General features: G+C 41.0%; 2 protein-coding genes and 1 non-coding gene across 5 annotated transcripts; all 3 read left to right on the top strand.

Moving 5' to 3' along the window:
* The first annotated feature begins 1,443 nt into the window (after positions 1-1,443).
* Positions 1,444-5,786, top strand: LOC144669743 (heat shock cognate 71 kDa protein-like). Its single transcript, XM_078532187.1, has 8 exons — positions 1,444-1,847; positions 2,297-2,502; positions 2,585-2,737; positions 3,448-4,003; positions 4,178-4,380; positions 4,569-4,767; positions 4,964-5,196; positions 5,427-5,786. Exons 1-8 carry the CDS (start codon positions 1,625-1,627, stop codon positions 5,601-5,603), a joined length of 1,950 nt encoding a protein of 649 aa, XP_078388313.1. The 5' UTR covers positions 1,444-1,624; the 3' UTR covers positions 5,604-5,786.
* On the top strand, positions 4,802-4,896 carry LOC144671844 (small nucleolar RNA SNORD14). Its single transcript, XR_013574029.1, has one exon. It is a non-coding gene; the product is annotated as a small nucleolar RNA SNORD14 (small nucleolar RNA).
* A 26,671-nt stretch (positions 5,787-32,457) lies between the features above and the next one.
* Positions 32,458-135,685, top strand: LOC144669712 (uncharacterized). 3 transcript variants are annotated; one of them, XM_078532185.1, is made up of 39 exons: positions 32,458-32,558; positions 32,982-33,141; positions 37,151-37,202; positions 39,243-39,405; positions 42,359-42,446; positions 42,536-42,592; positions 43,105-43,231; positions 45,079-45,161; positions 45,905-45,999; positions 46,684-46,746; positions 48,211-48,265; positions 51,334-51,499; positions 52,865-52,901; positions 53,089-53,272; positions 58,416-58,798; positions 62,555-62,669; positions 70,536-70,655; positions 81,796-81,876; positions 86,713-86,831; positions 91,793-91,919; positions 95,683-95,808; positions 97,393-97,494; positions 98,430-98,516; positions 99,007-99,074; positions 105,689-105,777; positions 106,926-106,963; positions 110,620-110,661; positions 113,629-113,672; positions 117,748-118,099; positions 119,934-119,996; positions 120,665-120,814; positions 122,604-122,743; positions 124,345-124,401; positions 124,584-124,680; positions 126,041-126,144; positions 128,707-128,794; positions 132,383-133,152; positions 133,903-134,029; positions 135,176-135,685. In XM_078532185.1, exons 2-39 carry the CDS (start codon positions 33,061-33,063, stop codon positions 135,386-135,388), a joined length of 4,953 nt encoding a protein of 1,650 aa, XP_078388311.1. In that variant the 5' UTR covers positions 32,458-32,558; positions 32,982-33,060; the 3' UTR covers positions 135,389-135,685. The 3 variants fall into 3 exon arrangements, 2 of the variants coding, with proteins under 2 accessions (XP_078388311.1, XP_078388310.1); XM_078532184.1 differs by having other exon boundaries at positions 32,505-32,558; positions 33,052-33,141; XR_013573718.1 differs by lacking the exon at positions 132,383-133,152 and having other exon boundaries at positions 32,505-32,558; positions 33,052-33,141.
* Positions 135,686-144,179: the final 8,494 nt, after the last annotated feature.

Raw genomic sequence — 144,179 nt, 5'->3', positions numbered from 1 at the left:
TTTTTTGTGCTTATAAAAAATAGTTTTACAAATACGCCATGAACTGTTTGGTCCTACAGTGCGATTTGTACTTAATCCTGAATTATGCCATGCCACCAGCCGGATGAGGGAGGGAGGGAGGGAGGGGGAGGGGGAGGGGAGGGGGGGGGGGGGGGGGGGAAATCCCCTTGAGCCTCAGCCAATGGGTGCCTCGCGCCCCTTCCCGCCACTCCCGCTGACGTAGCCGGCTTGGCGCGGCGATGATTGGTCAGTGGGGAGGAGTGACGTCATCCACTTTCTAGAACTTTCTGTCGAGGTTTAAAAGGCGATGCGGGGCGCGGCTCAGTCTCATTGCGGCGCTGCGGACATCGCAAACAGCTCTCTGTGTAACCACCCCGCAATAAACAGCAGGTAATGTAAGGGGGGGAAAAAAAAAATTCAGCTGGAACGGCACCCTGGCCTCCGCTTTCAATTCAATTTAATTTGGAGTGAATTGGAGTTCTGGCTTCGGTGCTTGACGTCAATTTTTTTTGTACTACTTCCCTCTTTCCCCCCCCCGCCGCGTTTTCGCTTGTGTGAGTTGTGTATTCCGGGTTAGTGGGAGAGTATTGGCGATCATATCATTCGTGGCGTCCACCCCCCGTATTCTCTTTGGAAAGTGGTTCCCTCGGGCAGGGGAAGGAAGAGATTCGAGGGTCATCTGAGCTCCGGCTCTACTCGATCGGTCTCTTACTCTTTAAAACGGTTAATTTAGCCCCGTTAAACCGTCTCGACATAAACGGCGGCCCTCATTATTTTTTCTCTCTCTCTCTCTAGACGAGTACAGGCAGTGGTGGTGGTGGTGGGGGGGGGAGGGGTGAAAGAGAAGTTTCGGGAAGCTCCCAAGGCCTTCCTTATACAGAGAGCGGAACCGGGGCCGCCTCTCCCAAACAGCGAGGCAGGACGGCGGAAGCTGCCTCCTCGGCGAAATCGAAACCCGCTGCGCGTCCGCTCGGCTTTTGTGTGTCCCACTTGCGACTCCCTACTGAGACCACGTGTTGTCCTCGGACACGTGCTTCGCTGGGTTTTTTTTGGCCCGGGTGGGGGAGGGGAAGGGGGGAGTGGGGGGGCGGGGGGAGGATGTTGGTTCAACTTCCACTGCGATTGAATTGAATTTGCGACTTCAACATCAACGGAAGTTTCAAATCCTAATGCATTATGTAGCATGGTCCTGGTCAAAATCTGGTGAAGGATCATCTCCCTGAAACTCTCTTTGGTGTTTTGTTTTTCTTCACGTGCGTTACCTGACCTGAGTATTTTCCAGCATTTTCTGTTTTTATTCATATTTCCAACATTTGCAGTAGTTTACTTTCGTTGGGAGGCATCTTGCAAGGTGTGGCTGTTTTAAGTCATGTTGCAACACGAGTTAATCTTAAATCATTATTCTTCAAGATTTATTGCGAAAGCCGCCCTGATTATTGCACTACAGCAGTAACTGAGTCACAGATGTAACTGATTCACCAAAATGAGACTTTTAATGTGATGCAAAATCAAAAGTACAAAGTACAGAAGAAGCAAATGAATCCTTGGGTCAGGCCACATTTGGAGAAACAATGTTTAAAGCTGACTGAGTTTGCAGGGGGCTTACATATTGACTCTACAACTAATGTTTCTTACAGGCAAGATGTCCAAGGGACCAGCAATTGGTATTGATCTTGGGACAACCTACTCCTGTGTAGGTGTCTTCCAGCATGGAAAAGTTGAAATTATTGCCAATGACCAAGGCAACCGAACCACTCCAAGCTATGTTGCCTTCACTGATACAGAGAGGCTCATTGGTGATGCAGCCAAGAACCAGGTGGCAATGAACCCAACCAACACTGTCTTTGGTGAGTTGTTTAGCATTTAAGCTTTGTTACCTTCTGCCCAGTTTTTGCAATCTCATTCTGGTACTTGCTCATGTTTATATTGGCATCCTGGAGGGGACATGCAGAACAAAGAGGAGCTTTGAACCCATTTAGTAAATGCTGGGTTTATTACTCACAGACACCAAATAGCTAAGCTTGCAGAATATTCTAGTAATTGTAGTGTACTCACTGCTGCTATTCTAGTTGCAATTGAATAGCTTGCTGATTGAAAATTCAGCATTCTGTTAGCAAAGCAATTGCTGTGGGGTGGTGTGATGGGCAAGTGAGTAATCTTGATGAGGAAGGCAAGACTAGAACTTCCTGCTCAATTGCAGGAGGAATTGCTCCCATGTGAATGATTGTTGACAAATAGGCTTTGCTTTAATTGACTCGATGTTTCCCCAGTGTATTGAATATAATTTTTATTTCAGATGCCAAACGCCTTATCGGCCGCAGGTTTGAAGATGCCGTTGTTCAGTCTGACATGAAGCACTGGCCATTCTGTGTCATCAATGATAGTGGCCGTCCCAAGGTTGAAGTTGAGTACAAAGCTGAAAAAAAGTCCTTTTATCCAGAAGAAGTGTCCTCCATGGTGTTGACTAAAATGAAGGAGATTGCTGAGGCCTATCTTGGGAAGGTAAGGTATACTAAATTTTTCAATGATTTTAATGTTTCATGTTGTGAAATTGATATCTAAATGCTGTTTCTGTCTAATCCAGACTATTACAAATGCAGTCATCACAGTACCAGCTTACTTCAATGATTCTCAAAGACAAGCAACAAAGGATGCTGGTACAATTTCTGGCCTCAATGTGCTGCGTATCATCAATGAACCAACTGCAGCTGCCATCGCTTATGGCTTGGACAAGAAGGTATGTGGTGAACAACTTGCAGTCACTGGTGTGCTAGTGGTGTGATGTCTTTGTTTTGAGGATTGGCGGCTAATAAATTTCCCTTTTTCACTAGACCACTACTCAATAGTCTTCCCAAGGAGACACATCACTAACTTGGCACTTCCATTTCTTGTTAAGGCGCACACAACCTTGTGCTAGTTGGAATGTTTTGATAACATTGTCAGATGCCTATTTTTAATACTCCAGTAGGGCACCTTGACTTCTAGTGAAGAGCCCTGTCTTGTGCTTTTCACCTGTGGTGTCAATTTAATAAATCCTATCATGTGACCAGGCACATTCAACAAGAATCCCAGTGGTGTGAACTGAACCCTGTGGTGTTTGGTTTCAAATTATCTCGTGCTTTCATTGGCAGCTGTACCTTTGTCATGCTTCTAGAATTTTCTCAACATCTGTCCCTTGCTCCCTGCCTCAAGGACCAAACATTTTGTCACTCCATACTTGACCCAATATTTATTTTAGTCCAGTTGCCCTAGGGAGTGCTATATAAATATTATATTACAGTGAAGCCAAATATAGATGCAATTCAGTGTTTCAAGTTTTAATTAGCCACAGTTGGTTGGTTCTCCTATATCAAACAATCAACCTTTCCAGATTGTCATAGCTTGTTTTTTACTCAATTACAAGTAACTTAAGGTATCATCTCTTACTACTGTCGCTTTCTACTGCAGGTTGGTGCTGAAAGAAATGTACTGATTTTTGACCTGGGTGGTGGTACCTTTGATGTCTCCATCTTAACCATTGAAGATGGTATATTTGAAGTCAAATCTACAGCTGGTGACACCCATCTTGGTGGGGAGGACTTTGACAGCCGCATGGTCAACCATTTTATTGCTGAATTCAAACGAAAGTACAAGAAAGACATCACTGACAACAAGAGAGCTGTTCGCCGTCTCCGCACTGCATGTGAACGTGCCAAGCGTACCCTGTCATCCAGTACGCAAGCTAGCATTGAAATTGACTCTCTGTACGAGGGTGTTGATTTCTACACTTCCATCACAAGGGCACGATTTGAAGAGCTCAATGCAGACCTCTTCCGAGGCACACTTGATCCTGTTGAGAAATCCTTGCGAGATGCCAAGATTGACAAGGCTCAAATCCATGACATTGTTCTGGTTGGTGGATCCACCCGCATTCCCAAAATCCAGAAGTTGCTGCAAGATTTTTTCAATGGCAAAGAGTTGAACAAGAGCATCAACCCTGATGAGGCTGTTGCATATGGTGCAGGTAATTAAGTTTAATTTCTTGATTTGGTTGGAAATCATTTTGATGTCATAATCTAGTTTCTGCCCTGACATTTTCCCATTTAATGTAACCATTTTGTTTCCAGCACCCTGCATTGCAATGAGTTCTAATAGCAACATGGTGTCACTAAAATAAAGATGTATGCTTTCCTTTCAGCTGTGCAGGCTGCCATCTTGGCTGGCGACAAATCTGAGGCTGTGCAAGATCTACTGCTGTTGGATGTTACTCCTCTATCACTGGGTATTGAGACAGCTGGTGGTGTAATGACCACATTAATCAAGCGCAACACCACCATTCCAACAAAGCAAACTCAGACCTTTACTACCTATTCTGATAACCAACCTGGTGTGCTGATCCAGGTGAGGTCAATTTTTCAAACTTTTCCACTTGAATGGTTCTGATCTAGCAAATGCCATTCTTTTTAGAACTCAACATTTTAAATATGGAATTTGATTTTAAGGATATATTGTGTACATGCAAGATTTGGAAGTGAATTTTAAAAGTGTGCTCATGTCTATAACTTTAAGATCTCTTGTTTCTAATTTAGGTGTATGAGGGTGAAAGAGCCATGACTAAGGATAACAACTTGCTGGGCAAGTTTGAGCTGACTGGAATTCCACCTGCTCCACGGGGTGTGCCTCAAATTGAGGTGACATTTGATATTGATGCCAATGGTATCTTGAATGTGTCTGCAGTGGACAAGAGCACTGGAAAGGAAAATAAGATCACCATCACAAATGACAAAGGTGAAGATATTTCTGTGCACTATTGTAATTAAACTCGCTGTGATGAAAGATGCCAAAAACCATTCGTAGTTTCCACCAGAAGTCTTGAGACTAATGTTGGTTAAACACCTTCCTTGGATGTCTGAGCGATAACTTCAATTTGTGTCGTAATAGGCTTGTAAGTTGCACTGTACTAATAGTAAACTATCTTACTTAGGTCGCTTGAGTAAGGAAGATATTGAACGTATGGTCCAAGAAGCTGAAAAATACAAAACTGAAGATGACCAGCAGCGTGAAAAAGTTGCTGCCAAAAATGCTTTGGAATCTTACGCTTTCAACATGAAGGCTACAATTGAGGATGAGAAACTAAAAGGAAAAGTTGGGGATGATGATAAGCAGAAGATTTTGGACAAGTGTAATGAAGTTATCAGCTGGCTAGACAAGAACCAGGTAAATTGAAGGCAGTATTATTTTGGCATGTTACACTATTTTCAACCTACAAAAAGTCTTGTTACGCTATGATGAAGTAGAGACCATAACCATTCGTAGTTTCCACTAGAATCCTGCCAAGGGTTATGATGGCAAGTCTTCCTTGGATGTCTGAGCGTTCTTTCCTGGAAGGTGATGTTAAGCTTTGGCAAATCAAATGTGTAACTATTTTGTTTTTTTTTTCCACTCAGACTGCTGAAAAGGATGAGTATGAGCACCAACAGAAGGAGCTGGAGAAAATCTGCAATCCTATCATCACGAAGCTGTATCAGGGTGCTGGTGGACCACCAGGGGGCTTTCCTGGTGCTGGCAGTGCTCCTTCTGGTGCCGGTGCATCATCAGGTCCAACAATTGAAGAGGTTGATTAAAGAAAACAGCATGTCTATTGGTCATTCGTGTTTGACTGGGATTGGCTAATAAGTGCACTTAGATCAGTTTACAAGACATGTATTTTAAGACTCATGGAACTGTTAAGTGCCAAAGTTTTTGGATGCACGTGAACATCAATATAAAGAATACTTGTCACTCTTAATAAAACCTTATGACCAGAACTTGCTATCTTTGCCTTTCTTGTGGAAAAGTACTTTGGGCATCCAAACTAAGGATACAGTGCAGCAATTAGTCACTTTTTTGTGAGGTGTGGGTGTCACTGACAAGGCCAGCAGTTATTGTCTATCCCTAATTGCCTTAACTGTCCCCTTCAGTTTGCTGTGTGTCTAGTCATGTGTAGACCAGATAAGGATGGTGGGCTTCCTTTCCTGGTCATTAATGGATGGATTTTTGTCACCATTAATGAAACCATCAGTTGTCATAATGAAACAAGCTAGCATTTCAAGATGATTTAAATTCCACCAGGTGTTATGGTGGGATTTGAACCTGCATCACCAGGGCATTAGCCTGGGCCTTGAGTGCTAGGCCAGTAACATGCAGTTGTAATAACATGTAATACCAGACTTGAGGTGTATTCCATAGCATTTAAAACATTGAAGGCTGCTTTTGAAGCTTTCTAGTTTTAGTTAATTGGAGCTATGTTTTTCAAATGAGTCAATTGAGATCAGCTGTGCTTATTAAATAGGCTCAAGGTGTATGGCAATCATACAACATACAAAATGGTATAATTTGCCATTAATGTGACAAATAATGCTGTGATGCTAAATCTACAATAAAAGCATATTTTAGAATATGCATAGATAATAGTCAAGTACTGAAGTGGGCATGGAGGGCAAGTGAGTTTATTCAACCCCTGTTCATGGAACTGGTACCAGTTGCACTAGTGGACTTGGATGAAATGTGGTCGGCTGCTAGAGCGTGAACATGGATTCATTGGTTTGAATAGCTTTTCTATGCCATGCTGTTAAAAGATTGGAATGTAGTGCCCATAAGACTGCATATGCCAGTAGGCATAGGTAATCTAATACTTGGAAATATCTAGAAATGTGTTGCATGGAAACATATTTGGGCCTTAGCAGGCTGATCATGTTTTGTGCAAGATGTCAAGTTATCTGTACCCTTTAAGACTGGCTGTTGCTGCCAAAGACCAGCAATGTAACAAAATAGACAATCAGGTAGTAAGTGGATTGGATATTAACAGGAGTTATGTTGAATCAAAATTACAAACTCATACGTGATTGCTTATGATATTGGTGACTTTGAAATCATATGCAGTGTTCTCTGGAAAAGAAAGTTCAGCCGCTAGCTCAAATGGACCATTCAGTGGCAGTTTACTTATTGGGTTGAAATACCTGGGTGCTACTTGGGAAAGAGGAAGCAAGTGCTGCAGGTGATCCGGTAGAGAGCATTTTGTTGATAGGCCAGGAGCAAGCAGCTTGAAACTGGGCCTCCTTATCAGCATAGGAGGGAGGATGAACTCAGGTGGACTCCATCTTCCTTCAGCCATGCCTCCTATTGCTATGGTGGATTTCTCAGTAAATACTAGCAGAATTGACAAAGCAGGTGTACGTTTCTTGCTGACATTCTATGCTAAGTTTGTCTAGTTCTACAATCCTTACTAAAACCAAATTGATCACAGATGATGGAATGGCAAGCCTTATTTACTAGGATCTTCAACATTTTCTTGAATGCAAGTGCAACTAAAGCGATGGGTTTGTTACGCTCCACATTTTGTGGTATTTCTTTGGTGGATTATGGGAAAAAGAAATTTGACCAGGTAGATTGGCAATAGTTATTGCAAGTGCTGGAGGTAATCAGTTGATGGAGAGATAAACAAATAGTTTTAGTTCTGTACATGGCACAATGCTAGTTTGGACAGTATTTGATACAATGAACATGGTGTAATCGGGTGTGTGATGAAACAAGGTTGTACTATTATTGCTGTTTAACATCTATGCAGAAAGCATGATAAGGAAGGTAAATGGAATCAAAAATTAAAGTACCTGGAAAAACTCAGCAGGTCTGACAGCATCTGCGGAGAGGAGCACAGTTAACGTTTCAAGTCCGTATGACTTCAACAGAACTAAGGTAAACTAGAAGAGAGGTGAAATATAAACTGGTTTGGGGGGGTGGGACAAATAGAGCTGGATAGAGAGCCAGTGATAGGTGAAGATGGCCAAAAGATGTCATAGACATAAGAGGTGTTGATGGTGGTGATATAAGCTAAGAAATGTGCTAATAGGTGAAATTAAGGGTAGAAAGCAGGACAAGCAAGGTACAGATAACCCTAGTGGGGGTGGGGTGGGGGGGAAGGGATCGAAATAGGCTAAAAGGTAGAGATAAAACAATGGATGGAAATACATTTAAAAATAATGGAAATAAGTGGGAAAAGAAAAATCTATAAATTATTTGAAAAAAGGGGGTGGGGATGGAGGAGAGAGTCTGTTTGTCCTCAAGCATGACCCAGACCTCCACCTTTTAGCCTATTTTGATCCCTTCCCCCTCCCAGCCCCACTAGGGCTATCTGTACCTTGCTTGTCCTGCTTTCTACCCTCAATGTCACCTATTAGCACATTTCTTAGCTAATATCACCACCGTCAACATCTCTTTGTCCTTTTGTCTATGACATCTTTTGGCAATCTCCACCTATCACTGGCCCCTCCAGCTCTACTCGTCCCACCTCCCCTTAAACCAGCTTATATTTCACCTCCTATTTTTCCTTAGTTCTGTTGAAGAGTCGTACGGACTCAAAACGTTAACTGTGTTCCTCTCTGCAGGTGCTGTCAGACCTGCTGAGTTTTTCCAGGTCTTTTTCTTTTTGTTTTGGATTTCCAGCATGTGCAGTTTTTTGCTTTTATCTGAAGGCAAATGGGAATGTTGGCGTTCATTACAAGAGGAATAGGGTATAAAAGTAGGAAAGATTTGCTGCAGCTGTACAGGGCCTTGGTGAGACCCCATCTAGAGTAGATCTTGTGTAGTTTTGGTCTCTATTTGAATGGAAAAATATTGGTTTAGAAGCAGTTCAGAGAAAGGTCACCTGACAAATTCCTAGGATGAAGGGCTCATGAAGAAAGATTGAACAGGTTGGGTCTATACCCAATGGAGATTAGCAGAATGAGAGGTGATCTTATTGAAATATATAAGACCTTGAGAGGTCTTGATAGGGTGGATACCCAGAGGATGTTTCCTCTTGGGGAGACTAAAACTAGGGGAAATAATTTAAGAATATGAGATTTCCCTTTGAAGACCGATGAAATTGGTTTTTTTTCCCTGAGGATCATTAGTCTGTGGAAGTCTTCCCCAGAAAGTAGTGAAGGCTGGGGCTTTAAATTTATTCAAGACTGAGCTAGATTTTTGTTAGATAAGGTTATGGGGGGGCAGACAGGAAAGTGGAGCTGAGACCACAACCAGATCAGCCATGATCTGTTGAATGGCAGAGCAGGCTTGAAGGGCCAAATGGTGTACTGCTCCTAAGTCCCTTGTTCCTATAATAAAATAAGCACAAAATGAATTATAGAAAAGTGTCAAGAAGTAGGTGGTCAATTGGCAAAAAGTAGTGAGATTTGCAGATGTCTAGGATGCAATGGCTAGCACAAGGAACATGAGCAATTAAATTATTGGGATGGTAGAGGAGGAAACATAATCAAGAAAAGGCAACCAGGTTGGATTGGCAATATTCAAAGGCTGAAGGAGGTGATGGAAGATTACATTGATGCAGCCCAAGAGGGAGAATGATGATGTCAGACAACTTAAAAATGGGAGACTACTATGAGCAACAACAGAGGAAAGGGTGAGGGTGGAGAGATGAGCAGATTGCTTTATACTGCCAGAATAAGGAAGACAGTAATTTTTTTATTTATTCATGGGATGTGGGCATCACTGGTGAGGCCAGTATTTATTGCCCTTGAGAATTGGTAGTGTGCTGCCTTCTTGAACCGGTGCAATCTATGTGGTGTAGGAACACCCACGGTGCTATTAGGAAAGAAGTTCCAGGATTTTGACTCAGTGACAGTGAAGCAATGCTGATCTAGTTCCAAGTCAGGATGGTGTGTGACTTGGAGGGGAACTTGCAGGTAGTGGTGTTCCCATGCATCTGCTGCCTTTGTCCTTCTAGGTGGTAGAGGTCACAGGTTTCTAAGGTGCTGTTGAACGAGCGTTCGTGAGTTGCAGTACATCTTGTATATGGTACACACTGCTGTCACTGTGTGTTGGCGGTGGACGGAGTGAATGTTGAAGGTGGTGGATGGGGTGCCAATCAAGCTGGCTGCTTTGTCCGGGATGGTGTTGGGCTTTTTGAGTGTTAGAGCTGCACTCATCCAGGCAAGTGGAGAGTATTCCATCATAATCCTGACTTGTGTCTTATCATGGACAGACTTTGGGGAATCAGGAGAGGAGTTACTCTTCACATAATTCCCAGCCTCTGACCTCTTGTAGCCACAATAGTTTTATGGCTAATCCAGGCCTGACAGCATCTGCAGAGAGGAATACAGTTAACGTTTTGAGTCCGTATGACTCTTCAACTTCTGTTGAAGAGTCATACGGACTCGAAACGTTAACTGTATTCCTCTCTGCAGGTGCTGTCAGACCTGCTGAGTTTTTCCAGGTCTTTTTCTTTTTGTTTTGGATTTCCAGTATCCGCAGTTTTTTACTTTTATCTTATGACTAATCCAGTTCAGTTTCTGGTCACTGGTAACCCCCAGAATGTTGATAGTGCGGGTTTCAATGATGGTAATGCCATTGAATGTGAAGGGGAGATGGTTAGATTCTCTATTATTGGAGATGGTTATTGTCTGGCACTTGTGTGGCGTGATTGTTAGTTGCCACTTGTCAGCCCAAGTCTGGATTTTGTCAGGTCTTGCTGCTTTTGGACACAGACTGCTTCAGTATCTGAGGAGTCGTGAATGGTGCTGAACATTGTGCAATAATCAGCAAACATTCCCAGTTCTAACTTTATGATTGAGGAAAGGTCATTGGTGAAGCAGCTTAAGATGTTTGGTCCTAGGGCACTCTTCTGAAGAATTCCTGCAATGATGTCCAGGGACTGAGATGATTGACCTCCAACAACCACAGCCATCTTCCTTTGTGCAAGGTATGACTCCAACCAGTGAAGAGTTTTCCTCCTGATACCCATTGACTTCAGTTTTGCTAGGACTCTTTGATGCAATACTCGGTCAAATGCTGCCTTGATGCCAAGGGCAGTCACTCACTTCCTCTCTGGAGTTCAGCTGTTTTGTCCATGTTTGGATCAATGCTGCAATAAGGTCAGGAGCTGAGTGGCCCTGGCGGAACCCAAACTGTCTTAGTGAGCAGCTTATTGTTATGTAAGTGCCACTTGACAGCACTATAGACGACACTTTGCTGACGATCGAGAGTAAGCTGATGGGGTGGTATTTGGCCAGGTTGGATTTGTCCTGCTTTTTATGGAAAGGATATACCTGGGCAATTTTCCACATTGCCAGGTAGGTGCTAGTGTTGTAACTGACCTGGAACAACTTTGGCTAGGGACGCGGCCATTTATGGAGCAGAAGTCTTCAGTATTATTGCTGGAATGTTGTCGGGGACCATAGCCTTTGCAGTATCCAGTTCCTTCAGCCGTTTCTTGATATGTCATGGCGTGCATCAAGTTGGCTGAAGACTGGCATCTTGTGATGCCAGGAGGAGACAGAGTTGGATCATCCGTTCAACACTTCCAGCTGAAGATGGCTGCAAATGCTTCAGCCTTGTCATTTGCTAGGCTCCACCATCATTGAGGATGGGGATATTTGTGGAGCCTCCTCCTCCAGTTAGTTGTTTAATTGTCCACCACCATTCACGACTGGACGTGGCAGGACTGCAAGAGCTTCGAACTGATCGTTGGTTGTGGGATCGCTTAGCTCTGTCTATCTCATGCTGCTTCTGCTGTTCAGCATGCAAGTAGTCCTCTCGCAGCTTCACCAGGTTGACACATTTTTAGGTGCTCTTGGCATGCTTTCCTGCACTTTTCAAATAACCAGTGTAAACCACTAGATTTTGTGGAACCCAACCATTTTCAGGTTAAGTTACATTCATTCTAATAAGCTAACAAGGTTAAACGCCATTTTGTGCTAACACTGAGATAAGTCATTTTGATGTTGTTAACCTTTTACAACAAACTAACCCAAAACAAGATTACGAAGCAGCCACTGACTAGCAGCAGATGATTGACCAAATAGTTTATCTCAATTAAATTACAATTGAAGGATAAGTAATTAATAATCAGTTAGTTAGAAGTTGCTTTATGTTATTTCTCCATTCGCTTTTCTTAAGAGAAAATTAAAGTGCTGTAACAGCTGGGAAAGAAATGACATAAGCCTTAGCCTCCCTCTCTATCAGGAACACACGCTGTCCTTGATTGCGAGTCTATCTTAATGAATGGGACTCCGGTAAAGACATCAAGATAAGAGACATAGCTTAAAGGAAGGCATTGTCCTAAGTTTAATACAAATGTGTGTAACTAGCGAGAACCAATGGAGTTAACATTGTTGACAAATTATAAACCAATTAGTCATTTCCAACAATTTGGCTAAGGTGGGCTTACAACATCTTTTGAGTATAAAAAAAGGGGTTGCAGGAACAATATTTGTGTACATCAAGTGTGGAAAAACCAGATCTTTGGGGATAGTTGAATATCCTATTGGCGCAAAGGTTGTTTCCAATAAACTTCAGGGCAGTTGAGTAGTTAGTACTGGGACTGGGTTGGGACTGGATCAGTGACAGACTCCCTGCCAGTCGAAATCCCAGGAAGGTGTAGTGCTTCTTGGCGGCAGTGATTGTTTCTCTGTCAGCGTGAGGAGTTTAAATTGTTGTCCACTTCTCTTGGGTTGGTTACCCATTTGAAAGTGTGGAGTTAGCAGAGTTTCACTGATAAGTATACTTTACCTATATTCTGCCTCAGTTAGTTGATAAGTTTCTAACACTTTCTTATAATCAATAAATTTCAATACTATTTATTGATGTGGTGTCTGAGTCTTTGCCTGATGGTTATATCTCTGTAGAATTCAAACAGTTTATGAGGGCAATTTGGGTTCCAGTATTAGGCAGTGCATAGCTAAATTGGAACAGTCCAAAATAATAAACACCCCCTTTTTAAACTTGTAACACTGGGTTGAACACCCCGCTTGATGATAATGGTATAGTCAGGAATATGCCAGCCCATGAGGTTACAGATTGTGGTTTTATACAATTTTGCTGCTGCTGCTGATGACCCACAGCGCCTCATGGATATCTCATTTAGCACGGTGGTAGTGCCACACAACACAATGGATATCCTCAATGTGAAGACGGGACTTTGCCTCCCCAGGACTGTGAGGTGGTCACTGTCAGGGACAGATGAATCAGCGACAGGTAGATTGGTGAGGACAAGGTCAAGTAAGTTTAGCAACTATGTCTTTTAGGACTTGGTCAGCTGTGGTGCTTCCGAACCAACCTTGGTGATGGACATTGAAGTTCCCCAAGCAGAGTACATTCTGTGCCCTTGCCACCCTCAGACCTTCCTCCAAATGGTGTTCAACATGAAGGAGCACTGATTCATCAGCTGACGGGGGACAGTAGGTGGTAACCAGCAGGAGGTTTCCTTACCCATGTTTGACCTTGCCATGCAACAGGACATACGCAGGGATGGTGTCTGGGACATAGTCATACTCAAGGAATCATGCCTTAGGAACAATGTCAGGCTGTTGCTTGACTAGTCTGTGGGCAGCTCTTCCAATTTTTGCACAAGCCCCGAGATATTAGTAAGGAGGACTTTGCAAGGTCGACGTTGTCGTTTCTGGTGCCAGGTGGACCATCTGGTTTTATTCCTTTTAGACTTTGCAGTGATTTGATACAACTGAGTGGCTGCTGTGGTGGGATTTGAACCCATGTCCCCAAAGCAGGGCCTCTGAATTAATAGTCAAGTGACATTAGCACCACGTTACCCCACCGCACAAATATTTCCAGTGTTTGGGAGTAGTTTAATCCACAAGTATTGTTATGATATGGCTGGTAATTTATTTCACTAATAAATCTATTAAGAAATTCAGGAGACACTTCATTCAAGAAGTAGTGAGAGCATGGAACTTGCTTAACATGGAGTAGTTGATTTAAAAAATGAGTATAAGGTTCACTTGGAACATAAACGCTAGAAAAGACCAGCTGGCTGAATTGCCTGTTTTCTGTGCTATAGATTCCATATTAAAAAAAATTGCCACTCCTGATGACCAAGAAGTAACTAATCTTTTAACATATAGATATGCTGACATTCAATGAAGATGGAATCAAGTTTAGTTGTACTGGCTCCCAAAGACAGGTAGCCTGCTAACACTTGCTCAGGGTTTTCTGATCCTGTGGTGCATATGATCAAGGAGCAGGAGTAGGCCATTCAGCCCCTCGAGCCTGCTCTGCTATTTAATAAGATCATGACTGATCTGATAGTAACCTGAAATGTGCATCCCACCTACCCCCGATAACCTATCACCCCCTTGCTTAGCAAGAATCCATCCACCTCTGCCTTAAAAATATTCAAAGACTCTGCTTCCACCAGTTTTTCAGGAAGAGAGTTCCAAAGACTCATGATCCTCTGAGTGGAAAAATTTCACCTCATCTCTGTTTTAAATGGGCTACCCCTTATTTTTAAAAATTGACCCCTCGGTGCTGAGTTTCAAAAAAAAATAAATGTTTCCTGCTTCGCCTGGGCAATTGATCACAAGTGATTCTCGCCGCGGGCAGGACCGGAAAATCTCGGCTGTCTGATTTTTCACTTAACTGACTTGCTAATTTTGACTGGATCACTTGAGATAAGGAAGTACAACATGGAGGCCAGACTGCTTCTGATACATTGTGGACTCAGTGTAACAGTTTGTTTCAGGCTTCCTGTCATAAATAAATCACAAAATACACTGTCAATACTTCATACACTGTTGATCCATAATTCCATATCCCTAGTCTTTCTACGCTTTTAATTTTGAGCTGCTTTGACAGTGCTAATGATTGTTATAGGACAATTCTTGTACTATCTCATGTCCATTTCATTATATCTGTGTAATAATAGCATGGTACATATCATTGCCAAATTCTAAAGATCAAGATTTCAAAGCTTCCACTGGTACAAATAGCAAGAAACAATTGAAGCTCATATGATGAATACTTAGAATTGCTTTCCCACCTTATGTAAACGGGGTCTTTTGACATCTGCTGTGATTCTGCTTATTTTTAGCAACAATTCAAATTGTCTTCGCAGCACATGCCGAAACTGAAAGTGTCAACTGTATACTTAATGAAAGCTATATGTAAAAGTCGAGAAAACATAAATCAGCTTGTTGTTTATAATATTTATCTAATGGTGGACTGTACTCATGTACAGGATTCTATTCATCCTTTGGATAAATACTGTATGTAATTGATCCCTGACATCTTTCCAAACAAAAACTGTTATAAAAATAATGGATTCGGTTATCGGAAAATAAGAATTAAACTTAAGTCAACCTGATGTGATTTAAGCTGATGTGATATATTATGGTCAAAAAAACAAAAAAAAACAAAAACAGAATTACCTGGAAAAACTCAGCAGGTCTGGCAGCATCGGCGGAGAAGAAATCAGTTAACGTTTCGAGTCTTCATGATCCTTCGGCAGAACTGAAGCACAGTTAGGAGAAAGATGAAATATAAGCTGGTTTAAGGTGGGGGGGCGGGGGGAGAGAGAAGTTGAGGGTGTGGTGATTGTGGAGATAAGCAAGCAGTGATAGGAGCAGATAATCAAAAGATGTCACAGACAAAAGGATCAAAGAGGTGTTGAAGGTGGTGATATTGTCTAAGAAAGGTGCTAATTAAGAATGGAAGACAGGACACTCAAGGTACAGCTCTAGTGGGGGTGAGGTGGAAAGACTAACAAAGTTTTAGTTTTAGATTTAAAAATAATGGAAATAGGTGGGAAAAGAAGAATCTATATAAATTATTGAAAAAAAAAGGAAGGGGGGAGAAACGGGGTGGGGATGGGGGGAGGGGGAGTTTAAGATCTAAAGTTGTTGAATTCAATATTCAGCCCGGAAGGCTGTAAAGTGCCTAGTCAGAAGATGAGATGCTGTTCCTCCAGTTTGCTTTGGGCTTCACTGGAACAATGCAGCAAGCCAAGGACAGACATGTGGGCAAGAGAACAGGGTGGGGTGTTAAAATGGCATGCGACAGGGAGGTTTGGGTCTTTCTTGCGGACAGACCGCAGGTGTTCTGCAAAGCGGTCGCCCAGTTTGCGTTTGGTCTCTCCAAAGTAGAGGAGACTGCATTGGGAGCAACGAATGCAGTAGACTAAGTTAGGGGAAATGCAAGTGAAATGCTGCTTCCCTTGAAAGGAGTGTTTGGGCCCTTGGACGGTGAGGAGAGAGGAAGTGAAGGGACAGGTGTTGCATCTTCTGCGTGGGCATGGGGAGGTGCCATAGGTGGGGGTTGAGGAGTAGGGGGTGATGGAGGAGTGGACCAGGGTGTCCCGGAGGGAATGATCCCTACGGAATGCCGTCAGTGGGGGTGAAGGGAAGATGTGTTTGGTGGTGGCATCATGCTGGAGTTGGCGGAAATGGCGGAGGATGATCCTTTGAATGCGGAGGCTGGTGGGGTGATAAGTCAGGACAAGGGGGACCCTATCATGTTTCTGGGAAGGAGGAGAAGGCGTGAGGGAGGATGCGCGGGATATGGGCCGGACACGGTTGAGGGCCCTGTCAACGACCGTGGGTGGAAAACCTCGGTTAAGGAAGAAGGAGGACATGTCAGAGGAGCTGTTTTTGAAGGTAGCGTCATCAGAACAGATGCGACGGAGGTGAAGGAACTGAGAGAATGGGATGGAGTCCTTACAGGAAGCGGGGTGTGAGGAGCTGTAGTCGAGGTAGCTGTGGGAGTCGGTAGGCTTGTAATGGATATTGGTGGACAATCTATCATCAGAAATTGAGACAGAGAGGTCAAGGAAGGGAAGAGAAGTGTCAGAGATGGACCATGTGAAAATGATGGAGGGGTGGAGATTGGAAGCAAAATTAATACATTTTTCCAGGTCCCGACGAGAGCATGAAGCAGCACCGAAGTAATCATCGATGTACCGGAGAAAGAGTTGTGGGAGGGGGCCGGAGTAGGACTGGAACAAGGAATGTTCCACATACCCCATAAAGAGACAGGCATAGCTGGGGCCCATGCGGGTACCCATAGCCACACCTTTTATTTGGAGGAAGTGAGATTGGTGTTTCTTTTATTCATTCATGGGATGTGGGCATCGCTGGCTAGGCCAGCATTTATTGCCCATCCCTAATTGCCCTTGAGAAGGTCAGGGTGAGCTGCCTTCTTGAGCTGCTGCAGTCCATGTGGTTTATATCCACAGTGCTATTAGGGAGGGAGTTCCAGGATTTTCACCCAACGACAGTGAAGGAACGGTGATATATTTCCAAGTCAGAATGATAAGTAGTTTGGAGGGGAACTTCCAGGTGGTGGTATTCCATTGTGTTTGCTGCCCATGTCCTTCTAGATGGTAGCAGTTGTGGATTTGGAAGGTGCTGTCTCAGGAGCCTTGGTGAATTCGTGCAGTGCATCTGTAGATGGTACACACTGCCACCACTGTGTGTCGGTGGTGGAGGGAGTTTGTAGGTGTGATGCCAATCAAGCGGGTGCTTTTTCCTGGATGGTGTCAAGGTTTTGAGTGTTGTTGGAGGTGCATTCATCCAGGCAAGTGGGGAGTATTCTATCACACTTCTGACTTGTGCCTTGTAGGGGCTGGACAGACTTTGGGGAGTCAGGAGGTGAGTTACTTGCCTCAGGATTCCTAGCCTCTGACCTGTTCTTGTAGCCACAGTATTTATATGGCTAGTCCAGTTCAGTTTCTGGTCAATGGTAACTCCCAGGATGTTGATAGTGGGGGATTCAGTGATAGTAATGCCATTGAACGTCAAGGGGCGATGGTTAGATTCTCTCTTGTTGGAGATGATCATTGCCTGTTATAACATAGGTAATGCACCTTATCTTTGATTCTTTCTTATGTTTGCTTTGGCTGCAAGGACTATTTTAATCAGTTTTACTTTCCTAATTTTTATAGTTTGTCAGCTTAATGCTGGCAATTTTCTCCACCGCACGAATGTTGACAATAGAACAGCTAGAATTTAATCTTTTGCACAAATCTGGACTAAAAGTACTAAAAAGTTCACTGGAGTCATAGTTCACGAGTGACACATCATATTCTTAACAATACAGCGTTCAACAACTGTTTTTAACCATGTAATCATTCACGTATATTGTTAACAGTAAGTGTTTGAATAATGGGCGTGACTATAACCAACACTTAGAAATTAGTTAATTCAAGATTACTTTATCCTGATAATAATGATTCATAACACAGCCTGGTGCACTTTGAATTAGTGCATTGAAGCATTTCAAGATGATACCATTGTTGACTCATTCTTGATCTTGGCCAGGTTGCTACAAAAGTGTCAAATTGAGCTCAGGAGCTGTCGCAGATGGTAGCTGGGAAATATGTGCCAAAGTATGAGTCAGCTCAACCTGTACTTCTATATGTGTCACCTCTGGTCAATTATACAGTAGAATAGTGGATACCTGACAGACACAAGATGCCCGGATGTCCTTTTAGCAGTGTAAATCTGCATGACGTGAGAGAAACAATAAGTTTTTAAAAAATCTTTCATACGAACATAAGAACAAGGAGCAGGACTAGATCATATGGCCCATCGAGCTGCTCCACCATTCAATACGATCATGGCTGATCTTCGGATTCAACTCAAATTCTTGCCCACTCCCCATATCACAGAATCACAGTGCAGAAGAGGCCCTTCAGCCCATCGAGTCTGCACCGACACGTGAGAAACACCTGACCCACCTACCTAATCCCATTTACCAGCACCTGGCCCATAGCCTTGAATGTTATGACTGCCAAGTGCTCATCCAGTACTTTTTAAAGGATGTGAGGCAACCCGTCTCTACCACCCTCCCAGGCAGTGCATTCCAGACCGTCACCACCCTCTGGGTAAAAAAGATTTTCCTCACATCCCCCCTAAACCTCTTGCCCCTCACCTTGAACTTATGCTCCCTTGTGACTAACCCTTAAACTAAGGGGAACAGCTGATCCCTATCCACCCTGTCCATGCCCCTCATAATCTTATACACCTTGATCAGGTCGCCCCTCAGTCTTCGCTGTTCCAACTAAAGCAAACCAAGTGTATCCAACCTCTTCATAAATTAAATGTTTCATCCCATGCAACATCCAGGTGAATCTCCTCTGCACCCCCTCCAGTGCAAACACATCCTTCCTATAATGTGGTGACCAGAACTGCAGACAGTACTCCCGCTGTGGCCTCACCAAAGTTCTATACAACTCCAACATGACCTCCCTACTTTTGTAATTTATACCTCGCTTGATAAAGGAAAGTGTCCCATATGCCTTTTTCACCACCCCACTAACATGCCCCTCTGTCTTCAGAGATCTATGGACGCACACGCCAAGGTCCCTTTGTTCCTCAGAACTTCCTAGTGTCATGCCATTCATTGAATACTTCCTTGTCAAATTACTCCTTCCAAAGTGTATCACCTCACACTTTTCAGGGTTAAATTCCATCTGCCACTTATCTGCCCATTTGACCATCTTGTCTATATCTTCCTGTAGCCCAAGACACTCAACCTCACTGTTAGCCACCTGGCCGATCTTTGTGTCGTCCGCAAACTCACTAATCCTACCCCCCACATAGTCATCTATGTCGTTTATATAAATGACGAATAATAGGGGACTGAGCACAGATCCCTGTGGTACGCCACTGGACACTGGCTTCCAGCCACTAAAGCATCCTTCTGTCATCACCCTCTGCCTCCTACAACTAAGCCAATTTTGAATCCACCTGATCAAATTACCCTGTATTTCATGTGCCTTTGCCTTCTTTATAAGTCTCCCATGTGGGACCTTATCAAAGGCTTTGCTGAAATCCATATAAACCACATCAACTACACTACCCTCATCTGCACACCTGGTCACCTCCTCAAAAAATTCAATCAAATTTGTTAAGCATGACCTCCCTCTGACAAAGCCATGCTGACTATCCCTGATCAAACCTTGCCTCTCCAAGTGGAGATAGATACTCTCCTTCAGAACTTTCTCCAATAGTTTCCCTACCACTGACATGAGACTCACTGGCCTGTAGTTCCCTGGCTTACCTCTACAACCCTTCTTAAATAGCGGAACCACATTAGCTGTTCTCCAGTCCTCTGGCACCTCCCCGGTGGCCAGAGAGGAATTAAAAATTCGAGTCAGAGCCCCTGCGATCTCCTCCCTTGCCTCCCTCAGCAGTCTGGCACACAAATCATCCAGACCTGGAGATTTGTCCACTTTTAAGCCTGCCAACACCTCCAACGCCTTGTCACTTCCTATATCAATTTGCTTAAGAACCTCATAGTCTCTCTCCCTGAATTTGATACCTTCAACCTCATTCTCTTGTGTGAAGACGGACGTGAAGTATTCATTCAACACTCTAGCGATGTCCTTTGGCTCCACCCACAGATTTCCCCCTTGGTCCCTTATGGGCCCTACTCTTTCCCTGGTTATCTTCCTCCCATTGATATACTTATAGAATATCTTGGGATTTTCCCCACTTTTACCAGCCAGAGCTTTCTCATATCCCCTCTTTGCTCTCCTAATTGCTTTCTTAAGCTCCACCCTGCACTGTCTGTACTCCACTAATGCCTCTGCTGATTTGCTTCCCTTGTACCTGCTAAAAGCCTCTCTTATCCTTCTCATCGTAACCTGAATATCTCTGGTCATCCATACTTCTCTGGGCTTGTTACTCCTTCCTATCACCCTAGAGGGAACATGTTGAGCCTGTACCCTCCCCATTTCCTTCTTGAACGCTCCCCACTGTTTCTCTGTAGATTTCCCCACAACTAACTGTTCCCAGTCTACCTTGGCCAGATCCTACCTTATTTTACGAAAATCCACTCTCCCCCAATCCAAAACATTTTTTTGCAACTTGTCAATTTCTTTGTCCATAACAAACTTAAACTGTACCATGGAAAAACTCAGCAGGTCTAGCAGCATCTGCGGAGAGGAACACAGTTAACGTTTCGAGTCCGTATGACTCTTCAACAGAACTAAGTAAAAATAGAAAAGAGGTGAAATATAAGCTGGTTTAAGTTGGGGGGGGAGGTAGAGCTGGATAGAGGGCCAGTGATAGGTGGAGATAACAAAAAGATGTCATAGACAAAAGGTCAAAGAGGTGTTGAAGGTGATATTATCTAAGGAATGTGCTAATTTAAGGGTAGAAAGCAGGACGAGCAAGGTACAAATAGCCTTAGTGGTGGTGGGGTGGGGTGAAGGAATCGAAATAGGCTAAAAGGTAGAGATAAAACAATGGATGGAAATACATTTAAAAATAATGGAAATAGGTGGGAAAAGAAAAATCTATATAAATTATTGGAAAAAAAGGGGGGGATCGGAAAGGGGGTGGGGATGGAGGAGAGAGTTCATGGTCTAAAATTGTTGAACTCAATATTCAGTCCGGAAGGCTGTAAAGTGCCTAGTCGGAAGCTGAGGTGCTGTTCCTCCAGTTTGCGTTGAGCTTCACTGGAACAATGCAGCAGGCCAAGGACAGGCATGAGAGCAGGGAGGAGTGTTGAAATGGCAAGCGACAGGGAGGTCTGGGTCATGCTTGCGGACAGACCGAAGGTGTTCTGCAAAGCGGTCACCCAGTCTGCATTTGGTCTCTCCAATAAAGAGTAAACCACATTGGGAGCAACAAATGCAGTAGACTAAATTGAGGGAAGTGCAAGTGAAATGCTGCTTCCCTTGAAAGGAGTGTTTGGGTCCTTGGACGGTGAGGAGATGGGAAGTAAAGGGGCAGGTGTTGCACCTTCTGCGGTTGCATGGAAGGTGCCATGGGAGGGGGTTGAGGTGTAGGGTGTGATGGAGGAGTGGACCAGGGTGTCCCGGAGGGAATGATCCGTGCGGAATTCCGCCGGGGGGGTGAAGGGAAGATGTGTTTGGTGGTGGCATCATGCTGGAGTTGGCGGAAATGGTGGAGGATGATCCTTTGAATGGGGAGGCTGGTGGGGTGATAAGTGAGTACAAGGGGGTCCCTATCATGTTTCTGGGAGGGAGAGGAAGGTGTGAGGGCGGATGCGCGGGAGATGGGCCAGACACGGTTGAGGGCCCTGGCAACCACCGTGGGTGGAAAACCTCTGTTAAGGAAGAAGGAAGACATGTTGGAGGAACTGTTTTTGAAAGTGGCATCATCAGAACAGATGCGACGGAGGCGAAGGAACTGAGAGAATGGGATGGAGTCCTTACAGGAAGCGGGGTGTGAGGAGCTGTAGTCGAGGTAGCTGTGGGAGTCGGTAGGCTTGTAATGGATATTGGTGGACAGTCTATCATCAGAAATTGAGACAGAGAGGTCAAGGAAGGGAAGAGAAGTGTCAGAGATGGACCATGTGAAAATGATGGAGGGGTGGAGATTGGAAGCAAAATTAATACATTTTTCCAGGTCCTGACGAGAGCATGAAGCAGCACCGAAGTAATCATCGATGTACCGGAGAAAGAGTTGTGGGAGGGGGCCGGAGTAGGACTGGAACAAGGAATGTTCCACATACCCCATAAAGAGACAGGCATAGCTGGGGCCCATGCGGGTACCCATAGCCACACCTTTTATTTGGAGGAAGTGAGATTGGTGTTTCTTTTATTCATTCATGGGATGTGGGCATCGCTGGCTAGGCCAGCATTTATTGCCCATCCCTAATTGCCCTTGAGAAGGTCAGGGTGAGCTGCCTTCTTGAGCCGCTGCAGTCCATGTGGTTTATATCCACAGTGCTATTAGGGAGGGAGTTCCAGGATTTTCACCCAACGACAGTGAAGGAACGGTGATATATTTCCAAGTCAGAATGGTAAGTAGTTTGGAGGGGAACTTCCAGGTGGTGGTATTCCATTGTGTTTGCTGCCCATGTCCTTCTAGATGGTAGCAGTTGTGGATTTGGAAGGTGCTGTCTCAGGAGCCTTGGTGAATTCGTGCAGTGCATCTGTAGATGGTACACACTGCCACCACTGTGTGTCGGTGGTGGAGGGAGTTTGTAGGTGTGATGCCAATCAAGCGGGTGCTTTTTCCTGGATGGTGTCAAGGTTTTGAGTGTTGTTGGAGGTGCATTCATCCAGGCAAGTGGGGAGTATTCTATCACACTTCTGACTTGTGCCTTGTAGGGGCTGGACAGACTTTGGGGAGTCAGGAGGTGAGTTACTTGCCTCAGGATTCCTAGCCTCTGACCTGTTCTTGTAGCCACAGTATTTATATGGCTAGTCCAGTTCAGTTTCTGGTCAATGGTAACTCCCAGGATGTTGATAGTGGGGGATTCAGTGATAGTAATGCCATTGAACGTCAAGGGGCGATGGTTAGATTCTCTCTTGTTGGAGATGATCATTGCCTGTTATAACATAGGTAATGCACCTTATCTTTGATTCTTTCTTATGTTTGCTTTGGCTGCAAGGACTATTTTAATCAGTTTTACTTTCCTAATTTTTATAGTTTGTCAGCTTATTGCTGGCAATTTTCTCCACCGCACGAATGTTGACAATAGAACAGCTAGAATTTAATCTTTTGCACAAATCTGGACTAAAAGTACTAAAAAGTTCACTGGAGTCATAGTTCACGAGTGACACATCATATTCTTAACAATACAGCGTTCAACAACTGTTTTTAACCATGTAATCATTCACGTATATTGTTAACAGTAAGTGTTTGAATAATGGGCGTGACTATAACCAACACTTAGAAATTAGTTAATTCAAGATTACTTTATCCTGATAATAATGATTCATAACACAGCCTGGTGCACTTTGAATTAGTGCATTGAAGCATTTCAAGATGATACCATTATTGACTCATTCTTGATCTTGGCCAGGTTGCTACAAAAGTGTCAAATTGAGCTCAGGAGCTGTCGCAGATGGTAGCTGGGAAATATGTGCCAAAGTATGAGTCAGCTCAACCTGTACTTCTATATGTGTCACCTCTGGTCAATTATACAGTAGAATAGTGGATACCTGACAGACACAAGATGCCCGGATGTCCTTTTAGCAGTGTAAATCTGCATGACGTGAGAGAAACAATAAGTTTTTAAAAAATCTTTCATACGAACATAAGAACAAGGAGCAGGACTAGATCATATGGCCCATCGAGCTGCTCCACCATTCAATACGATCATGGCTGATCTTCGGATTCAACTCAAATTCTTGCCCACTCCCCATATCACAGAATCACAGTGCAGAAGAGGCCCTTCAGCCCATCGAGTCTGCACCGACACGTGAGAAACACCTGACCCACCTACCTAATCCCATTTACCAGCACCTGGCCCATAGCCTTGAATGTTATGACTGCCAAGTGCTCATCCAGTACTTTTTAAAGGATGTGAGGCAACCCGTCTCTACCACCCTCCCAGGCAGTGCATTCCAGACCGTCACCACCCTCTGGGTAAAAAAGATTTTCCTCACATCCCCCCTAAACCTCTTGCCCCTCACCTTGAACTTATGCTCCCTTGTGACTAACCCTTAAACTAAGGGGAACAGCTGATCCCTATCCACCCTGTCCATGCCCCTCATAATCTTATACACCTTGATCAGGTCGCCCCTCAGTCTTCGCTGTTCCAACTAAAGCAAACCAAGTGTATCCAACCTCTTCATAAATTAAATGTTTCATCCCATGCAACATCCAGGTGAATCTCCTCTGCACCCCCTCCAGTGCAATCACATCCTTCCTATAATGTGGTGACCAGAACTGCAGACAGTACTCCCGCTGTGGCCTCACCAAAGTTCTATACAACTCCAACATGACCTCCCTACTTTTGTAATTTATACCTCGCTTGATAAAGGAAAGTGTCCCATATGCCTTTTTCACCACCCCACTAACATGCCCCTCTGTCTTCAGAGATCTATGGACGCACACGCCAAGGTCCCTTTGTTCCTCAGAACTTCCTAGTGTCATGCCATTCATTGAATACTTCCTTGTCAAATTACTCCTTCCAAAGTGTATCACCTCACACTTTTCAGGGTTAAATTCCATCTGCCACTTATCTGCCCATTTGACCATCTTGTCTATATCTTCCTGTAGCCCAAGACATTCAACCTCACTGTTAGCCACCTGGCCGATCTTTGTGTCGTCCGCAAACTCACTAATCCTACCCCCCACATAGTCATCTATGTCGTTTATATAAATGACGAATAATAGGGGACTGAGCACAGATCCCTGTGGTACGCCACTGGACACTGGCTTCCAGCCACTAAAGCATCCTTCTGTCATCACCCTCTGCCTCCTACAACTAAGCCAATTTTGAATCCACCTGATCAAATTACCCTGTATTTCATGTGCCTTTGCCTTCTTTATAAGTCTCCCATGTGGGACCTTATCAAAGGCTTTGCTGAAATCCATATAAACCACATCAACTACACTACCCTCATCTGCACACCTGGTCACCTCCTCAAAAAATTCAATCAAATTTGTTAAGCATGACCTCCCTCTGACAAAGCCATGCTGACTATCCCTGATCAAACCTTGCCTCTCCAAGTGGAGATAGATACTCTCCTTCAGAACTTTCTCCAATAGTTTCCCTACCACTGACATGAGACTCACTGGCCTGTAGTTCCCTGGCTTACCTCTACAACCCTTCTTAAATAGCGGAACCACATTAGCTGTTCTCCAGTCCTCTGGCACCTCCCCGGTGGCCAGAGAGGAATTAAAAATTCGAGTCAGAGCCCCTGCGATCTCCTCCCTTGCCTCCCTCAGCAGTCTGGCACACAAATCATCCAGACCTGGAGATTTGTCCACTTTTAAGCCTGCCAACACCTCCAACGCCTTGTCACTTCCTATATCAATTTGCTTAAGAACCTCATAGTCTCTCTCCCTGAATTTGATACCTTCAACCTCATTCTCTTGTGTGAAGACGGACGTGAAGTATTCATTCAACACTCTAGCGATGTCCTTTGGCTCCACCCACAGATTTCCCCCTTGGTCCCTTATGGGCCCTACTCTTTCCCTGGTTATCTTCCTCCCATTGATATACTTATAGAATATCTTGGGATTTTCCCCACTTTTACCAGCCAGAGCTTTCTCATATCCCCTCTTTGCTCTCCTAATTGCTTTCTTAAGCTCCACCCTGCACTGTCTGTACTCCACTAATGCCTCTGCTGATTTGCTTCCCTTGTACCTGCTAAAAGCCTCTCTTATCCTTCTCATCGTAACCTGAATATCTCTGGTCATCCATACTTCTCTGGGCTTGTTACTCCTTCCTATCACCCTAGAGGGAACATGTTGAGCCTGTACCCTCCCCATTTCCTTCTTGAACGCTCCCCACTGTTTCTCTGTAGATTTCCCCACAACTAACTGTTCCCAGTCTACCTTGGCCAGATCCTACCTTATTTTACGAAAATCCACTCTCCCCCAATCCAAAACATTTTTTTGCAACTTGTCAATTTCTTTGTCCATAACAAACTTAAACTGTACCATGGAAAAACTCAGCAGGTCTAGCAGCATCTGCGGAGAGGAACACAGTTAACGTTTCGAGTCCGTATGACTCTTCAACAGAACTAAGTAAAAATAGAAAAGAGGTGAAATATAAGCTGGTTTAAGTTGGGGGGGGAGGTAGAGCTGGATAGAGGGCCAGTGATAGGTGGAGATAACAAAAAGATGTCATAGACAAAAGGTCAAAGAGGTGTTGAAGGTGATATTATCTAAGGAATGTGCTAATTTAAGGGTAGAAAGCAGGACGAGCAAGGTACAAATAGCCTTAGTGGTGGTGGGGTGGGGTGAAGGAATCGAAATAGGCTAAAAGGTAGAGATAAAACAATGGATGGAAATACATTTAAAAATAATGGAAATAGGTGGGAAAAGAAAAATCTATATAAATTATTGGAAAAAAAGGGGGGGATCGGAAAGGGGGTGGGGATGGAGGAGAGAGTTCATGGTCTAAAATTGTTGAACTCAATATTCAGTCCGGAAGGCTGTAAAGTGCCTAGTCGGAAGCTGAGGTGCTGTTCCTCCAGTTTGCGTTGAGCTTCACTGGAACAATGCAGCAGGCCAAGGACAGGCATGAGAGCAGGGAGGAGTGTTGAAATGGCAAGCGACAGGGAGGTCTGGGTCATGCTTGCGGACAGACCGAAGGTGTTCTGCAAAGCGGTCACCCAGTCTGCATTTGGTCTCTCCAATAAAGAGTAAACCACATTGGGAGCAACAAATGCAGTAGACTAAATTGAGGGAAGTGCAAGTGAAATGCTGCTTCCCTTGAAAGGAGTGTTTGGGTCCTTGGACGGTGAGGAGATGGGAAGTAAAGGGGCAGGTGTTGCACCTTCTGCGGTTGCATGGAAGGTGCCATGGGAGGGGGTTGAGGTGTAGGGTGTGATGGAGGAGTGGACCAGGGTGTCCCGGAGGGAATGATCCGTGCGGAATTCCGCCGGGGGGGTGAAGGGAAGATGTGTTTGGTGGTGGCATCATGCTGGAGTTGGCGGAAATGGTGGAGGATGATCCTTTGAATGGGGAGGCTGGTGGGGTGATAAGTGAGTACAAGGGGGTCCCTATCATGTTTCTGGGAGGGAGAGGAAGGTGTGAGGGCGGATGCGCGGGAGATGGGCCAGACACGGTTGAGGGCCCTGGCAACCACCGTGGGTGGAAAACCTCTGTTAAGGAAGAAGGAAGACATGTTGGAGGAACTGTTTTTGAAAGTGGCATCATCAGAACAGATGTGACGGAGGCGAAGGAACTGAGAGAATGGGATGGAGTCCTTACAGGAAGCGGGGTGTGAGGAACTGTAGTCGAGGTAGCTGTGGGAGTCGGTAGGCTTGTAATGGATATTGGTGGACAGTCTATCACCAGAAATTGAGACAGAGAGGTCAAGGAAGGGAAGGGAAGTGTCAGAGATGGACCATGTGAAAATGATGGAGGGATGGGAATTGGAAGCAAAATTAATAAATTTTTCCAGGTCCAGACAAGAGCATGAAGCAGCACCGAAGCAATCATCGATGTACCGGAGAAAGAGATGTGGGAGGGGGCCGGAGTAGGACTGGGACAAGGAATGTTCCACATACCCCATAAAGAGACAGGCATAACTGGGGCCCATGCGGGTACTCAAAGCCACACCTTTTATTTGGAGGAAGTGAGAAGAGTTTAAGGAGAAATTGTTCAGTGTGAGTTCAGCCAGACGGAGGAGAGTAGTGGTGGATGGGGATTGTTCAGGCCTCTGTTCGAGGAAGAAGCGGAGAGCCATCAGACCATCCTGGTGGGGATGGAGGTGTAGAGGGAACATTGTTTTATCTCTACGTTTTAGCCTATTTAGATTCCTTCACCCCACCCCCACTACGGCTATCTGTACCTTGCTCAACCTGCTTTCCACCCTTAAATTTGCACATTCCTTAGATAATATCACCACCTTCAATACCTCTTTGTCCTTTTGTCTATGACATATTTTGGTTATCTCCACCTATCACTGGCCCTCTATTCAGCTCTACCCTCCCCACTCCCTTAAACCAGCTTATATTTCACCTCTTTTCTATTTTTACTTTGTTCTGTTGAAGAGTCATACGGACTCGCAACGTTAACTGTGTTCCTCTCCGCAGATGCTGCCAGACCAGGTATTTTTGTTTTTGTTTTGGATTTCCAGCATCTGCAGTTTTTTGCTTTTATATTAAAATGTTGTGGTCGCTATCGCTAAAATGCTCGCCCACCACCACCTCAGCCACCTGTCCGGCTTCATTCCCCAGAATTAGGTCCAGCAATGCACCGTCTCTTGTTGGACCCTCTACATCTTGACCTAAAAGGTTCCCTGTACACGTTTCAAGAAATCCACTCCTTCCAAGCCCTTAACACTATGTCTATCCCAATTAATGTTGGGAAAGTTGAAATCGCCTAATATAATTACCCTATTGTTATTGTTTTTACACACCTCCACAAATTGTGCACATACTTGCTCCTCATTTTCCCGCTGACTATCTGGGGGTCTATAATAAACACCTAATAATGTGGCTGCCCCTTTTTTATTCCTAAGCTCTACCCACAAATCTTCATTCGATGCCCCCTCCAAGATATCATCTCTCCTTACTACAGTAACTGACTCCTTAACTAATAATGCAACGCCTCCTCCTCTTTTACCCCTTACCTTGTCTCGCCTGAAGATTCTATATCCCAGAATGTTGAGCTGCCAATCCTGCCCTTCCCTCAACCACGTCTCAGTGATGGCTACTATATCGCAATTCCACATGTCAATCCTCATCCTTAACTCATCCGTTTTACATATAATACTCCTGGCATTAAAGTAGAGGCCATCCAGCCTTGCCTTACTCCCTTGAAGTTTATTGCAGCTGTACTCCCTCTGACTTAATTGTTTTACTGTATTATGATGTGTCCCTATTCTGCTAACATTCTGTGTCCCCTTCCCCTGCCGAATTAGTTTAAACTCCTCCCAACGGGACTAGCAAACCCGACGGCAAGGATGTAAGTCCCGCTCTGGTTAGAATGTAGATTGTCCTGCTTGTACAGGTCCCACCTTCCCCAGAAATGGTCCCAGTGATCCAGGAATCTAAAACCCTCCCTCCGGCACCAACTCTTAAGCCACATATTCATCTGCGCTATTCTCCTATTTCTGAGCTCGCTAGCACGTGGCACTGGGAGTAATCCAGAGATTACAACCCGAGAGGTCTTGCTTTTTAGTCTACTGCCTAACTCCCTGTAATCTTGATGCAAGACCTCAGCCCTCTTTCTACCTATATCATTGGTACCAACATGTACCATGACCTCTGCTTTATTACCCTCCCCCTTCAGGATGCCCTGCAGCCATTCAGTGACATCCCGGACCCTTGCACCAGGGAGGCAACATACCATCCTGGAGTCACGTTGATGGCCACAGTAGTGCCTATCTGTTCCCCTGACTATAGAATCCCCTATTACTACTGCTGTTCCTCCCTTCCTCCACTCCTGTACGGACAGACTGCTAATGGTGCCAGAAGCTTGGCTCTGTCCGCACTCCCTGGAGGAACCAGCGCCCTCATCAGCCTCCAAAATGGAATACTGATTTGAGAGCGGGACCCCAGGGGACTCCTGAACTACCTGCCTGTTTCTCTTGGACTGCCGGTTGGTCACCCATTCCCTTCCTTCCTCAAGTCCCTTCATCTGCGGTGTGACCATCTCTCTAAATGTGCCATCCATGATCCTCTCAGACTCGCGGATGTTCCACAGTGTCCCCAGCCGCCGTTCCAGCTCTGAAACCCGAGCTTACAGGAGCTGCAGCTGGACACACTTCCTGCACACATGCTGGTCCCGGGCACTGGAAATGTCCCCGGCTTCCCACATGGAGCACAAGGAGCACACCATGGCTTTGAGTGCTCCTGCCATGACTTATCCCTTTAAATTAAACCTTTTAAGTCAATTACTCTAGGGTCCTTCTTTCCTGATCCTCGTTACTGTAGAATATACAAACTGTAAACCACAAAAAGACCCTTAAACTATAAGCGATTAAAATAATAAATACCTTACCCACTACTTACTAGAGATTCCTTTCCCTTGTAACCTCTACTGCTGTAGCACGCTCTTGATTCCCTGTGAGACCAAAAATGTGTCTGTCTCAGCCTTAAATATATTAATGATGGAGCATCTAGCACCCCATGGGGTAGAGAATTCCAAAGATTCATATCCCTTTGATGGAAGAAATTTCTCATCTCAGTTGTGTATCCATGTTCTAGATTCTCCAGCTAGGGGAAATAACCTCTCAGTGTCTACTTGGTCAAGCCCCTTTAGAATCTTAAATAAAAATACCTGGAAAAACTCAGCAGGTCTGACAGCATCTGCGGAGAGGAATACAGTTAACGTTTCAAGTCCGTATGACTCTTCAACAGAACTAAGGAAAAATAGAAGAGAGGTGAAATATAAGCTGGTTTAAGGGGGGGTGGGATGAGTAGAGCTGGATAGAGGGCCAGTGATAGGTGGAGATTGCCAAAATATGTCATAGACAAAAGGACAAAGAGGTGTTGACAGTGGTGATATTAGCTAAGACATATGCTAATAGGTGATGTTAAGGGTAGAAAGCAGGACGAGCAAGCTACTGATAGCCCTAGTGGGGGTGGGGTTGGGGGAAGGGATCGAAATAGGCTAAAAGGTAGAGATAAAACAATGGGTGGAAATACATTTAAAAATAATGGAAATAGGTGGGAAAAGAAAAATCTATATAAATTATTGGAAAAAAGGGAGATCGGAAAGAGGGTGGGGATGGAGGAGAGAGTTCATGATCTAAAGTTGTTGAACTCAATATTCAGTCCAAAAGGCTGTAAAGTGCCTAGTCGGAAGCTGAGGTGCTGTTCCTCCAGTTTGCGTTGAGCTTCACTGGAACATTGCAGCAGGCCAAGGACAGACATGTGGGCATGAGAGCAGGGTGGAGTGTTGAAATGGCAAGCCACAGCGAGGTCTGGGTCATGCTTGCGGACAGATCGAAGGTGTTCCGCAAAGCAGTCACCCAGTCTGCGTTTGGTCTCTCCAATGTAGAGGAGACCGCATTGGGAGCAGCGAATGCAGTAGACTAAATTGAGGGAAGTACAAGTAAAGTGCTGCTTCACTTGAAAGGAGTGTTTGGGCCCTAGGACAGTGAGGAGGGGGGAAATAAAGGGGCAGGTGTTGCACCTTCTATGGTTGCATGGGAAGGTGCTGTGGGAGGGGATTGAGGTGTAGGGGGTGATGGAGGAGTGGACCAGGGTGTCCCGGAGGGAACGATCACTGCGGAATGCTGCCGGGGGGGTGAAGGGAAGATGTGTTTGGTGGTGGCATCATGCTGGAGTTGGCGGAAATGGCGGAGGATGATCCTTTGAATGCGGAGGCTGGTGGGGTGATAAGTGAGGACAACGGGGACCCTATCATGGTTCTGGGAAGGAGAGGAAGGTGTGAGGGCGGATGCGCGGGAGATGGGCCGGACACGGTTGAGGGCCCTGTCAACCACCGTGGGTGGAAAACCTCTGTTACGGAAGAAGGAAGACATGTCAGAGTAACTGTTTTTGAAAGCGGCATCATCAGAACAGATGTGTCGGAGGCGAAGGAACTGAGAGAATGGGATGGAGTCCTTACAGGAAGCGGGGAGGAGCAGTAGTCGAGGTAGCTGTGGGAGTCAGTAGGCTTGAAGTGTCATACGGACTCGAAAGGTTAACTGTATTCCTCTCCGCAGATGCTGTCAGACCTGCTGAGTTTTTTCCAGGTATTTTTGTTTTTATGTCAGATTTCCAGCATCTGCAATATTGTACTTTTACTCTTGCACCTAGGGCCACTTTGCTGGAACTACAACTCCCGGCGTGCTCTGAGGCGAGGCTCCGGCTGGTTCTCGCGAGATCTGCCGGAGCCGACCTCCATTTTGCTGCCAGCCGGTGAGTTTGCTGGGTTTGTCCTGTGTCTGTGTCTCGGGGGTTTGTATTGATATTGTTCATGCATTTAAAACAAAAAGGACCTGGGGCCGGTGGAAATTGTTACAGCATCGCACTACTAGCTTTAAGTTACCAAATAAATGAAGAGCTTTCGATATCACGGAGAGTGGAGGGTGCAGGAACTCTCTCTCTCTCTCTCGGTTGCCCAGGGATCAATCCAGCCAAAGTTCAGTTGGAGAAGCCGAGAGGCGCTGACACGCCCGACAGGCTCCATGGAGGTGGCACAACTCGCATTAGTCAGGGAGGAAGGAGCAGGAAAACCCCTTCCAAATACCTGCAGCTGCTTCTGCTTTTCTTTTAAGAGGGACATGATTAAATGCACAGCTCACTCTGGGACGAGATTGGGTTGTAAGTTTGATGCTGACCAAAATCAGAACAGGTCCAAATGTTCCGCCTTTTGGGTCCTTCTGACAAGCCACCTCCTTTTGAAAACGATGTTTAAAATTCTGTCCTACTTTGTATGGTGCTGATGTCACCATGGACAGACACAAAAATCATCGTAAGTGTTCACGTTTACTTTAGGAGGGGTGGTGTATTTTTGCTTCGTGCTATTATTTGGACGTTTAGTGTTTATATTCAATCTACAAATTACCAACATGCATTCACACACATTCTGAACATCCTATTATTTATATTTTGTGGAGGATTGGTGCTTTTTGTTTTCATGTTTTTTGGATGTTTACTGTTCGCATTTAATCTGCATATTATGTACATGCATTCACACACAGATCGTCCTATTATGTTTATTTTCTAGAAGGTTGATGTTTCATGCTTTTATCTGCATGTTAACCCCTAGTTCAGTTTGTACGTACATCCACTTACACTATTGTAACACAAGCCAGTGTTGTAAAGGAGTTGCTTGTGTAAGCTTTAATGACGTGTAGCAGAAGTTGATTAACTTTTTTTTGTTTTGTTTGGACAGGAGAGAGTTGGTTGACAGAAGGCGATTGAAAATATTATATATGCCTACATTCTAATATTGCCATTCCTAGTTAGCAGTTATGGACTGTGCGATTTGGGACAGTGATGGCTGTACTACGTCTGATTCAAGTGACTTGCCAGATATAGTTTCCTCTGATGAGGTAAGTAATTATGAAAGAGTAGAATCCAATGATTTTTGTGATCAAAGTGCATTTTGACAAGCTGGAGAAATTTCTGTTTAGTCACAACTATTTAAATATAGCTCCTTTTTAAAAAAACTTATTCATGTAGTAGTACAAAAGTAACAGTGCACAGTGACTAGTTTCCCATTGTGAAGATCATTGCGAAGTGTACAACAGATATGAGGATCTTCACCTTTTTCCAAACACAACCTGCAGACATAATTTGTTCATAACAAACAGGCACTGTGGTTCAGCGCTTGTAATGTTTATTTTTCATCTCACCCTTTCCTCTGGTCATCAAAAATGTTTTACACCAATTTAAAAAAAAACTTATCTTCACCTTTTTCCAAACACAACCTGCAGACATAATTTGTTCATAACAAACAGGCACTGTGGTTCAGCGCTTGTAATGTTTATTTTTCATCTCACCCTTTCCTCTGGTCATCAAAAATGTTTTACACCAATTTAAAAAAAAACTTTCCTTATGATCAATGCACAAGTGTAAATTGTGATCTTTTAATATCGACCAAATGCTTCATTCATTTGTGCTTTTTTGAGGGCGGTAGGCCTGATGGTGTTTGGAAAAAGACCAGATCAAGAAAATTGATTGGAGCTTACATATTTTAACAGTAACTTGTACAGAGTGAACGAAGTCTCAATGCTCTCATTTGGATTTATAGGCAGCCCATACATTCTGAACCTGTTTCCTTGCTACTGTGGTACCATCATACAAGCTGCTTTCCAGTTCAGTACAGATTTTCAGTTTCCTGCTTTTACTGATATATATTAATGATCTAGATCTTGTTGTGCCAGGAATAATTTCAAAGTTTGCTGATGATTCGAAACTTGGGAGTGTTGTAAACTGCGAGGAGGACAGTGTAGAACTTTAAAAGGACATAGACAAGTTGGTGAAGTGGGCAGGTAGGTGGCAGATGAAGTTCAGTGCAGAGAAGTGTGAGGTGATGTATTTCAGTAGGAAGAACATGGACAGACAATATAAAATAAGGGATGAAATTTTGAAGGGGATGTAGGAGCAGAAAGATCTGGGTTTATATGTGCGTAGATCTTTGAAGGTGGCAGGACATGTGGAGAGAGCAGTTGTTAAAGCATATAGCATCCTGGACTTTATCTATAGGGGCATAGAGTACAAGAGGCAGGAGGTTATTCTGAATTTATATAAGTCACTCGTTAGACCTCAAGCTGGAGTATTGTGTACAGTCCTGGGCGCCACATTATAATAAGGATGTGAACACATTGGAGAGACTGCAGAAGAGGTTTACAAGAATAGTTCCAGGGATAGTAAACTTCAGCTATACAGTTGGGATTGTTCTCCTTGGCGAAAAGAAGGCCAAGAGGAGATTTGATAGAGATGTTCAAAATCATGAGGGGGCTGGACTGAGTAGATAGGCAGAAGCTGTTCCCGTTCGTAAAAGGGTCAAGAACGACAGGGCACAGATTTAAAGTGATTTGCAAAGGAAGCAAATGTGATATGAGAAAAAACTTTTTCATACAAGTGATTCGGGTCTGGAATGCACTGCCTGGAAGTGTGGTGGTAGTGGCAGGCTCAGTCGAGGCAATCAAGAGGGCATTAGATGATTGTTTCTATTCAAATAATGTGCAGGGGTTCGGGGAAAAGGCAGGGCAGTGGCACTCGATCATAATGCTCATTTGGAGAGCCAGTGCAGACATGATGGGCTGAATAGTCTCCTTCTGTGCCTTTAAAATTCTGATTCTGTGATGACTTTGAAAACTGAAAAACTCAAGTCTTAAAAAAATCTAGTACTGTTTTTGAAGAATACATTGAAACTCACTGTGGAAGGAGTTAATCTGGTCACTAACAACATCATAAATGCATTCAAGAGCAATGCCAATATACATGGGAAACAGAAGTTCTTTCTCTATTGGGCAGGGCAGGAACTATCTGTTCTAAACCAATTGAGAGACTGTGTGACATTGACATAGGGTTGCTAAAAGTGGATGAGTGTACCAAGCCAAACCCGATTGCATGCAGATACATGTTGAATAAAATTAATAAAGTATAAGAATTACAGTTTTTATTTTTAGCCTCCTGGACTCAGAAAACTAATATGACCTTGATGAATGTTTGCAGACTAAGGTATTTAAAGCTGGGCCAATATCACATTGCAAATGTTTCGCCAAATTAATCCTTACATGTAAATTATTCCCAGTATTTCAAAATTGATGGTCAGGGAGATGAGGCATTTATTTTCTTCCTTATTTTTTTTAAAACAACTGCGTGTATGCATGAAATGGGAACAATTGTAAGTAAAAGGTTGTTTGTCCAAACATGAACACAGAAAGTGGGATTTTTTTATGCTTGCACACATGATGACTCTAGGTTGTGTTGATGGGAGCAGCAAGTTGTAAGGGGATATGAACAGATTTAAGTGGGTGGACAAAATTGTGGTAGGTGGAATTCAGTGTGGGGTGGGGGGCAGGGTGGAGGAATCAATTTTTCACCCAAGAAAGGCAAGTTGGAATTATTTTAATGGCAAAAGACTAAGAACTGTGTAGTAACAAGGATTTTGTTGTCCAAGTACATACATCTTTTAAAAGCTATTGCACAGGTACAAAAAGTAATCAAAAAGGCTGATGGAATGTTGTCTTTATTTTAAGGGAACTAGAATACAAAGGGGAGGAAGCAATGCTTCAGTTCCACAGTGTTTTGGTTAGATCCTATCTGGAGTACTCGTTCAATTTTGGGCACTGTACCTGAAGAAGGTTACATTGACCTTGATCTCTGCATATTCACCAGATGTATACCAAGGTTCAAAGGGTAGAATTATGAGGGCAGATTACATAAACCTATCTTAAGTTTCAAAGGTTGACGAGTAATTTAATTGTTTAAAATGCTAAAAGGATTCAGTAGTGTAGATACAGAAGAGCAATTTTCTCTGATGGGGATACAATCTTATGTCACTCAGGAGTAAATCAGGAAGCACTTTTTCACTATAAGTACAGTAGAAATTTTCCCTGAAAAGACACTTGGTCAATTGAAATTTTCAAGATAGATTTTTATTAGGGCGGGATATCAAGGAAAAGATAGATTAATGCAGTTGTGCAGGTCAACTATGATCTAATTGACTGGTGGAACATGCATGAGGAACCAACTGGTTTATTGAAATTCCTAAGTGCAAGCAGGTCTCACTTGTGCATGCATTATTGGGCTTTTGCAAATGCATACGGCTCTTTTGAAAAAAAGTGTTGTAAAACTGTGACCACAGTCCAGTTTTCATGTTACTGAACCAGAAACCAGATTATATTATTGTTTAGATCTTTACTTCAAAGTAAAACTAATCTATGCATCACTAAAGTCTGCCATTGTGGAATGCAGTCCACCTTTCAATCAATGCAAAAGTGGTACATTTGAAAGTCGAAATACAAATCTCATCATTCCTTTTGAGGCCTGCAGGAGCATGGGGACTTTTCAGTTTCCAGCATCCATTAGTTCAAGTCTACTTTATGTCATCCTGAATCCTGGCGCCAGCAGATTACATTGCAACCAGAATAAAGATGTAAGATATAACAGAAGTAAGTTTCACTGCTCCTGAACCCTGCTCCCCCCATTCAGTAAGATCATGATTGATCATCTGTCTCGATTCCACTTTCCTCCCAACCCCCGTATCCCTTTAATTTCTTTCGTGTCTAAATATCAATTGATCTCTGCCTTAAATATACTCAACGACTGAGCATCCACAGTTCGCTGGGATAGTGAATTCCAAAGATGCTCAACACTTTGAAGAAATTTCTTCTCATTTCAGTCCTAAACGTGACCTCGTATCCCGAGACTATGATCTAAAATTCTAGAATCTCCAGCCAGGGAAAACGGCCTCTACTTATTGCAAAGAAAACATAAAGGCCACTTTGGATTTCTATCAACTGTTCCAAATCTAGTGTTATTTTATTTTTGTTGTTTTTGACATGGGATGAATGTGCTGCTAAAAGAGTTGTTTAATTATAATTACAGGATTTGAAACCATGGCTTCCTCCAATTGATCCACCACAGCTAAGCTATGAAGGTAAGAAAACTCAAAAGACACTTTTCTTGTTTTAAGAGAGATTGGCTAATGCACAGTTAACTAGGTACAAAATTAAAAGTAAGCTCTAATTTTAGCTGTGGTTTGGTAAATGGTTTAATTTAAGGATTGCAGACCAGGTAGCACATTTAAGTAACAGTGGGATTTTATAATGGGAGTTGGCGCCCTTTTCCTCCAGGTGGTGAAGTCACAGATGGTTGTCCCATTGTGGAGTTGCTAAGTTGAAACTGGTTACTTCCCCAAATGAAAGGAATTTTCAAGGACCTCTGATGGCTACGTTAAGAATGCATTGACTGACAATGGAACAAGCCACCCAATATCTCGTTTAGCTGGAAAATGGTGCATGGTTTAGTGAACCAAAGCAGAAGGACAATATTTAAACATTTTCAAAAGTAATAGATTTTAGGTGGATGCAAACACTGATCCTTTTGTGTTTAAGCTTTGTATGCAGATTTAAATGCCACAGAGTCTCGTAGGATGAAAGCGTCCTTTCTCTCTTTCTCTCTCTCTCTCTCTTTCTCCCTCTCTCTCTCTCTGTTATGAAGGCCTTGTATGAAATATGTTTGAATAACCTGAACTCAGTTCCCAGATGGCGTCAAACCCCCCCAGATTTGCGACCTGATTGGCAATATCACCCAACGAGACCACAATGATGGCCATTTGCAAGTCATTTTGTTGTTGTAAAAGTTACTCTCTTGCTGGGCTGAAGAAGAGGATAAGGGTCACTGTTTTGCTTCTAGTTGATTGGATGACAGAGATATTCTGTTCCCAGCTCTTTCCTCTATTCTTGCAAAAAACTGCCAGAAAGAGGGAATAAAGATTGGATCACATGTTGAATAATTATTACAGACTTGATTTTGGAGATTCTTTGGTATACTTGATTTTTTTTTGTCATTCTAGGAACAAATACTACTGGCTTTCGGCAGTTTGCCCTGTTCTAAATTTATTTTATGTCAGGTTTAGAATTTTGAAATGTTAGAAATAATGGAGAAAATAGAAAGAAAATATTCAAATGTAGTAATGGGATTATTTAGAATAAAGAACTTTTGCCAAAATTCCAGGTCATAGAATTTGTGTTTCATTTGTTTCTTAAATGAAATAGGACACCAGTTTGGTAGGCAAAACCAGTTGGAGTGGGAGAATGTTTTCAAAGTTATTGATATGTCAATTCGATTTACTGTAGAAAGTTATTGTAGCATAAGTATAACTTTAATGTTTCTCACCATTATCTGTTAACTGTTTGAAATATTGCAAAATACTTTGAGGTTATCCACTGCACTGTAGCACAGATTTCCTTGTGATTCTGCTACAATTTTGATTAAACTTATACAGTTTTTATGATGGTGATCAGAGCAGTAACTTTTTTGGCTAACATATTGTACTTTCTTATAGTTTTTGGTATAAATTTGACATTCTTTCATTGAGACACTAGGGAGGTGGCTCAATGCCCAGGCTTTAAGTTGCTGATGTGTGATGTGCCAGCTCAACCTGAAGTAACGAGGCTGCTGATTTAAATTAGCATTTTTCCCTCCTATATTTTTCCCTCTCTTTTCCTCCCACTGAGCCAAAGCAGCTGGGATAAGCTTGCCAATTCCCTGACAAATGGGCTGAATTTAGAACTTAACTGACACAAAGTAGTGATCATATTTCGTAGAACAAAATGCTGCTACACCAATAGTTGTACCAAGCATTCTGAAGGAGGGAAAAAACTCAGAAATACTTATTTGATACCTGCTAAATGCTATTAACTTTGAATGATTTGATATAATTCTCTGTGCTTTACACCAAGCTTGAGAAATGTAACATTGTAGAAAGGTGGGATTTTTTTACAACAGGTACAAAAGGCTTAAAAAGGCTATTTGAATTGTAATGGGGGAGGCACTGGCTGTTCTGATGTTAACTGCATTATTTTTGTTTTTGCTTAGCTTGACTCTGTTTTGCTTGTGATGCTGAAAGATTGATTAGATCAGATATCCAAATAACATTTTTCCCCTCTAAGGTAATGCATGTTCTTGTTTCCAGTGTTGATTCCTAAGAGATGGTGTTACCTGAGGATGTCTGTATTGAAGAGGTACTGTCACATTGTGAAAGTTCAGCTCCTGGGCCCAATTCTTTTTGGTAGGCCTTACCTGGATGAACGCTACAGGAACTGGGCTGCTGAAGCAGAGCTCGTCCAATATGAGCAGTAAGTTCTGCAGTAATAAGGACAGCAATAAATGATACAACAGATAAATCAATATCCCAAGCCACAAAAGAGTAGAATTCTAAACTTGAGATAAGGCTATCATTTTGTATGTGAATTCTGGTTCAAGATTTTCAATAAAAAGATACCTTTACTTGGTATTCCTTATGCCCTTTCCAGCTTTTTGCAGATAAATTTCCGAATTTTTAACATGTTCATTAGCTTTTACTGATCTTTAAACCTGAACTGTCGAGTCTTGCCATCCCTTCTGACTTATTGCAAGATTTTTTGTTTAACTTTACAAATTTTGGTTCCGTGCATCTGTTTCAGCTGCACATAGAAATGATGGTTGTTGTCTCTAATTTTTTCTCGTCTCTTTCCCATTATATTGTCAAAAAAATGATATAATTGGGGTAAAATTGGGAAAAACGCAAAATATAAAGCTGTATATGCTAGGGATGCATGAGCTGTTTGAAATGAACTGTTCCTAAGGCTTGACAGCAGTATGTGAGCAATACCTGGTCAACCTATGTTGTGGGATTTTGAGGTGGGGTGTTTTCTGTTGCAATCATTGTACTGACGGACATCTCTTATGGGGACTGTTACAATCGCAGCTGGACAAGTCAGATTCCAGAGGGGAATGTGGCTTGATAGATCCTAGCTTTTTTCTTAGAAACTGTGGAGGTAAGCTAATGAACAAATTCACAGAAGTCTGCTGATGAACTTTTAATGCAAAAAGTAAAACAACTGTTAAAAAAGAAAAATGAACTATGTAACACCAGACAAAAGGTTGAAAAGATTACGATACAAGCACAAGAAAATGATTCAAATAATCACTATTCTTTCACCCCAGCTATATCTTCACAGGCACATACAAATTCAGAAAGATAAAGCTTCTTACCATATATATCTTTTACTCTAATATTCAGGGTAAGTGTCTGATACATGTGAACCAACTGGTGAACTGTGGTCAAACACACCACACTCCAAAGTAAATGACAAATGCCACCAAACCAAATTCCATGGATCTCTCAACAACCCACCCAGGCGTTTGTCACACTGTGAGCAACCGGTCTCACTTAAAACTCTGTCTTTCTCATGAGGGTTTCCAATCTCCACAATCGAAGAACTCACCTTGCAATTCTCTCCAAACGTTGCTCCTACTCAGATGGCTTCGACAAAGATCCATCTCCAGGGTTTCAATCTCGCCTTCTGAGAATCTCCGAGTACATTCAAGCTTCACCTTCCAAGCACACTTTCAGATCTTTGGCCATGCCAAGCAGAATACCATTGCTCCAGAAGGATACCTTTGCCCTTATGACCCGCAGCATGGAGTCACCAACCTTCAGCTGCCCTTTCAGATCTTCTGGGCTTCTCTTGAGCCCTCTCCGCTTCAAGCTTGCTCCTCGCAGCTCTCTATTTAACTCGGAGCCTATTGTTCTTCTCCTTTCTCTCAACTTTACTTAACAGGATTTGTTTCTGATGTTTGTCTTTGTCCCTGCTTGGGACCTTCTTCTGGAATCTCTTTTGCCCCATGCCCTAATTTTGGACCTTCTCCCTGTCCCACTCCCTGTGTCCTTCTCCCTAGGACACCTTCAGCACAATGGCGTTCCGGTTCAGGTCAACTGACCTGTTATTTTGCGTTGTTTCACTTCATCGCTTCTTTTCCTTCTGCGCGTTTGTGCAGGGCCGGTTCCTGGCCAGAAGACATGAAAGACACCAATTGCGCATGTGCGACCATTTCCCAGTCAGCGCATGCACAGAAGTCCCGAGGCCCGCTGGGAATTGTAGTTCCCAAACCGCAACTTCAATTTAAAGCTAAGTATTGGAGTTCATTATTGGACTTTAAAACACCTCTGGGAAGTTTATGCCCAGAAGATGGACGCAGTTTGCCTGCTAGTTTCTAATTTCAGACAGAATGCTCTGCCTGATTGGCATATATCATTTGGGTACATCAGCCACATTTTTGTGGGAGTATTTACGCTTTTGCCATAGCATGGGAATACACCTTCTTGATCATTTGCAATCACTGAATATTACAATCCTAAAAACTTTGTTTTTAAAACAAATGTATACCAGCAAATCACCTGTAACTGACCCATTTAGAAGGTACACTTTTTATAAACTGTACCTGAAGTTTAACTGGCTAAATAGCAAGTAAAATTTTTCATTTTGCTATAGAGTCATATACTTCTATAATCACACTACATCCCCAATAGTGGGATGGGATTCAAAACGATGACCTGCCAGAACTTACTGTGTAGCTACAATGTTCCCAACACCCACCATTTTAATACCTGTGTTTTTGTGAGGGTGGCAACCAACTGCATATTACATAAATAGGTTCAGTAACTGTTATGTCAGGAAATATGGCAGCCATTTTTTGGCAGCACCATGCCAAAATGTTGCCTGGAAAAATTCCCTGACTGTCTTTGAATAGTACAATAGAACCGATATAATGTGCAAATGAAGCACTGGAACAGACAGAAGAGCCATCAGTTTGCTATGTTGGTTGAAGGATGGCATCACCAACTGCAGACCTTCCTTGTTACTGCATTGGAGCATCAATCTAGGTTCTATGTTCAAGATTGAAGCTAGACAGTGACCTGGAAATTCAGTAATATCCTTTAAAATAATTATGGATTGGTGTGTTTCCTCTTTGTATAATACCACAGTCAATAACATTCATAGGTCCAGCTGTATAGTTTGAAAGATATGAGAAAAACAAACAATTGTAGCTCTTTTCCTTAATTAAAAGCCTATGTTTTCATCTGGAAGATGAATGTGCTCTATTCTTTAGCATTGATATTACCTATCTTGAGCATGAATTCATCCACAGAAAAGGTTAACAGGAAATGGTTGAGCTGACTTTTGGTGGGATGGTGGGGGGTGTGGAGGGTAATTTTGACTTTGTCCAATAGTAGATAACTATTCACAAAGCATTTTTCCTTCATAGTTGTGACGAACTGCAGGATCTTGATCTCAAAACACTGAAGGTGATCGATCTTTTGGAATCCGCGCACAGGGCTCTGCTTGTTTATGCTGTAAGTGCCTAAGGAATAGTTGATTGGCCTAATTCTCTTTCCATGCCCCTGAATAATAGCTTTTCATCTAACTTCAAATCATTTTTCAGTTGAAGCGACCACTGTTGATCCAATTTGTTCGTGTTGTTGGTGAAAGCCTTGTTCAGGTAAGAACCCAGTTATTTTCCATTTCTGCAAAACTGATTCTTAACGAGCACTAAACAATGACACATTAAGTATAAATATTTAAAATAAGTTCATGAAGTATAACTGATTGGAACACAGAAGTGAGAAGGTTTGGACAAGGCCATTACAGTCCATCAGACCAATCCCAAAGTCTAGAAAATATGACACACAATCTATCAAAATAAGATCTGAGTCCTTTAAAAAGACTATTTTGACAAAAGAGTCATTGTGTATGCTATGCTCATAACTTTTCTTCCTTCTCCATTATTCAATTTTCCTGCCTATTTATCACAAAAGTTCAACTAAAATCGATGCATCACCCTGAGAAATGGAGAAACAGGGGTGCTGTGGGTGGGTCATGGTATATGAGGAGTACTTTTGTTCAAAGGTTAGCAGAGCTAAAAACAGCTATGTGTCTTGATTTGTGCTTCATTATCTCTTGAAGATGCAGCATGCATTTTAATTCAGAAATGAAAGTTAGATTTATTTTCAGTGTTCCACTTTGGAAGAAGCAATACAAGTGGTAAAGCAACAAATGATTTTTCGGGATGCCTGGAAAGCGTTGACTTTTGGGAATAAAATGCAAATAGCTACCATCCTTGCTCTTACTGGACTTCATTGTGAGTACCACCTCAATACATGTTATTGCCTGTCAAGAATTGTGAATTCCACTTCTTGCTTCTAGCTGATAATTTATTCATTGTTTAAAGTGAGAGTCTCTGTTTCAATACAGAAGGATTTTACAACACTTGAAATTTTGTTAAAAGATAAATATTTAAAGTTACTAGTTCTTGTAATTAAATGTTAGTTGGCAAAAACGTACTGCAGGAAAACATTGGTACAAAGAAAATGCTTTTTGACTGTATGCTGATGGTAAACCTGTGCTTTGGAAATGCATTTGATGGCACATTCAGCTCACTAGTATCTTGGTCTATGACATACTGGCTTTTTGTGTTATGCACTTAATGTATCTCCTAACAATTCTTAGGTTTTGTATTTGCTTAAAAGGTTGGGAATTTAGAGTAAGCTTTAGGAAATATTTATCCCATTAGATATTCTCCGGCGGTGCTGCACATAGGGAATCAAGGAAGGAAGAGAGAACAAGGGAGTAGTGAAAGCAAAAGTGAGACAAAACAGTTTAAAATTTGCTTCATGACGGCTGGTATCTTTCTGTATTGTAAGCTCAAATAAGAAATCTTGTTTACAAAAAAAAACCACTCAAATTTTGTGAGAGTAGTGCTTCATTTATATAACTAGACTTGGAAGTCTTAAATTATAAAGTTTCATTGTGCCGAGTTTATAAGACTGACAGGAAAGTGATCTTGCAACCATACCATTATGGAGTTACCATATATACTTGTGTAAAAGTTACCCTTGTAAAAGTCGGCCCCATGATTTTTGACCTAAAAAACTGTAACTTTTCATATACCTTGTGTAAAAGTCGACCCAAGTTTCTCAGGGATCAAAGCTCAAAAATTTCAGAACCATACTGGAGATGTTAATGTTTTGATTTCATTGTAAATGTATACATACTAATGGAAATTAATGCTGGTAAGTAAATGCTTAAACATTTCTATGTTTAAGATTTGTTACTTATTCAAATTATTTATGTGATCAGGTTATGAATGACAGTTAATATGAAATCTTTGATGTCTTTACTTTATTCCATTGTAATGGTCTTTCTTGGACCCAAATCAAACACACATGCCAATCTCTTAAAAACATTATTCGTAGAAGTCTTGGCTTTTGAGACTTCTTAAGACTGGCTTAAAAAAATTGGCCTAAAAATTATCAATTTTAAATGCATATATACAGCAATTGCACCAACTCTCTCAACCTTCAGATTATGATTTGGCATATCTGATGTGTTGCTTGTCCAGATTTGCTCTGTACCATTTGAACATTAATTCATCAATGATAGAACTTTGGCCATAAAATTAGGCTTCATAGCATCTGCCGTTTTGCTGCTATGGGTTCTGCTTTGGATACCAAAATGGTGCCCACACCACATGCACACAATTTGGTGTGGCCTGTCTTGCACGACATCTTGTTGCGGGCACTGAAAGTATGCAGAATAGACAGATTATGACGTCAGTCAGCATGTAACACTGACTTGACATCAGCCCTGCCATTTTTGACCTTGTCATTCTATCTAATGCCCTCTCTTGAACACTCAAAGCTAAACATGCATTCAGCAGCAAAAGGACATGCCAGAAGTTTCATGCGGCATGTTAAAGTTATACAATGTATGATGCCAGTAAGAATGTTCTGAAGTTTCACTCAATTTATCTGGGAGGGTGTGTGATGAGAAACTGTTAATCCTTTTGTCAAGATGTTGAGTCCATGAAAGAACAGATTTTATACTCTTGATGTCACCAGGATTTGCTATGAAGTTACGCTTTAGCAATTCAGGATTAAACTTGATCCTGGTTCTGTAGTTCAGCTGAATTTTCTTTCTTTCTTGTAGATTTCAGTCTTATAAAGCAATATTCTATAGATCATAATGATCTGTTTGAACAATTTGAAGATCAGTGCTTTCAGGAAGAGGAGGTAAGAGATTCAATTGACCCTTTGGAAGCAATAATATTGCCTCACTTTATAACAAAATGCTATGAATTCATTTTTCAGTCAATTATTTTTGATGCTACAATTTGGAACGTTAAAAAAGATTATTTTGGGAAGATGCATACTTTTCTAAAAAAAAATTCCTTGAGAAACAAAACAAATTATCAATCAGTATAACAGATTTTGGGCAACTTTGAAATTAAATGCCCCCTTGTCAATTTCTGTCTCACCTGTGCAGACAGTATTGTTGACAGTCAGTACAGTGGCAATGTAGCATTGAAACTAACATCAATAATAATTTTTCAGTGCTATAATCTCAGTTCTTTCACACTTAACGGAGAGCATGAGCAACTCATACTGGACTAAAAAAATGATGTATTTTGTTGATGTATATTGAAGCATTCTTTGCTCATTGAAGTGAACTATGTTGCTGGAGAATGAAGTAATTCTCCAGTTTTGGCATCCGTTCTTAATGTCTTGCACTCTTTGAATTTTAGTAGTGCAAGTTTGATGCAGAGTTAGGCTTCCTCAGCTGCTTACCTCATCACCAATCTGTTGCACCATGAATTTTTCCACTTCCAAGTCCAGCATCCTTATGGCCAATGTATAGAAAAATGCTGCCAAACAAGGATAGATTTTTAGAATCCCTTTTTTGTTTGATTTTTCATTAGGCGTTGAAAATTGAGGGTTAGTGTTATTAACGTCTTTAACTGTTTTCTTATGATCAGAGAGCAAAAATATTTCACGAACATTGGGAATCAGACATGAAAAAGCAACATTATGAAGCAGCAGTGAAGTCTTTGAATGAAGCAATAAGAGTATGGTAAGTTTTTCATGTTAAAGGTCCACACAAAAGCAGAAGGTTTTTACATACATGTGAGTGAGGCTAATGGATTAGAATGGTAATGTAGGCATTTTAGTACCTTGGCTTCAGCATTGATGAATTTCATATTATCCTTTTGTTGGTATCTGTAAAGCAATTTTGCTAAAAGTGCAATTCTAAGGATGAAAAGGCCTAAGGTAGTAAAGGTGTTGGTTTATAGTAGTGCTTTCTTTTTCAAATGGCAAGTTTGTGGTTTCAGCGGAGGCACTGAGGTTGTGGCAAGTTACCCCAGGTTGCTTTTCCAAACATTTACTGTCTGATCATAGAGTATTAGCAGGTTTCAAATCTCAGTGCTCCCTGGGCTAATGAAAGAATTGAGAAATTAGAGATATCTGGAGCCTTTTTCTCTTGCATATGTTCTATCTCCCTTTTATTCATATATTTTGTAACTCACTCATATGTGATTTAAACCTTCTGAAGTTATTTCAAAAGACAACTGATGCAGTCCAGATTATCTATTAAAACATTAGAAAGAGTAAAACTTATAGATTCTGTTTGCTTGCATCCATCATTCCAATTAAATGTTCCATTTATGTTATCATAAATTCTGCATTATGTGATTTATGTTGTATTCTGTAAAATGTTACAGTATGGAGAACTGATTTGTGCAAATTCTTGTTGTAGTGCATTTAATCATTTGCTGTATGAGAAGAGATCTTATTGCTATTTCCAGTTGTGTCAGTACAAGTAAGTTTGCATCTGTTCACTAAATATTGTTATTTTAACAAGGAAAGTAATTCTAGATAATGCGTTACACTTAAAGTTTAGTCTTGGATATGCTACATGGGATAATTAATGCAACGCATATCGGTAGGGTGAAGTATTTGAAGAGCTTTTCTGTAAAGCCTGTAAGATATTCGTGTCTTGCAATATGATAAGAGGATCAAGGAGGGCCAGTCAGGGTATCTCTGGAGCACAGATGATATCTAGTGTTCTTGTTTTGTCTGATGAGGCTTAAAGCCAGTTCAGAACCAGGCTTCCAAAACATCAGGAACTTCTGGTTATTCATGTTTTGAAATGTTTTAGTATCTGGCTAATGTTACACAGAACTGCTGCAAATTAGTTTGCAGTGACCATCCGCACCCAATAGACATTATTAAAACTAACTTTTAAAATTGAAGCGCAGTTTTCATTCCCTTTTCATAGATTTCAGCAAGCATGGAGATTTAAAGCCCTGTTTTATTCAGTCCAGAAATAGTCCAGATATTGTGATAACAGTGTTGAATGCTGGGCATACCCCTCAGAGGAATGGCTTATGTCACTGCAGTGCTCCTCTCCCTCCAGCAAGCAGACATCTTCTGATTCTTATTCTTTAAGATGGAATTGCTTAAGCACAATCCCTAATTTTGTTAAATAAAAAAATATAATGACCATACACTATGTATCATTGGCCTAAGCACTTCACTTTGAGTACTTATTCGTGACTCCATGTCTGCCTGCAACTAAATACTGCTTTTTAAAATGTTCATTTACAGGATGTGGGCTTTGCTGGCTGGGCCAGCATTTATTACCCTCCCCTAGTTGCCCTTTGAGAAGGTGGTGGTGAGCTGCCTTCTTGAACCGCTGCAGTCCATGTGGTGTAGGTATACCCACAGTGCTGATAGGAAGGGAGCGCCAGGATTTTGACCCATGGTAGCTGTGATGTTTTGCAGCAACTGTTTATTAAGAAACATTATAAAGAAACGTTTAGAATTTTAACATATGGTTGTCATATGAAATGTACCCTGTTACTGCCCATTGCTCAACCATATCCCTACTTGCCATTAGCAGAAGCTTTTGCCTTTGGAAAGATAAAATTATGTTAAATCTGTGACTCACTGATAAATGGCCTTGCATTCTCCCTGTGTACTTCTCAGGTTTTAAGAAGTGCACCTGTTAAATGTTCCCATTTACAGACTTAAAAAAAATGACTGGACTGGCCTTTTCCATCATCTCTTTTGGGATCCTTGTCTAGTTTCTCACTTGGAGAAATAATTAAAATATTCTGTCGTTGAAGTAGAATTTTAAAATTAGTTTTGATAACAAAAACCCAATCTGTTTGAATGCATTAATCTTAATCTCTTCATTATAAATACAGTACAAACATTATTAGTATAAGGTTGTATTTGTACACTACATTTTGTTCAGATTGTGCAACTTTATATTTGACAGAAAAGCATGGAGTGATGCTAAAAGGTGTATTGTCCTGAGGCCTCATTCTATTGAGGTAAGTTTAACATAGACATTCAGTTGGTAATTAGATACCATTGAGAATTGCAATTGGAGAGGAGATTTACCAGGATGTTGCCTGGGCTGGAGAATTTTAGTTATGAGGAGAGATTGGATAGACTGGGGTTATTTTCCCTGGATCAGAGGAGATTGACAGGGGACATGATTGAGGTGTATAAAATTATGAGGGCATAGATAGGGTAGACAGGAAGGAACTTTTCCCCTTGGTGGAGGGATCAGTAACAGGGGTCATAGATTTAAGGTAAGGGGCAGGATTAGAGGGGAATGTGAGGAAGAATTTTTTCACCCAGAGGGTGGTGGGAATCTGGAAGTCACTGCCTGAAAGGGTGGCAGAGGCAGAAACCCTCATAACATTTAAGAAGTATTTGGATGTGCACTTGCGATGCCATGGCATACAAGGCTATGGGCCTAGTGCTGGAAAGTGGGATTAGAATAGTTAGGTGCTTGTTTTGACCGGCACAGACTTGATGGGCCAAAGGGCCTTTTGCCATGCTGCAGACCTCTGACTCTATAACAGCATAAGCACAAAACTTCAGTGGCATCTGAACCCCTTATGATTACTACTGAAGTCACATCCTGCATATTACACCATGTATGAGTCGGGGAAGGCAGTTTTTGTCTTGTTTTGTGACACTGTTTTGGAAAAAGTTAGGATCCCTTTCATAGTTGCTTGATGACATCCTCCCTGAAGCTTAGTATTGTGACTTGCACTTTAAACTTCTTAAGTGATGTATTTAGTTATTGCCAGGAAATAAGTTATTGGGCCATAACTTCCGAGTTCCAGGGCATCATATTGGTTCTTACATACTGTCTTACATTGATAGTCACCCAGAAAAAATTAGAAGAATTAAAACCAATACTAGCTTCTGGGTAACTATTACACATCGACCACCCCCCCAAGGGACTATACCCCCCCCCCCCCCCCCTCCTATGGGAGCTCCCCACCCCATGGAATTTCCCCCAACCCCCATAGGATTCCCCACCCCTATGGGGACTCTTTGCCCTCCCCCTGCCAAGGCCCACTCCGCCCTCACAACCCCCCCAACAAATGCCCAAGCTGACCTGTGGTTCCCCCTCTCTGAATCCTACCTACCTTTATATACTCACCTTCTCCTTGACTTGACAAGGACCTTTAAACTTGGCTGGACCTTTAAACTTACCTGGTTTATGGAAGCTAGTGCCATGAAAAAAGAGGCATGGCCTACTTGCAACTCTGCGGCCCTTGACACTAGGCCCTGGGGACGCGCTGCACTCCCCAGATCTCGCCCAGCCTGAGTGAGAAGGTCTGGCAAGATACGATTGCCTGTATTTCAATGTAAGAACTTTCAAGCGGAGTGGCAATCCAACTAAATTGCCACTCCATTGGAAGTTATGGCCCAATAGGCGACATAGGTTTTCAGTCTCCTTTGCTTGAGTTACTGAGACAAAAGTAGTTTAAGATTATGTTACAACCAAAGGTTGGCTGCTTTAACTATATGCATGTTTCTAATTGAATAGTATTTTCTGGTGGAGTATTTAAATAGAATTACCATATAGTTGCACACTTTCTACTGCGTCCCAATCATCCTTGTAACCTTGCCCTTAGCTTTAAGTAGCCCAGGAGCAGACATTTTTGCGAAGAACTCTCATATGGCTATGATGTTCTGGTAATGGTCACATAAGCGGCCTTGCATGTGTCATTGGAGTGGAACTTCAAAATGTCAATTAGGGAAGGGGAAATACTGTGTAAATGACTACCAACTGCCTGAAAGCAATCAGTATTTCTAAAGTAAGGGAACAAAGGAGAGTCGATAATAAGCATACAAGTATTTTCCTGTGGAAATAGTTGGTGTTTGGCAATTCAGTGGAATACACTTCCACTAGTTTGTGAAATACTAAACATTCTGCTTGGTGCAGCTTTTTTTACTCCTTGAGATAAAGATGCCAAACTACCCCGGTTTTGATGAAAGATCATCGAAATGAAACGTTAACTCTGTTTCTCGCTCCACAGATGCCACCTGACCTATTTCCAGCATCCGCAGTATTTTGATTTGTACAAAACTGCCTGGATTGGCCTCGTTCCCAAAACTTAAGAACTTGTACACTATAATATGAGGATCTTGTGGCGCTTTGGGTCATATCCCTGCCTCTGAGCCAGAAGCTTCAGGTTTGAGTCCCACTTCAGGACTTGGATCAACTTGTAAATCCTTCCAGTGTGCCTATGGCAGGCGCTAAGAGCATAGAGTCTCATGGTCAGTCATGTTTGATGCGGAGTGCCACCCCTCAAGCTATAGCCTCTGGGGTCAGGCTGACGACCTGTTCCAGAAAAAAATTAGCCATGGAAACAGACGTAAGCACGTGCTTTGTCTGCGCCATGTGTCACTAGGCATGGAAAAGCCTCTAAGTCTAAGCATTCCACTATAATATTACACTTCATCAATATGTTGTTTATGTAATAACCTTATTTAGTTCACATTGTTTCTGCATTGGCACCGTTAACCCTTCATCCTAATGTTATAAAGCTCAACATGCACTTTCCAGAAACAACTGGAAGGACAGAATCCATGATTGCATTGTTGGATGTTTATCCATATTTCATTCAGACTCAATGCACCCATTCCACACATGAATCATTTTACTTTACTGAAATTCTAGTGACAAGTATGGCAGAGCCCAAACAGAAATACTGTGTTTTGGAGCAGTATTCTATTCAGTATCTTCAATATTTGTAAATTGCAGAAGAGCTGCTGGTATGTTTTGTTGGCAGGACCACTATTAATAGGCTTAACATTATTCATAGATGCTTTTTTTCCATCTGGTACTGTTGCCCCATTGTAAATTCTCAGGTTCTGTATTGTAAAGTATTCTTATTTTGGACTTTTTTGCCTGTGTAATAAGTTGGGACAAAGTTTTATACCTGTATTAGCGAAATGTGAATGGAATAACCATGCAGAACATATTAGCAATTTGCTTTTTGCCATTTTTCATGCACTTGTGTAGTAACATATTTAAGAAGCACACTTGTGGCTTTGATTCCACTTTTTCATATTGTTTTTCTCTCCTTAGGGCCATTATCTGTTTGCAGGAGCACTCTGTGGGAAAGGCTGGTTTACTCGTGCTTTGAAGGCTAATTCTTTGGCAATTCAAGTATGTCAGTGGAAAGGGCTGAATGTGAAGGGTTTGACAGAACAGCGAGAACTGATCCAGACTGAGCAAGTACTTTCATCAAAAGGTTGGTACAGACCTGTTTATACTTGATGAGTCGATTTACTTAGACAATTCCAAGGAATTGGTATTCCTTCATTTTAAGACAGCATCAGCATCCACACACTTTAACGCCAAATCAATTTAAATTAAGCATGCATTAACAGACAAATGGTGTTTCAATGGAAACTATTTCAGCATCACTCCCAGCACAAATGTGGCAGCATGTGCAGTCTCAAAATCTTTCAAATTCTGCTGTGGTAAATCTAGGATCTCACACTTTTCCTACTCTCTGGATTTGACCCTCGAGTTGCTTTCACCAACGGCTTTATTTCAACTGAGGTTCCCTAATACAATTAACACCAATGAAATGCACTTCTATGAACTTTTTCTCCCTCTGGCCACGACAGTCGTAATGGTGTGACTTTCCAGTGTTTCTTTTCAACCAATACTGGTCCCATCTAGTACAAACGCTCCTCTTTTTAGTGTGTTTTTGGGTTTCATTTCCTTTTAGCTAGCTCACATATCGCTTCACCAAGAGTTCCAGAAATTCTGTGTGTTCTTCTCACAGCTAAACAGAAAACCTGACCTTACTTGTAATGAGCCCTGCTTGCTTTTCCTGATCACCTGGAGTTCTGTGTGATTACTCTCAGCACAACTGGCCCTGCAATTAGCTTTTATTAGCCTTTCTTAGGTACCCAGCTCCCCTCTCCATAGCAACATCAAGTCACCAGATTAGTTCGCAGAAATAACCTTACAGCTAGAAAACCCAATTGCAAATTACTTTCCCTGAACTAGCTTAGCACAGTTTTACTTTGGGTTAAGGGGATATCTCAAAAATACAAGCTTGTTGCAAACTGGAGAGTTCATCACGTTGCTAATATGTTTGTGATTCCTGAAACAGCAATGTTGTTCTCATGTGTTACACTGGTATAAAAGATTGTGCCGTACAATCAGTAGAATAAATCTAATGTGACCAATTATTGCTCTTCACCCAATCATCGTTGACCTGGAAGGAGTCATCATTAGTGCTGACCAACAGTGTGCTACTCCTGAGTGCTCAGGTTGAATTCTGTCAGAAATACTTTGTTCCAGACCCTATGGTCTTGTGTGAGTCCAGAAGTGCTTTAGTTCTTTTAAAAACAAAAAAAAATGCACACAAAAGGCCTAGTTAGTAAAAGCTTTTTTTGATAGCTGGAAGAGACAATTATGACAAAATGGATGTTAAGTACAATTATACAATGGAGACATAAATGTTGAATATTAGCGAATAAGTAGCGCCACTAGTTTACGCCATTAATTCATCATATTTGGGGACTGAAGTTTTAATGCAAGATTTAATATTCAGATCTGTGTTACTTGAAAGTATTTTCTGTTTGTTGTTTATTTTCAGAAAAAGCAGATGGGAGCTGGGAGAAAGATGACATCAGGTAAAACATATTTAAACTGCTGCTTTTCCCAATTATAGTGTTGACTCATGTTATCATAAGTATAAAACAAAAAAAAAGAATAATTTTTCAAAAAATGAAGATGTTTTTCATGTGCCTGTTTAAATGTTGAACTTTTAATTTGAAAAGTCATAAGACTAATGTTGGTTAAAACCGTGTCTATGTAAAGTTTGAAAGAACAAAGCTGTGATTCTGAGAGCTCTGCAGTTGAAGAGGATGATGAGGAAGATGATGTCTCTAGTGAGGATGATGATGTGATCCCTACAGTAGAATCTGTGGATGTCTGGGTAAAAAATACCAAAGATAATATATACTCTGATCGGGAGCAAACTCAGCAAGCTCTACAATTGGATGTAAGTATGCAACCTATTCCTAATATCCTGTTAAATTTGATGAGGCAATTTTTTCCCCCAAAAATCTTCATGAAACTTTATTCTACACAGTGCTGAATAGTTTTGCACCGTTATTTTGGTCATGTTAAAATGTAACACCTGTTGATCAAATTTTAATCACTCCTGTAATACGGCATAGAAATCATTGTTCGCAAAATAAACATAGCAACGTGCTGTTTTATAAATGAGGCATGTTTTAAAGTATGATGTCTGGCTCCATCTTCTGTCTTGAGCTTGTCATTGCACCCCAATATCGAGAAAGAAAAAAATACGTCACCTGAGGTGGCACTTATAGAGGAGTTTGTCTCCCTCACCAGCCCTTCTAATGAATAAGTGAGTGAGTTAATACACAAAATGGTGTGTTTGTGAGCCATACACAGTGGGGAGGTCTCACATCCCTGCCCTGTGCTGAATTAATTGATGTCCGCCTTGGGGTAACAATGCCTAATGTTGACCTTTCAGTGACCTGGTGCAAATGAGCCTTCTTGAATCCATGCCGGACAATCTGTCCAGTAAAGTTAAGTGCTGCCAAATTGCGGTCCATCTGTACATAAAGACCCCAAATGTAGCAGCATTTATTTTCCAAGGACGTAACAGAAATATTCAGCTTATTGTTGTCAGATCTTCACAGATGTCACTGCTGTTTTTCACATGTTGGTCCATACCTGTGATGGTAATTGCCAATGAGTGCAGATGTTGCTGTGATAAGAGTCACTTCATTGCATAAAACCCCTGTCACCGCAGCATTAACACCCACGGGCAGAGTTTCAGGTATCATTTTTACACAGGTGATTAGGATCTGGAACGCACTGCCTGAGAGTGTGGTGGAGGCAGATTCAATCATGACTTTCAAAAGAGAATTGGATCATTATCTGAAGAGGAAACATTTGCAGGGCTATGGGGGAAAAAGGGGTGGAGTGACACTAGATGAATTGCTCTTGCAAAGAGCTGGCACTGACATGATGGGTTGAATGGCCTCTTGTGCAGTAATCATTCTATGATTCTATGCATTTCAACAAAGTGCTGCCTCTGGGTATCTCATATTTCTAGTATTGTTTCATAACCTAACCTTGTGAATGTGGAAAAATTAGTTTTCGGAAAAAAAAACTATTCAAATGGCATCTGTGTTAAATTTGTGTTGTAAAGCCTGAGCCTCCTCAACCATAAGACTCCAGTTCATTCTGAAGTCATTGCTGTTGTCCTCAGAGACACGAGGCCAAGAAATAGATATAGACCTGATTGTTTTCCAGTGACCCATGTGGGAAGTGCGTTATCATCCGTTGGTGCAGGGTTAAGTCATAATGGAAGTCCGTTGCCTAGAAGGACAAATGCAGTTAATACATGGGAACACAGTCTCCTCTTAGACCCTGAGTCACACACCATCCTGACTGGGACATAGATTTGTTCCATCATTGTCGTTGGTCAAAGCCCTGGAACTGCCTGCCTAGCAGCATTGTTGGAGTATCTTTATCACATAGACTGCAGTGGCCCTCTATGAGGATCACCTCAGGCAAGCAGGGATGGACAATAACTGTTCTCCTTGTCAGCAATGCCTTTATCCCAATAATATTAAAAATAAGATTGTGATTTTCAGTGCTGGTTGTTTAAGAATGGCTGCTTATGCCAACAGAACTGTATGACAGCATGCCTTTCAGAGAGTAGAGAGCAGAGAAGAAAATAAAAGTAAAAATTTAACTTTGGTGGAAAAAATATTTTATGTATTATGGTTCTCCCAAAGAGCTACATGGTAGAAGGCCAAATAGCCTTCCCTTGTATTATAAACTCCTTTCATTCTATTTAAGGTATAGCTTGGATAAAGCACTTCTAGTTAGATTCAGTTCATGTTGGACTTTTTTTTTAACTTATTCATTCACGGGATGTGGGCTTCGCTGTGTAGGCCAGCATTTATTGCCCATCCCCCGTTGCCCTTGAGAAAATGGTGTTGAGCTGCCTTCTTGAACCGCTGCAGTCTATGTGGTAGGTACATCCACAGTACAGTTAGGAAGGGAGTTCCAGGATTTTGACCCAGTGGCAGTGAAGGAATAGTGATATATTTCCAAGTCAGGGTGATGCGTTACTTGGCGGGGAACCTCCAGGCAGTGGTGTTCCCATCTATCTGCTGCCCTTGTCCTCCTAGGTGGTAGTGGTCATAGGTTTGGAAGGTGCTGTCTAAGGAGCCTTGGTGAATTCCTGCAGTGCATCTTGTGGATAGTACACACTGCTGCTACTGTGCGTCAGTGGTGGAGGGAGTGAATGTTTGTGGATATGGTGCCAATCAAACGGGCTGCTTTGTCCTGGACAGTGTCCAGCTTTTTCAGTGTTGTGGGAGTTGCACTCATCCAGGCAAGTGGGGAATATTCCATCACACTCCTGATTTGTGCTTTAGACAGGTTTTGGGGAGTCATGAGGTGAGAAACTTGTAGCACGATTCCTAGCCTCTGACCTGCACTTGTAGCCATATTTATATGGCTAGTCCAGTTCAGTTTCTGGTCAAAGGTAACCATTGAGCATCAAGGGGTGATGGTTGGATTTTCTCTTGTTGGAGATGGTCATTACCTGACACTTGTGTGGTGCGACTGTTACTTGCCACTTGTCAGCCCAAGCCTGGATATTGTCCAGGTCTTGCTGCATTTGGACATGGACTGCTTCAGTGTCTGAGGAGTCGCGAATAGTGCTGAATATTATACAATCATCAGTGAACATCCCCACTTTTGACCTTATGATGGAAGGAAGGTCATCATAGCAGCTGAAGATGGTTGGGCCTAGCACTGTCCACCACCATTCACTACTGGATGTGGCAGGACTGCAGAGCTTGGATCTGACCCGTTGATTGTGGGATTGCTTAGCTCTGACTATCACTTGCTGCTTATGCTGTTTGGCATGCATGTAGTCCTGTGTTATAGCTTCACCAAGTTGACACCTCATTTTTAGGCATGCCTGGTGCTGCTCCTGGCATGCCCTCCCTTGCACTCTTCATTGAACCAGGGTTGAGGACTATGCTGGGCCATGAGGTTACAGATTGTATTTTGAGTACAATGCTGCTGCTGCTGATGGCCCACAGCGCCTCATGGATACCTAGTCTTGAGTTGCCAGATGTGTTTGAAATCTATCCCATTTATACGGGTGGTAGTGCCAGACAATACGATGGAGGGTATCCTCAATGTGAAGGCGGGACTTAGTCTTCACAATGACTGTTTGGCGGTCACTCCTACCAACACTAGACAGATGCATCTGCGGCAGGCAGGTTGGTGAGGATGAGGTCAAGTATGTTTTTCCCCTTTGTTGGTTCTCTCACCACCTGCAGCAGACCCAGTCTAGCAGCTGTGTCATTTAGGACTTGGCCAGCTCGGTCAGTAGTGGTGCTACCGAGCCACTCTGATAGGCATTGAAGTTCCCCACCCAGAGTACATTCTGTGCCCTTGCCACCCCCAGTGCTTCCTCCAAGTAATGTTCAACATGGAGGAGCACTGATTCATCAGCTGAGGGAGGGTGGTATGTGGTAATCAGCAGGAGGTTTCCTTGCCCACGTTTGACCTGATGCCATGAGACTTCATGGGGTCAGGAGTTGATGTTGAGGACTCCCAGGGCAACTCCCTCTCGACTGTATACCGCTGTGCTGCCACCTCTGCTGGGACAGGACGTACCCAGGGATGGTGATGGTGGATTCTGTGACATTATCTGTAAGGCATGATTCGGTGAGGATGACTATGTCACGCTGTTGCTCGACTAGTCTGTGAGACAGCTCTCTCAATTTTGGCACTGGCCCAGATGTTAGTAAGGAGGACTTTGCAGGGTCGACAGGGCTGCAATTGCCGTTGTCGTTTCCGGCGCCTTGGTCGATGCTGGGTGGTCCGTCCAGTTTCATTCCTTTTTTCTGTCATTGTAGTGGTTTGTTACAACTGAGTGGCTTGCTAGGCCATTTCAGAGGGCATTTAAGAGTCAACCACATTGCTGTGGGTCTGGAGTCACATGTAGGCCAGATCAGGTAAGGACGACAGATTTCCTTCCCTGAAGGGCATTAGTTTTTACAACAATCAACAATGGTTTCATGGTCATCATTTAATTCCAGATTTTTTTAAAAATTGAGTTCACGTTCTACCACCTGCCATGGCAGGATTCGAACCCGAGTCCCCAGAGCATTACCCTGGTCTCTGGATTACTGGTGGAAAACTATTGAAATCAATTCTGCGGGACAGAATTAATCTACACTTGGAGAGGAATACATGATGAATGGTGGGACCCTGGGAAGTTCCCAGGATCAGAGGGATCTTGGTGTGCATGTCCACCGGTCCCTTAAGGTAGCGGGGCAGGTGAATAAGGTGGTTAAGAAGGCACATGGGATACTTGCCTTTATTAGCCGAGGCATAGAATATAAGAGCAGGGAGGTTATGCTGGAACTGTATAAAACGCTGGTTAGGCCACAGCAGAGTATTGCGTGCAGTTCTGGAATCTGCATTATAGGAAGGTTGTGATTGCACTAGAGAAAGTGCAGAGGAGATTTACCAGGATGTTGCCTGGGCTGGAGATTTTTAGTTATGCGGAGAGATTGGAAAGACTGGGGTTATTTTCCCTAGAGCAGAGGAGATTGAGGGGGGACATGATTGAGGGGCATAGATAGGGTAAACAGGAATGAACTTTTCCCCTTGGTGGAGGGATCAATAACCAGGGGGCATAGATTTAAGGTAATGGGCAGGAGGTTTAGAGGGGATGTGAGGAAGAATTTTTTCACCCAGAGGGTGGTGGGAATCTGGAACTCACTGCCTGAAAGAGTGGTAGAGGCAGAAACCCTCATAACATTTAAGAAATATTTGGATGTGCACTTGCAATGTCATGTCATACAAGGCTATGGGCTTAGTGCTGGAAAATGAGATTAGAATAGTTAGGTACTTGTTTTGACCAGCACAGACTTGTTGGGCCGAAGGGCATTTTTCTGTGCTGTCGACCTCTATGACTCTACTGGTCCAGCGACAATACCACTACGCCATCACCTCCCCCTAATTTAGGTAATTAACTTGTACCTTGCTTTTGGCCTGAAACCACAAAAGATGAATGACATATATTTTAAAAGCAGCCTTTTAAAATGAGTTTTGACTTTATTTTACAGATTCCTTTCTTGTTAATCAACTTCAAAGCTAGCAGCTCTGAGTCTGAAAATGATAGTGTTGACAAGATAAACCAAGGACAGGAATCAAAGGTGTCATCAGAAAGTGATAACTCTGGTTCAGAGTCAAACTACAGTTTGAAACACAACCAAAAAGATGTTGGAAATCCATGTAATTCTTTGGAACCTGACAACCTAGAAAAAACTGTAGACGTATTTGTTACAAAAGTTCCATCTTCTCCCTCTGCGGATCCTGGGCAAATGACTTTCTTATCTTCTACGGATCCTGTTAAAGATGCACCTAAAGCTCCACTACTTATGGATCCTAGAAAGGATATGTTCTCACCCTCTGTACCCTCAGTAGTGCAGCCATCATCTTATGAAAGGTAAGGTATTCAAATTGAACAGCTTGTAAGAATTAGTTACCTCCTCGGTGCCCAACTTTTAAATTTGCCTTGAGCTGTCTTTCAGCTGAATAGAAAAATTCTGCTGAAAGATTTTGAGTGCTTTACTAAATTTTCAGCAATCTTTATAATGAATTCCGTCATCAGGCACCGAGGCGCTTAAACTTATTAGCGCCTTAAACAAGGTGCAGTTCCAGTAGCGCACAACCAAAACACGGCAGAACGGAGAGATCCAAATGCAATTCGTCATTGGGCCTTACAATATAATCCAGGTTACTTGAGGCTCACTGATTCAGCTCGCTTATCTGGTCCTTGTCAGTTTCAGAGTCCATGGAGGGGAGGAGTTCAGGAAATGGGGGGTTTGTGGAACCAGAAGGCACACTCCTGCTGCTCACAACTCATAGAAAAAGAAAACATTTCTTTTTTGAGTAGCCAACAGGGCCATTGGTTAGACAGTCCAAGACCTGGATGTAGTACCCAGAGCCTGCATATCACACACTCTAGCCAGACTTTATCTATTCAGTAGTTTGGGTCTGAAATTTACACAGGCACATACCCCCAACCCAATTTAGCAGTGGCCCATGAAGATCATGCCTCTGCGCTGCTAACTTGGTTATATCAGCAACTTAGTTAAATTTAGGCCCAACAATCGTGGAAAAATCTTTTTTGGGGATTTTCACTTGTCATGTTACTTGATTTTCTTCTGATTTCCTTTTGAAAATGGCCTCAGACTGCCTGCAGAATGAACTATGAGCCTGTAAATACTCTTATGTTAGGACATTGCCTTTCATTCTGATAGCTTAGTTGATTTTGGATAATTACTGAAATTCATCATTCGTATTTCCTGTAATATTATTGCAAGTTTTTTCTGCAAATATTTATTCACCTCACCTTGAAATGCCTTTTAATTGAACCAAAATTGTGATTTTTCTTCCCTCCTTGATATTCCAAGGTGCTGCTTTACAATTTGTATTTAAATTTACATGCTTACAGATTTAACCTTGTTAACTATTACAGCATAGGAGAAAGAATGAACTTTGATTTATATCGTGCCTTTCACGACCTCAGGACGTTCCAAATTGCTTCACAACCAACGAAATGCTTCTGAATTATAGTCACTGTTGTAATTCAGAAAGTGCAGCAGCCAATTTCCATTTGAGATGCCCTGGGTTGGTGAAAGGCACTACATAAATGTAAATCTTTTTCTTGTGTGAGTCAAATCACTGGGTGTAGGCAGGAATTTCTGCAACAAGGATGTTGGGCCCAAACCCAAACTGGCCTTGTCTGGTGTTCACATACAAATTTAGAAGCAGGTTGTTGGGTGAATTTTGTTTTTTTTTTAAACCCCGCATTATTCCCCAGTGGCACTGAGGTCAGCTGTAACCATGTACTGACTGCAAACTGAGATTAGCTAACCCAGCTCAGACTGAGGATTGAATTTGGGGCTTTCTGGCTTGAATGGTTGAATTTCACATTGAACAGTGCCAAGCGAGAAAGTGACTTCATCAGAATAAACTTAATGACATATGATTTTTGATGGGTTGCAATGGTTGCAATTTTTAAAATGGCTGCTAGAAATTTCCATATACTTTAAGTAATTGTAACCCTTTCTATATAAAAGGTGACCATCCCATGTTTGTTTCATTCCCATTTCTCAATTTAAAAACTGATACAAATAAGAACCCTGCTGTCAAATCATAATAAGCCAAATCATAAGCATATTTTTTGTTCTATGAGTATTTGTGATTTTTCTTGAAAAAAAATCCTTCTAAAAAGTTGCATCTTCTTCGGTTGTGATGTGATAGTGAATATAACATAAAGCAGAATTACGTCCGATCCCTCTACACCTCCATTCCCCACCGGGATGGTCTGATGGCTCTCCGCTTCTTCCTCGAACAGAGGCCCGAACAATCCCCATCCACCACTACTCTCCTCCGTCTGGCTGAACTTGTTCTCACACTGAACAATTTCTCCTTAAACTCCTCTCACTTACTCCAAATAAAAGGTGTGGCTATGGGTACCCGCATGGGCCCCAGTTATGCCTGTTTCTTTATGGGGTATGTGGAACATTCCTTGTCCCAGTCCTACTCCGGCCCACTCCCACAACTCTTTCTCCGGTACATCGATGATTACTTCGGTGCTGCTTCATGCTCTCGTCTGGACCTGGAAAAATGTATTAATTTTGCTTCCAATTTCCACCCCTCCATCATTTTCTCATGGTCCATCTCTGACACTTCCCTTCCCTTCCTTGACCTCTCTGTCTCAATTTCTGATGATAGACTGTCCACCAATATCCATTACAAACCTACCGACTCCCACAGCTACCTCGACTACAGCTCCTCACACCCAGCTTCCTGTAAGGACTCCATCCCATTCTCTCAGTTCCTTCGCCTCCGTCGCATCTGTTCTGATGATGCCACTTTCAAAAACAGTTCCTTTGACATGTCCTCTTTCTTCCTTAACCGAGGTTTTCCACCCACTGGTTGACAGGGCCCTCAACAGTGTCCGGCCCATCTCCTGTGCATCCGCCCTCACACCTTCTCCCTCCCAGAAACATGATAGGGTCCCCCTTGTCCTCACTTATCACCCCACCAGCCTCCGCATTCAAAGGATCATCCTCACCATTTCCGCCAACTCCAGCATGATGCCACCACCAAACACATCTTCCCTTCACCCCCCCGGCGGCATTCCGCACGGATCGTTCCCTCTGGGACACCATGGTCCACTCCTCCATCACCCCCTACACCTCAACCCCCCCCCCCCAGTGCACCTTCCCATGCAACCACAGAAGGTGCAACACCTGCCCTTTACTTCCCCTCTCCTCACCGTCCTAGGGCCCAAACACTCCTTTCAAGTGAAGCAGCGTTTCACTTGCACTTCCCTCAACTTAGTCTACTGCCTTTGTTGCTCCCAATGCGGTTTCCTCTACATTGGAGAGACCAAAAGCAGACTGGGTGACTGCTTTGCAGAACACCTTCGGTCTGTCCGCAAGTATGACCCAGACCTCCCTGTTGCTTGCCATTTCAACACTCCACCCTGCTCTCATGCCCACATGTCCGTCCTTGGCCTGCTGCATTGTTCCAGTGAAGCTCAGCACAAACTGGAGGAACAGCACCTCATCTTCCGACTAGGCACTTTACAGCCTTCCGGACGGAATATTGAGTTCAACAATTTTAGATCATGAACTCTCTCTTCCATCCCCACCCCCTTTCTGATTTCCCCCCTCCCTTTTGTTTTTTCCAATAATTTATATAGATTTTTCTTTTCCCACCTACTTCCATTATTTTTAAGTGTATTTCCATCCATTGTTTTATCTCTACCTTTTAGCCTATTTCGATCCCTTCCCCCCACCCCACCCCCACTTGGGCAATCTGTACCTTGCTCGTCCTGCTTTCTACCCTTAATTAGCACATTCCTTTAGATAATATCACCACCTTCAACACCTCTTTGTCCTTTTGTCTGTGACATCTTTTGGTTATCTCCACCTATCACTGACCCTCTATCCAGCTCTTCTTGTCCCACCCCCCTTAAACCAACTTATATTTCATCTCTTCTCTATTTTTACTTAGTTCTGTTGAAGGGTCATTCGGACTCGAAACGTTAACTGTGCTGCTCTCCGCAGATGCTGCCAGACCTGCTGAGTTTTTCCAGCTATTTTTGTTTTTGTTTTGGATTTCCAGCATCCGCAGTTTTTTGCTTTTATAAAGCAGAAGTGTTTGTATGTTCTCTGTATTACAGTGATCTAATGCCTGAGGAAATGGATGAAGCAAGCAGTGAGAGCAAGCAGAATATGTTGTCCCATGCCAAGGAAGTGCAGCAGCAAGAGCAAAACACATTGGAAGTGAATTCAGAGGTAGGAACAGTAAGAAAATAAGGTTTTGCAAGAATGTGAGAGAAATTCTTTGAAATTAAAGGTGTGTAATTTGTATTTTTCCCATTCAAGACACTACTTGAGACTGTATATTAATAGCAACTTTGATTTGAACCATAACTTGTGAAAAATTTGACCCATTCTAAACTGAAATTTCTAAGTTATAAGAACATCCAATACATGTGAGCTTTTTTTTTTGTCTCTGTCCCTTCTTGAACCGTTGTTCCATGTTATGTAGGGTGTACCCACAATGCTAATCGGGAGGGAGTTCCAGGTTTTTGACCCAGCGACAGTGAAAGAGCAGCAATGTAGTTCCAAGTCAGGATGATGTGTGACTTAGAGGTGGGGAGCCTGCAGGTGGTGGTGTCCCTATGTGTCTGCTGCCCTTATTCTAGATGGTAGAGGCCATGGGTTTCAAAGGTGCTATTTGAAGGAACCTTCTTGAGTTGCTGCAGTGCATCTTCTGGATGATGCACACTGCTTCCACTCTGTGCCGGTGCTGGAGGGAGTGACTGTTGTAGCTGGTGGATGGTGTGCCGATCAAGCAGGCTACTTTGTCTTGGATGGTCCTGAGCTTTTTGTGTGTTGTTGGAGCAGCGCTTATTCAGGCAAGTGGTGAGTGTTGTATCACACTCCGGAATTATGCCTTGTAGATGGTGGTCAGACTTTGGGGAGTCAGGTGGTGAGTTACTTGGTGCAGAATGCCCAGCTTCTGACCTGCTCTGTAGCCACAGTATTTATCTGGCTTAAAAACAAAAAGCTACTGCGGATGCTGGAAATCCAAAACAAAAACAGAATTACCTGGAAAAACTCAGCAGGTCTGGCAGCATCGGTGGAGAAGAAATCAGTTAACGTTTCGAGTCTTCATATCTGGCTTGTCCAGTTAAGTTTCTGGTCAATGGTAATTCCCAGGATGTTGATGGTGGGGGATTCGGCGATGGTATAGCTGTTGAACATCGAGGGGAGATTGTTAGATTCTCCCTTTTTGAAGATGTTAATTGCTTGCCACCTGTGTGGTGTGCTTGCTAGTTGCCACTGATCAACCTAAGCCTGAACGTTGTCTAAGTTTTGCTGCATGCAGGCACGAACTATTTCAGTATCTGAGGAGCTCCAAATTGAGCCAAACATTGCATTCACTAGTGAACACCCCCATTCCTGACCTTATGATGGAGGGAAGATCATGATTGAAATAGCTGAAGATGGCTGGGCCTCGGACACTACCCTGAGGAACTCCTGCAGCAATGTCCTGAGACAAAGGTGATTGACCTCCAACTACCACATTCACCTTCCTTTGTGCTATGACTCCAAACAGTGGAGACCTTTCCCCCGATTCCCATTGACTTCAATTTTGCTAGGGGTCCTGAAGGTACACTCGGTCAAGTGCTGCCTTGCTGTCAAGGACAGGCACTCTCACCTCCCCTTTGGCATTCAGCTTTTTTGTCCATGTTTGGACCAAGGTTGTAATGAGGCCAGAGCTAAATAGCCTTGGTGCAACCTAAACTAGGCAAATTATTGCTCATTGATTGCACTGTTGATGATACCTTCCATCACTTTTCTGATTATGGGTAATTGGCCAGATTGGATTTGTCCTGTTCTGTACAGGACATGCCTGGGCAATTTTCCATGCTGTCAGGCAAATGTCAGTGTTGTAGCTGTACTGGAAAAGCTTGGCTAGGGCCATGGTGAGTTCCAGAGCTAGTCTTCAGTAATACAGCTGGGATGTTGTCAGGGCCCATTGTCTTTGCCATATCCAATACATTCAGCCATTTCTTAATATCATTTGGAGTGAATCACATTGGCAAAAGACTGGCATCTATGCTGCTGTGGAGGTCGTGAGGCAGCCAAGTCAGATCATTGACTTTACACTTCTGGCTGAAGGTGGTTTGCAAATGCTTCAGCCTTGCCTTTTGCACTGACATACTGGGCTCCCCTATCATTGAGGATTAGGACGTTAGTGGAACCTCCTCCACTGGTTAGTTGTTTAATTGTCGTCCACCACCATTATCTGGATGTGGCAGGACTGTAGAGCTTTGATTTGATCCGTTGGCTGTAGGATCACTATGCTGCTCCTGCTGCTTGTAATGTAAGGAGCCCTGTGTTGTAGCTTCGCCAGGCTGGCACCCTGTTTTTGGGTATGCCTGGTGCTGCTCCTGGCATACTGTTCTCCACCACTCATGGAACCTGAGTTGGTTCCCTGGCTTGATGATGGTAACAGAGCGAGGGATATGCCAGGCATGGGGTTATTAATTATGGTTGAATACAATTCTACTGCTTCCAGTGAACCACAGAGCCTCGTAGATGCCAAATTTTGAGCTGCTAGATCTCTCCTGAATCTATCCCATTTAGCATGATGATAGTTCAATTCAACACAATGGACGGTGTCTTCAGTGAAGAAAAGACTTCACCTCCAAAAGTACCGTGGAGTGGTCACTACTAATACTGTCATGGACAGGTGCATCTCTGACAGATAGATTGGTGGAGACGAGGCCAAGTAGGTTTTCCCCCTCATTGGTTGTTTCACACGTGCTGGAGGCCCAGTCTGGCAGATCTGTCCTTCAGGACTTGGCCAGCAAGAGGGGTGATATGGAGCCACCCTTGGTGATGGAGATTGAAGTCCGCCAGCCAGCGTACATTCTGTGCCCTGGCTGCTCTCAGTTCTACTTCCTAGTGATGTTCAAAACGGAGGAGCACTGATTCATCAGGTGAGGGTAGGCGGTAGGTGGTAATTAATAGGAGGTGCCCTTGCCCATGTTTGACCAGATGCCAAGAGGATTCATGGGACCCAGAGTCAATGTTAAAGATTCCCAAGACCACTTGCTCCCAAATAAATACCATTGCGCTGCCACTTCTGTGCTGCTAATGGGACAGTACATACCCAGGAATGGTAATGGAGGAGTCTGGGACATTGGCTATGAGGTATGATTCAGTGAGCATGTCTGTGCCAGGCTATTGTTTGACTGGTCTATGGGACAGCTCTCCCAATTGGCACAAGTCCCCAGATGTTAATGAGGAGTGTCAACTGGGCAGGGTGTGCCATTGTCATTTCAAGTACCAATGATCTGTCCAGTTTTTTACTTCGTCAACGCTTATGTAGCAGTTTGATAGAATTGAGTGGCTTGCTGGGCCGTTTCAGAGGGTATTTGCCCAGTAATTTATTTTAACTGCGAGATTTTGTTTCGCTTCAAAGCAATGGGATATAAGAGGTTTATTTTGCTATAAGGCAGTAAGTTGGTGTCAGGACCCACACACAACTTTAGTAAGATGAAAAACATGAACTAGAACATAAAATTAGAAACAGTTGAGAACAGTTGTATGTTTTGATATATGTAACAACCATAAACTGTGGTAATTATTTTGTGTTACCTTGTTTGAATATATTTACCGTAAGTTTGTTTATTGCAAACTAGCATGAAAGATTTCCGAAATTTTCAAAAACAACTTAAACTTACTAGGACTCCTTAACTGCATTTATTTTGTTTTCTTCGTGAAAAGGCAACCCTTGAGTTGCAACAAAAATTACTTAAATAGAACAATATTCTTACTTCTTTACTGAAATTGGCACACAGTAAATGAGTCTGCAGCTTTTCTTTAACATCTTTCATCTAAGGAACTTTTAAAAGCCCATCTTAAAAACTATATCAATTCGTTGCGTCCCCAGGCATTTTGTATAAATGTTTGTTAGAATTTGCTGCAGACAAGATGTTTGCAGTTTGATGATCTTAATTCTTAATGAACTGCACAAGTTACAAAATAACCATCCCTTTTAAAAAAAAATGTTGCGTCAATTTACAACAAAAATTCTGCAGACCTAGCTTGTGCGAGTTGCACACACATTCTGTGGGCTGCAGTTTTGTGCCTGTAGCCTTCCAGCCCTTCCTCTCAACTTTTTGATCAGTTTTATAGCCCTTGAGCTACTCGGCAGCTCATCGGTGAACTGTGGTTCAAATTGATAAGACCAACTCAACAATGGCCATACTGTCAACAAAATGAGGAAGGGAAATTGATTAGAGCAGAATTCTCACCCTGGGGTCCTGGGTCTGCCAAAATAACCAATGTGTTGAATGTGGGCCTTGTGCAAACTACTTTCAAAACCACATTTCTGGTATTGATTTTTGATATTGGATTTTAAGTTCCCACAATTCAAGTAAATAATGTACAAAAATTCAAATTGAAGTGACATTTTCTTTCAGAAAAAAGTTTGCCAGATAAAATTATATTTCACTTTTCCATGTGGTTTGAGCACTGAAAGGAACTTGATTTACACAGTTGACCAATTGTGTAAAGCTGTGCTTCTGCGAGCTTCAGTGCATCACTGGAGCAGAGTGATGCTGTAATTTGAATGTGAATGCAGGCGGAGCAGGATGAAGAATTTGGGCCATGAGAAGATCAGAGTGAGTGAATTAACTTCGCCTGCTAGTGAGGTTGGCTGGCCTGCGTCTGGGTTCTGGGACTCTCATTGTTTCTGAGCTGTTTGTTTCAGCTTCAAGGATCAGGGCTCCTGACCGCTTCTCACCTTTTTCTGTTTTTGCTATTTTCTTTGCCTTCCTTCTTATTTAACTGTCGGTTCTGTCACTTTGTGTCCACAGGCCGATTTATTTCCCTGTGTTCCAATATGGTGATGTATTATTTCCTCATTCACTTTACTGTAAATGTAAAGGGATCTCTATGTTTGTCAAATTAAAATAATAACTAAAGTTGGGGAGCCGGGGATGGGAGAGTGCGTGTTATTTAATGTGGAGTTGAGAACCGGCAATTTGCTCAGCCCTAGCGCCCAACTTATTACTTACAGATTTTGAACTGTTAGAAACCCAGTCTTAACCTTTGTTCCACAGTTTCACAAATTTGTGCTTTAGCTAATCCAAAACTCTGCTACGTGTATCTTGTCCCACTCACTCATCATGCCTGTCCTCAATGATTTACATTGGCTCTTGTCCTCCAGCACCTTGTTTAAAATTCTCATCCTCATATTTGAATCACTTCATGTTCCTTCCCGATATTGGTTCGTTCTCCCATCTCTAAATAGTTGTGCGAAGGGAGCAGAAATGCACAAGAGGCTAGTGCTGAAGAAGCACAGTACATGGTGGGTTGTAAAGCTTGTAGAGCATGTTGCAGAGATAAGGAGGGGCAAAGCCATCAAAGGATTTAAACACAAGGACAAGAATTTTAAATTTGAGTGTTGTGGGGACTGGTAGCCAATGCGGGTCAGTGAGAACAGGGTGATGAGTGAGCAGGGTATGATGAGTAGGAGGGCAGGCAATGGCGTAGTGATGTTGTCACTGGACTAGTAATCCAGGGTGATGCTCTGGGGACCCGGGTTTGAAACCTGCTTCGGCAGATGGTGGAATTTGAATTGAATTAAAATCTGGAATTAAAAGTCTAATGGCCATGAAACCATTGTCAATTGTTGTAAAAACCCATCTGGTTCACTAATGTCCTTTAGGGAAGGAAATGTTAGCCTGGCTACCTGGTCTGGCCTTCATGTGACTCCAGACTCACAGCAATGTAGTTGACTCTTAAATGCCCGTTGATCAAGGACAATTAGGGATGGGCAATAAATGCTGGCCGAGCCAGCGACGCCCACATTCCATGAATTTAAAAAAACGATGGGCTCTCAACCGGTGATCTGTCAACATCAAGGGATTGCCAAAAATAACCAGAGAATGTGTAGAATGCGGGCCCTACACAATGCACCTATGCCTCTCCCTCTTTCTTTCTCTCTTTCTCCATCTCTCTTACACATGAATGTTTAAACCCAAGCTTGAGCACCACAACCATTCAGCCAACAGTAACTGAGCTTGGCTGCTCACGCAGGCACAAGCCTTGGTCTGCTGCCCATGCCCCTTACCCAAGTCTCAGTCTGGTGCCTAATACCAGCAACATATTTTATATTAAGTAAGTAAAAACAATAATAAATACATATATTTCATTGTTTAAATAATTATTATACAGAGTAAAAGCTTGTGTTGTGTCACAGAGAATTGATAGAGTTTTTTGTAATACCACAGAAGGGACCTCAGAGCAAAAGGGTTGAGAACCCCTCGGCTAGAGGACATCCTACTTGTAATTTAGTAACTATTGCATATGCCTAGATGTGGAGAAAAGAGGAGAATCCAATTTGGCCACAAGAGCCTCTTTGGAATAATCTAATAAATTACTGTCAAAGCTTGCATTTGAGTTGAAGTGCTGGGGGATCACTATCCATGCAGTGGTAGTGCAGAGTGAGCGCATGTTTTTGGTAAAGAGGGATAAAAACGAAAGTCACAAATGGAAAATTGGAGAAACAGTAGCACCATAGAACAATAGCGGTGCACAGTTGTACACAAGCTCTTTAGTCTGAAAACAGCCACAAACTTTTGGCAGTTATTTTTGACAGTTCAGTGGAGTTTTAAATCATCAGAATCATTGGTTCCTTTGGGGTGAAAAAAAATAACACGTTTGGAAAATAATTTTCAGCATCAAGCACTTCAATTACTCTGAGAGAGAAAAGTTTAAATTTACATACATTTACTTAATTGGCTCAAAATGCAGTAACTTCAGTGGTTAGCTTACTTACCATTGAGATAATGTAAAGCAGATGCATAAGTTTCACAATTCATCTGTGTCGTGTACTTCAGTTTGATGAGAGTCTTTATTGGGATGCAGTTTATATTTATAATGTATCTCCACCTACACCCCGACACTGTTCCTCGAAGTGGACACGCAAGTTTACAAAAATGCTAAGTGCAGAGATTCTTGAGTGAAGTTTGAAGTGATGCCAGTTTTTTTTAATTTTGTCCCTGGAGGGAAATTTGATATTCTTGCTTAGTCATTGTAAAATTTCCAATAACAGCCGTATGAAGTTAGCTTCCCAAAAATTAAGCTTCCTTGTTTAATTTTCTATTCTTTATTGTAGATGGTTGTTGATGGGTTTTTTAATACTCCTTAAATGCCATTCATAAATCTAGAACCTTGTGTCACGAGTGTAAGCGTGCAAAAATGGTGTGTTCCAAAAATGACTTTGGCTTCAAATTTTCAATTCCTTTTAGTTTTGGTATGAAATATAATTTTCTATTTCAAGATGACAAAATTAGGAGTTCCTCACAAAGTTTTCCAGGGAAAAACATTTGCTACTGTTATTGAGCACTGCTTAAGGCGAAAGTGCGAGGAATTTCGTGATCCCTTGTTGCCAGGAGTTTGAGAATCATCCTTATAAAGTTGTAATCCTGTCCGCCTGCAAGTACAGTTTCCTAAAGGGTTACAGTCATTCCATCAGTGGGATGACCGGAAATCTCCTAAATTCCCTCTCATCTGCTTCATCCAATAGGTGTATGCAATAACAGAGAGGACCTGATTCCTAACTTGTGCTTTTGATTACAGATTATTTTAAACATCTGAGGATTTATCTTGGAAAATGCTGCTTGTGTAAAAAAAGTTTGTTTTGTGAATGTTATTGATCTCGTGGGCCCAATTTTCAAGTCAACATAAACAATTTGACCCTATGAAGTGGTTTAAATGCAGCATTTTTATGCCAACTGTACATCACTTTGGGTTTACAGCATGATCATGATATATCGTACTTAATAAAAAGATCATTTAATGTAAGGATTATAAAAAAGTTTTCACATTGGCAAAAAAGAATGTTTATTGTAAAAATGGTATATTTATAAAAGACTAGCCTATTGCTTTGTATATGGTGGTATAGAGTTAAATGTCCTCAAAATTTATCTATTTTCAATCTTCTGATACAACAGCAGTACCATTTGTAAAATAGCAGTTTTCATGAAGGCCAAATAAGAAACGATCCGTCTCTTTATTAGGCCAAATCTGCTTTTCAGTCAGTTTGCTATTGATGATTTTTTAATGTTACAGATGGAAGAAAGATTGCTAAAATGCAAACTTAAAGAAGCCTCCGAGGCACTGATGGCATCTAATTTTAGAAATGCCCAGGAGAACTATTTGAATGCCCTTAGACTCATTAAAGAAAAAAAAGTAAGTTTTCCTGTTGGAACTTAAAATACCTATTGCTTTAATGTTTTGAAATGTCTCTCTCTAAGCCAGTGCAATCTTGCAAACTGGAGAATTTCCAAAGCTGTTGCTTACAATTTGACTTATCTTTCATTAATTGATGGAAAAAATTTGATGAAAGGAGCTAACTTTATTTAAAACATTTGTCTTCCATTTAGTCACATGCAATTACAAATGACAACAAGAACTTATAAACTTGTACATTTTTTAAGAGACAGAAACAAACTTAACAGATAATGGCACCTGTATTGGGAAACATTTATCATCAGTCTTGAGATGATAAACACACACCCAGCATATTTTAGCTGCTTAAGTAAAGGTAGTTGATGCTGTCTAAGGCTAAATGAGAAGTCTCCATGTGTATAAAGTTTGTTGAGAAATGTCATGTGATTCCTCTAAACAAATCCATGTTGCTACTGAATGTGATCTTGCCCCAGGTTTAATAGCCGTGGGTTAACATAGTATTTTTATATCAATTTCCTTTGAAAAGGCAGCAGATGTTTTCAAGTATTCTACTTTTTGTTGTATTAGAGCCACTATATCCTAGATTATCAATATATAGGGACAAATTTTGAATCTGCTGTGAATTTTTCTTGCTATGAATTACAGTGTGCAATCCTAGAAATGAGCAAATCCTAACTTTCTGTTCTATCTATGGTCTATCCTTCAATGAGGCTAAAGTTCAATCCCACTCTCTTCCAGTGGCTTGGCTTCTTGGCTTGTACTATGAATCTGTGTGCATATTTTTAACATTTGCAATGTTGAAACTGGCCCTTATTTTGTGGTTTTAGAAAGCAGTCCGTTTTATGTATGAAGTCTAGGTTTTCAGTCTAGACTATCACTGCAATCAGGAACCCATGTTTTTTCTCAAAAATGACCTGGGTTGATTGCTTCTGAGAATGTTTGCAAAGAAGCAAAGTCTTTTCTGGTAAAAATGATCTGAAACATTGACACATTGGATGGAATCATCCCAGATTCACATTAAGTGCGGTAGTGAGCGGGTAGCCCGCCGGCTGCAATGATGGCTTCCCTTGTCATATCGTCCCAAATCCACCACTTTAGTTATGCATTCCCAGGAAACACGCCGTTTCCATGGTGAGTGGGCTGTCATTCGTCTGCCACGCCATCACCTCGCCGCTTCATCATGTTGAGTGCCGTATTTAAAGTGTAACCGGTGTGTAATGTGTCCAGCCTCACTCCCTGGACACATTGCTGATGCCTGCAACTTGACAGTGCTTGTCATTGCTTCCAGAATGTCATGGCAGGCGTCACAGAGTTCCGTCATTCTCTCTGTGTGCTCTCAGCACTTCTAAGATGAGGCTGGCCCCCATCTCATCAGCATCTGTGTCCAGTGACACTTTGCTCCTGAAGGCGTCAGGTGCTGAAGGCAGACAAATGATCAGGTATTTCTAAAGTTTTATGACTGTGTCTCTATGATATGACCCTGATCACAGAGTGCAAGTGAGCTGCCCTTGGCTAGACAGGAGTCAGACATTCTCAGAAGCTATGTGGAGATTTATGGAGTGTCCTCACTGCATGTCGTCATCATCCTGCAATTAAGCAACTGTTGGGGCCTCCACTGCGCCTCCATGACAGGGGCATTCTCACAGAGGGTATGTGCGCTGCCATAAGCCAGATGAGTCAAAAGTTCATGGATGCAATGTGAGCATCCATGGTGTCTATTCACTGTATGTCGTTGTCATCATCCTCCACAAATCTAGCAACTATGAGGGCCTCTCAAGCACGCTTGCCTTGTCTGGCCAGTGTGAGGGCCTCGTCGCCTTTGAGGACTTCCTCACCCTCATCCCCGTCATCCTCATCGGATGAGACCTCCAGCTCTTGCATCTCCTCCTCTGCGAGCTGCTCTTCTCATTGCAGCTCTATGTTGTAAAGGGTGCAGCAGGCAATGGTGATGCGTGACACCCTCTGTGGACTACATTGTAGGGCTCCACCAAACCAGCCCAGGCACTGGAACCTCATTTTCAGCACCTGATGGTTTGCTCCACCAAGTTGTGAGTTGCAGCACGAGTCTCATTAAACCTTCGCTCTGCTGCAGCCTGAGGGAGCCGTGCGGGTGTCATCAGCAGCGTCCTCTGCGGGTAATCCTTATCTCCTAGGAGCCAACCTTGCAGCCTCTGTAGACACTGGAAGGCTTGAGGGATCTGTGACTGACAGAATGTAGGAGTCATGGACACTCCCTGAAAACCATGAGCAGAACTGCAGGATACGATTGTGGTGGTTGCACACCAGCTGCTCAATCAGTGAATGGAAGCCCTTGCGGTTGACATAGTTGAACCCTTGTTGCAACAGAGATCTGAGTGCAATGTGAGTGCAGTCAATCGCACCCTGCATCTGGGCAAATCCAAACGCTCTTGCATCCTGGCTCTCTTGGCCCCGGGTGAAATGCACAAAGTTGTGTGCCCTCACCAAGATGGCATCTGTGACCTCATGGATGTGTTTGTGGGTGGAGGCTTGTGATATCCCACAGAGGTCATCTGTGGAGCCCTGAAAGGAGCCACTGGCATAAAAATTGAGTGTTGCTGTCACTTTCACAACCACTGGCAGTGGATGCCCTCCATGACCACATGGTGCCAAATCCTGCAGCAGCTAGCAAATGTGACTGACCAGTTCCCTAGACACGCACAGTCTTCAGCGACACTGGTTGTCGGTCTTCTGCAGGAATGAAAGGCAGCATCTATAGAGTCTGGGTCTAGCTAGGCGCCGACCAACAATGGCTTGCTGTAGCTATTCAGCAGCGTATCCTGAAGGCCCAGCCGCCCCTTTTTCCTGAGAGTGCTGCTCCTCCCTCTACACAGCCAGGCGCCTCCATCGCCCTCTTCCCATCGTTTCCGCTCTCTGTACGCCACAAGGCATTCGGCTGGTTCACCAGGCTCCATGCCCCTGATGTACTCCTCCTGCAGGATGAAAGAGAAAGACGCATGGGTTAACTAAGAACGTCTCTTGGTTAAGCCTGAAGGCCCCTTAACACACCCTGGAGAGTGCTGGCCACCACTTGGATGGCCAGATCTTAGTGCGTTGTATGGCTGCCCAAAAACCCAAGCGCCTCTGCCCCACTCCACTTGACCAATTGGCAGCAGCCTTGCCCATTGGGCTGGATGCTGTGCGTTCAGCTCAGGCATCCTCATAACCCACACTGCAAGGCTGCACTGTTTCTTGAACCATGGGGGCTACTGGCCCAAACCGGGATGATGACATTGCATGGGGCTGTGAGCATCACCACCTGTGACTACTCCATGACCAGCTTTAGCAAGGAGATTGTACAATGTGCCCAGTCGTCCAACAGTTCTGCAGTCCACTAAAATGCTCAATAATTTGTGCCTTAGGGGTGAAAAGCTCTGGAGCAGTTGGTGGCACTTTGATGCCTCTGTGTTGCTTGAGCAGGCAAGATAAGCTCAAGACCTGACTCCACTTATTTCAATGTGGCTGCGTCTGCACTGTCTTAGTTGAATCATCACTTTATACAAGGTTTCCCTAATATGTGGCTGCTTCCCTACCCAACCCCTCCCTCACCGCACACATGGTTGTGCGCTACCTTCAACTGCAGGGCAGCCCTTGCCCCCACCCCCAAGTTGCCTCAACCGCAAGGCATCCTGGCAGTGAGGTTCCCGACATCTGATGACGGGAACCATGGCCTGCCATTGACGGGCTGAGCAGACGATCGCAAACTGGTTTCACTACATTGTAAAACTGATTTCTGGCTGCCTTGCCACATTGCTCACTCACGCCCAACGCCAGCGGGCTTGGAAATTCCACCCGTTGTCCTCGGCCCAGCCATCTTGTGCTGCCTCATTAGTGACCTTCCTTCCATTATAGGGTCAGAAGTGGGGATGTTCGCTGCTGATTGCACAATGTTCAGCACTATTCATGACTCCTCAGATACTGAAGCAGTCCATGCCCAAATGCAGCAAGACCTAGACAATATCTAGGCTTGGGCTGACAAGTGGCAACTAACATTCATGCCACACAAGCGCCAGGCAGTGACCATCTGCAACAAGAGAGAATCTAACTATTGCCTCTTGACATTCAGTGGTATTACTAGTGCTGAATCACTCACTATCAACACCCTGGGGGATTACCATTGACCAGAAAATGAACTGGACGAGCCATACAGATACAGTGGCTACAAGAGCGGGTCAGAGGCTAAGAACCCTGCGGCGAGTGACTCCCCTCCTGACTCCCCAAAGCCTGTCCACCATTTACAAGGGACAAGTCAGGAGTGTGATGGAATACTCTCCACTTGCCCTGATGAGTGCAGCTCCAACAACACTGAAGAAGCTCGACACCATCCAGGCTGCTTGATTGGCACCCCATACACAAACATTCATTCCCTCCACCACCGCACAGTGGCAGCAGTGTGTACCATCTACAAGATTGCAGGAACTCACCAAGGCTCCTTAAGCAGCACCTTCCAAACCCATGGCCACCCATCTAGAAGGACAAGGGCAGCAGACACATGGGAGCACCACCATTTGGACATTCCCCTCCAAGCCACTCACCATCCTGACTTGGAAATATATCTTCATTCCTTCATGTCGCTGGGTCAAAATCCTGGAACCCCCCTTCCTAACAGCACTGTGGGTGTACCTAGACCACATCGACTGCAGCGGTCTAAGAAGGCAGCACACCACCACCTTCTCAAGGGCAATTAGGGATGAGCAATAAATTCTGGTCTAGCCAGCGACACCCACATCCCATGGAAGAATAAAAAAAAGTTGCTGTTCAGTTTCTTCCTACAGAATCTTAAATTAGACATAAGACATAGGAGCAGAAATTAGGCCATTCGGCCCATCGAGTCTGCTCCGCCATTCAATCATGGCTGATAGGTTTCTCAACCCCATTCTCCAGCCTTCTCCCCGTAACCTTTGATCCCCTTACCAATCAAGAACTTATTTATCTCGGTCTTAAATACACTCAATGACCTGGCCTCCACAGCCTTCTGTGGCAATGAATTCCATAGATTCACCACTCTCTGGCTAAAGAAGTTTCTCCTCATCTCTGTTCTAAAAGGTCTTTTCTTTACTCTGAGGCTGTGCCCTCTGGTCCTAGTCTCTCCTACTAATGGAAACATCTTCCTCACGTCCACTCTATCCAGGCCTTTCAGTATTCTGTAAGTTTCAATCAGACCCCCCCTCATCCTTCTAAACTCCATCGAGTATAGATCCAGAGTCCTCAAACGTTCCTCAAATGTTAAGCCTTTCATTCCTGGGATCATTCTCGTGAACCTCCTCTGGACCCTCTCCAGGGCCAGCACATCCTTCCTGAGATACGAGGCCCAAAATTGCTCACAATATTCTAAATGTGGTCTGACCAGAGCCTTATAAAGCCTCAGCAGCACATCCCTGCTTTTATATTCTAGTCCTCTCAAAATAAATGCCAACATTGCATTTGCCTTCCTAACTACTAACTCAACCTGCAAGTTAACCTTAAGAGAATTCTGGACTAGGACTCCCAAGTCCCTTTGCACTCCAGATTTCTGAATTCTCTCCCCATTTAGAAAATAGTCCATGCCTCTTCTTCCTACCAAAGTGCATGACCTCACACTTCCCCACGTTGTATTCCATCTGCCACTTCTTTGCTCATTCTCCTAACCTGTCTAAATCCTTCTGCAGCCTCCCGCCTCCTCAATACTACCTGTCCCTCCACCTATCTTTGTATCATCTGCAAACTTAGCCAGAATGCCCTCAGTTCCTTCATCTAGATCATTAATGTATAAAATGAAAAGTTGTGGTCCCAAAGTTGATTTAATTTTAAGTTTGACTACTCATTTCAATTTTAACTTCAAAAGCCATTTTTAACTTTATTGAAATGAGTTGATCTATGATATTGCTCATAAATAGAGTGTGTGTCACTATGCTTGTGTTGCCAATTCTTTATGGCTGTCTTTTACTCTTGCTGTGCACTCAAGTGGTTTATAGCCGAATTCCTCTTTGCATTTATCTCTTTTGTCATTCTCCCTGACACCATCTAGGCCCCACTCTAGGCCTCATTTCTGTTCCATTACTGATTTACTCATTTTGTATGTTGTACTTTTTTTAAAAGCCCATTTTATGCAAGAAAATGGCAGCCAGCACTTTACAGCTGGACACTGAGACTGGATGGGGAGAGGCGCCATCCATGTGGCTGAAGAAGAAACTTGGGTTGGAGCTAGGGCTGGTCTGGAGTTGAAAAGAAGAACACAGACAGAAAATATTATTATTCTTAACATCATCCATCTTGGGAGACGGCGAACTGCGCCCAGGGTGTTTGCCGCACCTGTATTGAACATCATCTGTTGTAGTTTTAGATACCGATTTGTAAGTGGCAGTCCCTTCTGCAGTTGACACAGATGAATAGCATTGTCCTAAAGTTGACTTTTTTTTCTTTCTGGCAGGCTCTCTTTTCTTCCTTCTGGTCATTTCTTTTTTCTTCTGCTTTTACCATGCCCCTCCTGACTGCTTGTCTCCAGGCACCCCAGTTACCCGAGGACTTCCTATGCATCAACTCTGATCCCGGTCAACTTGATGTCTCACTTGCAGACATCCTAGTATTGCAGACATAGACAACCTGTTGGTCTCCTGCCGATAGCTAGCTTGCCATAGAGCATATCTTTGGGGATGCGACCATTATCCCTTTGGCTCAGTGGCATCACCGCTGACTTTAGAGGACAGACATGCTGGAAATCCCTGCACGCTGGTGTACTTCCATATTTGGCACTATGTTTTGCCAGGAGATGACCAGTATTCATCTGAGGCAGCGGAAAAGGAAGCTATTCAGTCACTTCTCTTGGCTTTCATAAGTTATTCATACCTCTCTACTGTAAAGGAGAGTGCTGAGAACACAAGCCTGGTACACACACACATTTGTATTTTGGTTAGTTTGCTGTTGGCCCACACTTGCTTTCTCAACTTTTACACGACAACTGCAGCCTTGGCAATCTTGTTGCTGATTTCAGCAACAAGGGACAGGTTGCTTGTAAATGGTTGATCCAAGGTGTGTTTGAAGCTGTTGGCGACCTCCAGCGTGAAATTGTCAGTGTTGATGGAAGCTGATGTCTCTACATCCCGGCCCATAACTTTGATCTTCCCGACACTGACTGTTAATTCAAGCTCCTTGCAGGCCCAAGAGAACTGATCTACAAGCTGTTGCAAGTGAACTTCAGTATGGGATGCAATTGCGACATCATCAGCAACTCACCAACTAAGACATTATGCTGTTTTGCCAAGTTGAACAGCTTGCCATCGATTCTGGCATACAGGTAGGTACCCTCATTTCAGCCACCAAAAATGTGCAATAGCAGCATGGAGAATAATATGCCAAAGACAGTTGCACCAGGATACAGCCCTACTTTACTCCACTGCTGATCTTGAAAGCCTCAGATGAAGCTCCATTGTAACTAACAAAATGCATGTTCTCATGGAAAGAAAAAATGAAGCCTAGGAGCCGAGGCAGGCAGCCTATTTTCAGCAGGAGTTTAAAGAGTTTGTGTCTGCTGACGAGGTCAAATGCTTTAATGAGTTCTACAAAAGCATTGTAGAGTGGCCTGAGCTGTTCGCAGCACTTCTTCTGTAATGGCTGAAGTGAGAAATTCATGTCAGCTTTCGATTTGCCAGCTATGAAGCCACACTTAGACTCCTGGTAGATGCATGATGCCAGGATCTGTAACCTGGTCAGAGCAATGCAAGCAAAGACGTTCCCCACAACACTTGACAAGGAGATGCCTCAGTAATTGTTGCAGTCACTGCGCGATCCCCTTTGTTTTTGTACAAGGTGACTGTTTTTGCATCACAGATGTCTTAAGGCACAAATCTTTCCTTCCAGCAGAGACACAAAAGTTCATGGAGATGCTGCAGCAGTGCTGGTTTTCCACTTCTGATAATTTCAGGTGGAATGCCATTGTTTCCAGGGGCTTTACTACTGGCAAAACAATTAATGACCTTCAGTGGCCTAGAGAATCTTATGAATAGAAGAAATAGAAGAAAATTTCCTCTGGAGGAATCTGGATTTTGGAAAAATTACAGTTTGGAGGGAGTAGGAAGGCTTTAATCTTGATGTTGGCTCTAAGAAGGAGAGCGTAGGTATGAGGCACATGAGCGAGAGAAGAGCAGTCACCCAGGAGTGGAGCAATTGGTATGGAGCAAAGTATGAAAGAGGTAGGCTCAAGCTAGGGAATAAATTCTGGGTCAGTGAATGGAGCAGTTGGACAAGATTCACACTTTTTCCTCTTATATGCTGTCCATTGGCAACATCATCCCAGATATGAGATCAATTTCATATTTACTTTGATGCCACCCAACTCAATCTCTCCTAAACTTTTCTTAACCCTTCCCCTGTGCATGTATGTGCATGCGTGTGTGAGAGACACTCCCTGAAGCAGACTGTTTGTTTGTAAACTTATTGTTCTATTTGATACCAAATTGAACTTTCGATCTCATGTTCTCTTTACTATTAAAATTGTCCACTTCCATCTGCATAATATTTCGAGCCTCCACCACTTTCTGAAATCCTAATCTATGTCTTTGTGAACTACAGGCTCGATTAATTCAATACTCTCTTGGCACGAATCCCATTCACCCTCTATAAACTTCAGCTCATCCAAAACTCTGCTGCCTCTAGTGTATTCTTTGCTAAGCTTTGCTTAGCTGTCACTTCAGTCTTTGCTGACTTACATTGACTCCTGGTCTTTTCATACCTCCAATTTAAAACCCTAATAGAATCATAACATCATAGAATGGTTACAGCACATCTTAATGTTTAAATTCCTTCATGATCTCAGCTGCCCCAATCCCCTTCCATCTCTAATTTCCTTCAGCCTGACAACCCGCCCTTTTCTACCCCACCCGTACATCCTCCCAAACTCTTTGTTCCTCTTGGATCTGGCCTATTGTGCAACCCCCACCATATTTTTCAAAATCTTTGTGTCAGCAATTTAACACAATATAGAATCTCTTTTGATTTGGCATTCATTTATTTGTAATTTGCCATGGTGAAACACCTTGAGACATTTCCCTACATTAAGTTACATGATAGTACAGTTTGTTTTGCATTTGAAGTAAGGGAGAGCAGGAGTCTTCTCTGGAGTACTTGGAGCAAGAAGGATATGGGGAGCATCAAACAGAACTCATCTTTGCAGAGTTTTTATTCTGTTTGTGCACTTGTTCAGATTTGCCAATCTTTGGATTTTTGTTAGGCAAGTGAATCAAAGGTAATAGAACCAAAGCTAGTACTAGGAGTTAAGATGCAGATTTGTGGTGATCTAATTGAACGACAGAATGGATTTGAGAGGCCTTCTGTGGTTTGTATCTTCTGAATTCTGATTGTTGGGGTGAGCTTGGGGGTGGGAGCAACAGAGCTTTTATTGGGAAGTCTCAGCGGAAGGCACCACAGTAATAGGTTCATCAGTGTAGAGCCTGAGTGGATGGAAGCAACGTCTCATTGGGGAAGCAACAGGATTCCTTAGGAGCAGGTAGATGTTGACAAATCCAGGAGGAGTTAGACAGCGAGCCTTAGGGAGCTCCCAGGCTGAGAAATCAAAAGGAAGAATCACTACCTAGTGCTGTATAGAAATAAAATTGCCTTATTCCACCATTCCATGAGCTTCCAAAGGACCAATAGAATTGTGAATAATGACTATCTGTAATGTGCCAACTGACAATAGGTATGTAGTTTCTACAGACCTTGCAGATCTGTAGATTGAGTCATGGATTCCTTTGTGTATTCTGTAAGTTTCATATCAAAACCTGGATAAACCAACATTTGCTCCAGCTTAATGACAGTAGACACTGAAGCCACCCTCTTTGGCCAGTACTTATATGTCTCTGACCTTGACTTCATTAACCTCACTTTGAATTAACAGATCAGGAAGAAAATGCTTAATCCCAAGCTAAGTTCCATCTCCTACATCTTTTCCATTATCGAGGTCACTTCTCCCTTGCAATGTTATCTACTTCAGCCCCTCTACTGCTGAGACCCTAGTTCCTGCCTTCATCACTTTGTGCCTCAATTTCTCTTACGCTATCCTAACTTTGCTTCCTGCCTCAACTCATCCACAATGTTGCAGTCCACATACTTACATTTTACTAAGTCTTACATTCCTGTCACCCCATCCAGTGGAAACTTTTTTTCAAACTTTCAAATGCTTCCCTGATGTTGCTTTTCCCTTTTCAAATGAATCTGCCCCTGCATGCAACCCGTGCTATCATAGCTTCTGTCTCTTATCCTGGCTTCTCTTTGTTCGCCATTCCCTCCAAGTTGTAATTGGTGGTCACTCTATTCAGCCAATACACCCCTTCTCTTGGAACCCCATATATTATACCACCTTTTTTTTTTGCTTTCAGAAGGCCTCCTCAAACCCCTTTATTAACCTTTGGTTATCCCCTTGAAGACCTGTACTTTACCCTTTTTCTTCCTGTTCAACATCCACTGTTTGGAATGTTATTGAAATGCAAGATCATCTTTTTATATATAGTGATTTTAATAATATGGATGTCAGTAGAAGAAGAGCACTGAAGTATTGGCCTGAATTAACTATCAGAGATTTGTGCAGATTTTCATGAAAATGATTCTTCATTTCTAACCGTGCTTCGTAGGACAGATTAGGAGAAGTGATAGATGCATTGGGACTTGTGATATATAGCATAATAATTATCCTTGACTGCTATAACTCGGTGTTTATAGGGACACGTTTTTTGACAAGTATTTTTTCAGTTTGTAATTTAATTTTCAAGGCCTTTATTAATATTTTGAGTTAATTTTATGCATTGTTTCCCATTAAATAATGTGTGAGAGAGTGCAAATGCTGTAATTTATAGCATTTGATGTGTTGTGGGCATTACCCTCTCTCAGATATACTATTTATTTTTCAAGAATTAAAGAAAATGACCAGGTTGTGATCAGGATGATGTTCTTTAGGAAGTATGACTTCTGATCCTTCCATAGCACACTAATATAGCAGTGTTGCTGCACCACTTATTTAGCTGAGTGTGTTACGTTTCTGGAACTGTGTATTTGACTATAGCCTTTGTTTGGTAAAGTACTGTACCTAGCAAATATTGAATTCTGGTATATCCTTGGGTAATGGTTAATTGCAGCTGATCTTCTGTTACAGGTGTACAACTTGACTACAATGGAGTACATTATTATCGAGTATGCCTGTGGATTGTCATTTCTCGGAAACAATTTAATTCAGGTATGCACATTTATTCCATGTTGAAAGTGAGGAGAGTCTCGTCATTCGACCGTTTTTTAAAAAAAAAGAAAACAATGTTCTTGATGGCCCAGTGGATAATGGCAATCCCAGTGTAGTATTCAGGTATACAGCTTGGAAGATCCTAGATTTGATTCTTGTATGTTCTATCCATGCATCATTTGCGTGTGTTGAGGTTAGGTAGGAGAAAGAATTCAGGTTAGTTGCAATACCGTCCAAGATTAAAAGCCTACTGACACTCAGTGTCTCAATTCCCACATAGAGAATCATTACTTGGGTGTGGTAGCAATCTTTGAGCTAGGAAGAAAATCGGCCTTCCCAAAAAATCCATTTATTGCCCCTGATGCACTGACAAACATGGACCTGTTCAATGATGACCCTTCCAAAAAAAAAATCAAGCAACACAGCTATTCTGATGGCTTACAGATTTTAAGCGATCATAGAACATACAACACAATGGGCCATCCAGCCCAACTGGTCCATACTGGTATTTATGCCCCACACAAGGCTCCTTGCATTCCTCTTCATGTAATCTTATCAGCATAACCATCTATTCCTTGCCCCCTGATGTGTTTATCTAACTTCCCCTTAAATGCATCTCCTTGTGGTATTGGAACTCCCTAACAGCACTGTGGCTATACCAATGCCACATGAGATGCAGCAGTTCAAGAAGGTGGCTCACCATTATCTTCTCAAGGGCAATTAAGGATGGGCAATAAATGTTGGCCAGCAATGCCCACATCCCGTAAATGATTAAATAAAGAAAAATATTTCTCCTGAATTGCGATTCTTGGCTGATTCACAGATGTCTGCAGGATTTTGGAGGTAAGAAAACTGGAATGGAAATTGGCCTCAGCATACCTGGGTTTAGGTGGAACAATCAATAGGATTCCTTTTTCTGATCATTTTCCAACTGCAGCTGGAATTGTTTGGGCATATTGAGACTGGGTTTGGTCGGGTTCAGCTGTGCTGTTACATAATGAAATAGCCTGAGAGGACTCAATGTGGAAACTTACACATGACCAACGTAAATGTAGGTGTTGGATGAGGGGCTGTAGATTGTACACAGTGAGGAAGAGAAAGCCAAGAGTATAAGTTTGAATCTTATGTCTTACATTTATTTTTGAACTATGAATGTAGATGAACTCCTCCAAAGGAGGGAAAAGCACACGCCTGTGTTCTGTGATGTGACTTATTATTTCAATAAACTTGTAAGGCATTATGCTGAACAAACATCCCTGTGGTCTTCAATAGGTTAAATAGAGAATTGCTTTAGCAACTGAAAGAAGCATCCATGATGGATCTATCACAAAAAAGGACCTTAAATTCTGCACTATAATGTAAAGTAACAAAACATGCATGTACCATTATTTTATTATGCAATAGTTTTGAGGAAATCATATGCTACGTGCTAGAGCTGAATAATACATTTGTGATCTCCTGGATTTTTAGGTGCCTAAAGGGGTCGGAGAGGAATGTTTCTCTCCCACAATTGGCTTAGATTTTTTATTTTTTTTTTAATCTCTTACAGAAAATTATATCATTCTGGGTGGTGTGTCGGCCTTGATAATAGATGGACCCATATGTCTTTTTCTGTTTATCATTTTCACAGATTCATATTGGTCTTTGCTAAGTCAGCTGCTGTCAGCAGAGGCAGTGGTGAAGCACTAAAATTGATTTCAGTGCCCCTGGTTTAGGGATGGGAAGAAATATCAATTCAAGCTCTTGCTTCTAGTTGCTGACTGCTGAATCGTACCCAAGTTTAAATAGCCTGCTGATGCTCACTGTCAAACCTCACATAGACAGTGACTACTTGAGCAGTGTTGCAGAGGGTGATTGGCACTGATTGTATCACAGCAATATGTCAGTGTCTGCACAAGAGAATAAGAACAGAGAAAAGTGGCGAGGAAAAAAAATTCTGCTGAGAACAGTGCTGGGCCCAAGTTACATTTCTGGCTCTTTTGGGGAAGTTAGAAGATTAAGTTATGAGAGCTGATAAAAAGGAACAAGATGAAATTCCATCTGAACTATTTAAAATTCAGTTTGTACTTATTGCAGTTAGATAGCAGCTGGTGTGAAGCTGAAGCAATGTAACATTGCTTTCTGAAAGTAATTATGAGCCATTTGCCTAAATGCATTTCAGATTATTTCAACCTTGCATTGCATTATTCAATTTAAATTGATGTAAAGATAAAACCTCTTCACTTTAAGTCTATAATTGGTTTCTAAATGCTACAATCTGTCCGTAATCGTTATTATATTGTGCAGTAATTTATATCTTACTGCTCTTTATGACCTATCCATAGCTTGCATCACTTCTGTGACTACATTGATTACAACATTTTAGACTACTGAGTAAAAATGAGATTTCTCATACAAAGAATTGTTTGTATTGCATTATCCAGAATTGCTAATGATCTCACAATCTTCAAACATTTGAATGTGTCTTTCACTATTGGCAACAAAATTTACTCCACCAGCTAACTTCATTTCAGCGAACTTCAAAGGTGACTTTCTGATAGCAATGAACAATGCTGATTTGTCATACTATCACAGACTCTAACGTTGATTTTGTCAGACAATTCTAGCAAATCAAGTAATTTGTATTTCAGGAAAAGGTGAAAGGAAAAGTTCCACCTCTTTTGGATCTGAGCTTCAGGTGACATACATACTGTAATGTCTCATCTTTTGGATCCAAAAGATGGCACCTTCAACAATGCAACACTTCCTCAGTACTCCACTGAAGTGTCAGTTTAGATTATGTGCTCAAGTCTGGTGTCAGACTTAAACCCACAACTTCTGATTCAGAGGCAAGAATATTACCACTGAACTGTTTACATTTGCATTTTTACAGAGGGTTACTAGATACTGTTAGAGGCTGAAGATTATCCCGCAGGAAAATGAATTTCTACATTTTGGTAAATGTTTGATGCAAGAGCAATTACATTGCCACAGTTTTTAAGAATATTTTGTTTCTTTAAATTTAAGAAATTGTAACCAATAAAGGAACTCAACACATTTTTAAAATTGGAAAACCAAACAGTAACCAGAGGAGTAGTCTGACTGAAATTTTGGTCAACTGAATGAATTGTAGTTCATTAAGATAAAAGCAAAAAACTGCAGATGCTGGAAATCCAAAACAAAAACAGAAATACCTGGAAAAACTCAGCAGGTCTGACAACATCTGCGGAGAGGAACACAGTTAACGTTTCGAGTCCGTATGACTCTTCAACAGAACTAAGGAAAAATAGAAAAGAGATGAAATATAAGTTGGGGTGGGACAGGTAGAGCTGGATAGAGGGCCAGTGATAGGTGGAGATAACCAAAAGATGTCATAGACAAAAGGGCAAAGAGGTGTTGAAGCTGGTGATATTATCTAAGTAATGTGATAATAAAGGTACAGATAGCCCTAGTGGGGCTGGGTGGGGGGAAGGGATCAAAATAGGCTAAAAGGCAGAGATAAAACAATGGATGGAAATACATTTAAATGCAGCAGGCCAAGGGCGGACATGTGGGCATGAGAGCAGAGTGGAGTATTGAAATGGCAAGCGACAGGGAGGTCTGGGTCATGCTTGCGGACAGAACGAAGGTGTTCTGCAAAGCAGTCACCCAGTCTGCGTTTGGTCTTTCCAATGTAGAGGAAATCGCATTGGGAGCAGCGAACGCAGTAGACTAAATTGAGGGAAATGCAAGTGAAATGCTGCTTCACTTGAAAGGAGTGTTCGGGCCCTTGGATGGTGAGGAGAGGGGAAGTAAAGGGGCAGGTGTTGTACCTTCTGTGGTTGCATGGGAAGGTGCCGTGGGTGGGGGTTGAGGTGTAGAGGGTGATGGAGGAGTGGACCAGGGTGCCCCGGAGGGAACGATCCCTGTGGAATGCCGCTGGGGTGGTGAAGGGAAGATGTGTTTGGTGGTGGCATTTCAACACTCCACCCTGCTCTCATGCCCACATGTCCGTCCTTGGCCTGCTGCATTGTTCCAGTGAAGCTCATCGCAAACCGGAGGAACAGCACCTCATCTTCCGACTAGGCACTTTACAGCCTTCCGGGCTGAATATTGAGTTCAACAATTTTAGATCATGAACTCTCTCCTCCATCCCCACCCCCTTTCCGATCCCCCTTTTTTCCAATAATTTATATAGATTTTTCTTTTCCCACCTATTTCCATTATTTTTAAATGTATTTCCATCCATTGTTTTATCTCTACCTTTTAGCCTATTTTGATCCCTTCCCCCCCACCCCACCCCCACTAGGGCTATCTGTACCTTTATTATCACGTTCCTTAGATAATATCACCACTGTCAACACCTCTTTGTTTTTTTGTCTATGACATCTTTGGTTATCTCCACCTATCACTGGCCCTCTATCCAGCTCTACCTGTCCCACCCCCCCTTAAACCAGCTTATATTTCATCTCTTTTCTGTTTTTCCTTAGTTCTGTTGAAGAGTCATACGGACTCGAAACGTTAACTGTGTTCCTCTCCGCAGATGCTGTCAGACCTGCTGAGTTTTTCCAGGTATTTTTGTTTTTGAATTGTAGTTCATACTTTTTTCGGTAGATGGCTCCTACTATAGTTTTATGTCTCATTTCCATTATTAATCCCTGGAAGAAAAAGTAAGTCATGAAAAGATCCAGAGTCTGAACCGTTGCATTGTCAGACAGATGGAATTCGTTAATGAATTTACAATATTGGTCAAAAATATATTTAAATTTTTCAATGGTATTGCAGTTAAAACATAGCTAATCCAGCATTAAAGCAAATGATATGAAGTTGAAGGGGAGACTTGTGCAATTTATTCTCTCAATTTCATTGTCTTCATAGGATATTTTGGAGGCTAAGCAACACTTTATGAAAATTCTTGAGTTCAAGGAGGAAGATTCTAGTCAGTTCAACTGCCTCTCATATTATGGTCTCAGCCGAGTCTACCTCAAATGGAATAGGTAATCCAGCTATAATTATTTTCATTGTGAAAATAATCATTTCAGTTAGTGCTTTTAACTTATTCCATTGTGAAGATAAAGCTGCCCATGTTAAGCAATAAGCATAATTTTCTTAAGTTTTTTCATATACATGTGGATAGCAAATATCCTAATAGGACAAGTTTTTCATAAAAACTTTTCATAACCCTGTAAGAACATAAGAAATAGGAGCAGGAGTAGTCAGGATTCAGCCCTTCAAGCCCACTCTGCCATTCAGTGAGATCAAGGCTGATCATCTTACTTCATCACCATTTGCCTGCACTATCTCCGTATCCCTTGATGTTTTTAACATGCAGAAATCTATCGATCTCCGTCTTGAACATTCTCAATGACTGAGCCTCCACAATCATCTGGGGCGTAGAATTCCAAAAATTCACCACCCTCTGAGTGAAGAAATTCCTCCGCATCTCAGTCCTAAATGACCTGCCCCTTATTCTGAGACTGTGCCCCCCTGATTCTAGAAACCCCAGCCAGGGGAATCACCCTTGCTGCGTCTACCCTGTCAAGCCCTGTAAGAATTTTGTATGTTTGAATGAGATCTAACTCCAAAGACTAAAGGCCCAGTCTATTTAATTGTTCCTCTTAAGACAATCCCTCCAACCCAGGAATTAATTTAGTGAACTTTGTGAAAAAAACTACATGTAATTTTACAATAAAATGCAACTTGCTACAATGTAATTTTAAATTTTGTATCATAATTTGGACCAGCCATGAAAGATTGAAATTGAATGGAAAAGCTCAGATCCAAATTTCCTCATTCTGTTTGAAGATGATTTATTGTGTTGGAGCACGGTTCTACGAATCTTCTGTGATATAAGCATGCATAAGAACACAAATATATGAGAAGATTTAGACCATACATCCAGTTGAGCTTGCCCTGCCATTAAATAAAATTATGGCTGATTTAGGACTTCAGCTCCACTTTCCCACCTGCTCCCCGTATCCCTTGGTTCCTTGCAAGACCAAAAAATCTACCTCAGCCTTAAATGTATTCAGCGGTGGAGCATGCATAGGTAACTTAATTGTTGGAAGTATCACAACTGCACATGATCCAGCCTTATTTGATGACAGCACATGGACTTTATAGCATAGGGCCATGGTACCTGGTTGATACTTGTTCCTCCGTCAGGATGGTGAGGTAAATTGTGGTGTTATACTGCCACCCAGACAGAGATCAGTTAAATCAGCACAGACACGACATAGTATCTGGGACTCTGCTTTTTCTGCATTGCTTAATTTCACAGTAGGCTGTTGTGGGGAGCTACATGCTGAGAGATGACTGGGAATGTATTAAAAGTTCTAATACAATATTGGAAGCAACTAAGGTAGGTCTTTAGAAATGTTGATTATGTTAATTGTGTTAAGTTTTATATGGAATTCCCATGCATCATGTTCTCTGTCAAAATATATAAAAAGTCTATAGTTGAAATTATTCATATTTTTCCATTGGCAAAGCTGGCATTTATTTCCCATCCCTAGTTGCTCTTAGAAGCTGGTGATGAACCACCTTCTTGAACTGCTGCAGTTCAAGCGTTGAAAGTGCTTCCACAATGCTGGTAGGTCGGGAGTTCCATGATATTTTGATATAGTGATGACAGATGATGAAATATGTCAGAAAAGGAATTTGGCCATGATAATGTTCCCATGCATCTACTGTTGTTGTGCCTTTAGGTGGTGAATGTTGCAGGTTTTGAAGGTGCTGCTGGAGATACCTTGGCGAGTTGCTACAGCACATCCTGTAGACAGAGCACTTTGCAGTCATGGTACACCAGGAAAGGAGGGGTGATTGTTTAGGCTAGTGGATGAAGTACCAATTAAGCAAATCTTTTGGGTTTGGATGCTGTTGAGCTCCTTGAGTGTTGTGGTAGCCATCCAAGCAAGTGAACAATATGCTATCACACCATACCTTGAAGGTGATGGAAAGCTTGAAGGGAGTATGGCATGCTGTTGTGATTAAGAATAGAATTATGGACTTTTGGGGAGAAGGGTAATTTTAGTAAGTTGCTTCGGTAAGATAAGTTTTTATAGCCCTTGTTGACAGTTTTGAATCAAAATGTTGGAGAATAGAGAAGATAACAAAAGGCAAAAGTCATAAATAAGTTGAAATGAGATTCAAATATCAGTTCTCAGCTCATTTCCTGGTTCAAATAATTTGTGATTTGTTAATGGAGCCTTGAAATGCATCTATTGTCTATTTGTAGTTTAATGTGACGATATCTTGTCTTTGTGGAAAAGTCCTTAGTCAAACCACACGTTGATGGGATTATGTCTAATAGACTGCAGATCTTCAAAGACAGATGTATGTAATTAGTATTTTTGAGCTTTTTGCATTTTTTTCCGTCATAACAGTGAATGAATTTTAACTTCTCTAAGAACCAGACGACTTAATTTTCTGTAATAAAACATGTTCAAAAGTTGATTTTAGGGGCGAATAACATAACTTAGTGGGAACCAAGTTCCATCGCAAGCATCTCATCTCTTTGGAGACATTGTGAGGAAATCATGTACTCAATTTCAAATGTTTAAAGGGTCACTACCATAATGTTACTGAGCACCAAGAACTGTGAATAGAATGTTGTAAATTAGCATACCATCCTTTCACCACAAAGAGCATATAAAAATGAGGTGGAGCTTGATGTCAGTAGCGTACATGTGGAGCCTAACGTTGTGTTTTCAAATGTTGTCACTGCGGGCATGTTGGTGGGAATTAGGAGGAGACCAAGGATGGATTCTTGGGAAATCCCAGAGTAACTGCTGAAATGGGAAGAGAAACTATTGTGGCTGATTCTTTGGCTGTGGCTGGATAGATATGAATGTAAACAGGCGAGGGCAGTCACATCCAGTTGGCTCCATAAAACCCACTTCTTTGACCAAATGTTTGATCATCTGGTCTAATGTCTCTTTTTGTGGTTCAGTGTCAAAACTTTTGTTCAAAAGTGCATTAAGGGAGCCACATAATTTCTTGGGAAGATATCAATCAGTGCTTTGCAGGTTGGGGAAACTTTTGTAAAGAGCAGGATGGAAGATCTGGAGGAGGCCAAGATGCAGCTAAAAGCAGCCGTTTTTACTGAGACCTTCAAAAGCACAAAAGTTTGTGGATAATTGAAGGGAGTGTGCCAGCGAGCAGCTAAAATGGCTGGAAAAGCAGCTACTGATATGGAGGGGAATGGTTGGAATTGCTGGGTAAAGAGTAGACTATGTGGCAAGAGGTAGATTGAGGCTATGACTAATGAGGATCTTGAAGTCAGTTAGCTGGTCATAGGGAACTGGTGGAGCTTGGCAAGAATGGAGATGTTTGGAATATGCAGGGGAAGATGCAGACACTTTCGTTTTCAATACATTGTCGTTTGTGTAATGTGGTGACAGGTAGGCCAGTTTCAAGAACGTTTGAAATTATCCCTCAAGGTAAAGATCAGGAATAGATTGTAGCAGCAGAAGGTGAGAGATGGACCATGCATAAAGATAGCTGGAAGTGGTAATAAAATGTACATGGAGAAGAATCTTAGCTTAGAGTCAAGTACCATCGGCTCACTCATGCTGATGTGCAGCAGGAGGCAGTGGCGTAGTGGTAGTGTCACCAGACTAGTATTCCAAAGACCCAGGGCAATGCTCTGGGGACCCAGGTTTGAACCCCACCATGGCACATGGGATTTGAATTGAATAAAAATCTGGAATTAAAAGTCTAATGATGACCATGAAACCATTGTCAATTGTCGGAAAAATCCATCTGGTTCAATAATATCCTTTAGGGAAGGAAACCTGCCATCCTTAGCTGAACTGGCCTACATGACCCTTGACTCTATAATACCTTGTGAAATGGCCTAGCAAGCTGTTCCACATAGTCTGTCCCAAACATAGTCCTGTCCCCCTGACAGGGCATACCCAGCAGAGGTACAGTGTTATACAGTCGGTACAGAATTGCCCTGGGAGTCCTCAACATCGACTCCAGACCACATGAGGTTCATGGCATCAGGTCAAATATGCGCATGGAAACCTGCTGATTGATCAGCACTCCACCATGTTGAAAACCACTTGGAGGGAGCATTGAGGGTGGCAAGGCTGCAAAATGTCCTCTGGGTGGGGGACTTCAATGTCCATCACCAAGAGTGGCTTGGTAGCACCAGTACAGTTTGAGCTTGCCAAACCCTAAAGGACATAGATGCTAGACTGGGTCTGCGGCCGGTGGTGAGGAAACCAATAGGAGGGAAAAACATACTTGACCTCATCCTCTTCAACCTGCCTGGCCTGCCATGGATCTGCCCATGACAATATCGGTAGGAGTGACCACGCACAGTCCTTGTGGAGATGAAGTCCGGCCTTCACGTTGAGGATACTATCCATCATATTGCGTAGTACTACCACCATGCAAAATGGGATAGATTTCAAACAGATCTAGCAACTCTTAAGACTGGGCATCCATGAGGCGCTGTGGGCCATCAGCAACGGCAGAATTGCACTCAACCACAAACTGGAACCTCATGGCCTAGCATATCCCCCACTCTACCATTACCACCAAATCAGGGGATCAACCCTGGTTCAATGAAGAATGCAGGAGGGCATGCCAAGAGCAAAATATATGCTTGATCTTACAGTTTATTCTTCTTCATTCTGATGAACAGAGAAAGTGATAAAGACATCACTTATTTGGCTTAAAATTTTGTGATGGAGGTATAGTTGCTGAGGTTTACCAATTTACTGAATCAGTAATCAGTACAATAAACTTGAAAAACTGAAGAACTAAATTACTGCCTGATTCAACCATTTCTGTTTGACAAATTTCTCTAGTAGATATGACTAAAAACACTTCAGGATCATAATTTACAGATAGCTGATAACTGGATGTTTGTCCCTTCACCAAATTAAGAATTATCCAAAAATACAAGGAGGAAAAAAATTAAATTTGCATTTTCTTTTCTTTCTAGATATAAAGAAGCGAGGACAACTTTAGAGAAGTCTCTAACACTGGTTGAGAGTAATTTAGTCCCAGGACTTCGGACTTGGCCAGGCACAGATACAGTAATTGAAGAAACGAGGGATGGAGTACTGAAAGTAAGCAAGTAAAATTGTGTGTTTTTCTTTGATTAGTTTGACAATGATCATTTGATACAAACCCGAACATTTAGCCCCTTCTGTTAAGAAACTATCTTGAATTGTATAACTTTAGAAGGTGTGTGGTAGTGAAATGTTTTATAAATTTTTCAGTTTTAGTGTTGCAATTTTTGGGGTTTAAAGTTCATCTAGGAGAAGTTACAATCTAGAGGATGGGTCAATTAAATGGAGGAAAATTTCATCTACTAAATAACCTTGCATTCTTAAAATGAAAGGCTGGCCAAAGCTAGTAGAAATTGCTTTTTTGTTTGTGAATTCTGGTTTTAGTTTTTGGCAGTGATGAAGCAGAGTTAAATATGGTTTTACGTAATATCAGGTGATAAAATAGATATTGCATCTGTGAAAGATGAGCTGAGAATCAGTACTAATAAACATGCAAGGTTCTTTGGCTTAAAGTAGGCTGATGTTTGATTTAACTCAGATTGGCAGTACTTTTATTTTTAGTTACTGGTTCAGAAGGAGCTGGGAGTTAAAAAATTCTCCCTGCCGTTTTCGGAAGCAAGAGCAAGCAACATGTTGGATACTGAGGGGTGGATTCATTCAGGTTGGACAGCATCAATAAAAGCTTGTATTTCTCGTACCTTTGACATAGAAAATTTTCATGGCACCTCACAAATGGGCATGAAATCAAAAGAACAGGGCAACCGAAAGCTTGGCTGAAGATGGAGGTTTTATGAAGGTTCTTAAAGGCTGAAAGGTGGAGGGATATAAGAAGGGATTTCCAGCACAGGCGTCTAGACTGCTGAAGGCATGCTGCCAATGGTAAGGAAAGGGGTAGAAAGGACTCTTTTTTGAGGCCAGGAGGCTGTAAAAGATAAACAGAGATGGGGTGATGTGGGGTTGTGGGGGGAATTGCAGTCCGATGTTTGTTTATAACATCAGAGACCTGCCAGATCAAGGGCTAGACATTAGTATGCGTTGTTCCTGTTTTTTGGCAGGTTGTAATAGCAAATTTAACATTGAGATGATTGCACCCAATCTGAATTTGTGTTCAGCCACTGCTAAATTTGTTAGGTAATTTTTTTTTAATGTTGCAATCAGTCACCTAAAACAAGCATTGGGCACCTTGTGTATGTTAATGAGAGGACTGTTACCTTTTAAGGACGTATGGGAATTTCTGAGAGTGGAGAATGCCTTCCTCAGCACCTGCCCTTTTGTAACTTTAACTCCCCACCGTCCGAACTTCAGGAAACTGTCAGCAAGCCAAGTGACTTGACGTTCACCTTAGTGAAGTGCCTATGTCGATGGTGCTACAAGTGCAAACTTTTGTTGATGTCTAATCTGGATGAAGACACCACTCTGTGTCCCAAAAGTTGCTTGTTCGTGATGAAAACATTTTTGCTTCTGAATCTGAAAATTTTAACTCCTAGCTCCTTTTTTGAATCACAAACTAAAAATAAAGTATCGCTCAATCGGAAGTCTGCATTTCATGCAGTTAATCTTGATACTGCCCGACCTGCTGAATATTTCCAGCATTTTTTGTTTTTATTTCAGATTTCCAGAATCCATAGTGTTTTGCTTCTTTATGTCTTTCAAATGCAGCTTGTAGAAATGTTAGTGAACAGATGTACACATCAAACGCCTCACATTTTATTACAACATTTAAACCAGATTAATTTTGTTGATGCTGTTCAATCTGGATGAATCCAGCTCTCAGTGTCTCATGGGTTGCCACATCTTTGAAATATTTTTGCTCCTGAATTGTGAATTGTCAGGGGAAACATATAACTTCCACTCCTTTTTGAACCAGGAACTGAAAATAAAGTACTGCCCAAACCAGCATCAGCAGTTCAGGCTGATAGGGCCTGTCAACTAATTTTAGCCCAGCATCCTCTTGGTTGGCATTCTCGGCAGACTGCTGGTTAGGGACTCTGGTACTATAACCATTTTCTGGCCCCAAACCTACTATTCAGCTCAGCTGCTTCAGGTCATAGCTAACAAGAAGAGCTTGTATTTTCCTCGGTGCCAACAACACGTTCCAAGGCTTGCCTGAAGTTAAGAGCCCATTGATTTCAAAAGACCTGTCTGAAATGCCACTACTGTTACAGCATGACCCAGTAGGAATTAAATAATTTGGCAAGTGTCTGTAAAAAAAGTAAAGTATTTGTTATATAAGAAAGAAATTTTATTCACAGTTGAGTACTTTGCATAGGAAGTACTTCCAAAAGTTGACTTGTTTCTTCTCATTGAAAGTGCTCTCACTGCATGTAGAAGTGACTGATGGATCAGTTAACTTTAACTCTGTGAATCAAATTAAAAACAAAGCAGCAATAAAAGGTTTTGCACAGAAATTTTTATTCCATAAAATGTATACCAAGTCAAACCTGGAGATTTTAGAACAGGTGATCAAAAGCTTGACTGAAGAGGTAAATTTTAAGGAGCTTCTTAAATGTCAAAAAGTGGATGATTTCCTGTACAGGAGCCGAGACAGCTGAAGGCATGGTTGTCAGTACTGGGGAAAGTGGTAGGTGGGGCTCAGAGGCCAAGTTAGATAAGGCGAACAGAGAGTTGAGGAAGTTACAGATATAGGGAGGGGCAAGTTCATGAAGAGATTTAAATATGAGAATGAAAATTTTAAATTTGAGGCATTGGGAAACCAGAAGCTGATATATGTTAGGAGGATGGGATGATTGTTGATTAATAGTCAGAATCTGGAAGGTAACAAAGCTCTGAATTTAGTATAAGATGAGTAAACCAATGAAATTAAGAGCTCACAAGCACACAAAAGTGGAGGAGGCAACTGCGTGTCAATACAAAGTATGCAATAGAAAATAAAAATAGATCATCTACATATTCCTCTTGCATTTACATTTATGCATAGGTTACTCTGCCAATTGCATTGTTAGGGGAAGTAATCAGAGGGAATTGAATAGCGATCAAGATTCCATTGAGTCTGAAACCAATCGTAACATCCCTGCCATCACCCCTGACAACTTCTGGTTCTAATCTTGTATAATGATATTTTGAAACATTTGCAACAAAATATTATGGATAGAGATGAAATCCAGTTCAGATGGAGGCACAATGGGGGAGACAGTGGCATAGTGGGTAATGTCCAGACTAGTAATGCAGAGGTCCAGTCTAATGCTCTGGGGACATGGGTTCAAATCCCCAATGGTAGCTGATGGAATTTAAATTCACTTAATTAATTAAATCTGCAATTGAAAACTAGTCCCAGAAATGGGAACCATTGATTGTCATAAAAACCCATCTGGTTCACTAATATTAGGGAAAGAAATCTGCCATTCTTAGCTAGTTTGGCCTACATGTGACTTCAGACCCACAACTGTGGTTGACTTTCAACTGCCCTCTGACATGGCCTAGCAAACCACTCAGTTCAAGGGCAGTTAGGGATGGGCAACAAATGCTGATCTTGCCAGTGCCCACATCCCATGAAAGATAAAGAAAATAAAGTATTTAATTATTTGACAACTGGAATAACTGAGACTAAAATACTTGTGATTATACATAATATAAGGAAGTGTTGAAATATTTGACTCGTGATATTCTGAGTAAGCTGCTGAATACTGAATTGGCACATTTAAGCACAGATCGTGGGTATTTGCCATGCTGGTGAGTGACCCTTTGTGTGGGAAGTTCCTTATTCAAGAATTTATTGAATTTTTGGTGTATTTAAAGTTCACAATCATCTTGGTTGGTTTTAATTTTCTGTTCTGAATTATTGCACTATGTTTTAACCTAGGAGCTGTTGAAGTCCCTTCTTAAAGAGTGCTTGTGCCCCCCACGGCCCGATGCTGTCTGCCATTATCAGTTCTGTTATACCCACAGCAGCAAACGTGACATTTATAGATCCGATCCTGACTTTAAGGTAAGATTATTTTATTTATATGCAATTTGCACATGTATGCAATAAGCTTGCATCTGTTTGAACTGTCAAAAAGCTAAACAGTGCAATTAGAAATAAAAACAGAAAATGCTGGAAATCCACATCAGGTGTGGCAGCATTATGAAAAGAGGAACAGAGTTAACGTTTCGTCAGAATACAATTAGAAATTCTTATTCTGTAATCTGTGTTAAGTCTAGCATAATATTTTGATCTGTATAACAGTAGGGTGAAATATTGATGTTAGGTCTGTCATTAATGGTGGTTAGAACTTCAGATGAATTAGCATATTAAACAACATCGAGTTGTATTGGATTTTCTCTATTGTAGGATATTAATTTATAACATTGAAATAAATATTTAAGCATAAAGTCACCTTCCCCATTATTTTGTGAAAAAGAGCATTGCTAACAAGATACTTTGGACTAAAATATTAATTTAGATTGGTTAATGTTTTTGTAATTCTAATAAATTGAAGTTTTGGTATCTGAAAGCAAATGCTCACTACTGTTTTGAATTAAATCTTCAAGAGAATAGTTTTCAATTCCAGATGAGGTTTTGACACAGGTCCTTCATTCTTCATCTATGTGGAATGTGGATAGAGCAATGTCATTATGTATCATATGTTTCTTGATGTGAAGAAAATCCTGAACCAGCTTCAGAAACAGATCTGATAATCTTCAGTGTAAATCCAAGACCTTCATCTTTTCTCCATCTCATCCTGAAGTTTGAAACAGAATATAACATTTGGCCTGTCCTCTAGTACCCTGTTTTAATGACCATTCTTCACATGTGAGCAGCTCAGGCATAGATGGTATCACAGCTAAATACTAAACCCTCACCTGATATATGCATAAGCACACTTAACAGGACGGGTCACTGGAAATTGATCAGGTAAAAGCAACCATAATTTCTTCATACGTGGGACATTCAGGCTGCATCTTTGGTGCTTCCACCTGACTGAGCACACATCAGGTGGGTTTGGTTCATTGCCATACTGCATAATTTGTTCACTTTTTGGGGCCATTTGTAGTTTTTTGAGCTTATCAAGGTAAGGTGTGACAGTATCATGGAACGGAGCGATATTTTTCTACTTTGGGCATCCAGTGTTCCCGTCATATAGTATGAGACCAAATTAGATGTTAGTTAGAACCTCTACTATACCGTTTCAGCGATGAGCGTTAACTCGAATCTCTTCGTATCTCCTGTGTTTGTTTGAATTATCTATTTTCCACACCACCTCTCTATGTTTACAGATAACTCATGGTGGAACCACGAAGAGATGGGGTTTGAACAGCTGAACTTGTAGAACAAGTACTTTTATTGAACCAGCAATGTTATTTCTTGAAATGTCACCCAAATATAGTTTCTATAAATAATTTTATAACATTTTTAACTTGTATGCTCTTTGTTTCAACATTCCCTATCGCTGTTATGTTTGGATCAATTCTCTAATTAATAAATGGTCCAGTTTTGTATTCTGAATTATCTTTTTCATATTGTCAGATTAAGTTCAATTATTTTTCTATAGGTTGTAGAACTTAAAGATTCACCTTTCTGTATCTGCAGGGGTTTGTTCGAGTGCACTGCAGCTACAATTGCCGTATTGAGTACCATTTGTACTGCTGGAAACGCTGCAAAATTAAAGAGCTCCAAGATAAAGTAGAAAAAGTTTGTATTGCAATATTTCTTGTATTATTTTTCAAAGTATTTGGAAATAGTGTTCTGAAGAACTTAAGCTGCAACATATTGGCCCGGAATTTTCAGTTGGCATGCGGGGGTGGGCCCGACACGCCGGCACATAAAATGACGCACGATGACGTTTGGTGTGCGTCCCAACGTCATCTCGCTGCCTCGCGATGTTTCATTCGGCAGGCTGATGCCGATATTTGATAGGCCTGTAATGCCATTAGTAATGTCAAGTTTACACTGCCCGTCCAACCTTACCGTTGGCGGGCAGGCGAAAAGGCCAAGCGGCCTTTACGTTTTTTAGGAAACCTCATCCACGAGAGGGATGAGGTTTCCTAAAGGTTTTACGAATTCAATAAAAAGTTTTTCTGAAAAATAAAAACATGTTCCATGACACAGTCACATGAGGGGACATGTTTCATTAAATTTTTATTACATAAATTTTTTTCAAAAGCACTTCAATCTCCCTGAGGCAGCTCCGTGCCTCAGGGAGATTGAAGCGCTCTTATGCACGCATGCGCGAAAGCGAAAGAGCACTGGAACCGACTCTCCCTCCTCCCTCCTCCCTCCGCCTGCACAGGTAGCAGTGCTACTGCTGTCGTATTACGCTGGGCGGGCCTTAATTGGCCCACCCGCGTGGGAAAAACCCTGGCTATTATGTATTTCAAGCAGCTTGATTGGTTTTTTTTGATATTCAGTTAAACACAATAATGATTACAATGACCTCTGAGTATCTAACAGCACTCACCTGCCAATTTGTTTAATTAGATTTGTGATGGTATTAAGACTGACTATGCAGATTCCCTCAGCTTAATATATTAAAGACATTCTTACTTCCTGATATGATGTAATCATTGAATCAAATGCATGTTACACATTTTTCCATTTTTAAGATTTTTTTTTTAAAACTGTTATAGGAAATTTTGGGCTTAGACTGTCTTACCCCAGACTGTATTGGGTCCATCTGGAAAGTGGACATTTTTCAGGACTCGCGGCAAAAGACAGTAAGTTGTATTTAAATTTAATTGTCCATAGCTGTTGCAAGGTGCTATTTAACATTTGCATCAATGGAGCAGTTGTTACTTTGATAAATTAAGTATGTTTTGAATTTTTACAATAAAAATAAGAAACTTCCATCCAACCAGCTGAAAAGAACACTGGACGGGTAGATTCTATTGATCATTCTTCTGTACAGAACGTTTTAGTACATCCTTATGGTGGCTCATTCATTTGATTGTGATTCGCTCACTCTGTGATGGGTGGTGCAACACCTAATGAAAGTGTATTTTCTCTCTCTCTCTCTCTCTCTCTCTCAATTTTAACGAGCTGCTTGCAGCTCCCCAATGTCCAGCCTTTTGAATGGAAGTGGAAAATGTATCGTCTGTTGCATCTGCGATGGTGGCTGGATAAAAAATTTAGAAAGTCAACTTTGCAAGAAGAATAAACTAAGAGTAATTTGCATAGCTTCACATGTTCTTTTCACATCTGTTGCAGATTGAATGTTCAAAGTCAAAAGAAAATAAAGTTAGCCAAAATCCAGACACTAAGCCATCTGCTAGCAGGTAAGTTCAACCATTAACTGGTTTCAGTTTTACTTATTATCATTAGTTTTATGCATGAAAGTTCTCTGGACAGATGGAAGTATGAATGAAAGCAAAATAGTTGGCCTATCAAACATACTGCAGTGTTCAATCTACCATATTCATATCATCTGAAGAAAGTATTCCATAATTTCAGTCTGACCTGAAAAGGCAATTGAGCAAGGTTGCAGATTATGCATTCATGTAACTTCTCAATTATCTTCCCTTCAAAGAATACATTTTTCTTGACATAGTAGGAGATGAACTATGAAATTATTCCTTTCCTGTCATATTCTGTACAGAGAGAATTTCTGGCCCAAGCTCTAAATTGTATATTAAAATTGCTGCCCTGTGTTGCAGCATTCTGTTTCAAATTATGTTGAAAATTCCCCTATGTCAGACTCTGTCTATGGGAAAATTCATTACAAATGTGTAAGTAGTAGTGATCTGCCTAAGGGCAGGTCCTCTGCTCATCTCTCCATGTCTTGCGCTTTCCTCCTCTTTGCTCTTAGGAGCCTTCCATTTTCAATTTCAAGTTATCTAACATTATCATTCTTTTACTTCCTCTTGGTTTACATCCCCCTAATCTTCCTTCAGTCACCTCATTCGGATTCCCATACCTTAGAACATCACTAATCCGACCTTGTTGCCTTTTCTTGATAATATTCACAATCTTCCTCTTCTACCACCCTGAGAACTCCTTCATTGCCCTTGTTTTCCCTCCAGTTGGCCTGCTCCAGAACGACATTTCACAACTTTCTAGTCTAACCATAAGAAAAGAAGCACTAAATGAAGTACATAAAGGCGTCAGAGTAGGAGGTTAATTAGTGATAGTGAGATTTGCAGACAACCAGGCCTTAGTGGCTAGCACAGCAGAAGATCTACAGGTACTAATGGATAGAATGAATTAAGTGATGAAAGCTCACGGAATGAAAATTAATTTAAAAAGGATGAAAGTTATCAAGATTGGGAGGAATAGCAGAATAATGATCAACAGCTGGAACAGGTATCACAGTTTAAGTACTTGGGAACCATCTTGTCAGAAGATGGTTCCTGCCATAAGGAAATCAAAGATAGCATAAGAATGGCAAAGAATGCATTCTCCAAACATTAATAAATTGTTTAGCAGAGGAATGAGTAGAGATCTTAAGAAAAGAATTATCAAGACTGTGATTTGGAGTATATTGTTGTACTGGGCTGAAACATGAACATTGAGAAAACTGGGCGTCCAAAGATGAGAAACGTATCAGTGTTTAACTGGAATACTTGTTTTGATGGTAGATGGCACCGTGATCAGGTTATTGTTTAATGTCTGATAAAGATAGGTGCTCAAACAATGGCTGTTTAATAGGATGGCGACAGTTAATGTAAATGGTTAAGGTATTGGGTGAGCAACCAGAGTTTGAGAGTTCAAATCATACCAATACAAATTAGGAGCTTGAGTTCAATTATTCCAGTAATTTGTGGGCTGGCACCAGAAAATGCTGTTTTTTTAAAAAGCCTAATTGATTCACTAGTGTTTTCAGGGAAGCAAGCCTGCTATTTCTATCCTGTCTGGCCTATATGTCACTCCAACCCAACACTATGTGGTTGACTCTCAATTCCCTCAAAGCAACTAGGGACAAACAGCTACTGCCTTGCCTGTGTCACCTATATTTTAAGAATGAAAAAATGCAGATTGAGGCTCTGTCTGCTTAAAGTGAGATAGCATTACGTCAGTCAGGAACCATGCTGCTATATGTAAGATCGTACAAGGGTAATGTGGGACCTTTGAAAAGAAATGGGGTTAACATTGCAAATGGAACTAAGGACACGGCAGACTTGTCAAAAAAAAATTACAAAAGCAAATTACAGTGGCGGCTGGAAATCTGAATTAAAAACTGAAAATGCTTTAAATACCTAATTGGTCAGGCAGTAACTGAAGGGAGAGGTGGAGATGAAGTTTCAAATTGATCTTTTTGTCAGAACAATTGAATAATTACTTTGTGTCAGCCTTCACAGGAGAGGAAGAGGATAGTATAGCTGACATTCCAGGGAAACAAATAATGAACCAAGGGTTTTGGAACTCACTGAAGTTAGCAGATGCAAGAAAATAGTATTAGAGAAAAGTAATGGCTCTAGACTAACAAGTCCCCAGGATTTGATGGTCCCCACCCTAAGATTTTAAAGGAAGAAGGTGAAGAGATATTGCAAATGTTTTTTTTTAGCTTTCTTGATTCAGGAATTCATTTAGATTTGAAAAATTGCAAATATATTCCCATTATTTAAGAAAGGTGAGCGAGAGACCAGGAAATTGTTAGTCTAACGCCTGTTGTGGGGAAGTTTTGAAACGTTTAATGAAGGGCAGAGTAACTAAGCACTTAGAGAAATTTGAACTAATTAAATATAAATAACATGGATTTTTAAAGAAAGGGGCAGGTTAGCTCAGTTGAGTAGCCAGCTAGCATGTGGATCAAATTAACACCAACAGCACGGGATTCGATCCCTGTTCTGGCTGAGGTGTTCTTGCCTTACCTGTAGTCAAAAAAAAAAATCACAGCACATAGCTGTTGTTCGGTAAGTAATCACCAAGGACCTGCCTTTGGCAAAAAATTCAAGAATAAGTTCATGTATAATAAAACTAATTACATTTTTTGAATTAATTGAAGTCATAGACAGGAGAATATCTATGGATGTCATTTATATGGATTTCCAGAAGACCTTCAATAAGGTTCCACATAAGAGACTTTGCTAAAGTTAAAGCTCATGAAATTGAAGGCAAACTATTGACCTGGTTAGGTGACAGAGACGGAACAGAGATACAGATATGTACATGGGTTTAGAAGGAAGTGACTAGTGATCTCTTGTAAGGATTTGTGCTGGGGCCTTACCTATTTACTACATTTATTAATGCCTTAGAAAACACAATCGAGAATCATACATCGAGTTTTCTGATTACACCAAGATTGGTGTTACAGTAAGCAACGGAGACAGGAGCATAAATGACAAAACGGCATTGATAGATTAAGTGAATGTACCAAACTGTGGCAGATGGATTTCAGCACAGGCAAGTGTGAAATGATGCATTTTGCACCAATAAAGGAAAGATCCGAGCACAATTTTTAAATGGTGAAAAGCTAGGACCAGTGGCGCTCCAAAGAGACTTAGGGGTCCATGTGCACAGATCACTAAACTGTAACAGGTACAAAAAATAGTCTAAAAGGATAATGAAGTGTTAATATTTATAACTAGAAAATTGGAATGTAAATGGGAAGAAGTTTTGCTACAGCTATACAAAGTCTTGTTTAGGTCACATCTGGAGTGTTGTGCACAGTTCTTGGCACTGTATCTTAGGGTGTATTCGTCTTGGAAGGAGTGCAGCATAGATTCACCAGAAGGTTCCCAGGGCTCCAGAGGTTAGATTATGAGGAGAGGTTACGTAAACTAGATTGAGGGGTTGTTGAGGATTTTAGAATATTGAAATAAATTGATAGGGTAGATTGATAATTCAACTGATAGGGTCTAAGGCAAGGAGACATAACCTTAAAATCAGCGCATGCTCATTCAGAAGTTAGGATGCATTTCTCACAACGGATGATTGAAGTGTGGAACACTGCCACAAAAAGCAGGTATGTACTACCTCAGTTCATAATTTTAAATCAGAGAGCAATAGGTTTTTTGCTCGAAAGGTATAAAAGGAAATGGAACCAAGGTAGCTGAATGGAGTTAAGGTAAAGATCAGCTATGATCTCAATGAATGGCAGAACAGGCTTGAGGTGCTGAGTAGTCTAGTGCTGTTCCTATGTTCCTAAAGGTGGTCATTAATGAGATTTGAAAATAAATGTAAGTTTTTGTGGATCCTTGCAGTTGTTCTAGCCATACTTTCATCCCACACCTTTACTTGATTTCTTGTATGTACCAACAACCGGGGGGGAAGATGCAGTTTATGCTTACACGCTAGGAGCGTTGTCTCCATGGATTCCCTCAATTCGTAAACCTGACTGCACTCTCAATCCTGACCTGACCCTTCCAACTAATCACAGACTGTGTATATCATGGAATGCTTGGTGTTCCAGATAATTTGAGTGCTGTGAGGCCTTAATTTGGGCCATTTTCCTATTGCCTGGGGATGGTGCACAGCTGCACTGTTCTGTAGTGCTGCTGGAATAATTGTTCGTACCCCCCTCTCTTCCACCAGCGTTGTGCGTGATCTGTTTCCTCTCTACTCCAAAACTGAGCGCTATCTCACTTGAAAATTGATCCATCCCAATCTCTGAACAACGCCCTGGTTCTCTACTTTTTCCCTCAGCGCTAGCTATTTCTATCAACTTTGTACCCTCAACTCTTTCATATTCTCCCCCCACCCCTGACCACAACAAACAAGCTACAATCCCCAATTCAGCCCTCCTGACTTCTATTGTGTAGTGTCCTCTTCCTCTCCTTTCATACTCCTCTTTCCCATCCTCCACCTTCCCTCCCTCTCTACATTTGGATTCAGCATATCCACTGCCATGTGGAGCTCCATGGGAGATTGTGATTAAACAAATCCAGCTCAATTAAAGGTTAACTAAAAAAATTCATGATTTAAAAGATACGATGGAAAGAAATGGTGTATTGGAATTAATTGGATCATGAATGGTTTTAAGATGTAGGAACTGTGCTGGTGTAGAGTTACTAATATAATTAGATGAATGTCCATATTGGATTTGAGGAAATATAACATTGATTTAGGAAGGCAGAAGATTTTGTAACTTAAAATGTAATCATTTTCTGAACAGTTTTATCATGACTGTGAAGGTGATACTTAAATGCTGCTTGTAATTGTCTTGTATTTTATCCAGACATTAGAGTCCTAATGTGGGAAAAAATTAGGATGCAGTAGTGATTATTGATTAAAAGCAAAATACTACAGATGCTGGAAATCTGAAACAAAAACAGAAAATGCTGGAAAATCTCAGCAGATCTAACAACATCTGTGGAGAGAAAGACAAGAGTTAACTTTTCGAGTCTATATGACTCTGCTTCAGAGCTAAAGGGAAGTAGAAATGTGGTGAAATATATACTGTTTAAAGGTAGGTGGAACAGGTGGATAGAAGGCCAGCGATAGGTGGAGGCAACATCAACATCCTGGGGGGCGGTTTACCATTGACTAGAAACTGAACTGAACCGTATAAATTCTGCGGCTAGAAGAGCAGATCAGGGGTTAGGAATCCTCTGACGAATGGTTCACCTCCTGACTCCCTAAAGCCTGTCCATCTACAAGGCAGAAGTCAGAAGTGTGATGAAATACTTTTCACTTGTCTGGATGAGTGCAGCTCTAACAACACTCAAGAAGCTCAACACCATCCAGAAGTAAACAGTTCGCTTAATTGACACCCTACCACAGGCGCACAGTGGCAGCAGTGTGTACAATCTACAAGGTGCACTGCAGGAACTCACCAACGCTACTTAGAAAGCACCTTCCAAACCTACAACTAGAAGGACAAGGGCAGTTGATACATGGGAACACCACCATCTAGAAGTTCCCTTCCAAGCCACACACCATCCCGACTTGGAAATATATCGCCGTACCTTCATTGTCAATGGGTCAAAATTCCGGGACTCCCTTCCTAACAGAACTGTGGGTGTACCTACACCACATGGACAGCAGTGGTTCTAGAAGGCAGCTCACCACCACCTTTTCAAGGGTAATTAGGGTTGGGCCATAAATGCTGGCTTAGCCAGCCATGCCCACATGCCATGAATGAATTTTTAAAAAAAAGTTGGGCCTATGCCCACTGGAGTTCAGAAGAGTGAAAAGCAGTCTTACTGAAACATATAAAACCCTGAGGTGACTTGATAGGGTGGATAACGGGAGGATGGCCCCATCTCTTGTGGAGACTAGAACTAGGGGGACACAATTTAAGAATAAGTGTTCTCCCTTTTAAGATGGAAATGAGATTTTTTTTTCTCAGAGGGCTTTAGTCTATGGAATTCTCTTCCCCAGGAAGCAGTGGAGCCAGAGTTACTGAATTTATTCAAAGCTAAGTTAGTTAGATTTTTGATAGACAAAGGAGTCGAAGGTTATAGGGGACAGACAGGAATGCAAAGCTGAGACCACAATCAGGTCAGCCGTGATCTTATCGAATGACGGAGCAGGCTCAAGGGGCTGAATGGCTTATTCCTGCTCCTAAGTCCTATTTCTGATTTAATTCCTTAGATCTTTTTGTGTAAAAAATATGGCTATTCAAACACTAGATTATATTTCCATTGCAAATGCCAACAGTTGAACTTCATTGCTGATGACTGATAAATTTCATGGGTTTGTCTTTTGTAGAGTCGATGGGTAAAGGTTTTTTATACTTGTTTTTGTAATATATAAGCTTTTTAAGAGATTTAATCTGCTGTTTTGCTTTTAAACAACGCAACACTGAAGAAGAGTTACACGGACTTGAAACGTTAACTCTGTTTCTCTCTCCACATTCGCTGTCAGACCTATTGAGTTTTCCCAGCATTTTCTGTTTTTACTTCTCAACATTTGCTTTTCGCACTATTCTGGAACCCAGTCAGTATGTGCATAGTTAAGGAATTCTAAGAATTTACAAGATAACTTTTATAAATTGTATTTCTTTCATTAGTTTTAACTTGAAGAAAATTGCCAGAAAAAAAGAAAGGAAGCATCAAAATCTAGGAAAACTACTGTCTAATATCCACCAGGAACAAACTGGTGAGTAGCTTAACAGTAGTTACACAGATGTCATAAACAACCCTTTTACAACATTGACAGTTGTTACCCTGTATTAACTTGTTTCTGTTTTTTTAATTAAAGCATTATTTTTGTTGATTAGAATATTGCATTTGTAGAAAAGTCTCCTTAATGGAAAGACCTCAGTTGCAACTGAAACAATGAGAACCAGTTTTGTTGTCTGAGGCTTTAGTGTGCAGTTGATATGTCTGTATGTTTGGAAAAGATGCAGGCTAGGCTCACTTGGATGGTGTCACAGGTAATTAGCATTTAAGAAGTTGGTCCTTTTTTCACAGAGCTGAGAAAGTTGTGTTAGCCTGGTGTCCGGTATGAAGTGTATGATGAGATGAGCAGTAGATTGTTTATACTGATCTTCAAAATGGTAGCACAAGGCCCAAATTTAAGGTGATCAAAAAAGGGAAGATTAGAAACAATGGGGCTGTTCTTTGACTTTTCCCACTGCTGGCATTGGGAGGCCTGAATCACTTTTGCGCCAAGCATGATTTGACTACCACCAGTGAGCTGAGAGTGTCAAATGGGTGGCACCACTGCAGCTTGCCAATTATGGGAGGACAAGATGGGATCAGCTTGCTCCCATGTTGAGTCAGTAAGTAGATCAGGCCAAGAAGAATGTTTGGGATGTGGGGCTTGAAAGGGCCATCAGCAGGGCCAGAGATTTTTTTGTGCGCCCAAGTGAAGCACTGCTCTTTCTCCTGGCTTCAAGATTAAAATGTAAACATTTCCTGAGTTGCTTTTTGAATGGCCTCCAGCAATCCCATTAAACCACTCAGCACCTGGTACAAATTGGCAGACTTGTATTGAACTTATATTCTATATCCATTTTCTATGATTATCAACTTGAGATCCTGGAAAAATGGAGCTTTTCAGGTGCCTCAACTCATATTTCTCAGTGCCTTATATTTTAATATTCATCATAAGAATTATATGGCATCCTTTTAAAAACTGACTTTGTGTGACAAAAATGTTAAATTGGTAAATGGTAAATGTAAAATAACTTTGAAAACTATACGGAAAGTGTTGTAGAATTGATATTTAACAGCTCAGCTGTACCTACAAGCAAGGGCAATGTTATCATGACAAACTTATGAAATCTTTTCTTTCTAAAACAGATATTTCAAACAAAAAACCTGACCAGAATGATGTGAAGGTATAGTGAATATATTGTCATATTTTTATCGCAAGAGAGCATAAAGCTTCTTTCTCTTTCCTCTTTTTTACCTCAAGTGAGAAAGTTTAAACAGCCGGGGAAATGTTACGAATAATGCTTCGACAGTGTGTGGCCTATTGATCAGGCTCACTGCATGAAATTTCTTTGCAAGCAAGCAACTTAAGTCCACTCAGTTGCCACGCATATTCTCTCCATACAGTCAGCTTAGTTTTTTTGATAGCACTTTTGCTTCACAGTCAGACAGTTGAGCTCATGCCCCACTTAAGTGAGTGCACTATTCAGTTGACATGTCATTATATTGTATCATGTATGTCAGTGCACTCTTGGCTGGCGTGAATTTGAGGTCATCCAAAATTCTGTTGCCCGTGTCCAAACTCACATCAAGTCCTGTTCACCTATCAGCCCCTGTTCTCACTGACCTACACTGGCTGCTGATTTAAAATTCTCATCCTTGTCTTCAAATTCCTCCATGATCCCTCCTTATCTCTGTAATCCCTTTCAGCCCCACAATCTTCTGAGTTATTCTGATCTCTTGAGTACCCTCATTTTAATCTCTCTGCCATAGGTGGCTATGACTTCAGCTGTTAAGATTGTAAGCTCGAGAATTCATTCCCTAAATGTCTCCACCTTTCTACCTCTCTTTCCCCCTTTAAGATGCTCCCTCATGCCTACCTCTTGGTCCAAGCTTTTGGTCATTTTCCCTAATATCTCTTCATGTGGTTCAGTGTCAGATTTTATTTTGTGATGTTTTTGTGAGTCGCCTTGGACTGTTTTATTATATTAATGGTGCTGTGCAAATACAAGTTGTTGAGAGTGTGTTCATTGATGTTAGATGATATGTTAAATTGAGGCCAATATACTTGTTCAGGTGAGTGTAAAAACTCCTTTAACACTAATCACAGAAGAGCAGCAATTCTTCCGTGAACATCATTCATTCCTCCACTTACATCACCGAAAACAGGCTGCCTGGTCATTCATTCATTTGCTGTTTGTCTGAAAATATGAATCCTTTTGGACACTAGAGGGCCCTTTGCAGTGTACTTCGCAAGGTGGCAGGGAAAAGAGAGCCCTTAACGTTAGCAGCCTGCTCAGCCACAGTGTCCCCAAGTCATTGTCTTTCTCGTGGCTGGAGAACACTCCAGTGCAAATGCATCTAGGGACATTACAAAGATTAGCATATAATTCTGTTGGATAGTTAGATAAAGATGGATAAGGTAATTTCTTTCAGAACATACAGTGGCTGCCTACAAAAGGGAATCCTCCATTGTTAGCTGATCTTTCTACTTTAGAGTATATGAGTATATTTATACTTTTATAATAAGACCAAAACCATAAGACATAGGACCGGAAGAGACCATTCGGCCCTTCGAGTCCCCTCTGCCATTCATTGAGATCATGGCTGATCTGATAATCTTCAACTCCGTTTTCCTGCCTTTTCCCCATAACCCTTGATTCCCTTACTGATTAAATGTCTGTCTATCTCAGCCTTGAACTATCATTTATAATGAGGGGACTACTGAAATTCATTTGAGGCTTCAGGAAAATGGAGTAGTGCTCCCAACAGGCTGATTGATCTCTTAGCAAATAAGATTCCTCTGTACTTGTCTTTGTAGTTCTCATACATAGCACAGGTCATTCACAAGATTTCAGTAGAGAATTGCAGCTATCTTGTAAATTCCTGGCTGACAAAGATATGATTTGTATTTATTTTAGCTTTCAATGTTATCCATTCAATATTCCTTGCCAATGGATTCTGACTCTGATGGTTGACTGATCAAAGGTTCCATTTGACAGGGTCACCCTTGAGAGAGCCAGGTTAAAATTGCAGGGTTTCCAGCAGCTGCTGTGCCTACCCAGCAACAATCCAGCAAAGTATCCTTCAAACCCAAAGAACTTCATTTATTGATGAATTATGCAAATTGGGGATGTAACGAGCCAACAATTTTATCTTGCTTTTAAATGTTGCTGAATCGGGATTACTTTTCAAACTGCTATTTTATAGCAGTTGGAAGACACTCAGTGATTTTTCACTTCATGAAATACATGTAGACAATACAATCATTTGGCTTGCAGCCACTTGAGATTTGAATTTGGTTCCAGGTAAATTGGTATCATTGCTTTTTGAGCTGGTCACTTCATATGAACTTCAGCTTCGTGCTCAAAACAGTGGCTGTTTTAACCCTCATGTTATCAAATAAGGTAGTGAATTTCCTGCTCTGCTAATGAACTCTCAAAACCTTGTTTTATATGTGAAGGTTGTTATCTCATTCCATTTTTTAAAATTGAGATTTGTGTCTAAGTTTCATTTTACCTGTTACAATGTACTTCTCCCAGTGGAAAAATACATCAATCAACAGCCACTGAGCACTAGATTTTTTTAATTCAGTGCATTTCTTTGCACTTGTTCCTTTCATGGCAGAGCACATCAGAGAAAACGAGTGCTCATTTTATTCATGTGATGACTACCTTGTGATTAAATGTAAATTATTCCTCAAAGTTGTCATCTAGAATAGTCTACGCACTTGTTTCAAGCAATTCTTGACAATGCAGTATGATAAAGCATTACAACAGGAAATTGTCCAAGTTAACCTAGAAGTGTAAACTAAGAGCTTCCACTATCAATTCTTGCATGTTCTTGGCACATTCCTGTTTGTAAACTATTAGATTGCATACATTTATTATCTTCCTCGTTCTTTGAAAAGTTCAACAATCAACAACCACTTGCCTTTTATATAGTGCCCTTAATGTGCCCAAGGAGCTTCACAAGAGCACAGTCAAACCAGAATTGACTTTGAATCATAGAAAGAAACATTAGGATCATGTGATACTTGGTTGAATATATCACTGGATATGAGGAGTGATTATATAAGTTGGACATGTTCTCACTAGGAAAGATTTTAGGAGTGGTAAAATTATTGCTGTTCTTAGGATTCTAAAATGACTAGATAGTGTAGACCATGGTCTACTTTTTCACCTTGTCCATAGCTGTTGAACCTGAGGACATGACCTTGAAGCCAGGGTAAATTAAAAACATATCTGTGGAAATATTTCCATGAATAAGTGGTCAATCTGTGGAACAGGTTCCCTATGGAGACTCTGGAAGCAGATTATATTGATTCATTCAAGTGCAAATTATAGGCCATGTTCAGGGAATGGTGCAATCAGATTTTTTTTCTTCCCTGTGGCATGTCAGATGATCCGATTTGTGTGTCAGAGGCAAAATGTTTCATAGAGGTTGAGGGAAACACTTGTATTGGATACTCTAGTATTTTCTAATGTTATTGTTCACTTAAAGCACAATGTAAATCTGCCTGTTAACTGTTCATCAATCCCTGCTGCTATTAGCCCAATCCCATGAATTATAAAATGTACTTAAATTATAATAAGTATTAACCTTGGAGAAATAAGAAGAGCCTCAGTGCTAGTTCTGCACTTTACGCACACATTTTTTTCTCCCTACAACTGTTCACGCTCTTTTGGTATACAGCTTCAGCACACTTGCTGATGCAGTGTCAGTTGACTGTGCACTTGGACTCCGATATGTTTCAAATGTCCTTTATGAGAACATTAAGCTTTTTTATTTGATTTTTTTTTTCTTTTGAGTTTACTAAATTATATTTTTAAATCTCTAACAGGATGAAACAGTTGGAGCCAGAAAGAAGGAAGGGAAAACTAAGGTATTTAAAATATTTCCTTGCAAGTTAGACTAAACAGAACTTAGATACATTTAATGTGAAAGTCATTTCAATTTTTTCCTCATAGTCCATTTTGGCAAGGATTATACTAACAGGGAACCAGCCAAGCATTCTGTGCACTGTTAGTAACATCTGCAGTCAACAGCAAATGTTCATGTCAGAACTCTACAAGTTTAATACTTAAGGTATTGATTTTTCCTGATTTGAATGCCTCCTGTTTGATATCCAGGAGGTGACACTGATGCTACGGCAATGGATAGCTGAGCAGCTCCCTTCAGAGAGGAAAGACCTCATGAGGTGGAGCAGGGCGGGTAATGCTGGAGACATTGTAGCTAGGCATTGAATGAGACACTATGGGAAACCTTTTGCTAAGTCATTATTTGGCTTACTTGAAATTTGTTGGATAAGTTGTATGTTAAAATGCTGTCCATAAATAAAACTAGCATCCTCACAAAACAAGGTGGTATTGTCTTTAATGTTTTTTAAGCATATAGATAGCATTCTTTTATAAGCATATAGCATTCTTTAAATGTTTCATATTTTGTTTTAAATTAAACATATTTTCTCCTTATAACACAATGGAAAAATGCTTTTTGTAAAAATGGTCAACCTGTTATTTTCTATACTGATGTTTTTTCTGCCGCACTGATATAAATGGTGTTATAAAAAGTTACTCTTCAGTTTTTGCCTTTCGTGCAGGTGTATTGTTTTGTGCTCACCATTTTTCAAATTTCAGTGACTTGCTGCAACAAATTTTGAAAAATAGCCATCACTTACAATCTGATGTTTAAAACATGCCTTGACATTGTTAATCAGAAAATGCATGTGTGTATACCCTAATCTGTCATTCTATATCTTTCAGCCTCTCTTTATCTTCCACACCATCTTTCTCATTTCCACTCGTTTTCATTCTCTGCCTCTCTCATTCCTCCACCAACCCTTTTCTATCTTATAATGCTGCTGATCCTTTGTATCGAATTTTCTCTTACTTACTGATGACAGCTGTTCCATAGACCCCAGGTATCTCCATTCTAGCTAAAGGTGCTGGCACTTTCCGCTGGCAGTGCAATGCAGTTTAGTGCACAGCGTAACAGTAATTCTGTTCTACGTATCCTTGCCACTGAATTGCTTAACAGTGAATTAAGTTTGTAAATGGTGGTGTATTTTGGTGAAATTAATATGTTTCTGTTACATGCATCAAGTTGACTATCCTTGTTGCAGCTGTGATGAAACCTAAACTGGTTGAAGGTCAGGAACTCTGGTTTCTGATGAACCTTGAGCCTCCTGTACGTGTGCCAGCAGGGAAATGGCAGCACAAATGCAGTTCGAGTTTTTTCTGCTTTTCGGGCTGGGGATTGGCCCTGCATGCCTGCGCAGAAGTGAAAAAAGAAAACAGTGCAAAGAGGCAGATCAGATGACATGATACGGAGTGCCATTACCTTGTAGGTGTCCCAGGGAGCAGGATACGGGAGGGGGATAGGGAGAAAGTCCCAAAAGGTAGTCCCAGGCAAAGGATGAAGATAGGGGACAAGAATAGATCCCTTGAAGTGAAGTTAAAGAAAGGAGCAGAAAAATAGGCCCCGAGTTAAAGAAAGAGCTGCAATGAGCAGACTTGAAATGAAATGGGCTCACGAGAAGCCTGAAAATCTGAGAAGGCAACTGAAGGTTGGTGACTCTGTGCTGCAGGCCACTGGGACAAAGGCACTCCTTTGAAGCAATGGTGTTCTGCTTAGCATGGCGCAAGTCTGAAAATGTGCTTGAAAGGTGACGCTTGAGTGTACTCAAAAATCTAGGGGAAAGGAATCTTGGTAGATGAGGTTGAAACCCTTTAAGTTGGGCCATTGTTGAAACTGCCTGAGTGGGAGCAACCTTTGGAAAGAATTCCAGGGCAAGATCTCCAAATGTGGAAATTAGAAACCCTTGTGAGAAAGGCAAAGTTGCAGTGAGAGTGGTTGGCTCACAACGTGACAATGTGTCTTGGTGAGTTGTTGAGAAATCCATGGAATCTGCTTTGGTTGCATCTGTCATTTAATGTTCAATGTGTGTCAGAGAGAGAAGAAAGGGATTTAAGCTCTCTGAAAAGAAAACTATAAGGCTATTGGGGACAGGAGTTAACTGAATAATCAGCTATAGAACTCAGCAAAGTGATAAGTTTAGCAGAGGTGTTACTGGAAGACTGAGTTTAGGGAACTCATTTGTTCACTCTGCAGTTGAAGAAACAGTGAGTTTAGAGTGCAATTTTTGGGTGTCTCTGGGAGAGATATGAGCTGGGTAAAAAGCATCCAGTGAATGCTCAGGAATTCACTGGAAGAAAACCATTTGCAACTGTGCCAGTTCCAAATGAGAAGCCTTTGTGTCAAACTAGTGATATCTCTTCACTGGTTTATGTACCTTGCTGGGGTAAAGGGATAGTGGAATTTGATTCGTCGTCTTGTGTTTCTACGGAGATCTTTCCAACCTTTTTGTCTGGTGTAATATAATTCATTTTCTTGTTTAATAAACGTTTTAGTCTTTGTGTTAAAAGTTCATCAGCAGACTCCTGTGAATTTGTTCAGTAATTTACCTTCACAGTTTCAGAACAAAAACTTAGGATCTATCAAGCCAGGTTTCATTCTGGGATCTGATTTGCCCAGTATTAACATCAGCTGGGATCGTAGCACGGCTTACAAGAAGAAAAAAAAATTGAGGTGCAGGATGATAATTTCTAAAGTAGCACAATATGCCTAGTGAAGATTTGACTAAGAATAGAAAGATATAAACTAAAAGCCAGAGATTTTTAAAGAATTTTCATGTGAACCTATACAGGATTCTCAGAGGTTGACAGGTGCATGTAGCTGCCTTTCTTTTAAAGAAAAGCTAAGTATTTTAATGGAGGTGCTTGATTTAACTTATCGACCAAAAGTATATTCTAATTTTTCTTCATCCCTGTTCTTCCCCACTTCCATTCAGAATATAGAACTTTCAAATGAGTGGATGAAGAATGATAAAAGCAGGTAAGAATATTAATTGTGTTAAAGGCATAATAGTCATTGATTAGCAATGAACTTTAAAAAAAAAATCCAGTGAGCTAGGCTCTTTTTAGGTGGATAGTGACAATTTAAGAGGGCAGTATAATGGTGGCATGTTGTCCTGGCCTCTTCAAAACTAATGCATTTATTACATGGATCAAGAAGCCTGAAATGACATGCATTTATGTAGTCCCTTTAATGTAGGCGGAAGTCCCACAATATTTAATAACATTTAAATCAAAGCAGAATGGATGGCACATCAAAGAAGGGGAAGTTAGAAGGGGTGACCAAAGTTTAGTTGAAGTGATGAGTTTTAAAGGAGGAGATGGGGAGAGGTTTAGGGAAGGCACCAAGCAATTTCAACAGCTGAAGGCAAGGCTGTTAGCAGCAAAGAGAAAGGGAAGGGGTTGCATAAGAGACCAGAATTAGAAGAACGGCAAATTTGGGGGCCGAGATCGTGGTGGGTGCGGGGGAGGATGGTTGTAGGGCTAGGGAAGTTAAGTATAGGGAGGGATGGGGCCACAATGTGATTTAATCCTTAAAGTAAGAATTTTAAATTAGTGGTGCTGAAGTCCAGGAACAATATTGAGGGTCGGAAAGAGGATGGGTGAGTGGGATTTTGGATGAGATGGCGTTCATGGAGGCTGGGAGGCTGACCAGGAAAACATTACAGTAGTCAAGACATGAGGAATTTGCTTTATATGGGTATGGCAGAGACTTGACTAGTACCAAACAAAATGCTGCAGATGGTGGAAATCTGAAATAAAAACAAAAAATTGCTGGAACTACTCGTCAAGTATGCTGCCTGACCTGCTGAGTACAGTTCATCCAAGCTTATTTTAAAAATGCTATGGTGAACATTATAGTCGCCTATTTGGAAGAACCGTATTGTCCTGCTCAATTTACTGTGGTCGGGTAGCTAGTCTGTTATTTCCAGTTGACCTGAGGCATGTATTCACAAGATATATCGCTGAAAATTTGATCTGCAATTAATTTCTTGTCATTAAGGTTGTCAGATTGTATGGAAAAATGTTGAACTAATGAATTCTTGTCAACATTTTGTCAAAAGAAACAAAGAGAATCAGATTCAACTAACTGTAATGAAGCAGCGTGATGCTATACTAATCTGCTGTGCCATTATTTTAACTGAATATGATGAAGCCTAATATTCAGATAGGAACCATAACCTATGACTGTAACTGGTCCTCAAATAAAAATCCCTCTAACATTTGTAACTTTCACTTGCACATTAATCAACTCCTGTTAAAAGAGCAACTGTTCCCAATAGCAGTATCCATTTAAATATTTAAGCTATGATTAACACCCATTTAAAAATGACAGTGGGCAGATTATATTTATTGCAGATGACCACACCAGGACTAAAATCTAACTTGGAAGAGACATCCAGGGTAAAATTGAACCTTGCTGTGCTCATTTTTGCAGTGCAAAAAAAAAAGGGACATAAATGTCCAGTTTAGGGGGCCAACTCCCATTCCAAATAGAGTCAGGAACATGTTTGATACCACATTAATTTGGGCAGAGTGTAGACATCCCTGACATCAACTTGAAACAAGTGTTGGGCCTCACAAGTGTCAGCCATGACTTCGTTGACAGCACTTTTGTCTCTTGAGTCAACAGGTCTGGGTTCAAGTCCTACTCCAGGACTTGAGCACAAAATTCAGGCTAACACTCCACTGAAATCCTGAGGGAGTGGTACGCTGTGGCGAGTGGTACGCTGTGGCGAGTGGTACGCTGTGGCGAGTGGTACGCTGTGGCGAGTGGTACGCTGTGGCGAGTGGTACGCCGTGGGAAGTGCTGTCATTTTAAGAAGCTAAACTGAGGACCCACCTGCTCTCTCTTCCTCGGGTCATGACAATCCTGATGGTATAGCTTTCCAGAGTTCTTTTTCAACCAACCAATAACACCCCGTTTCACGGTTTGGCTACTTCTGAGAAAAACACCCAGCTCTTTAGCGCCTCTGAGCTATTCACACAGCTTTCCAGGATTTAGACCTTTGTTTAGTCAGCTCATACATCGCCTCCGAGAGCTTCGGTCTCCTTTTCTGCCAAAAAAAAATTGACCTCTTCCAACAACTCCACAGCTCCTTACCTGAACCACTAATGGCCAATGTTGAAACATGGCAGAGGCTTTCTGACAAAAGTGTCACGACTCACTGGGGATAGTGCACTGCAATATGTTCCCCGAGCTGCGACAAATGTGAAAAGTTTGATCAAACCACCAGATTGCCCAATTCTACCTAACTCTTTAATTTAGGTTAACAGGATACGAGCACCAGGTTTGTCAACTTATTAAGTAAATAACTGTTTATTGAACAAACTGTCGTTAACCATTGGCAAAAGAAAGAAATATCAACTGCTAATTTCTAACTCTATAACCTAAACTTTACCCCTTTTTAAATCCCTATACACACACATACAAGATACATAAGACACACAAAAACGTGGATTTTAAGGGTGGGATAAAACATTTCAATAGCACCAATCCTGGAGTACAGGATTCAATGGGCTGATTTTGATTGATGTCTTCCAAATTCCTTTCAGTTCTTCTTAATGACATAAGGTTGTCTTCCAGCACTTTCAGTATTTAGTTCACTGGTTGAGCACTTGCCTTTCAATGTCTCTAACAGTGATTTTCCCCTTTGCCTCTTTTCAGAGAGAGAGCAGGTTATAGAGGTAGAAGAAAAATCCAGCTAGCTATTATTGTGGAATTACTGGAATCTTTGACACACAGGAGAAAGAGGTTTTAGGTCTTGTTCCTTTCAGGCTAGGAGCTATTCTGCTGCACTGCTTCTCGCGCACAACCTGGTCACCTGTCAGGAGCCAATTAAAACGTTGCCAGGCAGCTCCCTTGGTCCAGGACTCCTTTCTGGCACCATCCTGTCTTCATGGCACACACTTCCAGGACTGCAACATTGTATTTACCTCTCATCCTATTCCAGTCTTTCAACCTGAAAATAAAAATATATATTATTTTCGACAGCCCAACAGAAATAAAAAGATATGTTCCTTACAAAAATGATAGGAAGGCTGGTTTAAATTTGGCTGAGAAGTACAAGGAAGAATTGTGCTAGACTAGTGAACAATGAATAGAAAAATGACAAAGGTTAGCAATAAGGTTTTTTTCCCCCAGAATAGTACTAATCATTACTACTTCCATTTTGAGCTTATTTTATAATGATTTCTATCTTATATAATGGGACTCTTTCCATCGGGACATTTTTAGCAGCACTACTCAATTTCTCATTAACTTTGTAAGTTTAGGCAGTGCCAAATCTTTTACCTCTTTTGGAATGTAAGTATCCCTTTCCTGATAGTTATAACAGTAAACGAGCTTGAATAGCCGCAACCCAGTAACGAATGGACACACAACCAGAACACAAATTTGCAACTCAGCATCATTTTAGCACTGTACTTTGGGAGCGGAAACATGGAAGATCCAGTAGTTTGAATAAGTATAACAGTTTTTATTCTGCTTTATGATGTTTTACCACTGTTTTATGCTTCAGGTAAATATTTACATCTGCAGTGTTTTCTGGTTCACACACTTATGGTTAGGCATCCTAACATCATTCTAGAATCTAGAAATGACTGGAGATGTTAAGTGTATGATGTTTTATTCCCAAACTCATTTCTCCTTCCCCAAAGAATTAATACCACTTGGCTTCAAATGCCATCCTTTAACTGGAAAGTTTGGGTTGTGTCGATATTCCTGTTGGCTTTAATGTAAGGCATTTCAAAAATATTACAGAGGTATTGTATTTGAAACTCCTGCAATTTCAAGTATATTCCTTTTGTTGTGAAGTCAGCATACTTCCAGTTTACCATGTGGCCTAGAATAAATATTTGAAGGTAACATTTAGTAGGTACTGTCTGCAAAACACCAGTCACTATTTTTCAAAAGTAATTCATACCTAAAATTCTTTGTGTGAATAGTGAATTGGCATATCTTTGAGTTACCAACATTCATTCTTTGAAATGATACATATCTAAGGGCACTAAACTAAGCTAAAAAAAAATGTTCATAACTTTTGATTTTTCAGATTTTTGGAAGAGTCAGCATCTAAACTGAATGAAAGCAGTTATGTGGATTCTGAAATGACAGATTATTATCAATGGGCACCAAAAGAAGAAAAGGTGCAAAACTCAAACACCAATATATATTTAGATAAGGTTCTTCAAGATAAGATTTACTCGATAAATTTGGAGTCATATTCCAATAAAAAGAATAAACGCAAGACTAAAGCATATGGGACATCGCAACGCAAAGATGGGGAACATGGTACACTATCTGCCTCGTTAGCAGAGGAACAAGCAAGCTCAGATGATTCTTATTCTAAGTTACAGTCCTTAAAAATCAGCAGTGGACCAGATGCACACAGTGCTGTCAGTAAGGTAGGCGAATAGTTCTAATTCCAACAAGTTAATTCTTGTAATTGTTACTAACTTCTGATCATCCATGGTATGTTTTAACAGTGACGGTTTGGTTCTACAGAGAATTTTCCCACTTTTTTTTATTAGTTTCATCCCCTCTCAGATCAATTGACTAAGATTGGCAAAATCTTTGTAAAGGAGCAGTGCTGCATTACTGGAGGGTAGTGAGCGTTATTCTACTATTCAAGAAAGGGGAGAGAGATAGACCATTAAATCACAGGCCAAGCAGCCTAACATCAGTTGGGGATGTTTTTGGAAGCCATTATCAGGGACAAAATAACTTTCATCTGGAAAGGCCTGGATTAATCAAGGAGAACCAGCATAAAGGAAATTCATGTCTGACTAACCTAATTAAATACCTTGGTGAAGTAAGAGGAAGGTGAGATAAGAGGAAGTTGATGTATGTTCAAGTAGATGTATCTGTAGACTTTTGGAAGGCATTGAAAAAAACTCCACACGAGACATGAAGTTGGAAGCCAAAAGAATTAAGGCGAAAGTGGCACTAAGGTTACAAAATTGGCTCAGGTTATTGGCAGTTGATGAATATTTCTTAGAGGTTTTGTTTCCCAAAGATTGTGGGCTCATTACTATTTTCAATTTTTGTAAACGACCTTGATTCAGGTGTAGGGAACAGCATTATGAAGTTTGCAGATGAATCATTCAGTAACCAGAGATTATGGATTAAAATCATTGGCAAAAGGGAAGATGAGATTTTTTTTCATTGAATGTTCAGGGCCTGGAACACTCCACCTGAAAGAGAGGTGGAAGCTGATTTCATAAATTATTTCAGAAGGGAGTTGAATAGGAACTTGAGGCTGAGAAATTTACAGGTTTACGGACAAAAAGCTGGAAGGTGGAGCTCATCAGAAACACTCTTTCGGAGGCACAAAGGGCCAAGTGGCTTCTTTCTGTGCTGTAAGTGAAAATATAACTTTGATTTCCATTTTTCTCCAGTTGGGAATTTTCCCTGTTAAGTTTTTTTAATGTCCTGCTCCTGTAAGTAAACTTAAATTTTTAGCTGTCTGTGTTTCAAATGAAGAAGCATTTTACAGTATGTAATATTGTAATTACACATTATAGAAATGTGTATTCATTAAAGGATAAAAAATGGTAAGCATTGTTATTTGTGCAGCTTTGCAACATCCTTCCCATTTAAACCTGTGTAATTGCAGCTCTTTTAGTTTTGTGCGGAAACTAAGACATTTGTATGTTAATCATCATCATCTGACCTATTGCTGGTATGGGCACCTTGCCAAATCAATCACTGTAAATAGATTTTATTGTAGGCAGAAAACATGACTTATATTTTATGTTTTATTGGATTTAATTGTCTGGTGGGTGGTAATTCTCTGAAACTTTCGTCTGTGAAACTACTTTAGGCCATAAGCCAAATGCTCTAAAACTTAGTAAGACACATGCAGACCTTTGCTGTTTTTTTCCCCCTCTTTATTCAGGCATCGTTACCAAAGGTATAAAATTGGTTAAACATAGAAAAGAAAAAGAAAATCCATTTTGATTTAATGATGGATTTAAGCCAGCATTTGACAACATTTTAGTGAAAAATCGTGAGAATAAACTTAGTTTGAATTCCATATGCTAAACAGATAGCATATCTAGAAAACCATGGGATGCGGTATGGAAATTCCTGTAGTCAACCATCACTCTTGTGCATGCCTCAAATATATTGTGATACTTTGTTCCCAGAGTACATACTACTCATACATAGCCAATGCTCATAGTTGTATAAAATTATAGAATATATGCTGATTCTTTTCTTTCCCTTTTCTTCTCAAAGAACATAAAGACTAGCAATGCCACAGTGCTCACTGATCCTATAAAACCGTTTGAAAGCAAAGAGGTAAGATCAGAAACTTAAACTCTCCTCTAAGCAGAAATGATTTTAAGCCATTCTTTTATTTAAAAAGATTCTAAATGTCAGTAACCGTGAAGCTTAAATTGTTCCTTATCACTGTAAATACATAACTTGTTTTTAATACAGTTGACAGGTAAGAATGATGATCTTGCAGTGACTGTAAAGCTTCAATATCGGAGTTATAGTTAAGAGCATAAGCTGTGTGATCAAGTCCTGAACATCAATGAGGTTACTGCCTTACCCATTATTCTGAATAGTTTTTAGCCTTTTCTCTAACACACAGCAGAAAAAAAGGATATTATTAAAATCGGAATGGGACTAAATGGAAAGCTCTTTCCGAAAGCCAGCGCAAAAATGGTGGAGCAAATGGCCTTCAATTTAATAAAATCCTACAATTCTGTTGTAGATGTTTTCTACTAATCTACTGTTGAATGAAATTCCTGTACTTTTAGCGGTCAGTAATAAGTAACATTTAAATAACCATTCTGGTGAGATAATAAGCACTTCACACATGTTTGTTGATGTTGTGATGAGAGACTGCCCTCTCTCCAAACAAAATGTTTACCTAATAATTCTTTTTGCATGAGTAGTCTTCGTTCTGAACAAGATGCCAGATGCACATTATGTGGTTTTGTTTGTCTTTTGACCTGCAGAGAACCTTTTTGAATCTTTACCATGAGAACATTCACCTTTTGCAGAACTATGAGAAGTCACAAAAATTGTACGTTCAACTTTGTACTGACACTCAAAATGAAATCAAAACCTTCAAAGAAAGGCATGAACAGCTTATGTTCAATGAGAAGGTGGGATTAACTTCATTATAAAACTTGACACTATTGTCAAAGTTGACTTGTGATTATAAGCATAAAATTTAGACTTACCATGCTATTAACTTGGAACACATGATTTAATATTTCATAACATCGTGCATAGATTCTGGAATACTAATTTATATAATGATAGCTCTTATCTGGATCAACAAGAATAGGCCTAGATGTTCTAATCAGAGTCTGCTCATACCCAAAATGATTGGATATAAGTTTTAGACTCCAACAGAAAGCAAGATCAGCTCATTGGCATAGTACAAATTTGAATCTGTATAATGACTCAATGGTTACAGGAATGGAAAATTAACAAATGATACTTAAAGGAATGGGAATAATTAAAGGCGAGTGTTACCATGGGATAACAAGAATTCTTAGTGCTTAGATAAGCTAAAAAGTCTACCAGTAGTTTAAAGCTTTTTGATGTGTTACGATACAGCAGTTGGTAAAGGCTGAGTTGTTTAAATCCCAGACAGAAACCTGAACAGCTGTCGTAATCTGTATTTTCAATTGGTATGCTTGAGATACAGCTCTGAATTCAGGAATAAAACCACCAAGCCCCAAGAGGTTTTTATATAAAACTAAATTAAACGTTTACTATTTTAACAACAAATTAAACATGTACACATGTCTACAAATTACTACCATAATAACTTTTAAACAAATTCCACAAATCCACAATCACCAAGGCAAAAATAACTCAAAGACTTTAAACAGACACCAGGCAAAGCACATTTGACCTTACGAATTCAAAGTGAGGTTCCTTGCAATTTGGTTTCTTTGCAAACACAGTTGTAGGCTTACAGGCTGGATAGATCTTAAATACCTGTGACTTTTACACACAAACTCCTTTCTGTTTAGCTAGCTTCCCCTTTGAATATAAATTTTCTATTGTATTACTAGGTTTTTTAATTTTACCTCTCCTAACAATAATCCTTTCATTCCACCAATTTTATTGGTTATATAAATACATTGCTTGGTGTCTCCCAACTAGGTGCAAGATTTTACCTATTCTTTTGAATGGTTCATTCGACAAACGCAAATTGCACTTTACCTTTTAATTTCCTTATGTTTATCTATTTAACATCTCAAAACTATTATACATCAAAGCACCCAGACTGGCTGGCTTTAATCCAATTAAGACACACACACATACATAGACACACACAGACACAGACCCTACCACAATTCCAATTTAAGAATTTCCAATAACATTAGAGACAATATCTCTTCATGACAGATGGAACAAATTTTACAGGAGAAACAGCAATGTTAAATTTTAAAATCACATCAAATTGAAACCACAAATCAGTCCCATATTACCCATGGTATATGCTAGATTGCACCTGTTACAATATATATATCATCAACCTACATTTCTTAATACTTTGAGAACTGAATAGATTTTTCATCCATTCTCATTCTCTCAACATTCTAAAATGATGTGGAACTTGAAGCGGCAAACAAAAGTAAACAATGTGCTTGAGTCTTGGTGGAGGTGAGTTTTGTTGTATTGGATAGAAGATAGAAATTGTTCCTGCACTCTTTAGAGGAATGAGTATCCTAATGATTGGTGGGAAATCATTTTTTAAAATTCTAATTGAAATATTTTTTAAATCCTCTAAGCATAATGTAAATGCATTAGTTTTTTCAGGGTTTTAGAGGATGTATGGTTAACTTATCAGTGAAAAACAGTGGAAATGGAAATAGACACAAAATATAACAAATTAAATTAAGATTATTCACTTTCTAACTCTCTTTGTAACAGAAACTGAGGGATGAACTCAAATCAGTAAAGGTACAGTTGGAGACTGAAAAAGAGAAACTTCATGATCAAAGAAAATATCAATCGCAAGAACTCAGTGCGCAACAGGAAGAACTTAAATCTATGAAGAATAACTTAGAAAGGTACGATGAACCTGAATGTCTAATAGATTTCCTGAAGCCTCCGAGTTACAAAGTTGAGCAATAAATGCCAACCTTGCCTTATTCTAAGAATGATTTTTTAAAGTCTGGCTACAGTTTCAGAGCCATCTGGTTGAAATAAACTCCAGTAGATAAGCATGGATTTGGGATTTGACACCATGATCCACATTGACAAGTTTGCGTCTGCAACTCGCATGCTGATTAACATTTAATTAGGAAAGGACTGACAGGCTTTATCTCTTCACTCTTGAAAAAAGAAGGCTGAGGGGTGACCTAATCGAGGTCCTTTAAAATTATGAAAAGTTTTGAGAGTGGATAGAGAGACAATGGGCGGAATTTTGCAGCCCCGTCTGAGCAGGGGCCGGGCCGTAAAATACGGCAAGCCTTTCAAAAGTCCATTGACTTCGGCAGGACTGGAGGATCCCACCAGTGGGAGGGGCCGTGAAGTTCCGCCCAATGACGACTTTTCTGGGGAAGAGCATAACTAGAGTCCATTGAAATAAGATAGTCACCAAAAAGTCTAATAGGGGATTCAGAAGAAACTTCACCCAAAGAGTAGTAAGTATGTGAAACCCTCTACCACACCACATGGTTGAAGGGAATAGCATAGATACATTTAAGGGGAAGCAGGACAAGCATATGAGGGAGAATATATGGTTATGATAGTAGACTTAGATGACAAAAGATGGGAAGAGGCTTGAGCGAAGCATAAACACTGGCATGGTCTAGTTGCACCGAATGGTCTATTTCTGTGTCATATATTCTCTGTAATATTTAATTCCATTGGAGTCAACTGGCAGGTTTCAGGAACTGGCCTTATCAGCTTTTCAAACGATTGATATTTTAGTAAAACCTCTTCAGAGTCTCTTGGTTTTCTGTTGAGTCATGTTGGGAGGCTTGCGCTCAGTATTGAATGGGTAACTTACCACTTCTGACCTTGAATGGAATTTAGATACATTAGGTGAGAAAGTCAATTGTTCACAAGTCAACTTTGCCCTTTTGTGGTCATTGCAACTTCAACTGACGTGTAAATATTTGTGAACATTGTGGTTTAGACCTAGAAATTAATGTAATCTTCACATTACTTAGAATTCAATCGTGTTTTGGTTTCAGGCATATTTATTTTGAAATGGCTAAAATTTCAGCCTTTGTTCCTAAACTTATGCCCAGTTATAAGGTGCTGGTAAATAAAACATGCATTTGCGAGGAGAAAGATTAAGGCCAACTACTAATGTGTGTATAGCATGTCGTGGCTAAAAAGGAGGTTGACCTATACACCATGGTTTACGGTAATAATTGCTGCTAACTAGTGTTTTCTCATTTTTGTCAATGAAAATGGCAGTCTGTTCTAATTACTTAAATTAAGGAAATTGAATGTGTACTTGAAAACGGCAAAATCTTGTATTTATATAGTGCCTTTAATGTAGCAAAACCTCCCAAGGCACTTCATAGAAACATTATGAAGCAAAACTGGACACCCAGCACATAAAGTAATAGATATGAGGGCAGTTTGCCAAAAGCTTGATCAAAGAGGTAGGTTATATATAATAGGATAAAATCTCAAATGTGAATTTTCTTTTTAGGTCCAAAAAAGCTATTCATGAAAATGATACTGAGGTTCAGAAAATAAAAGAAGAAAGGTATTCTACTGCTTCTTGCTGCACTACACTTATTTTAAGCCGTTTAATATTAGAAGTTGAAGTAAAATGCTTAAATATATGCTAATTCTTAGAGCTGTACCATGTTTGTCACTGTTAATACTATACACAAGTAGCAGCCATTTTGAGGTTATCTTTATCAATAGATTGACTATTATTTTCAGGGAAAAATGGATCAGTGACAGGAAGAAATTGCAGAAAAATTGTCGCAAGATAAAGGAAAATTGTAGAGAGTCAGCAAACAGACTGCTTTCTGTTGAGGTACTTATTTCCGGGAAAGATTACATAAATGACATATGCATAAATATTTGTGCAGAACTGACAAAAGTGAAATCAGTTTTGAACAAATCTGATGTTTGGATTTTTTTCTTTAGGTTTACTTTTACTCGCTTAGAGAATTTTGGTTTATTTTCGATCGTGTAGAATTTATTTGCCACTACTAGTATTTATAGATTTAAAGAAAGGTTTTAATGTTCATAGTGCTGATTTGATAAACTGAACTATTTCATGTGGATTGTCAAATTAGGTTTGTTTCTATGATAATCCACATCCCTCACTCCCTAAATAACCTTAGATTACAGTCTTTTTTAAAGAAACCATTCTTACTGATTCTCTCCCATTTTTCTCAGCTCTGGCCTCTCAGGTCCAAGCACTGTCTGCAGCTGCTCCCAAGCCTCTGCCAATGCTGCTTAGAATAAATCACCAAGGTGTATTCAAGAGTGGCCTGGTAGCAAAAATGGCTAACTTCTGTTTAAATCTTTCCATAAGAAAATGACTAAGACGTGCAAATGCAGTGGGGCAGGTTATCAATCCTGGATCTTTCCACTTCATAGCTCATTTGTTGATGAAGCATGCTGAGCTATCAGATTGCTGTGCTATCAGGCTATTACAATATTATACTATAGTTATAAGGACACACAAAATGAACCACTTGCATCACTTAACTTTTCTGCCCAATGGCATCTTAACTGATGCCTTTCAGGCCTGTAACACATTGGCAAATTCTGGAGATCCTCAATGCAGATGTAAATTTATGAAACTAGCATTATAAAGTCATATTGTCAAAATGAAATTTCTCAACTCCATCCTTTGTGTAGCATTTGATAATTCAGCAACTTTTACAGTATATTTAATGTAATAAAATATTCCAAGACACTCTGCAGGAGAGTTATGAAACATAATTTGACACTTAGTCACATAATGGTGATATTAGGGCAGATGACTATAAGTTTGAACAAAGCAGTAGGTTTGAAAGAGCATGTTAAAGGAAGAAAGAGAGGTAGAAAGACAAACAGATTTATGGAGGGAATTCCAGAGTTTAAGCCCAGGCAACTGAAGGCACGGCCAGCAGTGTTGGTGCACTTAAAATCAGAGATGCTCAAGAGACCTGATTTAGAGGAGCACAGATATCTGAGTCATGGCGTTCCTAGTGGATGGTTCAGTAACATTAATGTACAAGTTGTAATCTGCCTGAATAAATGTTTCACAGAGTATACACTAATGGCAGAAGAATACAATTTCTGTTTGTTACTACATATCTGGTCTATTCTTTATGAATTAAAGGCAGTAAAATTGCCTTTTTTATACATATTTTCTATATGTTGATTATTTCCTGCTCCAGACTCAAATTCAAGAATGGAAGAAATACACAAGGTTATATTTTCTTAATCACCTGCTTCAGGAGGCTGTTGAAAATGTGAAGTTTTACACTACACAAAAGAGTCGGTAAGTGTTCAATACAGTTTGTAGTGTGTTGAATGTTAAAAAGACACGTGAACCTGTGGATGCCATAAGCAAAAAAGTCACGAGTTGAATGCGAGGTATAACTTGGTTTCCTGGAACATCACTCAGTATGGTTAATGCTGACTTTGATGAAACGTTGCACACCACATTGAATCAAAATCTGATGCAACGGAAAGCAGAGACAGGTTTGGGTAGATTTTTTGTGAATTGTGTTCTGATCACCATAGAGATCGATAACTTTTTAAAAACATTTGAATTCCAGTGACTGGAAGGATCACACAACAACATTTCAAGTTTTAAGACTTTTACTGTAACAAACAAACTCAAAACAACGTTGAACAAACACTATTTTTCTAGGCAACTTGAACTCTAAACTACTGAAAAGTTTCCCATTTAACTTTGCAAATGAAGAGAATCCCCCACCATGGTTACACTTTACGTTTTCCGTTAAGTAGACACTTTGTTCTCTCTCCTAATATATGCTCTGGATGGCGTTTACCTTTTTCCTTTTCCAGCCACGTAACTTCTAACCCCAGGCCTTACTTTCATGATGAGTTACACTGAAGATTCCTCCCTCTTGCCAATGTTAGGTATGTTCCAGCCTCATTTAAATCCTCACGAACTTAGTCTTTTCTATCTGAGCCCAAGCTCCCACCTGTCTTCCCCATGGTGAATAATAAAGACAGTATTTTCTCTGCTTCAGGCGCAGGACTGGCTGTCTCTCTCTCTCTCGCAGATTTTTGCAGGCTGATTTGTCTTTGATGCTTAAAGAAACCTGCAACCCGATATCAGAATGGCTTTCTATTGACTTTTCCTCCTTTAAAGTCCACCCCATGACAGTTTGAATCATATGAGCCTTGCATCCAGGTAGAAATGCTAATTAGCTGTCCTCTAAACCCCAAACTCCATTTTATCCTGGAATTGAATAGATAGTTTGAAGTATAACGGCTTATAAAACCTGACATTCCTAACACTTCCTGTGTGACCTGGAGACTAACAGCCGACTCTGTCAACACAGATGCTCTTGCCATTGTTTATAATTGTGAATATCTTGTACTTTCATCCCAGTAAATCAACCCGGGCCCCCTTTTAGCCTTTAACAACCAAGCCACACAAGCTTGTTGTCATGCAGAGCCTAGAGCAGGTCACATGACTCCCTTCATTCCACCAGTTTACTTTAAAGAGAGTTCAGAAACATCATAAAACTATAAACTTGGTATTTGTAACAATTGATGAAACCTTGAAACAGGATTTGATAGTGGGATGAATGCTGACCTTTCAGTCTCATGTAACTTCATTTTTTTACAGATATAAAATTGATTAAACATGAAAAAGTGAAAATTGAGAAAAGGGCATTCAAGTGTCCTTCAAGTCTGTTCTTTTCACAATTCATGTACAATTTGTCCATTCATGGGTCCCACCCAATTCTTTGTGCTTGTCGTCTTAATGCCATTTCCTGTGGTTAAGAATTAAGGATGTGGTTGAGAAGAAGGCCTCATTGAAAAGAAATGTGAAAAAACCTTCACCAAAATAATAGTGCAGTTATGCACGAAAAGAGCAGTATTTTTTGGTCATTACTGATTTTCCCCCTTCTTCACTTGAGATGACAACAATTCTTAACTGTAGTGGCTGAATTTCATTCACGTAACTTAAACATCTGAAGCATGAATTAAATAAAGGCATTTCTATTGTACTGTCTTTTTGTGATTTGTAACAACTTTTATAAAATAAAATGAAATGTAACTTGTTGAAATATTACAAAATAAACTAATGAAAATATTTGAAATGGCCATGTACTTTTAGATGGATTTCTACCTTTTCAGCTTATATTTGTATTTCAGTAAATTTGTAGAAAGAAGGTACCTGAGTGAAAGTATTGTTATGGTTAAATTGAGCATTTTCTGCTTTCATGTTTTCTGCTAAGCAACACAATATACTGTTTAAAAGTGATATTTTCTATTGCTTGAATCAGGCAATTTTTGAGTCTTAAAAGACCTTTCACTGCTGCAGCAGGATTATTTTAAACTCGGAAGAGTTCAAATACTCCAATTCATGTACAAGGCATGTTAAATTTTCTGCAACCATGGTGCGTGAAAATAAAGCTTTTAAAGTAAAATTTATTATTAAATTACTATTTAAAGCACTGTAAATTATTAATTCTTTAAGAAAATTTAAGTTGCTGCCAAATTACACATTAATCACGCCATTATAAGAACACCCTTTGGGTTTAAAAGAAGGTAGTCATTTTATATTAAATACATATTAAGGTCAAATGACGACCACCTGTGCTATAACCATTCTGGATTCTATGGTACACAGCATTGCTATCGTAGCCCATAAGGATTTGACTCTTCTAAACTTGTTCCAAACTGCTTGCATAACCATTTGTTATCCAAGTTACCTCACTGAGAATTGCCCAGTGCTTACTGGCTGCAAAAATAATATTGTTCCCCTCATTTAAAATGAGAAATTATGACCACCTTAACTGTTCAAAAGTAGATTGGCATATTTGTTCCTTCAAATGTTTCCAATTACATCTTGTAGGAATGTTAATTCTCCAGACGTCATTGCTACTTGTGACATGTGGGAAAAAAGAATAAAAGGAATTCAAGAACAAATTACTCTTGTCAATGTAAGTTTTATTTTTATTATTCGGTTATTTTTGACTTCCTTAGCATTGCCGCAGCAATGCAAAATTGTGTGTTTTCTTCATTTTGTATTCAAAGATAATTTCCAGATGAGAATATTACTCATAATAAAAGTTCACCAAATGCTGGCCTAGTCTCAGAAGAAATTGATTAGTTATTTGGTTTTGCTTTTTTTGTAAGGAAATTAATCAAGATTTCAACCAATTTGATTTTGCTTCTGCAGTTTTGGAGAGATGTGCTTTGATTATGTTTCCTTTTCTAACACAAAACTATCTAAAATTGACAGAAAAGCTTTTGTTGCAGTGGATATCTTTAAACTTGCCTACTTTTTAAATCTTTGGTGCCTTTATCATCTCCTCTACTAAATTTGCCATGAGAAATCAAGCTAGCTTCCAAAAGGATTTTTAAAAAGCATTTGGTGATATTATTTTCTTTATATCAGTGCTGTTTGCTTTCTATTTAGTTTCTGCAATAGATTTGCAATGGAAGTTTGATTACTTGGTTTTTTGTTTGTAATTTTCTGCTTGCTGCTGTTTTATGAATGTGAAATTTGCGAATGTAATGGACAAAATGTTGCTAGACACAAATGTTCTATTGAATTTCTTTGACCAGCATGTTAAGTAGAATAAATGGTAGCAAGCAGTAGTTTGGAAGTGTTGGGTAAGCAAAATTAATTTTGGGTGACAAGCATGTGATTGGCCATATTGCAGGCCTGCAGATTAGAATAATCTGCCTTTGAATCTTTCCTCTGTAGCTTTAGAGCAGGCAGTTAAGTTTTGTCTTTGATTGATCTAATTTTGTTTAAAGTAACTTCAATACGTGTTCTAAAAACTAAAAAAAAATTGTTCTGGCTAATATTGACTCTGCAGTTTAGAATAGTTTCATTTCTGGTACCACTTTGGGAAAGATTATTGCCCTGCGACAGAGTAACTCTGTGTTACTCTGTGAATACACATTACATTAAGTATTCTACACATACAGTGGTACAACCATGTGAAGCAGCAAGGATATTTTACTTATTAGCGTTTGATAGATCTGCAAATCATAGGATGAATTGCTGTTGTTTTGTTGTGCGGTTAGTGTGCAAGAATCCAAACAAATGAAATTTGGATCAGGAAAGAATTAAAAATGCATATATGCAACGTACTTTATACTCATTAAACCCAGCTTCTGCAGCATTCTCGTGTGGTGGTGGGGGTTGGCGGGGGGGACGCACATATAAAATTTTTCCCACTCAAGGGGCTGATGAGCAAATTTAGGAAAGGTGAAGTTTATTTAAATTAAACGTGAATTTCAAAAAAAAATCCCTGAGGCATGAAAAGAGAAACAGCTTGCTGAGCAAAAAAAAATGAGCAATAAATAGAGATGAGTATTAGAGAGTGATAGAGTGAGTGTGTGTGTGTGTCTGCCTCACTCCCAGTCTCAGAGTGCTCACTCATTTACCCTCATCTAATGAGAGTGGATGAGCATGCATGTTGGTGTGTGGGGGTGAAGGTGAATGAGAACCCTGATATTGGAAGTGAGCCAGACTTACGCACACACTCTGCCCGTGTGTGCACAATCCCCTCCCCAACCCCTGCATACACACACACACACACACCCCGCGCAGGATCCCTCCCCCACCCCACCGTGCAGGTTCCCCCCTCCCCCAGATATGCTCCGCCAGCACAGGCTCCGCTTTCGCACACACTCCCTCTCTGCCTCACAATCTCTCTCCCTCTCCCCCCTCCTCTGTGTTCCATCTTTCCCCCCCTCTCGTGTTCTCTCCCACCCCCCCACCCCCCGTGCTCTCTCTCTTCCCCCCCCTCTGTGTTCTCCCCCCCCTCTGTGTTCTCCCCCCCCTCTGTGTTCTCCCCCCCCTCTGTGTTCTCTCTTCCCCCCCTCTGTGTTCTCTCTTCCCCCCCCTCCGTGTTCTCTCTTTCCCCCCCCTCCGTGTTCTCTCTTCCCCCCCCCCATGTTCTCTCTTCCCCCCCCTCCGTGTTCTCTCTTCCCCCCCTCCGTGTTCTCTCTTCCCCCCCCCCCTCCGTGTTCTCTCTTCCCCCCCCCTCCGTGTTCTCTCTTCCCCCCCCTCCGTGTTCTCTCTTCCCCCCCCCTCCGTGTTCTCTCTTCCCCCCCCCTCCGTGTTCTCTCTCCCCCCCCCCTCCGTGTTCTCTCTTCCCCCCCCCTCCGTGTTCTCTCTTCCCCCCCCCCTCCGCGTTCTCTCTTCCCCCCCCCTCCGCGTTCTCTCTTCCCCCCCCTCCGTGTTCTCTCTTCCCCGCCACTCTCACTCTCTAATAGGTTCCACTCACTCACTCACTCACTCAGACGCTGGTGGATCCCGCCCCGGCTGCCTCCTGGCGGGCCCACCCGGGGTTCCGGGCCCTGGAACTTATTTCCAAATCTTACCTTCCCATCCTTTGCTGCTTGCCCAATCAGAGGCTAGTTTCTCTCTGCATTTGCTGCTGATTAGCTCACTAGTGAGCCTATCAGCAACAAATCCAGAGAGAAACCAGCCTCTGATCAGATGAGCAGGTTTACAGCATTTTTCATCTATAAGTCAGCTGAATGCCCAATAAGTTTAACAGGCCGAATTCAGAAGCTTCAGGGGCCACATCCCGACCCGCAGGCCAAGAGTTGGACAAGCCTGCATTAAACTATTGGAGGCTCACCAGGCATCAATGACATTACCCAGGAATTAGAACAGATCATTCATCGCAGGCACCAACTGAGTGAGACTGAATTTATGAGTCTCGCTTTGTTTGGTATATTTAGTGAGGTTTTCAATTGGTGAAGTTTTGCACCTTTGGGCTGATGGTTGGTTAATTACATACTGGAACATTTTGTGATTACACTTAAGATACCAACTGCCTTGAGTGCAACAGGTTCTGATCCATCTGATAAAAGGTATCTGGACTAAGAGGGAAGGTCTTGTATTTACTGCCCAGGCATGTCTCTCCTAATCTCTGCTATATTTTATAGTTTGAACTTGTCTGAAATGGTAGCCAAAACACACACGTGAGCCCATAACTTCTAACTCTTTTTTTTCCTTTTGGGCCTTTCCCACTTGTCTCCTTGCCTTCTTGCCACTCTCATGTCATCTTTCCTTTCTCCCTTCTTCAGTATTTTGCGCTCCTCACCCCCAATCCCAATCATGATTACTTTTCTGCCTTCCTATACTGCTGCTGCCATCCCAGGCTTTAATTTCCCCATTAAATGAGCACCCTATGGAATACCCTATGGAATACCATAGCTACCCCATGTGCTTCTCTTTGCATTCTCCAAAAAAGGCCTCCATTGAGGTTCTCACCATTGCCTCCTTAGAATCACCAGCCTGCACTGTCTATTCCTCGACTTTTGCTAAGCTTCATGCCTAGCACCCCTGCAAACTGGGGGATAACATGGCCAGCCACCTATTCCCCCTACACACCACTACACCCATGGACTTTTCTCAACAGATAAACCACCACTCTATATCCACCTTTGGCTAACAGTGTATAATTTACTTCTTCACATATATCTGGAATAAAAACATACTAAAATATGTGCCTAACATGCTAGATTTAATGGAAGTTTACTAATAATTGTTTTTTTAGGCTGCCTCTTGGCCCCAGGATATGGGAATATATAATGATGCATTTTCCACAAGTTCTTGTAATTTGATGCCATCTCAGTACAAATTTGAACATCAAAAGTATTCTGCAAATCAACAAAGACTTTCACCATCTCCTGTAACAATTGAAATGGGTCAGCGTGTTGCATTTGCTGGAAACTCTGATTCTGCTGAAGGTGCCTGGTTTTCACCAGGATCCAGGAATATAGGACTTGATGCAAAAACATCACTGAGAACAGAAAAAGACACCTACATGTCAGCTGCTTGGCCACCCAGTTACTCAACACTACCAACCATGCAGCCTAATTCAGGCCTTGATCAATTGGATCATAGCCAACCTGACCTTGAATTAGAGTTTAGAATGTTGGCTGGTCAAAAAAGGTCATTTCCTCTTCAGCTTGCCAGTGGTGGTTTGGAAATGCCAGATGCTTTAACTGAAGGAAAATCATTAAGAATCCCAGATGTTTCTCTCACTACGTTACGAGCTTCACATGCTTTGGAGAATTGTCAAAACCACTTATTTGAGCCTTCTGGTTCAACAACCAAATCCTTTAACAAACCCTTCAATAATTTACTGTCTGCATGTGCAATTGCCAAGAGCAATAAAGACTTCCAGGCTTTACAGACTCAAAGGCCACTTATTGGAACATCCACTGCTAGCAGTTCACGTGGGTTATCTATACTTGCAGAACCAAGATCATCCTATCATGCAGTAATGGAACAACTTTTCCTCAAATTCCCTACAACAAGCACGTAAGCTTTTATTTATTTTCGTGTTTACAGTACAAACATATTTACTTCATGTTGAATGGTGATCGTTGCCATCTGGTACAGATCCCAAACTCTACTGTGGTTTGAACTCTGCATCTTTTGACTCCATTGGGAATGCCACCAGTAGATCCCTGGTGTAACCTGTTGAAGTGCTGATGAGCGATATAATAGAGTAGTAAAATGCAGGCTTACACCTACGTTTATGTATGTATGAGTTAATTTCTCCGAAATAAGCTTACAATCTTCCTAGTACCTAGCTTGAAAGTAACAATTTTCAGTTAAGGTGCCTGTCAGCTACAGAATGGGCATGCTTTGAGAAGCACAGAAAGTAATAAAATCTTGCTAATTATTTTTAGTCCTTGGTGTCAGGACACCTTTTAAGGTGACTCATGTACCTTGTTTAAATAGCAGCAACTTCACTAATTGGAATCAGGTGTTTGAAATTGCTATTAAATGGGCGACTGGCTTATAAGCAAAAGCTATCTTTTTTTTTAAAGAAATTAAATCACCGTTTAGTATAGTTTCCTCTCAAGCATGTGCACTGCATGTGTTTGTGAATGCTGTGCTTAGCTTTGACCAAAAAGTGGGGGTCATATTGGAAACTATGGACATTCAGTGAGTACATTGTGGTTTAGCAGTTTTTTGTTGAATAATTTGAGACACGTAATGTTTAAGATTAATCTTGCAAGCCAGTAATCTGATTAGTTTTATCCTTTGGTTTTATCTTAACAGAGATGTATTTCATTTACTTATTAATAAAGTGAAAGAGGAAAATGGTGGTACTCTGTCAGGCTTATCTATCATTGAGCTGGTCAGACGAGTCTCTCACCATGTTGTCCAGGGCACCCACCTAGAAATGGTAAGTACAATTTACCTCTGCAGTGGTTGTGGCATTCCCAATCACATCCCAATGTTGTATTTATATTACGGTGTCACCAAATGCCAAATTGTGAAATAGAACAAACTGATACCACATGTTACCAAATGACTGCACTAAACAGGAAGTAAAATTCCAAAATATTTTATTCTTTTTTCTATTGCTGTTACTGAATTGCTGCTTCCTCCCTTTCTCTCTTTATTTATTGCTATATTATTCTTGTTCTTTGTTTCTTTCTTTGAACTTTCATTGATGCACATCACATTCAACAACTATTTTTCCTGACCTTTTCCATTACTATAAAACAGAATGACCTTCCTCACATAGAGCAGAAACAATATTAAAATCAATATTTGTGTAAATAAGATGCCTGGTAGGTGAATGGATTTGATCAGTTGTGAATATATTTTGAAGTCAGGTCCACTCATTGCTTATGTGTCATTTAGCATTGGGGCTAATGTGTTACTCTCTGTATGATAAATTTTTCACGTTTTCAGGGGTGTAATGTTAAAATATTATTGACCCAATAATTTTGAATGTGTTTCAATGCAGGAAATTGAAAGATGAACGCAATTCATATCAGGTTCTTGTGGGGAAAAAATGGTGTAAAAGAATGAAGAAATGACTGCTAGATTCCTTTAATAAAGATTACCCTGCCATTCCAGATATTGCATATTACCCAACTTGAATTTTATCACTGTAGGATGTATCTTTCATTTGTTTCGCCAACTCAAACACTGTGGCAGTTAAATGATATGGTACAGTTTTCTGTCAGATTATTCAAAAAAAGCACATACAAGATTTATTATACATCACCAGGGTTGAAGCAGAAATCATTAATAGGCAGAGCGTAATAACCTAAAACTTGTATTACTTTACAGAAATAATGTAGTTGTAGGATTTATTATCAGCAACATTCAAATTTGATCTCCTGTTATGTTCTAGACTTGCATATTAAGTACCTAAACATTTTATAACACTTGGTTGAAAGCCTACTTTCAATTTGACCTGTAATAAATCAAAAATGATAGCTAACATTCAAAAATATTTTCCTAATTGCAAATCACAAGAATATTTATAAAGTTGTTAGCAAATTTAATTAATTTGTGCATCTTGCCTATCTTTCAGACATATCCTCCTCCTTCAGAACATTTTCCATTTGGCTCCACAAACTATGAAAACTCTTTCTTCCCCGGCCATCCTACACTGCAGCCTGATTTGTCACCAGCAACACCGGATAGATTCAGTGGCCTTATGTCTACAAGTGCAGATCCTTTATGTTTTGAATCGTTACCACTTGGAGATTTACTGGAGCTGGAAGGCAGTTTTGATGGCTTGTAGAGTTTGAAGAAACATTATCAATTAAATTTGGACATAAGGTTCATTATAGAGTTATATGTTTGCTGTTGAAATTCCCATGCAATTAAAACAATCTGCATTGTTTCTATCATATCTGCGTTCTCCATTATAGACACAGATAATGATAAAATGATTGGTTGAAACTTGTACGTCGATCCCCTGTAAAACATAGTACTGTTTTCTTATGAACTGTAATTACAATGCATGTTTAACTTAAGTATTTTAATAAAGTGATGAAACCATTTTTTTTTTTAAAAAGGGACATCATTTTCTAGGAAACTGTTTGCTTTGATGTATCCGTTCTAGTGGACATGACTGTTTCCCACAATTAGATGCTTGCAGACTTTTCATGTCTGTCAGAAAGTGGGAAAATATTACTGAGTAAAAGTGCAGAGTTTTTATGACATAACTAGCTTTATTAATCCTTTTCTTAGATTTTATTGAACTTTGCATGTTATATTCACCTTTATTTCTAATTGTTGCTCATTTCGTCTGGCTGTCGTAGACCAAACTATGGCAGTGCATTCGACTTTCATCAGCTTGATATTGGGCATTATAGTCATTATTTAGTTGTACATCATTTATGTGTTGTGTGTTGGATATTGTACACACTTCCTGTCCACTTTAGCATTACTCTCTGTTTCATGACTTTTAGGCCATGCTTTTTATGTCAGCATTTAAAATGGCAAAATGCTACATCAACCTTTACCTGTCAAAGTGTATTTGAAGGCCAGCACTATACCACCAGGTAGTAGGACAAAAATAAAAGCAGTTGTATAGGAATAGGAGGGAAGTGGGGTAAAGAGGCGAAGTGTAGGGTGGGAATTCCAGATCTTGAGGCCTAGGCAACTGAAGGCAAGCAAACATGGGCCAACATTCTCCCCCCCACCCCTGGTTGGGGGGTGGGGGGGGGGGAGAGAGAGAGCGCAGGCGGGCGCTGCCATTTTAGGTGCGTGGGCTAATTAAGGCCCACCCAGCGTGACTTCCGCTAGGAAGTGCTATGCGTCCCCTGTGTGGGTGGGGGGGTATTCCCTCAGGCGGGAGTGCGCTCTTTCACGCATACGCGCGCACAGATCTCCCTGTGGCAAAGTGCTGCCTCAGGGAGATCGGCTCCGATGTAAAAGTTGTATTTCAGGCAATAAAAAAATTTCCCTGCCATGCCCCCTCATGTGACACTGTCACTTTAGTTGGGACGTGTCCATAACTTTAATTGAAACATTTGTTAAAATTTTTAAAACCCTCATGAAACCTCATCCTGCCCATGGATGAGGTTTCATGTTTTTTCCGAGGCCCGGCCTGCCTGCCAACCTTGAGGTTGGACGGGTAGGTCCATCAATCAGGTTAATTAGTTTTTAAATGACCTTAATAGGCCGTTGACAGCACGGCCAAATTGGCTGCGCGCCTGCTGAACTGAAAATCAAAATGACACGGGGTGACGTCGGGACATACGCCCGACGTATACCCCCGTCATTTTACGAGTTGGCGAGTGGGCCCATGGGCCTGCAATTCAGGTGCGAGCTACCCAAGTCCACTCACCATTTTCTTTCCACTTGATTTTTTTATATTTACTGCAAGCTCCTTTAGTTAGCTTTTTGCCTCTTGAAAAGTGCAAAGCGTTTTCCATTCTTGCACCACTTTGCCCACTCTTGCCCAGGATAAAGTGCTGAAAGGTGACTATGAAAATAAGATGCCTTTTACAAAACACTTGTTAAGTTTGCATTGTTAGATGGATATTGTGAAAGCAGGTAGCATTCCACAGGTGAAAATTAATTGAAAAGGAACTTACTGCACTAATTTTAGATAGAAAATAGTATTAGTTTGAAATTGATTTTTAAGCTCTGCTTTTTAAGCTAACCACTGTCAGAAACAGCATGCCAAATTGAATTAAAAGTGTAATTTGTTAAAATGATTATTTCGAAAGTACTGTATGATCATATTTGGCATGTGGAAAAGCTTCTTGCACCTAACAGCTGAGTTATATCCTGAGCATGCACAGCTCTAATAGATAGTTAATACATTTCATGGTTTTATATGTCATGTACTTTTTTGAATGTATTATGGAAGCACATAAGGACAGCGGCCTGGATTTCAATCTCAAAAAACTGCCCACAAAGGTTTAGCGGATTCCAAAGCATAGATATCCTTGATTCCAACATCATTTTGAATTTGCTGCCATTTATAGAGGATCTGTGATGTTCAGCAATAGGGCCGGCAGCAACCAGGCTGATCATTTTGTCAGGTTGAAGGATTCTCACAGCGAAGCATGGGATTAAAAATCATAGACTATAATCCATATTTCAATCATTATACAGAAAGCAAAATAGAGATTGAGACATAACACACAGAATTAAAGGAGAAGCTGATGTATCAAACTTAACAATTTTTATTCCAAAAATCATGCAATGTTTAAATGTTCTTCAGAGGGAATGAGATTCCACTTTTGTAGAATTAGTTTTCAGGGCCAGAGATTATAATTTAGTATGTCGTTACTCCTGATTGAGCAAGACTTTTTGGGTTTTTTTTCACAGCAAAAATAGCATATAAAATGTTGAAGTTCATGTCAAATCAATGACCCTGTGTTGATTGCATCAATGAAGACTGCAACAGCACACCCTGTGGAAGAGCAGGATATCGCTAATAGCAATTTCTGTGTTTAACTGCACGTGTACAACACCAGAAGTTGCTGTCCGTTTTATGCTGTAATGACAGCAAATGCTGTTTTTGCATCATTACAAGTGGAAATTGCAGGCCCATGTTTGCTTACTTTCAATTACCTCGGCCTCAGGCTTTTGAATTCCTTTCTTACACTTATTTGCGCCTCTACCTCACTTTCTTCCCTAAAGCCTACCTCTGACCAAGCTTTTAAAAATCAGATCTAATATCACCTTATGTGGCTCGGTATCATATTTTGTTTTATAATGCTCCTTTGAAATACCATGGAACATTTATTTATGTTAAAGGTAATGTGTAAATATAGGTTGTCCAGTGATTTTCAGTGTATGTGCTCTGTACAATGATTTGATAGTTATACGCTTTCTTGTATTGAGATGCGATATTATGTAGGTAATTGCAAGTAGTGTCTGATGCGCTACAGATTCAGCAAGGGGTAAATTAGGGGTAGGTTAGGATTCACAGCAAGCCTAGGTTTGCAATTATTTTAGCCAGCTATTTGGAAACTCTGGCTAGTTTGAATTCCTGTCTTTTCATAATTGTTGTAACTGACTGCTTTAAAAGTGTGACCATCAATTCAGAAACTCAGTAGATGGTTTTGTGACTGCCAAGGTAGCAGATCTTTGCACCGCAAAAATGACAGGAGGAAATGTTGAGCAGCTAGTTTGGTTGCTATGCACGACCAGAACCAAAAACCAATTGTGCTATAATTTATGCACTTACGACATATTTGTGTTAGATAAGCTGAGTACATAAAAACAGAAATGCAGGCAACACAGCATTTCTACCAGCTCCAAAGGGACTCAACACAAAACAAAACCATCCTTTCTCTTTTCAGAAGTATATTTTATTCTACCACACAACAACGTGGTAGACAGAATGATGCAGTCAGTGTCTAAACTAGAGTGACTTAAGTTTTTCTGTTTAACCCTAGCACACTGAAAATCACCTCAATATTAGGCAACTTCGTAGGGAGTTCGCATATGGAAGTGGTCAGAGACACAATCCTAGATAAATATTCGACTTAATAAAAAGTAACTACATTTTACCTTAGCCCTCTGTGCAAAAAGAGCAATCCGTAAGTGAATTTGAACAATGAAGAGGGAAAGATAATTATAAGAAAAAGAGAAAGAAATGAAAAAAGGACGAGAGTAACAAAAGAATATGTTGATATCACAAGGCCAACCAGTGCCTGTGTAACCCATTTTTAACTGCATTATGTTTTTGGTGCAAAGTGTCGCCTCAGCTATGCAGCTTATGATTGAAGATTTCGGTGAGCATTTGTTCCATATTGACAGCTCTTAAACATTAGGTAGATTCTGTCAATCCAGGCCAGACTTGTGAGCAGGAGAGCTGATAGGAATTAGAGTTTATAATGAACAGAATGTTCATTATAATGTTCAGTTGGTGGTGAGGATTTCCTGATCAAAATACTGATTTCAATATCTTAAACTCATATTCTCAAAATTAGCTTTTTGAAATGTATGTTAAACTAATACTGTTGGGAGAAATAGTTCAAGTAGAAAAAAGGAGCAGAACTAAAAATCACTTGGTCAAAGTTTCCTGATTTAAGTGGACATTGCATCACCTCTTTGTTTAGGAATTAAATGCTGATCTTGTGAGAGGCTAGACATGAGATTTATAGTGATTTTGTGCTCTAATTTGGCTGCTAGATAAATAGCATAACATCATCCAAACCACATTTGCTTTGTGGAACCTTTGTCATTCCATACATGGCTAGCTGAGCTGACCCCAACTACACCCCGAATGCTTTCAAATGAATTAATAAACATTAGGCTGTTCCTCTAATAAGAATCGATGATTCCAGCTACCACGTGGCTAGAAATTGAAATCTCTTATTAGACAAAGTAGATCTTACATGAAACATATCATATCCAAGTTGGAGATTCTTTGTTTATTATAATGTTTAAAATCTTGAAGGGATTAGATAAAGTAAATAAAGAAAAACTGAAGGAGAAAGAAATTACAGGGATATGGGGAAAGAGCAGGGGAGTTGGAATTAATTGGATTACTCCCTGAAAGAGCCAATGATGGGTTGAATGGCCTTCTGTGCTATTCAGTGATTCTCTAATGGCAATTAGGGATGGGTACCAAATGCTGACCTTGCCAGTGATGCCAACATCCCATGATTCCAAAGAGTTTTAAAAAAAAGACAAAGGTTGAGTATAATCAGAAAAGATGAAGTTTTGCTGTAATTTGTGCCCATTTCTAAATTAACACATTCTTACAGGCCAAATTATTCTCATGAAATAACTGAAAAATGAACACTTGTCTTCATTAAAAATGTTGCATTCATGCCCAAAGGTGTCGAATAAGTGCAAACCAGAAAGGTCATACAGTCCATCTTGGCTCATCTATCCAGAACAAAAACATACAATTCTCCCATCAGACTACTGGCTCTTGAATAACTTTGAACTTTAATGCTCAATTATACTAGCCAGGAGTCCATTCAAAGTACTGATTACTTCACGTATGAATAAATGCTTCCTAACATCAGCTCTGAATTCTCTTTCTCTAGTTTGAATCCATTCTCTGACTCACCTCTTACCTCTAAGTAGTATTCTTAATTTAACTTTTTTCTTCCCTACATGCCCATCTCCATTCCTTTTTTACGGCTCATCTGGTAAAACCCTCAGCTGTGCTTTTGTTGCCTCTAGTCTTGACTCTTCCAATGGTGTCCAGGCTGGCCTATCTTCCAAATTGCATAAATTAAAGCTTATCGAAAACTCTGCTGCCTGTATCATAATCACCCCTCACTCCTATGCTCTCTGACCTACATTGGATCGTAGGCTGGCTCTTCAATTTTAAAGCTCTTAGCCCTGTTTTCAAATCTGCTCATGGCCTAATCCCTGCCCATCTCTGGAAAATGTTCCAGCCGGACAACCCTCTGAATTCTCTGCACCCCTTATCTCAGCCCTCAATGGCTGATTATTATGAGATTGTGCCCCCATGTTCTAGATTTCCTAGCTAGGGAAAACATTTTCTCAGCACCTACCATTTCAAGCCCAGAATTTTATAGATTTCAGTTACATCACCTCTCATCCAAACTCCAGGCAATATAGGCTGGAGGTAATTAATGTGATTTGCTGATATATTTCTCTCTTGAAGTGAAGCTTAGACAACTGGAAAATTAAAAAAAAACTATCTTAGTAATTAATCAAAATCAAAAATAATTTCAAAGCCCCACAGCCAACTAGCCTGCTTGCCCTAAGTGATTACGGTTACGTGATATTGGACAAAAAGATTACACACGCCAGCTCTATTTGATGAATTGCAGATCAGGCAATTTCAAGTAAGATAAAAGGGAAGGACACTTCCATGCCACAGAGCAAGTTCACAGATACGCAATTTTCCTCAAATGCAGATTCCATCAGAGAAAAGGAAACCCGAGTTATTTATCTGTATTTCTAACTATCTCCACGTGGAGAAACATGTTTTTCCAGTAGTAGGAGCTAATTTTGGTAAGTTAGCAATCCTAATAAATGTACAGAATAGAGATTCTTATATTCTAAGCTAGAAGAGATCTCTAACCTGCCATGATACATTTCAAATAGACTTGCACAGTTATTGTGCTAGTAGTGAAATTGCTGCTAACAATGATTTTTGCTGAAAAAGTCACCAGAAAAATGGTGAATCTGTCAATTTTTCAGTAAGTTAGTTTCACACTGACAATCAGCCCAAACATGTTACTGCAAACAAAATCAGTGGAGCCCTGTGTCAAGAAACTATTATTTTTCCTAATATTATTGTGGAATATTTTAAAGCAGGCTTGTGTGTGTGTGCATGGTTCTGCATGTGGGGCTAATTTAATTAAATTAGAGACAATTAGACTGCAAGGTTTAAACTGTCTAAGAAGTGAGGTATAAGCGTTTGAAATGGAGCTGAGCAAAGCTAAGGTGAGGTCAGTAGATATGGTGTGAATGAAAGTTGCATTTTTAGATAAGTGGAGAAGTGTTTGATTTTCGAAAGGACATGGAAGATTTTTACAACTGGCAAGGTAAATAAGACAAGGTTATTATGTTGATTCTTCCCAAAAGTGCTGGCCATAATGAGAACATGAAAGATTTTTATATTCTGGGGGAGGTAACTTCTAAAGTTAAGTGGAAACAATGGGATTTACAAATCAAAAGGGATAAAACATATTTAAAGAAGGATGTGTGGCTGTGTGAGATCTTGAAAGGTGACTGAAACAGACTTGGGGGGGAGGGGAAGCCTCTAGCTACCCTGCAGAAGTTTGCTGTTTGAGTAATGAAAGTTATGTTAAAAGCCTTTGGAAGTCCATTGTCCAGTGGGTGCTTGTGGTAAAATTGCTGGAACTTTATAAATTTGGAATCTATTTGGACTATTGCTTTAAAAGGGGGTATGTAGTTGGGAGTCTGGTTAAGTAGAAATATTGGGAACTTTTATAACTGTGTAACTGTAATCCCTGTGTGTTTAAGTTTGACCTTTTGTTAATAAATGATTTAATTTAATCTTTAAAATCTCTAAAGGTGGTACTGGACTCATTACTTATGACTCAGTGCACAAGCCTTCTCGTAATAAATACAAATTGCAAAATCGTTGTGCTTTCCCTTGTGGATTTGGTCAGCCTGGCAAATCATAACACCTGTTCTGCAATTCTCCCGCTTCTCAGTTTGCTTCTGTTTCCAATAACTGAAGTAGTCTGCAATGGACTGAAATGGTCTTCATGCTCTGCGCTAAACCATAATCCCAGCATTGAAGTTTGTGGCATAGTTGTTATTGTGTTATTGCAGGAACCGACCATCCCAATGTAACTTCAGGTCATTATCAGTGTTTTCTTCTTCTATAATGTTGAGAAATGCTGAGACTCCTCTGAACCATGTAGGCATATTCCATCAGCCACTTTATCATGCCATTATTTTATTATTTTCTTCCTGAGTCAGGATATTTCTTAGCACAGAGGAACACTAAAATGTGTTTTCCTTCTAGCTCCTGATACCAGCTCTTGAGGCTTGTACTATGCATCCACATGCCACAGAAACCAAACTTTGCAAAGTTGACATTCAAACCAGCATAGCTGCACATCATGCTTAACCAATTTGGCAAGTGATTGCCTTTGGCATTAGTCATCTTTAAACTGAAGACAAGTACCTTCAGGAAAGAAAACAAGCCTTCAATTTATTTTTAGTTCCATTTTCGTGATCACATGAGTGTGAGGGTATGTTGGTGGAAATTTTACAGAATTTTCAAGACCCATGTCAGCGGTGTGCTTAGCACATGGTTGTCATAGTAATAGACACACTGTACATGAGTTTCCATGAATTTATGTTAATGGCTGAAAGTGGGTGCAAAAGAAGGAGAACATTTAAAAACTGTACCTTAACATGTTGTAATGGATTGTTCTGCGAATGACTACATCGGCCTTCTGGCCCATTAGAACTTAGGACACTACTCACCACGAGTAGATTTTTGTAGCCAGCTCGGATGTGCAGGAGCTAATTGTGTCCAGCAGTGTAAATGACAAAAAGTGTTGAACGGTGGATGTGTATCAACCCAGGTAGGGGGGTTAAAAGGAGATAAATGGGTTAATTTTTCACACTGGCAAGTATTTCTCTTTCAGATGCTGATTTACTTGCTGTGCACTTTCAACATTTTTTGACATTTTTCCCTCCGTGCGCATGCATTACAGTCCTGCCCATGGTGTTGGCCAGGCTCAAAACCTTTCTGCTTTTCCTTTAATGGGGAAGAGTTTTCAAATGAATTATGGGGCAAATTTGAAATGCTGGACAACCTGACCATATCAAGGGCTGAGCCTCATTAATATTTGACTGAGGGGCTGTGGGTGGAAAGCCAGAGATCTGGGGCAGCCCCCCCCCCCCCCCCCACCCACCCACCTTTCCCCCACCCCAGCTGCAGGGCACTACAATGCGGGGCAGAGTGGTTGGCTTATGAGCTGGAAGAAGGTAAGTGAGTGAGGAGTGAGAGAAGTGTGATCTTGCGAGCTCAAGCTGCAGTGGTCCAGCCTGGTTTGTGGGACCAGAGAAGCATACCAGCTCCACCAGGCTCTATAGTACATATACAAAATTATCTGCTGAACTCCAGCTGGAGTGTCTGCTGATAC

Source organism: Cetorhinus maximus, chromosome 2, assembly GCF_964194155.1.
Source record: "Cetorhinus maximus chromosome 2, sCetMax3.hap1.1, whole genome shotgun sequence".
NCBI lineage: Eukaryota > Metazoa > Chordata > Chondrichthyes > Lamniformes > Cetorhinidae > Cetorhinus > Cetorhinus maximus.
The sequence above is the reverse complement of the archived record's forward strand: the minus strand, read 5'-3'. Positions and strand labels throughout refer to the sequence as shown.

What these genes read in the sequence shown, in the direction of transcription:
- LOC144669743 (XM_078532187.1), top strand. Translation starts at nt 1,625, where the DNA reads ATGTTTCTTACAGGCAAGATGTCCAAGGGACCAGCAATTGGTATTGAT. An exon ending in CTTATGGCTTGGACAAGAAG is followed by an intron (nt 2,738 to 3,447) that starts GTATGTGGTGAA and finishes TTTCTACTGCAG; the next exon opens with GTTGGTGCTGAAAGAAATGT. An exon ending in CACCATCACAAATGACAAAG is followed by an intron (nt 4,768 to 4,963) that starts GTGAAGATATTT and finishes TATCTTACTTAG; the next exon opens with GTCGCTTGAGTAAGGAAGAT.
- LOC144669712 (XM_078532184.1), top strand. Translation starts at nt 32,520, where the DNA reads ATGGTGCTGATGTCACCATGGACAGACACAAAAATCATC. An exon ending in AGCTTATGTTCAATGAGAAG is followed by an intron (nt 120,815 to 122,603) that starts GTGGGATTAACT and finishes TCTTTGTAACAG; the next exon opens with AAACTGAGGGATGAACTCAA. An exon ending in AGGGCACCCACCTAGAAATG is followed by an intron (nt 134,030 to 135,175) that starts GTAAGTACAATT and finishes CCTATCTTTCAG; the next exon opens with ACATATCCTCCTCCTTCAGA.